Source organism: Sarcophilus harrisii, chromosome 4 (genome assembly GCF_902635505.1).
Source record: "Sarcophilus harrisii chromosome 4, mSarHar1.11, whole genome shotgun sequence".
NCBI lineage: Eukaryota > Metazoa > Chordata > Mammalia > Dasyuromorphia > Dasyuridae > Sarcophilus > Sarcophilus harrisii.
The window spans coordinates 117,533,964-117,676,927 of NC_045429.1; the positions used below are offsets into that span (position 1 = coordinate 117,533,964).

The 142,964-nt window shown below is 41.2% G+C and overlaps 7 protein-coding genes across 11 annotated transcripts; 3 read left to right on the forward strand and 4 right to left on the reverse strand.

Moving 5' to 3' along the window:
- Window positions 1–17,654: 17,654 nt before the first annotated feature.
- Window positions 17,655–32,989, reverse strand: PCP4L1 (Purkinje cell protein 4 like 1). The gene is made up of 3 exons (XM_031937405.1): window positions 32,704–32,989; window positions 19,880–19,934; window positions 17,655–19,148 (listed from the first exon to the last, which is right to left on the reverse strand). The coding sequence occupies exons 1-3, from the start codon at window positions 32,710–32,712 to the stop codon at window positions 19,012–19,014; spliced, it is 201 nt and encodes a 66-aa protein (XP_031793265.1). The 5' UTR covers window positions 32,713–32,989; the 3' UTR covers window positions 17,655–19,011.
- Window positions 32,990–33,029: 40 nt separating this feature from the next.
- Window positions 33,030–62,206, forward strand: NR1I3 (nuclear receptor subfamily 1 group I member 3). Of its 2 annotated transcripts, none has more exons than XM_031937402.1 (9): window positions 33,030–33,111; window positions 56,582–56,719; window positions 57,435–57,565; window positions 58,130–58,308; window positions 58,559–58,698; window positions 58,913–59,058; window positions 59,171–59,287; window positions 59,419–59,524; window positions 61,908–62,206. In XM_031937402.1, exons 2-9 carry the CDS (start codon window positions 56,613–56,615, stop codon window positions 62,035–62,037), a joined length of 1,056 nt encoding a protein of 351 aa, XP_031793262.1. In that variant the 5' UTR covers window positions 33,030–33,111; window positions 56,582–56,612; the 3' UTR covers window positions 62,038–62,206. The 2 variants fall into 2 exon arrangements, with proteins under 2 accessions (XP_031793262.1, XP_023359141.1); XM_023503373.2 differs by lacking the exon at window positions 33,030–33,111 and adding an exon at window positions 55,756–56,202.
- A 193-nt stretch (window positions 62,207–62,399) lies between these two features.
- TOMM40L (translocase of outer mitochondrial membrane 40 like) lies at window positions 62,400–68,364 on the reverse strand. 3 transcript variants are annotated; one of them, XM_003769635.4, is made up of 10 exons: window positions 67,844–68,362; window positions 67,331–67,577; window positions 65,762–65,829; window positions 65,338–65,430; window positions 64,286–64,387; window positions 63,992–64,097; window positions 63,588–63,710; window positions 63,395–63,471; window positions 63,160–63,262; window positions 62,400–62,953 (listed from the first exon to the last, which is right to left on the reverse strand). In XM_003769635.4, exons 2-10 carry the CDS (start codon window positions 67,443–67,445, stop codon window positions 62,814–62,816), a joined length of 927 nt encoding a protein of 308 aa, XP_003769683.1. In that variant the 5' UTR covers window positions 67,446–67,577; window positions 67,844–68,362; the 3' UTR covers window positions 62,400–62,813. The 3 variants fall into 3 exon arrangements, with proteins under 3 accessions (XP_003769683.1, XP_031793263.1, XP_012404954.1); XM_031937403.1 differs by having other exon boundaries at window positions 67,331–67,451; window positions 67,844–68,361; XM_012549500.3 differs by lacking the exon at window positions 63,160–63,262 and having other exon boundaries at window positions 67,844–68,364.
- A 2,399-nt stretch (window positions 68,365–70,763) lies between these two features.
- On the forward strand, window positions 70,764–72,115 carry APOA2 (apolipoprotein A2). 2 transcript variants are annotated; one of them, XM_003769634.4, is made up of 4 exons: window positions 70,764–70,851; window positions 71,016–71,094; window positions 71,339–71,471; window positions 71,890–72,115. In XM_003769634.4, the coding sequence occupies exons 2-4, from the start codon at window positions 71,043–71,045 to the stop codon at window positions 72,005–72,007; spliced, it is 303 nt and encodes a 100-aa protein (XP_003769682.1). In that variant the 5' UTR covers window positions 70,764–70,851; window positions 71,016–71,042; the 3' UTR covers window positions 72,008–72,115. The 2 variants fall into 2 exon arrangements, with proteins under 2 accessions (XP_003769682.1, XP_023359143.1); XM_023503375.2 differs by having other exon boundaries at window positions 70,830–70,894.
- A 1,980-nt stretch (window positions 72,116–74,095) lies between these two features.
- Window positions 74,096–94,786, reverse strand: FCER1G (Fc fragment of IgE receptor Ig). The gene is made up of 5 exons (XM_003769653.4): window positions 94,636–94,786; window positions 75,869–75,960; window positions 75,694–75,726; window positions 74,861–74,881; window positions 74,096–74,596 (listed from the first exon to the last, which is right to left on the reverse strand). The coding sequence occupies exons 1-5, from the start codon at window positions 94,682–94,684 to the stop codon at window positions 74,534–74,536; spliced, it is 258 nt and encodes an 85-aa protein (XP_003769701.1). The 5' UTR covers window positions 94,685–94,786; the 3' UTR covers window positions 74,096–74,533.
- Window positions 94,787–95,387: 601 nt separating this feature from the next.
- Window positions 95,388–104,108, reverse strand: NDUFS2 (NADH:ubiquinone oxidoreductase core subunit S2). Its single transcript, XM_023503372.2, has 14 exons — window positions 103,908–104,108; window positions 103,077–103,183; window positions 101,130–101,320; window positions 99,790–99,910; window positions 99,452–99,564; window positions 99,173–99,247; window positions 98,873–98,950; window positions 98,640–98,725; window positions 98,275–98,394; window positions 96,768–96,897; window positions 96,349–96,444; window positions 96,078–96,161; window positions 95,872–95,929; window positions 95,388–95,746 (listed from the first exon to the last, which is right to left on the reverse strand). The coding sequence occupies exons 1-14, from the start codon at window positions 104,000–104,002 to the stop codon at window positions 95,709–95,711; spliced, it is 1,392 nt and encodes a 463-aa protein (XP_023359140.1). The 5' UTR covers window positions 104,003–104,108; the 3' UTR covers window positions 95,388–95,708.
- A 1,298-nt stretch (window positions 104,109–105,406) lies between these two features.
- Window positions 105,407–116,100, forward strand: ADAMTS4 (ADAM metallopeptidase with thrombospondin type 1 motif 4). The gene is made up of 9 exons (XM_003769651.3): window positions 105,407–108,863; window positions 110,013–110,336; window positions 110,479–110,611; window positions 111,920–112,090; window positions 112,346–112,632; window positions 112,797–112,983; window positions 113,331–113,506; window positions 114,108–114,283; window positions 114,413–116,100. Exons 1-9 carry the CDS (start codon window positions 108,240–108,242, stop codon window positions 114,837–114,839), a joined length of 2,505 nt encoding a protein of 834 aa, XP_003769699.1. The 5' UTR covers window positions 105,407–108,239; the 3' UTR covers window positions 114,840–116,100.
- Window positions 116,101–142,964: the final 26,864 nt, after the last annotated feature.

Genomic DNA, 142,964 nt, shown 5'->3' on the forward strand with positions numbered 1-142,964 from the left:
CAGCCAGATCACACAGTCGCCAGGCCAGGAGTCAGGAAGTCTCATCTTCCTTCGTTCAACTGCAGCCTCAGATACTTACCAGCTATGTGATCCTGGGCAAGTCATTTAACCCTGTTTATCTCAGTTTCCTCTTCTATAAAATGCTGAGAAGGAAATAGCAAGCCACTGAAGTATTTGCTAAGAAATCCTCAAATGGGGTCACCAAGAAACAAAACAACTCAACAACAACAAATGAATGAGGAGAAAAATATATAAAAGAAACAACCAAGAGATAATCACTCAATAAGTAATGATCCCTGGCTTAAGTTTCTTGCAAAGATCACTTCAGTTGATAAGTGTCAGAATGGATGCCTTTATAATTAAGGGGCCTTCAGGGGCCTCAGGTGTTGGCTCACAATGCCTAAGTAAGACATTTATAACATACAAACAAAAGATTCAGAGACCAGAAGAAGATTTTTCTATAGAGCCAGACTATTAGAATAGCATCTGCAAAATGGGGATTAATAATATGTGTATTACCTGTTTCATAAGTAATTTCATAAGGGCATTGGGAGGAACCCACCATATGAACTATTATCCCTTATTCTTCCCTAAAGTCCTATTTGGACATCTCCTGATGACAACCTTAATTTCACCCCATCAAAAACTCATATAGCTTCCTCTATTGCTTTTTTTCTTCAAACTCCTAAGAATGGCATACTATTGCCATGTGCTTTCATTTCCTCGCTTCCCACTCACTTTTCAATCCTTTAGGATCTGGCTTCTGACTCCACCACTGTTTTCTCCAAGATTATTAATAATCTCCTAGCTGCTAAATCCATTGGACTTTTCTCACTTCTTATTCTAGCTGGCCTCTTTGCAGTTTTAGATACAGTCATTCATCTTCTCTACATACTTTCCTCCCTTACTTTTCTCTCGAGTTACCTCTTCTCCATCAAATCACTCTTTCTCATATTCCTTTGCTGAGTTATTATCTAAGCATGGATACTTGCTGTATCCTTGGTTCCTTTCTCTACAATCTCTATTCCTCAGTGATCCTGTTAGCTCCCTTGAACTCAATTATTATTCCTATATAGATGACTCCCAAATCTATATAACCAAGCATTATTTTATTGAACTGTACAGACTTACAGCCCCTTATATATCTGTTGGACAGTTCTACCTGGAGGTCCTGTAGGCATCTCAAACTCAACATGCATAAAACATTATATTTTCCCCCAAATCTCTCCCACCTCCTCCATACCTCCCATATTATCAAAGATCCCACTATCCTTTCAACATCACTGATGTTTAACTATGGAGTCATTTTCAACTGTTTTCTTAATTCTCCTCCAATTTAATCAATTTCCAAGTCTTATGAATTGTACTTTCACATTTTTCCAATCCACCTTCTTTCTTTCCATTCACAAAGCCACTGTTCTAATATAGTTCCTCAGCACCCCTCATTGGCATAATTGTAATTTTCTTGTAGATTGCCTGCTTCCTGTCTATCCCCTTTTCACATAATTGATAGTCCTTAAATATAGATCTGATCATGCAAATCCCTTATTAGAAATAAGATGTAGCTCCTTATTGCCTCTAGGATAAGATAGAAAAATTCTCGGCTTAATATTTATGATGTCCAGTCTGGTTTCTATCTATCATGCAAGTCTTGTTTCATATTATTTCTTTCTACCTACTTCACATTCCAGGCAGACTTACCTACAGGCTGTTCCCTTTATACAACATTATTTCTTCCATTTCCTACCTTCATGCTTTTGCATAGGTGGTCTTCAATGCCTAGAATATTCTCTCTCCTCACTTCTATCCCCTTTTAGCTAATTTTTAGCTTCTTACATGGTAACATTTGGGACACCAGCTCCTATGAGAAATCTTTCCTGATCCCTATATTTGGTACAGCCTTCTATTAATTAGACAAAGGTCAAGTTTACCCATCTTTGGGCAGTTAGATGGCACAATGAATAGAGCAATGAGCCTGAAAAGAGATTCATCTTCCTGAGATCAAATTTGGCCTCAGACATTTACTAAGCTATGTGATCCTAGGCAAATCACTTTACCCTGTTTGTCTCCGTTTCTTCATCTGTAAAATGAGCTGGAGAAAAAAAAAATAATCAAGCACTCTGGTATTTTTGCCAAGGAAACCCTAAAAGGGGACATAACTGAAACAACAATTATCCTTCCCCACCTCAGATCTCATTGTCCCTCCCTAAATCCTCAATTCTATTTCCTGTAGGAACACTTCATTATTGTCTCTAACAACCTGGAGTGTGGAAAGGCATTTCTAAACTTAAAATAGGCCATAGTCACTTGCCTGTGACAGAAATATAACCATCAAACCATTGTTGCAAGTCATCATACGATTTCCCCTGTACTCTAAGCTAGTTAGGATTTCTAATTTTCTTTTTTTCCCCCAATTAATCAATTAATTTTTTTTAAAACACACAGTGCTCTATGAATCATGTTGGGAGAGAAAAATCAGAATAAAAGGAAAAGACCATGAGAAAGATTAAAAAAAAATTAATGAACATAGCATGTGTCGATTTACATTAGTCTCCTTAGTTCTTTTTCTGGATGCAGATAGCATTTTCTGTCCAAAGTCTATTGGGATTGCTTTCAATAATTGAACCACTGAAAAGAACCAAGTCTTTCATAGTTGATCATAGCATTCTTTTTTTTTTTTTTTTTTAATTTAATAGCCTTTTATTTACAGGATATATACATGGGTAACTTTACAGCATTAACAATTGCCAAACCTCTTGTTCCAATTTTTCACCCCTTACCCCCCCCCCCCCCAGATCATAGCATTCTTGCTGTTATTATGTACAGTGTATTCCTGGTTCTACTTATTTCATTCAGCATTAGTTCCATCTTTCTTTTGTTAAACTACTGGTATCTCAGTCCTAAGCACAGGTTTAAAATTCTTACCATCAATTATTACTTGACAATCCCAACTCTGCTTCTCTCCTTTAAGTCTCATTATCACTTGACAATCCCAATTCTGCTTCTCTCCTTTAAGTCTCAACAATTCCACAATAATACACTCTCTTCCCTTCTGCTTTACAGCAATTTGTCCATCCCACTAATCATATTGACAATTTTGCTTAACACTCCAATTGTTCTACTTACCTTTTCCTACTTACCTTGCCTCTTCTTGACAATTTAACCTTCTCTTTTTCTTCTTTTGAGTCTTTGTTTTCAATTCTTTATTATGTTATTTTTTTTTGATCCTTCTTAATCCTTAGTATTCCTTCCTGATACTGTTAAAGGGAACTTCACCCTACTCCCCACAATAGATCTAGAAATAGTATCTGAAAGTGGAAATTATTCCCCTTCAGCCATTCATCTCCTACAAGAAATCTTTCCTGATCCCTACAGTTAGTACAGTCTTCCACTCATTAGATAAATCACTTAACTTTGTCTTAGTTCCTCATCAGTAAAATAAGTTGGAGAAGGATATGGCAAACGATTCCAGCATCTTTGCCAATAAAACCCCCAAAAGGGGGTCATGAAGATGCAGGAAGACTGAACACCAACAACCAAAATAATTTCAACTAGCAGAGATAGTATTAAATAAGCTCTGGCCCTATTTACAAAGTCTCTTCTATACCATTCAGGTAATATTTCATCCCTCCCTTGCCCTTCATTGTTATACTTGTTTAAGCTACTAAGCTTCTTTCAAAAGTTTATACCTGGTACTTCCCCTGCTACTAATACCTCAAACTCAATATATCCCAAAACTGAGATTATTACCTTTTGACCCAAACCTCCTCCTTTGATCTTTATTGGTCAAATGAAAGTGGTACTCCCATTCATTTTATGTCCTATTTTCAAAACTTAGAGGTGATGTGGTAGAAAGAATGAAAGTTCTAGAGTCAGAGGACCTAAGTTTCATCTTAATTGTTACCAATATGACTTTGGGCAAGTTTTTTTTCAACTCCTCTGGCCCTTATTCTCTTCACATGTAAAATAAAAAACATTGAACTAGTCCTCTAAGGTCTTTTGTAATCCTAAGATTATGATCATTTGACTTTTCCTTTTTTCTTTTTCTTTTCACATCCAATAAGTTACTAAGCCCTATAAAGTCTCCATGAAATCCATCTCCTGCTTTCTATTTATTTCTATCGCCGCTTAAGTAGAGCAGTACCTCACTACAGATCCAATAATTATCTGGCCTATTATTGCAGTGGCCTCCTCTCACAACCAGAGGGGTTATCAAGGGAGTTTCCTTGATGAATTCAACCTCATAAGCTTATAAGGCAGGGAATAATTGCAAGATAGTTTGGAATATTGGTATCTTATTAATGTAAGGGGAGGATAAAAGACAACTTTCTACATATTTCCAGTGATTAGGGCTGCCTCCAAGATGATTTGTTCCACTGGTACCCTAGGAGAATAGATTCTTGTTGGAGGAGCCGACTTCATGCTAACCTATACAAGAGAGCTGGTCTCTGAGCTCATTTTAAATTTTTATCTTTTATATGTAATTAGGGGGGAAATTTATTTTAAAAAAATTTTTATATTACTTCAAGACAGAAGTGTAATGAATAAAGTCATTATCATGAACTAATTTTTTTATCAACAATTATAAGTATAAACAATCACCACAATAAAAACCAAAAAATTCTAGAAATTTTCTCAGCCAGAAAACAATTGATTTCTGGACCAAGCAGAGAGGTATGATATTAAGAATACAACTGACTTGGGAAAGACATTCATTGAAAAATCTTATAGAGAGAATTGGTTTAAAAAAAAAATCAATAGGAGACAACTAGGTGGTACAATGGATATAGCACCAGCCCTGAAGTCAGGAGGATCTGAGTTCAAATGTGACCTCAGACACTTAACACTTCCTAGCTGTGTGACCCTTGGCAAGTCACTTAACCCAAATTGCCTCAGCAAAAAAAAAAAAAAAGAAAGAAAGAAAGACTCAATAGTATTTTCTTTTCTTTTTTTTTTTCAATAGTATTTTCTTGTTAAATATATAATAAACAATGGAGAGAAGAAAACAAAATAAATGACATTCTGCCAGAAGTAGCTAGGTAGTACTAGATCTAGCAAGTCTAACCTCAGGCATTTTTTAGCTGTGTGATCCTAGACAAGCAATTTGGCCTTTGTCTGCTTGGTTCCTTGATTGCAAAATGTAGATAATAGCACCTACCTTCTAATGTTGTTGTGAGATCAAATGATATCATATTTATAAAGTACTTAGCACGGACAGGTAGGTGGCTCAGTGACTCAAGCACTGGGCCTAGAGTCAGGAAGACTCCTTTTTCTGAGTTCAAATTCAACATCAAATACTAGACTAGTTTTGTGACCTTAGCAAAGGACTTAACCCTGTTTGACTCAGTTTCCTCATTTGTAAAATGATCTGGAAAAGGAAAAGGCAAACCATTCCAGTATCTCTGCCAAGAAAACCCCAAGATGACCCTATTAATCATGTTTGTGGAAACCTAGGTGATTTCCCAGAGTAAACTCTAGGTAATGGCATACAAGCCAAAGGAGAAGATCACCATTTTGGATCAATCTCTGAGACTATACCTGGTCTATGTTAGACCTGAACTTGGGGACCCAGCTCCTATAATGTAGACTAGTGGTGTCTACTAGTGGTGAATTTCATCCAAAAAGAAATGAGGGCTCTGTATATAAAGATTCCTTTGGGCTGCATATTGACTTAGTTTTAAAATGTCATGTATTTGGGTTTCATTGTAATTTTATTTGTTTTCCCAATTCCACTTTAATCTAGTTTGGATGGCACTCAGGAATATTGAAGGCCACCTCTGGATGACTTACAAAGTCTCTAAGTCTAAAAGCACTGTCTGATTCTTTTATGCGTCATTTGCCACACCAGTGTCACTAGGTCAACACTTATAGTTTGGCTCTAATGGAGTCTTTCTTCCTCTCAATGAACCAATATGATCACCAAAGCTTTCTGAAGACCATTTTCAAAGAAAAGCTTGGTCTTTAGCTCAGCTGCTGCCCTCTCCTCAGTGCAAAGAACACTGGATCTGGACTCAGAAGACCTGAATTCTGGCTTGGCCACTTTCCTATGTGTGTTGTAATGTTAGCCAGAATCTCCTTTTGGAGATTTTCAATTTCTTCATCTAATGATCTTCAAGATACTTTCTTGCTCTATATCTATGATCTCTATAATCTTATGAGTGAGGTATTCCCTTCCTCTCCTTCTCCCCCTTCCCCATACTCTTTTCATGGCTATGTCAATAGTTTGTCAACTCTTTGACAACTCCTGGTTAATTCCTTCTTAGCACCCAGCCACTGTATTTCTAATTTACTTTCAATTGGTACAAATCAAGTGTGTGGCATCCCTCAGAACTTCTAAATTATGATCAATTCAATTTATCAAATGTATTCATATTTACACCTATAATATTGTGTTAAAAGGATTTTGTTTGGGGTGATTTAAGGATTTGGAACTGGAAAAATAAAGTAACACTTGCTTAACTAGGTTTTGTTTTAAAATTTTTCAGCCGACTTCTTTAGCATAGTTTAGCAATTGTATATGCCTCCTGAGATGGCTAATTAAACTCACAAGAAAATAATGGAATGAATTTACAACAGGATGAGAAATAGCCTCCCATCATACCCTATCCCTGAATACACATAAACCCTTGTTATTAGTATTATTAATATAAGTAAGATCCCATTACAACTGCAAAAAATCTACTTCAATGAAATGCTCCCAAACTCTAATGGATGGCCTATGTTAAAAAGCTGTGTATCTCATTATAAAGAAATTGCTTCTATAATTCAAAGGCATATGGTGGAGATCAGGCTCTTGAAGGCATTATGGTACATTGAAAAGGGTATTGAATTTGGACATAGTCTCAGGTGAGAGGTTACTCAGGATTCCTTCATTCACTTCTTGAGGTTGGGGGGGAGGAGGAGGAGAAGGGAGTAGACATGCAAATCCATAGATAAGGATTCCTGTGGACTGCATATTGACTTAGTTTTAAAAAGTAATATCATCTATGTTTTATCACATTTTTATTTGTTTTGTCAAATATTTCCCAATTATATTTTAATCTAGTTTGGATCACTAAAGTACTGAAAGCTTTTTGTTAAAGTGTGGCTAAAACTTAAGAAAATATTCTCCAAGTAAAAGCAAGACTTCATAGTTTTGCTCAAATGGCTTTTATTTACTTTAATTAATATATGTACTCTTAGTTACTTTATTCAATTTACTTAGTAAAGGGTAGGAAAGTTCCATTCTCATTTCCATATCACATAATGGAAATTATTTCAATTCCCAAAGATGAACAAATAGGGTGTTGTTCAATTCAAATGATTTACTGGATTAAAGCACTTTGCAAACTTTAAAATGGTATATAAATATCAGTTGTTATTATTTGCCTCCTGCCCTGTGATGATTTCATTCCCTGAGCTCTCTGTTGCATTCTTATTGAATTTCAGGAAGGTTTAACAGAGTCACACAGAGTCATGTTGGTAAAACCAGGAGTGGGGCTGGGGGTATGTGAGGAGAGTTGATGGGAAATATTTGTATACACTTTTACATTTAATATGCATAATTAACATTTTCTTAAGCCTAGATAAATAAAGTCCTGATGTGTACCTGATTGCCAATTTATGAGGTATGAATGCTGATACTGAGAAGTCAACAATTAACTCCAGCAAGACTATTAGTTAGCTCCAGCACACCTTGAACATCACATTCCAACTATCATCAATGATCTTGTCTTCCCCAACACAGCCGACCTCAGGTGGTGGAAGTAATCAATGATCTTTAGTCAAAGGTTCTAGGATAAAAGGTGCAGGAAGCTAGAGACTATGGGCTCTGATGACTGGGATAGACCCAAAAGAGTGAGCTCTCTGGTGAGATTGAGGTCAGTTATTCTCCTGAACTCTAAAAAAAATGAAGGCTCACTTTGTAATTTCATCTCAAAATTCTGGTCATAAGCAATATTGGATTTCCTGAATCTGTTTAGCTTGAGCTTAGATTTGAGTTCAAATCTATCCTCAGATACTTTCTAGTTGTGTGACCCTGAGCAAGACACTTAATATTTGCAAAGTGAGGATAATAATAACACCAGCTGTCAAGGTTATTATGTGGATCAAGCGAAATAATATTTATAAAGCATGTTTCAAATCTTAAGATGTTAAATAAATGCTAGCCATAATTATTATTTTTGTTCTTGGTCTACACTGTAGCACAATAAGTTCATTCTGATACTATTGAAAGTGGCAACTTGAGTTCTGTGACTTGCTTTTAATTTAACCAACCAGTCAGTTTTTTTGCTGATATAATTTACTTGGTGGCCATGGTTTTTTATTCCAATATACTAATATATTGACATCACATTTCAAGTTGACAGTATTTGATTACAAGTATCTGGTTATCAAATCAATTCAGTTTAGTTGTTTTCATACTTTGGATCTCATTCCTCTCAAAAAGGGTTCTCTGGGGCAGTTAGTTGATGCAGTGGATAGTGCATGCGTTCTGGAATCAGAATAATCTCGTTCAAATCCTGTCTCAGATACTTAACAATCACTAGCTGTATGATCTTGGACAAGTCATTTAATAACAAATGCCTTGCTCCTCCCCCCTCCCCCCAAAAATGCTTCTCTGATGTTGACCAAAGAGTTGGGTTCAAATCATTGATCTGCCACTTACTACCCACAGACTTTAACTTTAAGCATCTCTTCACCTTCCTAGGTCTCAAGGTTGAATAATTAGATGACTTCCAAGATCCCCTCTAGCTCTGAATGACATGTGATGTCATCAGAGGTGGGCGATCCACCAATGTAGATTGAAATCCCTTTAAGCCTTGAATTTCTGCAGCCAAAAATATCCATTACCAAGCATCTGGTGATGAACCACTCTGAAATTAGCTAGGCTAGTCCTCAGATGACAGACATACAATTCTTATCCAGACTGTACTTTGGAGATGTCTCAGTTTCATAGAATCTGTCAGATCTTATGCTCTGCTGGTATAGACTTTCAGAATAAAGGTTCACCTACTTTAACAAACATTTATTACCCCTCTGCTGTATGTAAGGAAGGTGTCTTGTTAGGTTCTAGTATGGTATGTTAGATTGATTCTAGCTTGATCAGACATCAAAGACAATGAGGTCATCCATATATCTTGCGCCAATGCCAGTTGTCCTGACTTTTGTACTGCCAGTGGACTCTGATGACTCTGGAAGAGAGTGAGGCTGGAGACTTTGTGCAACTCTGCTTCACTTAAATCCAATTCACTTGGGAATTAAGGCATCATCCAGTAATGTCATTGTTTCCCTTTGAAACAAACGACAAACATACACACACATACACATATATTGATATATTTTATATATTATGCCTAAATAAACCACACACAAACACAGATATACACACATAGAGAATGCCAAGTAATTTCAGGAGACACAGGAAAAAGAGATGGAAAGATATATTTGTACTCTTGGAATTCTAAGAGATTTGAGGGGATTCTTGAGGATGGGAGAGTTCAAAGCAGCTGTTTGTCCTAAGAATAATACTGTAGCACCACAGACAGTTATCAGGTGTGACAATAGTCATACAGAATTAGAATAGGCGAAAATAAGTGGTAAAAATGAAAATAAGCTCTGGTTTGCCTTCATCTTCTGAAAGAAAGGGAGGAGGGGAAAGAAACAATAATTTATGTCTATATGATACTCCTGTGCTAAAGTCAAGCAAAACAAATTCCCATCTTATGAAAAAAAGAGATGATGGACTCATTAACAAGTAGTATAAAAATGATTTTTGGAAGTGGACAACATGGGGAAAAGGTCTAGTCAATCTCTATGAATTAGCAGTGGCAGCCAACAAAACCTCATGTGATTTGGGAAGTGCAAAGAAAGGTTGTTGTTGTTCTTTGTCCTTCAATTTTGAAGAGGACTAATGATATCATTAGGTGATGTCTTGACTCTTAAGTGAATTGGATTTAAGTGAGACAGGGTTGCTCAGTCATCGGTCTCACTCTCTCTTCCAAAGTCCTCAAAGTCCAGTGACAGGACAAAAGTCAGGTTGACCTGAGATGATCCAAGATATAGTAGATGACCTTCAATGTCTGACTAAACTCTAACTGCTCTAGAACTTCCAGAATTGAGGAAATGATTGTTTTGTACTTTGCCCTAGTTAGATTTTATTTGGAGTATTATGTTCAGTCTTGTATGACACACTTAATACTCTCTCCTTTCTAGATTTTTAGGATACCACTCTCTCTTACCTATCTGATTGTGCCTTCTCAGACACTTCAGACTCCTTTGTTGAATCCTCATCCAGAATATTATCACTAAAGGTGGGTTTGCCAAAGGGCTCTGTCCTGGGCCTTCTTTTCTTCTTCTATACAATTTCACTTAGTGGTCTCATCAGCTTTCATAGATTAAATTATCATTTCTATGCTGATGATTCTTAAATCTAAATATCTAGCCCTAACTTCTTTGCTAACCTTCATAGAAGTATGTCCAACTGCCTATTACATATCTCTAACTGGATATCCACAACACATTTTAAAGTTACTATGTCCAAAAATGAACTAATTTTCTCCCAAAAAACTCTACCTTCTTCCTAACTTCCCTTAAATCCATGTTATGTAAAGATTAGTGAAAAGAATTAGGGATATTTAATCTGGACAAGAGAAGGGTTGCTGTCAAGTGGGGAACATGACAACTGCCTTCAAGTATTTGAAGTGTTGTCAAGTGGAAAAAGGATTAATTCCAGCTCAAGGGTCTCCTTTTACATGAAACCTTCCCTGATCACTTCCCAGCTGCTAGCACCCTCTTTCCAACATCTTACAGTAATTTTTGTATAATTCTCAATATATGTATGTAGTACCATGTTATAATGATTAGCTCAATTTAAGATTAGGAAGAAAAGTAATGTATTCCTGATAAATGTATTGTTGCCATTTTCTCAAGAGTCAAGTATGAACAGCAGCTTGAGCTTCTTCCAGGTCTCATCTTTGCTTGGCCAAGGAAGCTGCTACTTGATCTCACCATTAATCTCCTTGGAATCCTTCACACTGAAACAACAATCTACTTAGTTTCCTTCTCTTCAGTTTTAGGATATTTATTTTAGAAGAAAAATTCTGAGTTCAGCCATAATCATTCTGAATTCCCAGTTAGGGGAAAAATTCCTAACACTTACTGAAAGGTTAGGTTCAATGATTAACCTCACATTTGTATCTTCTAGTTAACCTCTGGCCTTTTTGTGGCTTGGGAAAAATTCAGTTTACTGAAAATATTTGGGTAACAAAATAATAGATTGTATTCTAGCATCTGTGGTTAGAAATGCATCAGAAGAAGTTGGCAAAAGAACCAATCTTTTGTTGTTATTTTTGAGGCAATCAAGATTAAGTGACTTGCCCAGATCATACAGTTAGTAAGTGTCTGAGGCCAGATTTTAACTCCAGGGTCAGTGCTCCATTTACTACATCCTCTCGATGCCTCTAAGAACCACTCTTTTCATGTGACTTCTCTTAGTCTAGATTCTTCTTTCCATGATGCCCAAAGAGTCAAGAACTTGCTTCTTATCTCCCTTCTCTAACACAATAAATTTTTCCCTTTGCTTCTTGTTAGCTCCTGTGTCTTGAACACAGATTCTCAAAATCTCTTCTTCCATGATTCAGGAATAATTTCTCTTTAGAGTTTGACTCAGTCTCTGGATCAATGACTTTGATTGATTTAGGAGATATACAGGTCCTGTTCACACTTAGCTATGCTTGTTTGATTTCATTTTCTTAAAATATATTTGCAGGGACAATGGCACAATGGATAAAGCACATATGTGTACATTTGTGTATATGTATATATATTTATATTATATTTATATATGCACAGAATAAAAATGCAAAATAGAAAGGGAGAGACTTCACTAACATTTGTAGGAATCAAGAAAGGTATTATGTAGGAAGGATCTTATAGAAGGTAGTACTTGAGCTATATCTTAAAGACAGTGAGCGATTCAGTGAGACAGAGATGAAGAGGGAGTACATTCTAGTTATGGCCAGTTTAAAGACCAGACTATATACATGAGAAGTAGCAAGAAGATTAATTTAGTTAGACTATTAGAGTACAAGATGACAAGTAAGGCATAATGGGTCTGAAAATATAGAGTGAGACCAAGAACTTTAAAAGCTAGAGTTTATTTTTTATAGTAGAAAACCACTGGAGTTTACTGAGTAGAGGAGAGACAAATCACTGAACTTTAGAAATTATGTGAAGGACAGACTGATGTAGGAAGTCCTTACAATAGACCAGGTGAGAGATGACAAGGCACTGAACTAAAATGGTGGCAGAGGGAATAGAGAGAAAGGGTTGAATAGAAAAAAAAATGTTGGAGAGAAAGAAATCATAAATTTGGGGGTATGTTTTCAAGGGGTCTCTTCCAACCTTAAAAAATTCTGCGATTCTCTGATGTGGTTCAATTCAATAATCATCTTTTAAGGGCTTACTGAGTACATAGCACCTGGGCCATGTCAGAAGCCACAAAGATTGAAATGAAATGTTCCTTGACCCTTAGGAGGGGTCAGGGATATAGCACAGAGACACAGAGTAGTATAATATAAGAAAGGGAGTGCATGGGGGGAAGAAGAAGACATAGGTGACACAGTGAACAGAGTGCTGGTCTTGAAATCAGAGAAATCTGAGTTCAAATTTAACCTCAGATTCTTATTAGCTGTGTGATTCCTTGAAGGTCACTTAATCTCTATTTTTCCTCAGTTTCTTTCTCTGTAAAGTGGGAATAATCCTAGCACCTAATATTTGTAAGGTGCTATACACATGCTAACTATTATTATTACTCTTATAGGTGAATGGAAAGGAGACAACCTTAATAGACAATAATTAATAATAATAAACTAATAATAGATGGTGTTAGAAATTTGTAACATTTGTGAAAACATTTGTAAAATAACAATCCATTCTTATTTGAGCCTCACAACCACCAAAGTAAATTATGTACTTTTGTTGTTTGGACATTTCTAGTTGTGTCCTGCTCCCATTCTTTTTTGCTGTCACTATTTAACAAATGAGGAAATTCAGGGAGGTCATGACTTACCAATAGATGCTAGTAAGTGACTAGTAAGTGGAAGAAATAGATCTTGGGCTTGGTCTCTCCTGCCCTGTGCCTTTCTTTGTTCATATTATTCCCTTTTCTTGGAATTCCCACTCCTTCAAGGGATTCTCTTTAATTTCTACCATCCTTGAGAGAACAATTCAAATTCCATTTCATCCACAAATACCTTCCCTGATCTTCTGAATCAAGAAAGACTTTTTCTTTTCTTGGAGCTCAGTCAAACAGAAGTGAAAAGTTGGGAATAGGAGGCTACAGAAGAAGTAGGTTGTTTGACTCTGGAAATTAAGTCTTTTACACAAGTGTCTGTGGCCCTCAAGACTCCTGAATCCAACTGAACCTAGATTGAAATGTAATTGAGAAATATTTAACAAAATAGATAAAAATACAATAGAATATAGATAATGTTAATATGTGGCTTTCTAAAACCACAACCAGCAACAAGGGGAGGGAAAGTAGGGAGGGGAGTGTTGATTAAACCACCACTGGTCTTTGCCATTGGGCACCAAACTTTCTAGCTCTACCCTTTATAAATGACTCTCATCCTCAGCTTAGTTAAGTTTCTTTCTTTAACTTTATCCCATCTGTTTCTTCCTCCATTACATAAAGAGTAAGTTTGAAGTGATTCACCTCTGAGTTTATGAGGATGTACACCTATTTGGGGCATACATTTGAAGGTGAGAAACTTAGGGCACAGCCAGAAGGCTTAGGGGCTGGTGAATAAAATAGTGAAAGGGGATAAAGATGGTGTTATAAAGACAGTCATGGAGAAAAGGATCCCTCTTGTTATTCCTCTGTTCCTCCGAATTTTTTTCCCCTCACTCTGAGCCTCAATTTTTCTTCTTTTACTGGACTTAATTATAACTAGATGATTTCTTCTTTCTGGATCTAGTGGACAACTGGACAGATTGTCAAGAAGCTTTTTGGCAAACCTTCATTTTTGGCAGACTTTCACCTTGATATAAGGACTAAGCCCTAAAGAGGCTTGGTTTCCCACACACCCATACACACCTTTCCTGGAATTGGCAGGCTTGGATGGTCCTAAAGATAACTATACTTAATCTTTTTTCTCCAGAAGCTCGTACCCTAAAATGATTAGATTCCAAGTTTAACTCTGTTTCCTATCCCCTGAAAGACCAAAGCTTGGAGAGGTGAGGTTAGGAGTGAGGGAAAGATTCTATAGTTAAGGAAAGCCAAAGAGTACAACAGAGGACAATGGGAATTGAGGAAAAAGGGAGAGAGCTTAATGTCCCCCAGAGTAACATTGATCTAAACCTTCTCTCCTTCCCTCATTTCCATTACCCTTTGTCCGGATAGCTCAAATAACTATCTTTAGCTTATGATTCCATGTTTCACCCTATCTACAGTGACTCTCTTTTCCTTACAGCATCTACCTCACAACTATTCCAACATACACCCACAGAAGGAACTGGATCCTACCCTCACCCATTGAATCATGGAGACCAGGGACCAGGATTCTCATTCCTAGAACCTATTTACCCATTTCAAATAAACTTTAAAATGGTTAGGGGTATGAAAACCCAAGAAGAGCTGAAGTTTAGGGAAGACAGGAGCTGAAGTTAACCCATTCCCTCTTCTCATCATCAGTGTTTCAACCTCTTATTTGTCCTTTATTTCAGAATTTTAATTTGCCTCCCAGTAGTCCTTTTCAGTTCTCAGCTGGATTTCAGACACATCCACAGCCTACCACTGAGGTGGCTGCAGGCAGACCTTTCTCCATCTCCCAGTAATTAGCAGTCTTTCCCTCTTGAAATTGCTTTGCATATACATTATTATGCATTTACTATGAATAAATTAATGAAAAAGCATTTTATTAAATGTTATGTGCCAAGAACTGATATTATCAGGAATACAAATCAAAAGCAAAGACAATCCCTGACCTCAAGTCTACCAGCACACAGATTAAAGAAAAATTGGAGAAGGTTTTGGGTCATTGAGAGTGATAAGGATGCCTCAGGGCTGGGAAAGAAGCAAATCAGTCAAGAGAGAAGTAGAACACAGAATAGAGAACCTGATTTTGCTGTTTTGCTGTCTAGTACACTGAGAATCTTCCTCTAATTTTGTAGTCACCACTCCAGCAACAACAACAATAAAAAAGGCATTACCTTTTAGCAAGTCTGACCCTCCTGTTTCAGAAAACTGGAGCCTAGTCCTTATCATCCTCCAGTCTTTAATTTCTGGAGTAGGAGATGGTCTATGTGATATAGTTTTGATTATGAGAAGGAGGAAAAGATGAAGCCAATTGGTCAGAAAGTGGATCAGCTGAGGACTAGTCAGAGGAGAAAGGGGATAGTACTGAGGAAGAGGTATAGAGATCATAGAGAGCAGTTCCAGAAGAGGTCACAGAAAGCAAGCAAGCATATGAGGGAAAGGCTTGAAGAGCTGAGAAAAAAGACAGAAAAGGAAACAAAAGTGACCACTCTCAAGGAGGATGCCCAAGAAATTGTTGGGTGCCAGTGACAAAAGCAGTAAATATAGAATCTCCTTCCTCCCCAGGAGAAGGAAAAGGAAGAGGAGAAGGAGGAGGAGGAGGAGGAGGAGGAGGAGGAGGAGGAGGAGGAGGAGGAGGAGGAGGAGAAGAAGAAGAAGAAGAAGAAAGAAGAAGGAAGAAGAAGGAAGAAGATAGAAGGAAGAAGAAAGAAGTAGAAGAAAGAAGAAGAAGAAGGAACAAAGACCACCTTTATGCTTGCTATACCTCTGGATGTGTTTTCATTGACTGTTTTCAATCTGACCAAGCCATGTGCACTCTGGAGACTATCCATACACCCGTCTCTCTTGCCCTCACCCCATGTTTTTGCTTCTAAAACTTCTAAAAACAATCACCAACTTTGCTCCCAGATTTTTGCCAGCCAAAATAGACTTTGGATAAACATGCATGAGTATCTATTAGCTTTATGCCTCAGCCCTCCTTTACATGTCACAACTGGGACTGTGGTGTTACCATCCACATACCTAAAGAGCACTGGAAGAGGCTTTTGCATGAAGGTTTGATACTATCTTTATCCAAGAATCCCACCTAATGCCATGCTTTTGCCACATATGATAGGCCTGTCTCTTCTGCCAAATTTCCTGCCTTTACATGTTTCAGAGAATAATTGAAGAGGCCACTGAGATAACCACAATGCAAACAGGAAGGGAGACAGGTGTGGTGAGGATGAGTTTTTGTTCCTTCTGCCTAGAATGCCAGGAGGAGGTGGGACTACCCTTACCATGGTGCCCTCCAAGTATCAAATTTGGCTTGAGGCGCTCTACTTGTACCCTAGGAAGAAAGGCAGGGTCAATAGCAAATACGGCTCTTAAAAGTTGCCTGGAGACACACAGCACAGAGCTCCCACCAGCCAAGCCCCCTTTAGGACCATTACCTCCTTTTCTTCCCTGGCAGTACTTGAAGGCACCAGTTATTTGGTGTTCTGAATCCTGGTGTTATCCAGCAATTACAATACCGGGATACACAGGTAAACCTTGGGTATGGGTTGTAAGAACTCTTTTTCTCTCCATTCCTATTTACCATGTACCCCTACATACTAATTTCTGCATGCTAGGATGTGGGCCTTCCCGAGCACCTAATTAAGAACTCAATAAAAGAAAATAATTAAACTCCATCCCAAGAGAACCAGATTCAGTACATGGAAAGCCAATCTCTCAATACTCAGGCTAGATACAGTAGCCAGGACCACTCCTATCAAGTGATCAGGCGAATGGAATGATCAGCTTTATTCTGAGACCCATTTCTCTGAAAGAGTTCCCTAAATTGGGCTTTGAATTTTTTTTAATGCTGTATATCGTTAATCAGCGAGTATAAACTGAACTGAGGGTTATTATAGTTTTGTTCTAGTCCTAATAAAATTGTGTGACAAGCTAATTGAACAATATTTCAGAGTCTGATTCTTTTTGTACAGCAAAATAACGTTTTGGTCATGTATACTTATTGTGTATCTAATTTATATTTTAATATATTTAACATCTACTGGTCATCCTGCCATCTAGGGGAGGGGGTGGGGAGGTAAGAGGTAAAAAATTGGAACAAGAGGTTTGACAATTGTTAATGCTGTAAAGTTACCCATGCATATATCCTGTAAATAAAAGGCTATTAAAAATAAATAAATAAAATTGTGTGAGACTTTCTCTTACCTCTGACCCCCTGGTAATGTCACTCCCCCCTCAATTTAAAATAGAAGAGGAGTAGTAGAGGGGCAATTTGTTTGAGGTTTGTTCTCAGGGAATGCACTAACTTCTGAGCTCAGAGGAGGGAAAGAGGGTGATGGGAGAGCAATGCAGGTGCCTGGCGGGGGAGGTGACAGTAGCAGACAAAGAAACTGGGGAGGTTAATCAAGGTGAGGGCAAGGTTGGTGGGTGGGATGGTAGAGGTGGGAGGAGATTTACAGAATTGGGGTCTCGTGGAAAACTAGTGAAGCAGTTTTGCCTTCCTGTCAGGGTCCACATTTAGGAGCTGAGAAATAGAAAACCACTCACCTGGATTCCACGTAGACTGCCACACTCCACCAGGGCCACCCTGTGATCCCACTTCCATATTCTACCCCCAGATAAAGCGGAGACAGAAACAAACTCACTTGAGGTTTTTATTAAACATGCTAAAACCTTGTGAGAAGGGCTGTTAATTTCTATTCTGCCTCCACAGTGGGGCAGGTGGGGATTGGGAGAAAGGTGAAGACACTGCTATCAGGAGGCCAAAGGGAGAGCATACCAGTAGGAAAGCTAGTCTCATGGAGGGCACTCACCTGGGCATTAGCTCAAGGCTTCAGGAACCCTTCCCTGCTCCTCTTTTTTTCCTGCCTCTCTTATCTCCTTTCATCTTCAGTTTGTCCCAGGTCCACTTTTCCTGTCTGCTCCTCATTTTTGAGCTTCTCAAACTCCCCTCTCATTGCCTGTTCTCATTTCCCTGGCCTTAGAAGAATGATAAGGTGGGAGAGATAGTAGGAAATGGGAGAAAATTCATTTGTCTCTACTACTCCCAGTCTTTCTCCCTGAAATTCTAATTTGCCCAGCATGCACTATTTATTGTGAGAAGCTCTTTTCGAAGTGGGGGTATGGAAAGGGGAGGCTCCAGGACCTGCTGTGGTTCAGCTCAGGAAATTGGGAAGAGGAACGTAGAGAGCTGTAAGATAATACATGTCTAAATTCTAAGCTTAGCATGTGACAGAAAGGAAAAATGCCCCCTTCTCCCCCGCCATACCCTTCTCTGAAGCCCTCACTCCGCTTCAACTGTCCAAGGGTCTCTCATCTCCCTCCCCACTCCCAAGTGAGCCACTGCAAGTCCCTGGCACGAGACTTTCCTCCCAAGCACTGCTCGCACAGGAGAGATTGGTTTCTTCAGGTTGTCAGAGCCTGGCTACCCTGATGATGGGGACAGGGAACGTTGCAGGGGTTTACAATTATGTCTCATGGATAGGTTAGCAGGAAAGAAACCAGGATACATGGAATCAGGGTCGGTGGAGAGGGAGGTAATGGACAGAGGCAGGGCTGGCAGCTCAGGTGGATTTTTTTTTTTTTTTCTGGTAGCTCCGAAACCTGTCCTGGATGACAACTGCAGCTTTCTCTGTCTCAGGTGCCGCCATATCAATGTCACTCTCTGCTTCTGAGTTGGTGTTCCTGTTCCCTGCGGACAAGGACAGCCACCCCCTAGTCTCTGACATAGGGCAGGACATCAAGCAGGGGGTCACTATCTCCGGGGAGAGATTGACTCCCTCTCAGGTCTAAGTAGCTGCTAACTGGATCCTATTATTTCCCCCACTCCCTTATAGTTTATGCTACCCTGATGGCTGAGGCAGGGGCAACTCTGGGGGTTGAAACTGTCTCAGGGACACAGTGGAGAAAATAGGAACAGAATAATACAGAAGAATCAGGGTCTATGGAAAAGGGTGCTAGGGAAAAGGGGAACTAGGACAAAGGTTCAGGCTGGTGGCTCAGGAGCTGGGATCTTTTTTCCTTTTCTGGAACCGGCGGAACTTGCCCTGAATGGCAAGTGCGGCTTTCTCTGTCTCGGGTGCAGTCAGATCAATATCAATTTCTTCTTCCTCACCCTTCTTGGCATCTGCTTTCTCTGCGGACAGTAAGGAGGACCCCTAGGTAAGTTTACCAGTGCCATTTCCTTTTCTCTTCCAGAAACTAATAAAGTGTTAAAATCTTCTATTTTACTGGACTCCAGGGTTCCCTACCCCTCCCAGGCCCAGAGTTTCCTAAATAATACTATTTTCCCCAGGCCCAGAATTTCTTAAATAATACTATTTTATTAATTTAAATAAGATTCTTGGGTTGGGGACTGTCCATGTTGTGCGTGGAGGAGCCTCCCTACCACAAGACCAAGACAAAAGAGCTTCAGGGATTACAGACTTACATTCTGCAAGGCCAAAAGTACCATTTGTGACTTCTAACTGTTCCCTCTTAGAATGACTCCTCTTTAAATTCCTGCACTGATGGATGAGGAGGAGTTCAAAAATCTATTCCTCCCTACAGTTTTGACTCCATTCCTGATTTATTCCCAAAGGGAGTGCTCAAAGTTAAGAGGTAAAGTTTCCTCCCTTGGGCCTTGGAAATACAGCTGAAGAAAGAGTAGAAAAGTTAGGAGTGGTTGCTCTGATCTAGAAAGTCCTTTGCTCATCCAAATCCCTGCTCTTATTTGGTGCGGATCTGTGATTCTACCAGAGTAGCCAGATTCTGATCCTAACCCATCCTATGATGGTGTGCCCAGCTGTTGTCAGGAGTTTCTACGCTTACTACACAAATTTTTTTGATACCACAATCCTGAAATCTTCTCAGATCAATCCTACTCACCCTTTTCTTCTGGACTGGATGCCTTCTTGGCTTTTGGAGACTCGTTGGTACTGAGCTAAAAAAAAACACACACAACACACACACACAAAAGAACAATCAAAGAATTCCTTAGAATAATGCACAAGTGGAAATGAAAAGCAGCCCTCTCTTAGCCCATCATAATTCTTCTTACTGCAGCTCTGAAGGCTTCAAGACTCCTGGGTTTGGAATAAGAACTATAATCCTAATTCAGAACTCTCAAAAATTGTTTCCTTTTAGATATTATTGTGGTACTTCATTAACTTCATTCAATAAAGCTTTAATAATAATCACAAAAACTCAAAATTTTAAGTAGATGTGGTCATAGTCAAAGGCAATTCTGTTAAAAAACAGTTTCTACTAAGAGGAATACTTTCAAGAGGATCTGGTCACATCTTGTGCATAAATGTTAAGAGGTCTTGTCTTTTTTAAAATTTCTTTTACAAAAGAAGAATACATAGCAAAGTTGCACTTCTAAACAGAAAACTTTAAAAAATGAATTAGTGGCTGTTAAGAAGAAAAAATTAAGTTATGCACTTGAATATGCATAGTCACTTGCTCTTCTTGAACTTCCAGATTTTTTCTTTACAAAATGAGAATACATGGGTATTCCTCTATCATGGGGCACCCATTTTATTTCCAGCAAATTGTATGTTACCACAAAAAGAGCTGCTAGAAATACCGTAATATATAGATATATGAACCTTTTTGTCTTTAGCTTCGTTGAAGCATATGCACAACAGTAAGATCTCTAGATCAAAAGGTATGAACAATTTAGTCACTTTTTTGATATAATTCTAAATTGTTTTCCAGAATGGACTATTTCAACAGTATATTTTGCATGTCTTCTCTTCAGCATTAACTATTTCCATTTCATTTCAACTTTGCCAATTTGTTGTTAGCAAAATCAAACTTTAGAATTATTTTAATTTGACATTTGTCTAATTAATGATTTGGAACAGTCTTTTCCTATGGCCAATAATTCATAATTCTTTTTTTGAGAATTATTTGTTTATTCATGTCTTTTGGTCACTTTTACTAACTACAACAATGTAAACAAAAACAATAAGACAACGATAAATATTTTGTAGAAATATTTACAAGATTTGTACTAATCTTGTCCCATCCCATCCCCCAGAAGGAATGAGGAAATACAGCTCCATCCTCTCTTAAAATAGGCAGTAGTCCAAGAAGTGGAGTGTGGCATAGGTTGTTCTCAATTAAAGATGTAAAGTGCCTAGCCTAGGGGCATACAGTCAGCAATACGGTATCATAGTTGGAATTTGAGCCCAAGACTCCCTGGTTCTGAGGCCTTTCAGTCTAAATCTTAGCCCTAGATCTGAGTCAGAGAACAGAACTTGAATTTGGGCTCAGCTGGTCAGATGAGGCACCTTCTGCAAGTCATTTAACATTTCTACACTGAAGTTGCTGCCATCTGTCAAATGAAGGGGCTTAGACACAGTGATTCCTGAGGTCCCTTCTGTGATCCTCTTCTCCACCTCTTATACCAGAAGGTTAATTTACCCACACATACACCTCAGCCTAGACAGGACGGCTAAAAGCTTTCTTATTCCCTCCCTCCAGCCCTAGCATTCTCCCCAAAAGATTTTCAGGGGCCCCATCCACCTTCAAAATCCAAAACACAGAAGCCCCATTTTCTACACTGTGATACACTAAGGATTTTTTTCTTTTCTTTCTCGAAAGGGGAAATGAACCAGGCAAACATATACTTGGGACCATCCCCTAAGGAAACAGCCAAATTTTCATAGGATTATCATAGATTTAGAGATATAAGGGGCCTTTGAAGTCTTTTTTTTTTTTTTTAAACCTTCTTAATAAGTCCCAGAGAGGTGAACAGCTAAACCAAAGTCTGAACACTGGTCCTCCAACTCTGCATGTAGCATTTCTGTGTCCCCTCCTCACTCTAGGTCCTTATATTCAGAGCAAATTGCTTTCATCTATCACCAATCCAGAAGACTAACAATAGCCGAGTTCTGGCAAAGCCTTCCATTCTGGCATCCCGCCAATGCTAGGGGCTGTGCAGTGACAGCACGACATGGGGAAGGTAAAGGGGCCACGGGAACAGAGCCACCAAGCACCCTGAGAGGAAATGAGCAGAACCAGGGAACTAAGAGGAGCGAATTCCTACGTGCTCATTCTTCATGGACCCTTTTCCCCGTTGCCAGTAAATCCCCCAGCCCTGATCCTTGCTTTAGCCATTATCCAATTATCTGCAGCTGAGCCTGTTCCCCATAATCCCTCCAACACCACCACTGCCTTCTCTCACCCCAGCTCCGACTCATGACCATGACCTGAACCCCGGCCCAGGGAGGGCTCGTGGCCCTGTGGCCCACTTTCATCTCTCTCTTTCCTTCATACTGGTTGTCCTTGAGGATTCTCTAAACATGGATGTATGTCAGGACTGAGCTATATAGGACCTCTCCTTTCCCCCTCCTCCCCTGCCTGACTGAATCTCTCCTGAGATTACTGCCTCTGGAACGGAGCCACAGCTCAACAGCCGTCTGGTCTCACGAGGACTCCCAGCTCCAATTTGGCTTCAATTGTAAAGAACTACAGTTGAAAAAGCAGATATTCAGGGGGGTCTGCTGGGGGGAGGAAGGGTCATTTCCCAGTTGTCCCCTTCCCCTTAGAAGATCCCTGGAACTCCTCACAGGCCCTGCTGCACCTCCTGCTGGACCCAAATAAACTCCAGTGAACGCCAGGCTCTTTCTTCCCAATCTTTCTCCCTTCCTTCCTCTCCCTCTCCCCACCCCCCAACCCTTAGCTCTCAGAATAGCCACTCTTTTTCTCAATTCAGTTGTGTTTTTTATTTGTTTTTGTTAGTTTTTTTTTAGGGACAGCAGTGGCCAGCTCCCATTCTCTTTCTGGTACTTGGCCCTTCTACTACGTCCCCAATAACTATCCAGGCTTCCCCCTGGCATTTAATCTCTATTTCCAAAAGCCCAGAATATTCACCTAAAATAAACAAGGTTCTTTCCCCTTTCTCCATCTCTACCATCCAGTGGAGCTAAGATGATGGGATGTTTAGCCACCCCAAGGGAATTAAAGCCTTAGAAACAACCCCAGCCTCTCCTTCCCAACACACATAACTCCTTAGGTTATTTTTCTACCTATTCTAGCTCTCTAGTCATCTATGATTTGTGGTATATCAGGACCTGCATTTTTGTTGTTGTTGCTTTTTCCTACTTCATTTGGGATTCCTATTAAAATAATAGTCAGATTGCCTCCTCTGATATTTTCACATTTCAACTATAACAGGTGGTATGAGGTATGCATAGCAACTATTCGTCCATTTTTCTGTAGCCAAACAAAATGAAGGAGACACAGAAGGACCTCTACAGGAGTAGTAGAGGCTCCACACTTCCTAACCATACCCCACAAATAACAGAGCCATTAGGGTAATGGTCTAAGTATTTATTTCCTACAATCCGTGCCTAATTCCCTACTATTATTCTATTCAAGCCATAGATAGATTACAAATTTTCTCCCTAAATCCCACAAGATTTGCCCTACCTCTTTCAATCTCAAAAACCAAGCTGTCCTGTAGCTAGAAATAATAATAGGACTAATATTCCTTCCTCTTATAGGGCACTGAAAACCAGGCGGAAAATACAGAAAAAGCATCCCACAGCCCCTAAGAGACAAAGTGTGTATTGCAGTGAGGGGTGGAGATTGTCAAACATCACTATTTAGTTAAATACTTTTACCACAAGAAATGGCAAAGCCCTGAATTGGAAATAAAAGTCCTAAGGATTATGTCTCCTCCACCTCCATCAAAAAGCTAAACAGTTATTACCAAGGCCTGTTCCCTAGCTCAGTTTTTCCTCTCTATCCTACTGGGAGCAAATTAGCCACATGCATTAAGGTGGTCTATCTGGTCAGGGTTGATGCAAAAAGCTAACGATATGAGACTGGGTTCCCAACCAAAGCCCTCAGTTCCATGATGCTCTAACTTCTTACTTGAAGTTTCGTTTGTATCCTCATTCAACTCAAAACCTATGTAGCAAGTGTCTCTCATGCTGCCCAGGGCCCTGTTCTCCCTTTCAGCTTAAATCTCTTGCTTCCCTCCTTACTTCCAGCCTTCCACCCTGAGGTTTTATAGCAGTGATCATGGCAGCTGGTGGGCAGTAGGCCCAACACTTGGTTGAGAAGAGCCTCCCTGCTCACAGAGTACCAAAAGCTACTCATTTGCCATTCGTCCTCTTTGCATGCTCTGCTCCCCCACCACTTACTTATTAGCAATAGAACCTCCACCCTGGAGAGCCATCAGCCCCAGTCAAGCATTTCCCAGGGGAGCCATCTCTCCTCTCCTAGGCTCCCTGCCTTCCTGTCTTCCTCATCTCGGGGCCTAGCATGCTACCAAGTTCCATTCCATCAGCCAAGCTCTAGCTACCAATTCCCTATAGGCATACTTTATTTTCCTCTGCTCCATGGACTCTCACATGAGAATGTGTCCAAACAAGGAGTAGAAGCGAATGAAGTGAAGGGGCTGCCCCACTGTCTCAGGTGCTGTCTCTCCGAACTTATCCAAATACTCTGATTCAGGATGTTCAGGGACAAAATGAGAGCAACAATTACACACACACACACACACACACACACACACACACACACGAAACTCAGTTCCTGCTTCTACCATAGCTGGATGCCTCTGTTTTCTTCCTTAACTCCCAGCAATTGAAAATGACCACACATTTGTTCCCTTTTTATCCTCTTAGCATAGCAAATGTCAGTTAACTAATTCACAAAAGCTTCTCATGTGGAAGGAGGTCCTAATCCTTATGAGGTCCAAAATAAGTTTTCCCCTGTTTCATGATGAGTCAGCCCACCTGAGCTGAGTGTCTGACATGGAATCTGCTTTCTGAGAGCAGGTTAAATCTCATTCTGTTATTGCTGTAAGACTATTAGCAAAGAGAGAAGAAAACCAAAAGAATGGTTCCCTTCCCCTTAGCATATGACCTTGACAAAAGAAGAAAAACCATAAAAAGGGTAAATATTTTTTTCTAGTCTCTTCCCTTACTCATTTAAGTAGGTTCTAAATCCACAGGTACTCTAACGATTTAGTGAGCACCAGGTGAGAACATGCTAGTAGGGTATCTGTGGTCCTTTGGGGGCAGTAAGACCAAAGGGCCCAAGTGGCTGTAGAATATCCCCAATTTTAACTAGGAGAAAACCCCCTCCTGAATTGGGAGGAGAGGTTCGAAGTTAAGAGACAAGCAATCCCTTCTGCACTACAGGAATACCTAGAGGAATCTCTTCTCCTGTGAACTAGTCCTGAAATCATGATCTCCGAGATGTCCCAGATATCTAAAAGTTCCAGATTATCTCTGCTTTAGGGTTTTTAGCTGGAAAATCTCCAAAATGGCTCCAGCTCTCAAGGCAGGGGGGCATGCCCCCTATAGCAAGTCTTGCCTGCCTTGCCTCTCTGGGATTTCTTGGACCCAGCCCAAAAAGAATATGCTGCAAGCCAGAGAGAGCATCGTGATTCAAGAAAGGATTGCCAATTCTGCTGTGCCAAGGGAATGTGGGGCCTGATAGTGGCTCTCCCTGTCTGAGCTAGCACAGCGCTTCGTGGAGGAGTTAGAAGTTTGCATTCACTTGCAGGACCAGAACTTTGGACATCCCAGAGTTCAAGTTATTTTAAGGAGGAGGATGTTAGCATAGAAGTCAAGTCACACCGTTTGGATATTTCTCCTGGTTGGATAGAGTCCCCTGGAAAGCTAGGAGTTTTTGGCACAGCCCTACACCCTTGCCTTCACACCTTTCCTCCGGAGGAAGCAGATCATAGCTCCAGGGAAATCCAAGGCTCAGGAAACTTGGGGGAGGTTTTCTCGTTGCTGTGGATAACCCAGGGTGTCATCTCCTAGGTTTAGGCTCAGCCCGCCCCTTCCTCAAGCCCCTCCCCTTCTTCCTCCTTCATCTCCCTTTCATTTTTAATGGTGTTGCCACAGCAACCACTGCCACCAGAACAGGCAAGATAGTGTCACCCTCTCTGCTCCAAACAGCAAGTTGGAGCTCCTCTGGGGAGGGTTGAACTGCACAGCTCATTCTAGGTTCCCCTCAAGAAAAATCAGCAGCATGTGCTGGGCACCAGCCATCAGGAACAAAAGGCTGACCTCTCCTGCCTAGGTAACTATGTGATGCAAACTCAAGATGGCTGTACACAAACACAGCCCGAATGCACACATTGTTACATGCACATCATACCCAGATCAGTGCTCATTAACATGAATGTATGTCTGCCAATCGGCAGCAGGATATCCTAAAATGGGCTTCTTCCTTTAAACAGACCAAGATTTGATAAGCTTCCCAGCCTAAAAGTGCAAGAACCAGAGGGAAACAAGCGGTTACTGGGTCTAAGTTTCTAGTCCATGGGACAAGGTGGGGCTTTAGCCCCAATACTAGCCCCTCTTTATGTTCTGTGTCCTGTTGTCAATTACAGGGCACTGCCAAAGGAGGGAAAGTTTTCTGTGACTCCCAAGTACCCTTGGCAGGCTCTTCCATACTTCTGTTTTGGAGAGATTGTTGGAACTACATTCGTTTCAAAATAGGATCCAGCTGCAGCCCTCACACAGCTAGAACAAGAAATACTCACTCAAGGTCACCCCTTGAGATAATAATAGTCAGAAAAAGAACTCAGGTACCCTTCATCCTTATTCTTCATAAAATCCCTCAAAGGATGCCAGAAACCATATTTCCCAGGTCCCTCCAAGAAGCGGGAAGGGAGACTTCATAATCTTGGTTTCCAGCAGCTCAGGTCCCCCATCCAACAGTCCCTCCCCCTGATTCCTGGAATAGCAGACCACCTCCCTCCCCCCTTCACCCAGAGCCAAAGTCAGAGCTGGTTGACCGAGCCAGCTCACCACATGGAGTGAGTCAACAGCCCCAGCCCCATTTCCCCAGCTTGGGCTGCACCAGTTTAATGAGTGGTTATTTGCGGCACACTGCACACAGCCTTCACCTCACACTGGGGAGAGGGGCAGTGCCAAAGCACCATTTATTACTATAATCTTCAGTATGCATCCCACCCATGGTGTTAATGACTCAAAATAAACGTATTAATCCCCTTGCAGCCTAACAAGCAAGTGCTCCGCAGGAGGGATTAGTGTGGGAGGAGAAAGGTGTCATGGACAATGGTGGGAAGTGGGCATAATAAGTCCTGATCTCCCCTTTCACTAGACAGAAGGCATGGAAACCTAGGTGGGCATGGCCTCTGGAATCACCCTAGTGAGAAACAAATGTGGCATCCACAGGACTTTCTAACGATTTGCTTACAAAGGCTCTTACCTAGTTCCTAGGACAACCAAAGAGGAGAACCTAAAGCTAAGCACTCTAGAGGAGGGGGTTTAAGATTTCCTTAAGCAACTAAAGGAAAGGGGAAATCTCTATTTACCGTCCCTAAGGAATGATTCTGGGTAAAATTCTTTCAGTTTAAGGAGTAGGACAGAAGCATGGATGCTGATAACTACATATTTAGAGCTTAGTGATCTCTGGGTCCTTGCTTAGGATCATCGACCAGCTCAGCAAATGCTCTGTTCTCTCTTCTCACATTTCTCCTCCCAAGGCTTTTGTGAACTTGACTTGGAAATAATCTGCCTTTGAGTGAAAAACTAAAGACCCAAACCTGAGCCACCAGTCCTCTCCCCAACAAACCAGGAAACCTAACAGCTGCTCAGGACCAGGAGCAGCTAGCTATGTCTTAAGAAATTCCTACTATCAATCCTCTCTGCAATGCAGTAGTAGCAGCTGTTTCTGATGAGCTCCAGGGGCTAAGGTGGTGGTGGTGTTAGTATGAGTAATAATAACCACCTTGCATTTATTTAGTGTTTTAAAATGTAAAAGGCATCTTTGTATCCATTATCCTATTTGCTCCTCACACCCACACGTGGTAAGCATTGTTAGAGAAATTATCATAATTCAAAGAGACAGGAAAACCCAGTTAACTACCTCCATACCTGCGTTGCATGTCAACCAACATGGTCTATCACTAAAGCAACTAGATGCCTTGCCTTAGAAAATGGACAGAGATGGATTTAAACTGTATATCCTCACCTCCACCAGTTTCTCTTGTCACAGTTTGACCCATGTAAAAGCTTTCTCTCCCTCTCTCCATATGCAAAAGTTAACTTTTAAGTCACAGTCTTTATGTTTTGTGATAAATCTTCATTAAGTCCTGGAGCCAAAAAAATATATCATCTGGTGGCCAACTTTCTGGCAAAAAGCCTCTCAGCTCTTAACAGGACCTTGGATGGGAGACCTATGTTTCATTGCCAGGCATGTACTCAGAACCTTTCCGTCTTGGCAGGACTTGCCAAAGCTTACACTTGCAGCCTTCAAAAACATAGGGTCATTAGGAAGCATCCAAGTCAGACTTCGGTGGAGCACATAAAAGAATATTTTCCTAAAAATGCATGTAAATCAATTTGGCTTAAGTACATTGGTGAAACAAGTGATTTAAAAGAACACTATGGCACATCATTTATAAAATGAAATTACTTCCTGATTTATGATCTTTTAGTTCAGATTTTAAATGGGATTTTCTTAAAACACAACACAACTGTATTTCCATGTTGTAGGATAATCTTGCACCTGCTTCTCCCAATGGACATGAATAGTGACAGAAGAAACAATTTCCTCTGACTCCGTTTTTTTACTAGATTCCTCCCAATCTCCAACACCCCTAATTACACTAGTAAATATCCAGAGCTAACTCCTTGGCTACCAGTGCAAGATCCATCGATTTTGGCTCCTGATTGGCCATCTGAAATGTGATTGCTTTATAATAGCCTCAGTAGAGACTTCCTCATACCCTGAGCCCTACAATTCTACAAGTCTCTAGACTGCTATTCTTTATTGGAAAGTGAAGAGACATCTTTTTATATCATAGGACTACAGGATTCTCCATTTCTTCTGGACCAAAGGAACAATTTATCATATCATCCTATTACATTATTCTCAAAAAACTGTGCTGATACAGATTTTTCCTTATTTTAAAATCTTCTAATAGGCTATATAACTGAAGACCTCATTAGGCTTCATTTTCTCTCCTTATCCATCCAAGAGTAGAGAACATTGGGTTACTTCATATATGTAAGCATTCTAGTGGTAAGCAGCTCTTGTGTTTTACATAAGAGTTTTATAACAAGGATGGAACCGCCAATTAGAGGAGGAAAAATCAATTAAGGAGTATTTACTAAGAAATATGGAGTCATTCCAGGTCCCTACCAGGTTTCCAATCAACTGGTTTGGAGAGGTCATAACAGAATTGTGTTACCTTGACGGTGATTCAGTTGTGGGGAGGTTGCTTTGATCCAACTGAATGGTTACCTAGACACCTATATGACCCATTTCAACAGAAAGTTTACTGGGGTAAAGGACTGCAGCAATGCTTCCATCAAGTCAGGAATACAGCAGAGGAAGAGAAAGAAGATAGGCACCAGACACTAACCAGATATGTCAAGATAACAGTATATTATCCAAGGGGAGTTATACTCCCATGGGCAAGGGAAATAGTAATATCATAAAGAAGGTATTTCTGAATTCTCCCACGATGCTGCTAGTGAATTGCCAATCGCTCCAGCCTTTGACAATCAGCAGTGCAGCATAGGCCCATTTGAGTAGCCACCTAGACACCCATATGTTCCATTTCCACAGAAAGCCTACAGGGGTAAAGGACTGCACCAGTGAGGGACTTCCATCAGATCAGGAATGCAGCAAAGTAAGAGGAGGACAGGCACTAGAATTATGCTTTAAGCAACCAGATTCACTGCATGACAGTGGGATTCCAGAAAGGAATCAGAGTCCTAGGGTTACCCCCTTCCCCATCTCTTCTTGAAATAAAAGTTATAGAACCATGCAAAATGTACTGAGCTCCCTCTCCTGCTTCTAGATCATATCCCCTTGCCCCAGTCCTCCCCACATAGCCACCAAACCCTTCTGGAAGCTATAAATGTACATAAACTAGTCTCTAGCAGCTCCTTATGCGCATACAGACACGAACACTCAAAGGGAAATCCATTGCTGCAGTACTGGATGATAGGAGTGAGGAAAACAAAACAGAAGTAGACTGCTGTCCCCATTGTATCTTCACCTCCTAACCTTAAGCTCCTCTAGCTTCAGTTCGGTAAAGCCCAAGGGGATTCCCCTAGGCACTGGTTCTCCAGATGAAATGGGAATCTCCGAAGGGAATTCCAAACCTTCCCCTCTCCTGCAGCTTCTTTAGAGTAAGGAAAGGGACAAGCGGAGGAGGTAAAGCTTGCGTAAGATGCAGGGTACCCAGGGCTTCCCCAAGCTGGGCACTTCTGCCTAGAGGGATGGGCTAAAAAGACTGAGGCACTTGGGAGAATCCCTAGAGCTCCGGACCTTCAGTCAGCACTTCCGATTTTCACAACAGTCTTAACGAGAGGAAGAAAATAGGCTGGGCCTGAGCCCCTTGAGAAGCAAGGACCCCTTGGGAACGGGTTCCAGAGTCAGCTGGTCTCTGAACACACCCAGGTAGCTAATTTTTGCAGTTTGATTTTTTTATACATATGCATCCTCAGTGCTGGGCTCAATTCCATGCTAAGGAGGACAGTTTCGATAGCCAAATTGTTAATTAGATCCAGTTCATTCTGACAGACTTGAGAACACCCAGCAGCACTGAACAGTGATGGCTAATCCTCTCTCTTGAGATTCTACTCCCTACCACTCCATTACCCACAAGATTGGGATTAGACTCAGCTGCTGAGTCAAGGCACCCCCTCACACACACCCCAGGACCTATATACCCTTAAGATATCAAATTGCTTTTCCTTCCAGTGAAATTTTTTTTTTCTGATCAAAACCCTATAACAAACCCCATCTCCTAAAGCAATGTCCCACAGAGAATCGATGCCCTCTACAACAGAAGAGGCCAACCACATCAGCTCCATGAAGCCACGGTTCTTAGAGCTTACACTCCCAGGGGCAGCTTGAGTTGCAACTTTCAAATTTAGAAACAGCCAGGAGGGATCCACCCTAGACCTCAATGAAGGGAAAAAGAAGAAAATCATTGCATCCACATTAAAGGTGGAAGCATGATGTAATGGAAATCAGAAGGCCAGAGTTCAAGGCCTAGATTTGCCTTTTGCTTTTTTCTTTTTTAATTATGGTGACTCTAGAAAAGTGATTTCATCTTTCTGGGACTCATTTTCCTCTCCTGCTAAATAGAAAAGGGGGGAGGGGAGTTGGACCAGGTAAATATTAAGATCACCTCAGCTCTCACTTCAGTACTCACTAACAAAGCTGTGGGTAAAGGAAGCAGGTAGTCTTGATCTATTTCCTGCTCCCTCTGTGAAAGGCACTCTTTGGTCATGGTAGTGATTAACTGGGGGGCTGGAGTCATTTCCATTCATCTGGTGGCCCCTAGACTAACTGAATTTATTAAAATAAACTTAGTGAGCATAGCAGCCATAGAAAACTTTGTGGTTGGAACTAATTAGCACCCTGGATGTCATCCCCCAGTGAGAGAGTATTACAGTTCTGTACACTGAGTCTTTAACTGGGAATTAGGACTCCAAGGCCCTATTTCTAATCAGGTGACCTTGGGAATATTTGTACTATCTACACACACACACACACACACACACACACACACACATCACTACCCCCCCCCCCAATATCTTTAAACTAGTCAACAGAAGGACAGAAGGATCTGGCACCTAGATGAGAAGTTGGGGTTAACTCATATCCAGAAAGCATTTCTACAAATCTTTCTGACAATCCTAAATCATCAAGGAGACAGAGTGAGAATTGTATCCTGAGAAGAAAACAGCACCAGGAAGCAAGCTGGAGCTGTCACTACCTGAGATAGCTACACTTTAGCAAGAAAATCCTGGTTTCTGGATCTGGAACTATTAACAAGTTACCACAAGCAGACAATTAGGGGACATTCCTCAGTCAGTGCTCTGCCCTCCCCAATGGATAAAATCTGAAACCAGAATGCCATAGGATGATTGTTGAGACTGACCACCCTCATTTCCAAGGAGGTTTTCCCTGGCAGCCATACAGCTTGTTTAACACTGCAGAGGGAAAGATGTAGACTACTTAAGGGTACTTCTCCACCCTTGATCCACTCCCCCCACGCTTAAGAAGGGTCTTTGAATATGAGACTATGGAAACTACCCACCAAGGTATTCTACTGAAGATGATAAAATAGCACTTCCCTTGACTCCAGTTTGCCCCCCAGCAAAGGGCTGCCCCCAGCCCATTTTCTTTCCTAAAGAAGGAAAAGTCTCCTGAGTTGGGGGAAGGGCAAGGGAAGGAGGGAGAAGGAAGGGAGGAGGGTGGAGGATTGTCAGAGAAGTGCATAAATAATAAAAGAGGGATGAATCCTTAGATTGGAGGGGGAAGGAATGCACCTGGGGTGCCCAGGAATAGGACCAGGCAGTCAGAGCAGCAGAGTGGGAGAATTTTCAGGGAATTGGTGGGGGGTGGGGAGAGAGGGGGAGAGGCTGCCACTCTGAGCTCTAATCCATCCCCCCAGCCACCCCACAGCATTCCAATCACCCCTAAAGCTCCTGCCCGCCCTTGGCAATAAGCTCGAATCCCAGTGACATAAGGGGTCAGTCTCCCTCTTTTCCACAGTTCTGGGCTTCCTAAAGGTGGGGAGAACTGACTCAGGGTTCGGTGCCCCCCTCCATGGGTGACCCCTCAAAGCATCCCTTTCGGGGTATCCCTCTCGCAGCAGCCCCCGCCCCCCGCCTTCATTCCTCCTCCCTCCCCAGGACAGAGCAGGATTGGGAGATGCCCCCAGCGAGCGGGCTCACCTCGCTCATGGCAGCCGGACGGGGCTCCTTGGGGGAGCGGCACCCGCAGGTAAAGGAGCTAGATGGGGCGGCGGTGTCTCAAGGGGGCCGTTGGCCGTCGGCAGTTGTCTCACCCGGCTGTCAGAGAGTGGGGCGCGCGGAACCGGGCACACAAGCAGAAAGAATGCAGACAGACCCCCGCTGCTGGGCACTTAGCACCCCAGCTTCGGAGTCCTCTAGCTCCCAGTCAGTTTTCCCTTTTCGACCTGTCCTGTCAAAGCGGCTCCGCGATGCCCGCCCCGTGTTTTATATCCTGCTCCCGGGACCCACCTCCGGCTTGGCCAATGAAGATGACTTATTCCCGTAAACTGACAGTTGGACCCAGCCAATGACAGAAGGATCAGTGGTTTGCAGCATTTCCAAACTAGGGTAAGATAGACAAGCGAGCAAGAGGGAGGGGGAGATGGGGGGCGGGGGTAGGGATGAAGAGTGCATGTTTGAGAAATAAACCAGGAGGGAAAAGTTGGGAGGAAAATAACATGGAGTCATGGGAAAGAGAGACAGGTAGAGACAGAGACAGAGACAGAGGCAGAGATAGAGAGACAGAGAGAGACAAAAAAGAAACAGAGGCAGAGACAAAGGTAGAGGCAGAGGCAGAGATAGAGAGACAGAGACAGAGATAGAGACAGACAGAGACAGAGGCAGAGACAGACTCAGAGACAGAGACAGAGAGTGCATGGTTTGGAAAGGGAAAATCCAACAGATGTCACTTGGAACCACTTACTGGATTTTGCTGATGTGTATAGGTAGGGGGCAAAGGAGAAAGAGAAACTATAATAATTCCAAGATGTTTCCATGTAAGATATTTGAGAAAACTGAGACCAAGTGCTTGCCTATTATAATCATAACTTGTCCGTTTTCACTCTCCTCTCTTAAGGATTGAGTGCCAACAACATATTTATTACCTCCTGGGCATTGTAGAAGCTACAAAGAAATGAAGCGTGGTCCCTTGCTCTCAGGGAGCCTACTTTCTCACCCCAGAGATGAAACACATAAGACATTTCTGGATGCGAAGATGTTTGGCTTGGCAGAGCATGGCCTCTAAAGCCAGATCAGTTCCGCCCAAGTACGGTGCCAGGAATTTGGTTACTAAGCACCAAGCAAATGGAACACCTGTAGATAAGAAGACTAGCTGATGGAGAGATATAGATGAAAATGCACTCAGTCCAATCTGTGTTATATACCAACAGATACAGATACCACAATTCTTTTGAGATAGCTTCATGTCCAGGCTTCTCATTTTGCAGAAGGGAAAACTAAAGTCGGGAAATGAGCTGTGACCTTTTCATAACTATACAGTGAGCCAAGACTGGAATCCAGTTCTATTGAATTCCTAATCAGGAGCTCTTTCCACTGTGCTCACAATGATGGTACTTTCTAATCAATATTTATGATTTGGAATGTGTGTGTGGTGAATGTGTGTGTGTGTCCGTAAATAATCTATTCAAAATTTAAAAGAAAACATTTAGGTCCAAGTCACATAGGTAAGTATAAGGGATTAGACCTATAATTTTATTGATAGGGGAAACTCCCAAATAAGAAAGCTTCATCTTCTAATGGAATTCAGAACTATTACATTAATATCATCCTAGAAACTCGCTTACAGTCTCATAATGAGTTTATATGACTAGGCAGTTATGTGGTGCAGTGAATAGAGTGCCTACCCTGGAGTCAGGAAAACCAGAAACCCATCTTCCCTTGTTCACTAGCCTTAGACACTTAAGATTAGGCAAATCACTTAACCTTGTTTGCCTCAGTTTCCTCGTCTGCAAATTGAGCTGGAGAATGAAATGGCAAATCACTCTTTGCCAAGAAAACTCCAAATGGGGTCACAAAGATCTGGACTTGACTGAAATGACTCAAGAATAACAATTCAAGATAAAGCTTGAACTCAGTCCTTCCTGACTTCAAGTATAGCCCTCTAGCTACACAGCTTTTCATAAATCATATACTTTATCTAAGCTTCAACAATTATCAATCATTGCTTATCAAAACCTCTGCCTTTCATTTCACTAGTCTTTGAAGACTATCACTTAAGATTCTCTCAGACTTTCTAGAAAAATACCCACAGGCAATGCCAACCATTTGCAGTTTTAATATTAAAAGCCTTTAGTTGTTCTTTTTTTCCCCCTGCTATCTTCTTGTATGGTAAAGGTTTAACTCCCTCAATAGCTGTTGCTTAGTTTTTCTTAAATAGCTATTTTTAGGCAGTCTCAAATAACTTTCTCCCTGTAATCACAATATCTTGATCTTTCTTTTCCTAGGTTCTTCTGTCTCCCTAAATATCTCTTGAATATGGGACCCCATATTAGCTCCAAGATACTCCAAACCATAGCTCACAAGTCTCCCACCTATAGGATGCATTTGCTAGGCTAACCAGAAGACAAAACATTCTGTTTTGTTCAAAACAAAATAAGTGGCAAAAACAAAAAGAAAGATTTACTCAACAAAGATCAAGGGTATCCTTTGCCAAAAGTTACCACACCATCAGGAGAAGGCACCATATATCAAAAACACATAGCCAGAGAACAATCCTGGAAAATATACATATAGCAATTCATATACCTAAGTTTGAATCCCCATTATAATCTTGCTTTTCTCTAGCTGTTGCTTATTTCTAATGTTTTCCGGTGAAGATGGTGGTCTGTAAGATGTTTTCTCTGTAGGACTGTAATCCTCTATTGAGTTATTCTCCATGATTGGTTGCTTTTCATTACTCTCTCCTGGCATTTCCACGGAATTGCTCTGCGTTGATTTTCACTTGTTGTTCTGTGTCTTTCCACAAAGAGGAAGACTTTCATTAGCATAGCCACAGGGGCTGATTCAACTGTTTATGCTTTCAGACCCTAGACTGCTACATACAGTCAGCTAAGAAAGCTCGTAGGCACTTCTCTTTTGAACTCCTCTGCCTCCACTTAAATTGCATTTCAACTCTCACTTGAGTCATGATCAGAAAACTCCTTTTAACTACTACTATACCTGACCCTAGCCCAAGTCTCTAGATATTATCCCAGGAGAGGACTGAAAAGATCTAACTGGAACTGTGGTGAGGGGTTTCATTTTAACCTTAATGCTACCGGTGAAAAGCCTGAGAATTTGTGCAAATGGTCTCTGGAATAGTTCCAAAGGACTAGAGTGGAACTGGTGACCCTCTCCCTACTTCCCTCTCATGACCATCCCATCATGCCCCCCTCTAACCAAATCCCCATATGGTGATCCTGGCAACCACCTTCCCACTCACCCCACTGCCTCTTATTCCCCCCCCCCCCCCCCCAGTAATAGATCTCTGTACTCCCTATATCCTAGTATACCTAAGATTCCATGACTCACCTTTCAACAAGGATATAGTAGCCTGGGTTACTAAGTTGCTAACTAGGGCAGTTCCAACTTTTTTTCTATGTTGCTACCTCCTTTCCTTTTTCCCTTTTTAATGAGTGGCTAATTAGCATTGGGAAATTTTTTTTTGCTTTATTAAAGGAAGCCTTCCAGCAATTTTAAAATAGTTATATAATGGTTACCTCAATGTTTCAGTTCTACATTTTGAAGGATCCATGATCTCCATCAAGAAGAGCACCCCCTCCATGGTACATGCAGATACAAACCTGTCTATACTTTCTTTCTGTTTGTCCCTGTCCATGTTCTCCCTTAAATTCTTCACAGAGGCTCTATCCAGACTACCAGAAGATGCCTTTAAATTGCTTAACATCCCAGGTGTAGTAGGGGATTGATCAGGGGCTTCCTTGAGCAATTGACTCCCCCTAGTTCGTACAGATACAATGGGCAAGTAACAGACACATTGAGATGTCTGGACACTCTGTTTTCAAAAGTACAAATGGACCAAAGTCTAAAGGGGACACATGTCTCCATTTAACCGGGCCATGGTAACACTCCCTTGCTCTCACTACATAAATAGCTTGCCTAGTTCTCTGAACAGCATCTTTTGCACCACTTGGTGACCTCACAGACAGAAAACAATGCAGCATACATCCTAATTGTTAGTGCTCTCTTTAGGATCTCAAAGCCAACTTGTCAAAAACAGAATTCTTAGCTTCCCCCACAATCCAACATCAACTGCTGACCAGCTGCTAGGGATGGATAAGTAGCCCCAAAAGCCCTGGGAAAATAGTGGTATCCCTCCCCCAGTGAATCATTGACCTGACTTCTAGCCTTGCCCCCAAAACACCATGGAGATGTGATCTAGCTAGTTCTTCTTCAGGTGCCATAGTCACCACCTCAAAAACCCAAACTTTAGAAGATGGGGTGTCTTCCTCAAAAAAATCTCAACACCAGGCCCTTGACACTGTCAAATCAGAAACTCATTCAATTCTAGGCAAGAAAACAACACTAAAGAACAAGATTTACTGTTTTGCTGCTGTTCTCCAAGGAGCCCTGGGTCTTTCCATATGACTTGCATATGACATGTATTATTAGAATGTGAGCTCCCTGAGAGAAGCGACAGCCTCACTCTCCTCTGAATCCCTAGTACTTAGTATTTTGTTTTGTACCTAGAAAGCCTTTACATACTTTTCCATTCATTCATTCCTTTTCCAAACTTTCCACTTTATGTTGAGAATAGACTTTAGCCCATCCAGGTTTACAAGGTGGAATTTTTGAATTTTCCTTCTCCCTCACTCCCTAATATATATTCAGTTGTGACATCTTGTCAATTTTACCTCCCTAGTGCCCATTGCCTTCTCTCCACTTCTTACATCTTCAGCCTAGATGGCTAGGCAAAGCACTAGAATTAAAATCTGAAGATCTAAACCAGAAAGTATTATTATCTACATGACCTTGAGCAAGAAAGTGAAGCTTTCTGGGCCTCCACTTACCTTATTTGTAACTTGAAGGGGCTGTACTATATCATCCCTTGAAGTGCCTTCTGTCTCTAATCTATGATACCAAGATGATCCAGAGACCCCCTCCTTCTTTGCTGCTTAGATTAGGCTTCCTTCAAGTGTCTATTCAAGTCCCCCATCCCCTCCCCATGAAGTTTTTTTCTGATTTCCTTAAATGTTATTCTTCTCTATCTTCTCAGATTTTCTTATTTAGCAGCTATCTTTCCCCCTTACAGAAGGAACCTTGAAAAATTATTCTAAATTAAAAGCATGTAGTTCATATTCTTAAAAAACACAATTTTATGAGCCACCACCCTACATCCTCTTCTACTATGTGATTCTCTTATTAAGTCAATTAGAACCCAGCTTCTTAAACTCTGGTTCTCAGCCCCACATAGGGTCTTGTGAATATGGAGGATCATGAAATTATGATTATTATTAAATGTTTCATTTGTACACCTATTTTATATATCTATAGCTCTGGGTCATGTAAAAATTTCTCTGCAAAAAAGGATTGCAATAATATTCAACCTATATTGGATTACTTGTCTAGGGGAGGGGGGAGGGAGGGAGATAAATATGGAACACAAAGTTTTACAAGGATGAATGTTAAAAACTATCTTTGCATATATTTTGAAAAATAAAAAGCTATTATTAAAAAAGGGGGAAGTGAGGGGTTGTGAGTGGAAAAAGTTTTTCAGAAACCCTGAACTAGAACAGTAGTTCTCAAAGTGTCAAAGTGTGATACAGAAAATTCTGGGGGGTCTCTAAAATCCCCCTTAGAGGATATACAAATTCAAAATTAGTTTTTATTTCTAATGTAGTAAATACCTATAAACATAACCCATATGAACAAAAATTCTTTCTACAAATCCTCAATAATTTTTAATAGCATAAAGATACTGAGAACAAAAGTTTGAGAATCACTGAACTAAAAAAAATAATAGTTCAGAGCATGGGACATTTAATGAAATAAGTAACAAAATAGCACCACCCATTCCAATACATATGAGGCTGAATTCTCACAGATGACTATAATCCCTCATACAATGAAAGACAGTTTCTATTTGGAACAAGTGTGGCACACCAAGGAGGGCTTTTGAGGGGGTGAAGCTACAGTACCTGAAGAGGACATAGCCAGATCACATCTCCATGATGTTTTTGGGGGTTGGGCTAGATGTAGGACCAGTGGTATTCATTGGGGGATTGAACACACAAGTGCACTTACATGCATATGTAGCCAGGAAACACATATGGTTAGGGAATATACATGTCTAGGTCTTTAGAGAGAGTCAGTTCCTATTGGAAATCTCTGCCTCTGTAGTTGCTGCTTGCTTACCTCCTGAGTTATATATCCACTGGTGTGGATCCACTTTCTTTGCTGAGCTGGGGGTACTCTGATGGTCTGCCTCCACCACTATACAGCTTCCTCTGATTTCTCCTCCACTCAGAGAATGATACTCTCTGAAGTCTTGGAACCATGTGAATGAATGAAAATTAAAAAAAAAAAAAAACAGTAAGCACTTACTATGTACTCAGTGCTGAGGATACAAATAGAAAATCAAGTGTGTTCTTCCTCAAAAGGAGCTCATATTCTAATAGGGGGAATACAAGCTAGAAGAGTTCTTAGGGTGCAGGGGCAAATAAGATAATAATGCTTCTTTAATGTTACTGATAAAACTTTATCCAACCGACCATCTGACCGTGCCACGGCATCTGATGGCTTCTGAAGCTGGAGGGACTGCAGTATTTGTAGCAGCAGTTGCTATGTTTCATTTACACAAGGGTTGTTTCCCTGGATGATGGCTATAGGTATTGGGGCAAGTGGCACTATTATTACAGTGTCCTTGGATGAAGAGAGTCCTGAGCAGTCTCCACTGCCCAGGCAATGATTTGCCCCACATATCATGAACCTCTTTCTGTCTTTTGCTCAGGATGCCTTTTTTCTTCAGCTAAGCTGGCTTGCCTTTGGTTGCCCTGGTCAGCTGTTGGTGTTGATGATAAAATACATAGATAGACAGATGATCATTAGTTAGATATAGATATATAAATGATTATCTGCTGGTATTGCCACTGGATTCCAGCTGTTGCTGCAATATCTGTTCAACATCTGGCTTTGCCACATGCTGACTGAGAGATGCTGAACAAATCATTTAACCTTTTAATGTTCCAGTTAACTCTTTAAGATTGTAAGTTATAAGGCTGCAACTATGGTGGATTTGGGAAGATGGGATAAAACTGCCAGAGATCAGACTGTGGAGTAAATCTAGATCTTGGACCAGCGGTGTCCATTTAAGAATTCTGTCAGTTGATGAGTAAAGAGAGAAAGGCTGTGATAAATGTGCACAGAAATGAAACATACACACACACACACACTCACAGAGTTTTAACTCTCCTATAAGTTATCCTAATCAGTGATTCCAAAAAATTTCCCCTAAAGATTTGGGGAAATGAGATGGGAGAGATTTATAAGAGGGGTGGAGGTGAGTAGCTCCAGATAAGATTACCAATTTCTTTTTTCCACCCCCCCCCCCCTTTAAAAATATATATATTCAACAAATTACGTGATCACAGTATGTTAAAGATGAGTTCTGTAGATGGGAGTACAGTTATAACCAGAGGGAACAAGAGCTTAGACAAACTGCATCTGTCTGCTCCAGAGTTGTGTATTAACTGAAGATTCCATATTGGAATATTTTGAGTAATATTCCATGTCATCCACTGAATTAAATTCTGAACCTGCTACTTGAAAGGCTGCCTTCAGGGGTAGGAGGTGGGTGGGTAGATCTCATAACTGAACAAAAAAATAAAAAAAATGCAGGCTGAGTGCCCTCTGGTGGAGAGTAATAATAGTAATTTTAGGCAGGCGATTGTTCGACTATATCCAATACTACATGTATGGAAAAGTCCATAGGGTTTTTTTCGGCAAAGATACTGGAGTAATTTGCCATTTTCTTCGCTAGTGTGTTCCCATTTTACAGATAAGACAAGTGATTGTCCAGAGTTACATAGTTGGTAAGTGTTTGAGACCAAATTTGAACTCAGATTTTCCTGACTCCAGGCAAGGTACTTGGGGCTCCATCTATTGCACCATCTAGCTGCACCTCCACCTACTATTCCCTCCAAAAACGTGCTAATAATAATAGAGAAACTGGCTACTTTTATGTAGACTTTAAAAAAGCAGCACACGAGCTGACTTGAAATGCTTACCACATATACCACAGCTGAATTAATAATGCCGCCAGACATAATATAGTGACAATAGGAAAGAAGAGGGAAAGAATAAGGTCAAGGAAAATAAAATAAGAGAAGCTGAAAAGCGGGGGAAATAGTTTCATCAAATACCACCAATAAAAGTCTCATATCTGAGATATATAAAGAATTGACCCTTTTGTGTTCTCTATTAGACCCCCTTCACTTCTCTGACACTGCTACTCCCTTGGTGCAAGCTCTCATCACTTCATGCTATTGCAAAATCCTGTTTGGTATTCAAAGTCTTTAATAACCTATCTCCTCCCCATCCTCCTTTCCAGTCTTCTTAAATCTACCACATATTCTTTCATCCAACGATGCTGGTCTCTTTGCTATTTTACAAGACACTCGCCTTTCAGCTCCTGGCATTTTCTCTGGCTGTCTCCCATGACTGAGATCCTCATCATCTCTGTCCCCTGGCTTCCTTCCTTCCAAATGAAAACACACCTTCTACAGGAAACCCTTCAATTCTAATGCCTTCCCTCCATTAATTATATCCTATTTATCCTGTATATAGCTTAGCTTATTTGTACATATTTATTTGCTTGCTGTTTCCCCAGTCATGAGGTTGGTGGTGCAGTGGATAGAGCACTAATTCTGGAATTAAGAAGAACAGAATTCAAATTTGACCTTAAACCTGTATGTGCACAAATGTTTGTGGCAGCCCTTTTTGTAGTGGCTAGAAACTGGAAACTGAGTGGATGTCCATCAGTTGGAGAATGGCTGAATAAATTGTGGTATATGAATAATATGGAATATGATTGTTCTGTAAGAAATGATCAACAGGATGATTTCAGAAAGGCCTGGAGAGACTTACACGAACTGATGCTGAGTGAAATGAGCAGGACCAAGAGATCATTATATACTTCAACAATAATATTATATGATGACCAGTTCTGATGGACCTGGCTATCCTCAGCAACGAGATCAACCAAATTATCTCCAATGGAGCAGTAATGAACTGAACCAGCTACGCCCAGAGAAAGAACTCTGGGAGATGACTAAAAACCATTACATTGAATTCCCAATCCCTATATTTATGCACACCTGCATTTTTGATTTCCTTCACAAGCTAATTGTACAATATTTCAGAGTCTGATTCTTTTTGTACAGCAAAATAACGTTTTGGTCATGTATACTTATTGTGTATCTAATTTATATTTTAATATATTTAACATCTACTGGTCATCCTGCCATCTGGGGGAGGGGGTGGGGGGTAAGAGGTGAAAAATTGGAACAAGAGATTTGGCAATTGTTAATGCTGTAAAGTTACCCATGCATATATCCTGTAAATAAAAGGCTATTAAATTAAAAAAAAAAATTTGACCTTAGATGTTTATTAATTGTTTGACTTTGGGCAAGTCATTTTATATCAGTTTCCTCAATGATAAAATGAAGTAATAATAGCACCTGCCAGAAACTGGAAACTGAGTGGATGCCCATCAATTGGAGAATGGCTGAATAAGTTATTGTATATGAATATTATGGAATATTATTGTTCAGTAAGAAATGACCAACAGGATGATTTCAGAAAGGCCTGGAGAGACTTACATGAACGGATGCTGAGTGAAATGAGCAGGACCAGGAGACCATTATATACTTCAACAATAATATTATATGATAATCAATTCTGATGGACGTGGCCCTCTTCAACAATAAGATGAACCAAATTAGCTCCAATAGAGCAGTAATGAACTGAACCAGCTACATCCAGGGAAAGAACTCTGGGAGATGACTATGAACCACTACATAGAATTCCCAATCCCTCTATTTTGTCCATCTGCATTTTTTATTTCCTTCACAGGCTAATTGTACACTATTTCAAAATCTGATTCTTTTTGTACAGCAAAATAACTGTATGGACATGTATACATATATTGTATTTAACTTATACTTTAACATATTTAACATGTATTGGTCAACCTGCCATCTGGGGGAAGGAATGGGGGGAAGGACCGAAAAAGTTGGAACAAAAGGATTTGCAACTGTCAATACTGAAGAATTACCCATGCATATATTTGTAAATAAAAAGTGAAGAAGAAGAAGAAGAAGAAGAAGAAGAAGAAGAAGAAGAAGAAGAAGAAGAAGAAGAAGAAGAAGAAAAAGAAGAAGAAAGATTAATAAAATAAAATAAAAAGAAAGAAAGAAAGAAAGAAAGAAGAAACAAACAAACAAAAAATAATAGCACCTGCCTTACAGGGCTCTTGTAAGGATCAAATGAGTTGTCTTTGGCACATAGTAGATGCTGTATAAATGCTTATTCTCTTCCCAGTGAGTACCTCTTTTTTGTATTATAGTGCTTTGCACACTGCCTGGCATTTAGTAGGCATTTAATAAATGTTTACTGATATTAAGTCATTTTGGACTCTTCGTGGCCCTATTTGTGGCTTTCTTGGCAAAGATGGTGGAGTGGTTGGCCATTTACTTCAACTCATTTTATAGATGAGGAAACTGAGGCAAACAGAATTAAGTGAATTGCCCAGAGTCACACAGCAAATAAGTATGTGAGGTCAAATTTGTACTCAGTTCTTTCTGACTCCAGCTATGGCATACTATCCATTGTGCCATCTAGCTACTCATATTGACTAGCTAACAAATATATAATAACAAGAATTCCAAGTGATCAAAGGTTTTATAGAGTTTCCAAAAGGTCTTCACAGTATAAGTGATTAATTGAAAACGTATTTTAAATCATTTATAAAAAAATACAAACTAAAGCAAGTCTGAGTTTTTACCTTACCATGTAAATTGGCAAAGATCAAAAATAGGAACAGTTAATGTTGGAGCAGTTGTGGGAAGACAGGCACAATAATACACTGTTGGTGGAACTGTCCATATTTGGATATCCATCTGGATATTGATTTTGAATTTAGAAAAGAAAAATGATTAAACCATCCATATCTATTGACTTCATAATTCTATTACCAGGTTGATACTCCAAGGAATTCAAATGTAGAAACAAAGACACAATATATACCAAAATACTTATAATAGCACCCTTTGGGAGTAGAAAAGAACTAGAACCAAAGTGGGTGTTCATCTACAGAGAAATAACTGGAAAAAAACTACAGGATATCAATTTAATGAAATATTATGTAGCAAGAAGTGATGAATACGAGGAATTCAGAAAAATATGGAGGGTTCTGAACTGATACAGAGTGAAATCAGCAGAAAGGAGAAAACAATAAAAACAATAAAAGGATCACTAGCATGAAGTTGAACTATGGACAAATGGAAAATCACTGATGGACCAGGAGAATAGATAGTAAAACGTGCCTCCTCTCTCAAAAGTGGAGAGAAGTGATGAAAGGAGGGAAGATTCTACTGGGGCAGGATGTTGAAATTGCCAAATGTTGTAATCAAACTGGATGGTTCTGCTTATTTTATTTGTAGAAGATGATTCAAGTGGGAGCTGGAGGCTTTTAATTTTTTTCTCCAAAAATAACTTGATTATAACAAAGATAGAAGGCATTAATAAAATGATTTTTTTCTTCAATGATGAAAGGATAAATATAAAGGCTGTTAGAAAGTAATTGTTGATAGGGTTTACTGACTAATTGGTATAGGGAATGAATAAAAAAATGAAAGATAACTTCAGGGTTTCAAGATAAATAACTGAGAATGAGGGGACCATTAGAAGAAATACACATCCAAGATAATAAAGGATAAAAGAATGAAGTCATAGATGACAGTGTTTCAAATATAGAGGTTAATTTATGCTATATGAAAAGATGGGCTCCACCATAAAAGACCACCTAAAACATTGGGCTAATTAAGACTGAGGTTTGTGCAAACACAGTTGACAGTACAAAGGAAGAGCCAATCAGTCAAGCACAGGCATTGTGTTAAGTACTAGGGTTACAAAGAAAGTAAAAAAAATTCCCTTCCCTCAGAGTTGGCAGTCTAATAAAGAGACAACTACGCACAAATGTGATACATGCAGGATAAATTTGAGATAATCTCAGAAAGCACTAGCAATAAGGAGAAAAGGAAAAAGACTTCTTGGTAATAATAGGATTTTTAGGTGAAATTTGAAGGAAACCAAGAGATGGTAATTTGAGAGAAAGAATCTCTGGAAAGAGGGATATCCAACAAGAAGAAAATGAGATAGGAAAAGATAGGTAAGGAGGAGCAGAGCAATCATAGGGCTTTGGGGACTTTGCCCCAAGATACCTCCCAGCAGAGGGACTCAATTTTTCTCTTTGACCATTTTGAGGTTTTCCACTGCCTAACCCCACCCCATCCCAGGGTCTTATCACTGTAGGTCCCTTCTGCTAGGGTCTGACTTCTCCCACAGCAAAAAGAACAGAAGAGCTGAATTTTGGGAGACTGGTCACCTCTTTTCCAGGCATGATTGCACCCAAATTAGTTTTTCCATTTTCCCCTCCTGCCTCCCTCTCTAACTGCTCTATGTGTTTCTACCCCCACCTTATCCTCTTTGCCCCTTACACACTGGGGCAAATGATTTTAGTCTCAGAATTTCTCATTTCAGCTCTGAGGAGCACAAGCACATAGTTGCAGAAGCCAAAAAAACATAGAATTTCAGGGGAAAGTAGGTTGCTGAGAGTATTACATGCAGCAGAGTGGTTTAAAGGGGGAGGAGGCAGACAGAAAGAGAAATATACTGTTTTTGACCTAAAGTGGTTAAACATAGGATGAAAGCCTGACAGTGAGAGGTCAAAAAGAAGTGGCAGGTATTGACTAATCCTCCTTTCAAAAAAGGTTTTGAGCACAAAATGTCATGTCAAGACTTGGATGGTGATGGGATAGGATGAGAAAAGAGGGACCAGGACTGGAATTTGACTCCAAAGGAGGAGCACCTGGCAAGCTATTCTAAATTAGGCAGGTCAGGAAGCAAATTCAAAGAAATCAGACTGGGAAAAGCAGTCATAGGACTAAGCAGAAATAAAGAACTCAGACAAATAATGCAGTAAAAATAAAAGGTCACATCTCTAAAGCAGACAGTTTGGACTGCAAGAGGGAGAGAGAACAAGTAAGCTTGAAACAGTCTGAGTTGAAGCCCTGCTAAAGCAGAACAGCTCTTCACACATTAAGTGCTGAATGTCTACTAAGCCTGGAAGACACTCAGTTGATATTTGTTGAGAGTAAATATATGAATGATTTTCTGTCCAGGGCCAAACTTAAGTCTTAGAATGTAAGCAGGTTATGAGCCACCAAGTGGTGGCAAATGGTTATAACGAGGCAGGAGAAATTAGGTGGTGCAGTGGAGCCCTGAGCTTGGAACTAGAGAGACATCTTCCTGAGTTCAAATCTGACCTCAGAGACTTACTAGCTGTGTGAAGCTGGGCAATTATTTAACTTTAGAAGAAAAAGACAAACCACTCCAGGATCTTTGCTAAGGAAGTCCCAAATGGGCTCACAAAGTTAGAGACAACTAAGTCAGCTAAAGAGCAAGATGACAAATATGGGACGGAAGCCAGATAGACCTACATCAAACAAATGGTTTTCAAAGTTAAGAAGAATTGGATAGGCTGGAAGAGTATTGATGTTATGGAGGGAAGAAATGAATATAGGAACTCAATGAGGTTTTAGAAAGGGCTTAGATCCACAGTATATTGAAGATTTGATTTTGAGAGTAGGAAGAAGATTGTTAAAATGAAAAAACACTTCTCAAAGGGTGGGGTTGAGGATTTGATTTTGAGAATAGGAAAGATTGTTAAAATGAAGAAACACTTCTCAAAGGGTGGGGTTGATCTTGGAAAAACCATGGAGAACAGGAGAGGTTCTTCAGGTACAAAATAAAAAGGCACAAGGTGTTCCAGTTTCCAAAAAAATTAGGAAGAGAATGAATCTGCAAAACAGAACATTTTTCCTTTGATTCCTGGGAAAACTCATAAGGTACATTATGAAAAGGATGGTTCGTGAAAATCTTTATGAAAGAGGCCTTCATAAAGATTCAGAGGTGGCTTTATCAAGAACAGGTCACACACCCAGATTAAATTCATTTCCTTTTTTGACAGTTCCTGGGCTGAGAGATTAGCAGCATGATGCAGATATAGTTTATCTAGATTTTAGCAAATTACTTGACATCTTCCATGCTACTGTGGATAAAATACAGCAGTGAGAGGTTAGATGATGGTGCAATCAGATATGTTCTTGTAAGAGAGTCTCTAGTGAAGGGCCACAAAGATTTGTTCTTGATCCTAGGAGCTTTAACTTTTTTTTTTTTTTTCAGTGACTTAGATAAAAATATAGATGGTATGCTTATCAAATTTGCAAGTAACACAAAGCTGGGCGAGAAAGATAACACTTTGGATAAGAGTCAGGATCCAAAAACATCTCGAGGAGCTAGAACATGAGACCAAATCTAACAAGATAAAACAATAGGAATAGATGAAAAGTCTCACACATGGGATCCCTCAGGCTCTCCTCACTTCCCACCTCTTCCAATTCCTAGCTTTTCTCAAGTTCATGCATCCCCAGCCATCTACAGCAAGCCTTTTCTAATGCCCCTAGCTAGTAGTGCAAATATATGTTGTCTCTTGCAATAATAAGAAAGCTTCTTGAATGCACAAATTGCTTCATTTTTGTCCTTGTGCCCCAGCACAATCCCTGACATAGAGTATGTAGTAATAAATGCTTTTTGATTGACTGACTGATTTAAAAAATTATTGTCATAATCAAGAAGGTATGATTAGGCAGCAGTTTGCTAATGAGGACAGAAGATTTTAATAATCATTGTTGCAAAGCATTACCTATATCATCTCAATTGTTTTTCTAACCTTGGTAAGGAAGGCAGTATTAATACTCCCATCATATTCCCAGGAAAACTGAGGGTCAAAGAAATTAAGTGACTTTTGCAGGGTTATATAGCCAGTCACTTTCAAGGTATGGTTTAAATTTCCTGCTGCCAAGTCTAGAATTCTATCTACTACACCACATTACATTCAGTGTCTATTGGTGGTACAATAGCGGGGAAAAAAACTAAAATAATCTTGGGCCACATTAAGAGATCCAGGGGATGCTAGCCATACTATGCTGACCCCGTCAGCCATCTGAATTCTTGGATTCAGTTCTAATTATCCACATTTTAAGAAAGACACTGATAACTTGAGAGCATCCTAGGAAGGTTAACCAGGATAAACAAAGGCAGAGATGTGCTCAAGTAACTCTTAAGGGCCCTGAGAGCCAATTGTTAAATTTTCAGTGTGAGATTTACTCCTGAGAAATCAACAAATGGTGCAAATTAAGATTTTAGTTAGTGTTTGTTGTTTGTCTAGTTTTAAGAAAGTAATGAAGAAAATGTTTAAAAGGCAGATTAAACAGTGTATAGTCTAAACATCTTTTGTTATTGGGTAGTAGAGGCAGTTGTTAATTATTTACCCACTCACAACTGGAAGGGTCTCAAATTCATGAAATATAAATGGATCATGGGGTGTTTGGTTTGGATAACTCAACATAGCTACAAAGTGGTTTTTTAAAAACTTCCCCCCTAAACTTATTCCTCTTCCTAACTTATTTGTCAAGGGCCTCACCATTATTCTCAAAACAGATTCCTAAGCTTGGAATAACCTTAACCCATTACTCTGCATCACCCACCACCCCTGCAGCCCATATCTAATTAATTTTTCCAACTTTTGTCAAATTAGTTTCTAGAACATCTCTCACATTTGACTTTTTCTCTCCACTCAACAATAGCTGCCACCCTATTTTAAAGTCATTACATCAAGCCTTAACTAGCCTCCTTATTGTTCTCTCTGCTTTCTTAAGATGATCTTTCTTCAAACCCATCAACCACACAGCTACCGAACCCAAAACCCCTAAAACACGGGTATATACATAAACTACCCTGCTCCCAAATTTTCAATAACCCCGTTTTCTTTAAGGAAAAATACAAATCACTTTGAAATGTAAAACCTTTCACAATCTTACTCATCAAGTCCTGAATAGGGTGTTGAACAGAGAGGAACTAAAGAATTGATGCTTGAGGTGGGCAGGGAGAAGGCTTTGATAGAGATCAGTTTAGCTACAAGATCCCACACTCTGGGAGGTTCACCAATCTGAAATCCAAGTTATGTCAAATCCCCGAGACCCACCCTCGGTAGAGATCTGGAGCAGTCTCACTGTCATGTCCTATCAGAAATCCCAGTCATGTCCCTGAGGTTAAATTTTCCCTACTTAAATTTTATCTACTTGTGGGGATATCCTGTGGCTGTTGTCTTTGGATGGGTCTGCCACAGCAATCTGCCTTATGATTTTCTCCTTATCCCTGCCATGTAGTATCTCCCCTAACTCCATTGTGCTTCTCACTTCTCCTTAGAGCTAACTAGTTCTTTTAGGGGGCTAAGTCCCTTCCAGGATTTAGCCTGCCAGCTAAGGACATGTCCCAACCTCATGGGGTGCTCCCTTTCTACTGGATAATTGCAAATTCCACTGAGGAGCTTGTCTTTCATGTGTTCTCCCACTCTATTTCATATTTACCATTACCAGTGTCTATTTTATCCCTTCATTTTGTCTGTAACCTATTCCCCTAAATAAACCTTTTGCCAGAGAGAATGGCCATGGTGAATTCTTCACATGACTGAACCCCAGCTTTTGATGCTGAACCCCACATCACTTTGATGCTGAATCCCAGGATTGGTAAATCCCCATGAGATGGGGGCACCCTTAATTGGGGCATAACAAAACTTAAATCCTGAAGGGACTTAGTACCCTAAAAGAGTTAGCTGTAAGGAGAAGTGGGGTTGGGAAGCATAGTAGAGTTAGGGAAGATACCATGTGGCTTGGGGGAGGGACAGGAGAAAGATACTATGTGGAGGCAGACTGACCCAAAGAAAAGTTGCAGGCATGGGATGGCCCAGTAGATTTTATAGAGAAAATTGATTCGTAGGAACACTTCTGAAAGGACATGACAAGGTGAGACTGCTCCAGACCCTCAGGGGTCTGACCTGACTTAGATTTCAGACTGGACAACTTCCCCAGAGGATGGGAACATGGAGCTAAATTGATCTCTTATCAGAGCCTTCTCCCTGCCTGTCTCAGGGATAAATTCTTTAGTTTCTCTCAGCCCAACACCCCATCCAGGACCAAAACTGCTCCCTTTCAGGTACCCTAAATTCTAGTAGAATAAGTGTACTTTCTGTGTGCTCTTTATAGGAGCAGCAGACCCCAGCAGAGGTCCTTGGCAGGAAAGAAGTCTTTAGCCCATACCTTTGCACAGGTTGACTCTCATGCATGCCTTCAATATTGCCTTTCCACATCTCCATCTCTGAGAATCTCTAGTTCTCTTCAAGGCTTCATTTAACCTTTCTCAGTTCCTCCCCAGAGAGGGATTCCAGCCTTGGACTGTTATCATTTGTCTGCTCCCACGCCTAATCTTGTGCTACTGAATAGAGACCAAGAGTGTCACACTAAAAATATATGTGATCCAGCCCCAAATGGACCCTGGTTACAGGACAATCCTTTTATTCCTAATTTGATACCCTAATCCACTCTTCATTAAAGCTACTCAAAATCTTGTCTCCTCAAGTTTCTCACATTTCCCTCTCCTTACCCTTTCAGCTGAGGATTTGTTGTCCTTTAATATCAAAGTCATTTCCCTTCTCATCGAAAAACTCCTTGACATCAACATCTCCTACTCTCTCCTCAGTATGATAATGAGACAGCTTTTGTTAAGGCTGGTTCCTCAGTTTCTTCATCTATAAAATGGGGAGAATAATAGTACCTATCTACCTCCCAGAGTTGTTGGGAGGATCAAATGAAAGATCACGAATAAAGCACTTTGAAAATCTTAAAGGAATAATATAAATGCCAATTTGTACATGGCACCTTTTCTAAGTCCCCCCAGTTGCTAGCACTCTTCCTCCCAAACTACTTTGCACTCTCTTTATATTTATCTTGTGTTTGCTTAGACAGGTATTAACTGTCTCCCCACTAGAATGCAGGTTCCTTGAGAAGTAGGGGTTGCCCTATTTATGCCCTAAGCACCACTTCTGGCACATAATAGGCACTTAATAAATGCTTGTTAATAACAATAACTTGAATTTATGGAGCACTTTAAGATCTGAAATGTTTTACCTGTATTATCTCATTTGATTCTTACAACAACCCACTGAGGTAGGTGCTATAATAACAGCAAATTTAAACACCCCCCCCACCATTTTTTAGATGAGGAAACTGAAGCTGAAAGAAATTAAGTGACTTGTCCAGGGTCACACAGTGGGACAAGATTTCAGTTCAGATGTTTCTGACCCCAAGTCCAACACTTTCCATTTGACCACCTAACTGTCTCATCAATGGGAATATATGGGGTGTCTATAAACTTTTGGGGTGCTTTACTTGGGGGGCAGTGACCCACAGCAACTTAAATGATTTAAGTGTATTTCTGTGCTGTTCTTGGGATAAGGAAGAGAATTGTAAATTAATTACCAAGGTAAACATGATAAGGATAGATGTAGGAACTAGGACCCAGTATTGGAAATTGATTAGGTTAATCCCTAGAAATCCCAAAGCAAAACTGCATAGAGCCAAAAAACTTTTTATATGCCTTGCATAATATAGCCACTATCTCTCTGGGGCCAAGGAAGACAGGTTACTTTTGGAAATTAAGAATATTATCAATGCAATGGAACATCAGACTACACTGAATAATGTGCCTAGGGAAAATAAGTACAATTTAAGAAGTATTAGAATTAGCCACACACTAGGCAGATAATTTTGTGGACAGTATGCACATACTTGCATCACATTTGTGGTATTTTAAAAATGCAAGAAATATAGTTTCTGGGTAATCATTTTATTAATAATGCCACCATATTACCAATAAAATGGGTCAGTGACACTCTCACATGTCAAAAATGAATCAGTGATTGACTCACAGTTTATATGCTTTTGGAAGAGTATATTCTTAAGGATGACACTCAACTCTAATTGGTTAACAATTTGTTTTGGTGGAAAAACAATTTTATTCTTATTTTAAAAATTATAACACATTTTCTTCTCTCACAAAAGCTACTCCTTATAACATTTATTTTAAAAGAGGAAAAATTATTCAGCAAAACTAACCAAGTTATTGGAAAAAAAAAACTGACACCATCTGTCTTAATTTGTTGGTATTTATAAGCAAAGTCTTTATTACCTGCTCTCTACCTTAGAGCATCACAGAGTTGGAAAAGATAATTGAGACCATCTAGTCCAGTCTAGTTAATATTGGTTAACAATGAGAAGTTTGGACTGTAATATATCATTGTCCCTGATATACTTGGTGAAGTAAAAATGTCCTTATTAAAAAGAAGAGACAGAACATCTAGAAATACACAAAATAGGTACATCCTATAAACAATATAGTTTTGAAGCTATTGAAAGAACACTTCTCAAGATATCTGAAATGGAAAAAGTTATGAAATGCTGAAATAAATTATGAATTCTATTTGTTTATTATTTATTATTTTTATTATTTTTTTAGAATTTATTTTTTATATTTTATTAGAATTTTATTATATATTTTGTAAATATGAGTATTCACTAAAAAAGAAAATTAAAATATTAATAACTACTAAAAAAAATTAAGAATGGATGGGATTTGGCTTTGATTTACTTCTAAATTGCGTAGCACTAGGCAATCTAATCAAAGAATTTATCACCACCTAAAACTGAATACAAAGGGCTTCCCCACCTGGGTGAGATCTGAACCAGATGGAAGAGAAAGTTAATTCAATATCATTACCCTCAATGTCCTTCAGAGACTGAAGAGAGACTAATTGGGAGAGTTGGGCAGCAGTGGCACTTTCGATGATCCCAAGCTGTTCCCAAAGCCTAGCTTCCTGACATCCATATTCTTCCATTGATGCTATGTGACTGTGAATCATGAAACGCCACGATCACAGGCACTTCAAAATAGCAGGTGCCCTAAAGCAACAGAAAGGCATACAGTGTGGGAATAAGTAGGCTGTGCCATATTGCCAAAAATGGCCTGCCCTTGATGATGTCTTTTATATCACTTATCAAGGGCACAGATGATACAGAAACAAGAAACGTGTCTGTCACTCATTTAAAGTAAGGAATAACAGATGGACAATCAGTGTTGCATTCATTTCCATAATGAATCCAAAGAACCAGAAGAAAGTTTCCAGTGTACTGGGCAATTCTTCAGTAGAGGATTTCACGGACGACATGATCACGAATTACATGGGATGAAAAAGCATGAATATGATGCTATCTCTACCATATCAGGAATGTGTTCCCTCTTTCCCATTCCCTCCCCCAAGTTCTTAGAATCCCATGATTCTTTTGAGATTGAGCTCAGGCATTATCTTCTACATGAAACCCTTCTGGATTATTCATTCTCCCTGCCCATTTCTGTACTCCCTCCAACTCCAGCTTCCCTCATATCCCTCCTTAAATTAATTTGTGTTTACTTTGAATATATTCTCTACATGCTTATTTTTGCACATTTTCTTTTTTTTTTGTAAATGGTATTTTTTTTTCCAATTACATATAAAGATCATTTTCAATATTCATTTTTCAAAAGATTTTGAGTTTCAATTTTTTTCCTCCTATCACCCCATTCTCTTTCCCCAAAGTTTTTTGCACATTTTCTCTTCTTTACATTCTCCTAACCCCCATAAAATGTAATCTTCTTGAGGGCAGGATTCCTTGCATCTGTCTTATCTTCAGTCCCTTGTGCAATATCAGGCACTTACTAAGCACTTAATAAGAGATCCTTGAAATACAGTATAGGTACACAAAATACAGTGTATAGGTAAATGGAGAATACTCTCTATACCTCTTAATGAGAAGATACACACATGGTAGGTGTTCAATATTGTTGAATGACTTGAATGATTGAACCTTACATTTCTTTCAAAGTTCAAGGCTTTGCTTATCTAGGAAAGCTTTCCTCACTCTCAGTCCACACTGAACTTTTGTATGTCTCTTAAATTTAAGGATTAAATACTTTACATGATGGGCAGCTGATGGTACAATGGAGAGAGCCTGGCTCTAGAGTCAGAAAACCTGAGCTCAAAATCTGGCACTATGCATGTTACTAACCTCTGTCTACTTCAGTTTTCCTTACCTGTAAAATAGGGATAATAGCATTTATCTCTCAGGGTTGTTTTGAGGATCAAAAGAGATAATAGTTTTAATGTTCCTGGCATATAGTAAGAAATATATATATATATACATATATATATATATATATATTGGATTACATGCCATCTAGGAGAAGGGGTGGGGGAAAGAGGGAAAATTGGAACACAAGGTTTTTCAAGAGTCAATGTTGAAAAAATTATCTTTGCATATGTTTCGAAAATTAAAAAACTTCATAAATGTTAATCATTATTATTAGCTATTATCTAATACTTTATTATTTATTACCTTGGATATTACCTGATTTTATGTACATATGTCTCTTCTATATATATTCTGAATTCTTGGAGGATAGAGGCAAATCTTAAAGAGTCATAGAATATCAGTGTCAGAAGGACTTTAGAGATTCTCCAATCCAAATGACTGAATGAAATGACTTACCTAGGATCATCTTTTGTATCTCCCAAAAGTTCTTGAGAATAAATAAATAAAAAATCTTATTTTTAAAGTTGTCATTGGGTTGGGAGACCTAGAAAGAGGAAGGCAGGGCCGCTTAATCATGTGGCCTTAAAAGTCAGTGACTGACTTGGAAAAAATGAAGAAAAGCACAATACTGCAGAGGAATGCAAAGAAAATCCTACTTGCAGAGAGCACAGGTAGGTACATCCTATGAAGTATAGATGTGCTACTTACTGATATCAACAATAACGACTGGACATTGTTTTTACACAGGCTTATTCTGATGGGTCATCTCATATGGAAATGTCCCTATATTCTTTTTTTTAATTATAGTTTTTTTTTTTATTTACAAGACATATGCATGGGTAATTTTTCAGCATTGACCCTTGCAAGACCTTCTGCTCCAACTTTTCCCTTCCTTCTCCCCACCCCCTCCCCCAGATGGCAGGTAGACCAATACATGTTAAATATGTTAAAGTATATGTTAAATACAATATATGTATACATATCCATACAGTTATTTTGCGGCACAAGAAAAAATTAGACTTAGAAATAAGGTAAAAATAACCTGAGAAGGAAATCAAAAATGCAAGCGGGATGTCCCTATATTCTCAAGCTCAAGTGGGTCCGACTAAACTGGAAAGGCTTTAAGAGCATGGCATCCAATAGCTATTTTTTCAAGGAGCAAGCCTAGTTAAGTTCATCACCAAATAAAGTATTTTTAGTAGCAGCAATTCATTAAAGCAACTAGTAATGTGTGGAAGGGCTGTGGTCTGTGATATGCATCAGTGAAAGGTACACTGAAGAACTATCCTGAAGTCTCTTGAATTTCCCTATTTTCTTTTTAAATGCTTAATCATGCTCTTTTGCTTGTCCTTAAAAACTTCTTTTTTTTTAATGTCACTGTTACTTCCCCTCTATTGAGGGCAGGGCTGCAGTATCAGGGCTGGAGTCAGGCAGATTCATCTTCTGAGTTCAAATCTGGCTTCAGACATTTACTAGTTGTATGATCCTGGGCAAGTCACTTAACCCTGTTTGCCTCAGTTTGTTCATCCGTAAAATGAGCTGGAGAAGGAAATGGCAAATCGTTCCAATATCTTTGCCAAGAAAACCCCAAATGGCGTCACAAAGATTCAGACATGAAGGAAACAACTGAACAACATATTTCCCAATGACACTACCTCACCATATAATCCTTCTTGTAAAAAAGTAATAATTTCAGATAAGCAAGACACATCAACACATTGACCACCTCTGAAAACATATGTCTTATTCCATACCAATTGTCCACTACTCCCTGTTAACTGTGTGTTTATGGGGGAGAGGGAGGAAGGCAGAACTCTGGTGACATCTTAAAATTCATTATCAGAAATCATCAGTTCCTTTATCTGGGGCTCAGAGAACAAAGCAATAGCATGTTAATACCAGAGTAGTCTCTACCCTCCTACACCTACTCTATTAATATACATAGTTATTAATGTGTCAGATTCCTACACTTTGTCCTGTCTATCCAGTTTTTCCTTCTAAGGGAGGAATTCCCTTTAATATAGCCAGATTATTTCATTCTGTCACAAATGGAAATAGATATTGGACATCCTTAAAGTTTGCCACAGATATTTTCATCCTGACTACAGCTAGCAAACCTGACTTGTGAGAAGTGTGAGAGGGGACAGAAATACTGTTAGAGAGTTCTTAGGTTCTTACTTTCACCAAGCCCCTCCTCTTTGCTGCTAATGCCAATTCACTGGGCATGCTGGGAAAACCACCTATCCTGCCTCCATCCTAAGTCCAAAGTTTACCTTAAACCCAGGAACCGAGAACAGCTAGAAGCTTCACACCACTGGGCTCGACTGCCTCCTCTCAGGTACTGAGGGACACAATCCTTAACACTAAGAATGGAGTCCAAGTGGGGCAAGAACTAAGTGTCAATTTGGGGAGGCAAGAAAACCTGATGACCTGAATGTGGAAGCTGAGTGTGGCAAGAGTCATGGCTTGTGTGGGCTGAGCAGGAGGAAAATGGGAATTTTGAGAAAAGGCTGAAAAGTGCAGCTAATTCCAGACCATTGGAAGTAGAATCTCTGAGAAATCGAGGTTCCTGGCAACAGAGGGGAGAAAAAAAGGTGGAAAAACTACAAAAGACTAGAGCCTGAGAGGAAAACTTGAGTATACATCCTACAGAAGGGAGTTAATGGGAAGGCTCAAAAGCTGTCAAGAACAAAATGCTCCTCCTTCCTCATTCTCAGGTGTTTGGAACCCATCTGAAGTCCAAGGCCAATGGCAAGCAGAGAAGATGAAGTACGGAGCTGTGCTGTATGTGGGGACAGGGCCACTGGCTATCACTTCCATGCCCTAACCTGTGAGGGCTGCAAAGGATTCTTCAGGTGAGGTCCATTTCCCCATCTAGACACCAACATCAAATAACTGATTACTCAGTCCCAACAGAACAAAGACCTGGCCATATCGTGACAGAGTTCCCATTTCCATTTTTTGCAGACAGCTACCACTCCCTAGTCTTGCCAACCTCAACGTTGTTCAAACAAGTAGAAAGCAAAAGATAGAACCCTGAACTTTTGTCTCAGGTTCACTGCCAACTTATCTACTCCTAGTAGTAAACATTTGCCATGTGCCAAACAACACTCAGAATATTGCTAAGCTTAATATGAAAATGACTAGAGTTGAGTGATTGTATAGAATTTCATTCAATGGTATAATGCCAGTTCCTATAGAAAACCTATAGAATCTGTCAATAAAAAGTTATTATAATTTTAAAAAAATAAAAAATAAAAAAACAATAGGAGTTAAAAAAAAAAAAAAAGAAAACCTATAGAAAATATTGGGATCAAGGTCCTTAGGTTGTAGAGGTTCTAAGACTTCTCTCAAGTAGACTTGGGTGTTTTATTCTTAATTGGTATGATATTCTTAATTGGCTAAATAATGATATTTGCTGATAACAGCAAAGCACTAAACTGGCCCATGTGTCCACTCCACACACATTCCCCTAATAACACTCCTCAGATTAAGCCACACAAACTTTCAGGTCTCTTTGGCCCCTTCTTGAGCTTTTTTATTTCTCAACCATCTCTCTGTGTCTCACAGGCGAACTGTCAAGAAGGGCATAGGACTCACCTGTCCTTTTGAACAATGCTGTGAGGTTAACAAAAACCAGAGACGCCATTGCCCAGCTTGTCGGCTACAGAAATGCCTGGATGCAGGCATGAGAAAGGACAGTGAGTGAGCCCCAATCTATTCCCTGGGAAGGAGAGTATTCTGAGGAGAACAATGGCCTTGGGAGGCCTGCGTTCAAATTCTGCCGCTACTCCATCCTGGTCATGTAACTCTAAGGACCATCTTACTTCCCCTGACCCAACCTTCCATTTTCCATCTCTAGGTATTAAGACCCGGAGGCCATAAATTGTCACCTGTTCCTTTCACCTCCACACCTGTGGTCCTCATCCTCTCACATCACTCGCACACCCATATATCAACTTTTTTCAGAGGCCCCACAAACCTTTCCAACACTCTCCCATCCTGAGCTATTCCCTATTGCACCAACCTGCATATCCTATAAAAATAGGCTAGAGCCTCCTGCAAGTAGTCCTTACCCTAAGGAGCCTTGGAAACCTTTGGAACCCTTGAAACCACTGAGGAAAACCTTGGGCAACTCTATATCTAACAGAACTGGGTTTGGGGCCCCAAGGAGCTACCAAGGAGCAACCATACCAGCAGCCTGGTATAGTTCAGACTTATCCTCTCTCAGTTTCTGCATCTTTTTTATCTCTTCTGGAGCACAGTGGTCCTGTCAGCAGAAGCCCTGGCACAGAGGAGGGCAAGGCAAGCACAAAAGGCACAAAATGCAGAGCAGGAACCTGTACAGCTGAGTGAGAAGCAGGAGGCATTAGTCCAGGTGTTACTGGGGGCTCATGCCCGTCACATAGGCACCATATTATTTGACCAGTTTGTACAATTCCGGGTGAGTATCTGCAGGAATCAAGGTATAAAAAGTTCCGGAAGAAGGGGGAGACTAGAGCCAGACCACCAGGGAAGGCTGATTCATGGAAGAGGTTTGAAGGCTAATGGGTGGGATACCAGCTCCAGGAGACATAACTTCTTAATGGCCAAAGAATGGATATTAACCCCTTTATCCTAAGCTCTCTCCCTGGGAGAGGTGAAAGCATCCAATAGATCCATAAGCCAAGGCTTCTGACTTTCAATTCTTCTAGCCCCCAGCCCATCTGTTCATCCACAACCAGCCTGCACCCTCTCTACCACCTGTGTTGCCACTGCTCATACATCTAGCAGATATCAGCACTTTCATGGTCCAGCAAGTGATCAAGTTCACCAAGGACCTGCCCCATTTCCGGTCAGTGAGTCCTTCCACTTCTGGGCAATCCAGGAAAGGACCCTTTGCTACTCCTCTCTAATGTTTCCATGGCAAATTCTCATGACCCCAGCCTTATTACTCCCCACCTTTACTAAAGTTAAGAGCTCCTGCCTAGCCTTTGGCCACTTTGCCCTTCAACAGAGAGTCTATCAGCAATCTAACTCAGTTTTTTTGTTGTTCTCCTATCCCACAGGTCTCTGCCCATAGAAGATCAAATCTCCTTATTGAAGGGTGCAGCCCTGGAAATCTGTCACATTGAGCTCAACACCACTTTCTGCCCCCACAGCCACACTTTTCTGTGTGGTCCTCTCCGATATACGCTCCAAGATGCGGCTCATGGTGAGGGGACACAGCTCCCCATGCACCCCACCCCAATAGAAGGTGGCAGGGAGGGCTTGGGAAACAGATCAGGAAGCTGTCGTCTTGCCCTTAAACCTACTATGTTCTTCAGTGGGGTTCCAGGAGCAGTTTCTGGAGCTGATGTTTCGCTTCCATGTGACACTGAGGCGTCTGCAGCTGCAGGAGCCTGAGTATGCACTTATGGCAGCCTTGGCTCTCTTCTCTCCCGGTGAGAAATCCCCAAAGCTCTACTTGTCACCTCTCCAACTTAGGTCCTTGAGTACCATTGCTTTATATCTCCCATCCTTTAGGAAGGTCTGAGACAACTGTATCATCCATTTCTCTTTTCTGTCCCCCAAGATCGACCTGGCGTGACACAACGGGAGCAGATTGACCAGCTACAAGAGGAGATGGCACTGACACTGCAGAGTTACATCAGGGGCCAGCAAGCTCGGCCCCAAGGCCGGTAGGAGCAAGCTTCCTAACTAGGTTTTCTCAGCAAAGGATCTCCCCTCCTCTTTTGCTAAGAAAATAGAGGCTACCTATTCCAAGCTTCCTTTTTTGTTCCACTCCCATAATATTTAATATCCTCTCCCATCTGCTCCTTTGCCCCAGTCTCTGAGGAAGAAGTGTCAAGACCCACTCTCCTACTTGTCCTGTCGATCTCTTTCTTGTTTCCACCAATCAATAAATCCCTTTTTCCCTCTCATCTTCAACCTCACCTTGTCTACCAGTTCCCTCTTTATCTTGGAAGAAGTTTTAAAAAGCTTCAATTGATCTTATGATCACCTCACAGTCCAGAATCACAGATTTGAAGAGTTGGGAGGGATCTCAGGAGCTGTCTGGTCCCTTCTCCTAATTATTCTCTTTCCCAGCTAAATGTCACAAAACAGTCATCTACACTCTGCCTCCATGTCTTCACTTTCCACTCACTTCTCAGCTCCTTACAATTTGATCCCTCACCCCACCAATAAACTAAAAGTAATTTGCACAAAGTTAATAAGGATGTCAATTACCAAATCCAATGGCCTTATCCCAATTTTCATTTTGATTCTCTGGAACCTTGAATATGGTCAAGTACTCCCCACCCTCCTTGAATGATTCTGTCCTCCCTTGGCTTACATGAAGCTTTCTCCTATTTCTTCTTTTGACCATTCTTCAGTTGCAGCCCCACTCCTTTCCAGACATTTCATGTTACTAATATTTCACACTCTATCAAGCCACAGCCTTTTGCACTATCTGCCTGTCCTCCCAAGCCTGACCCACATTCTCTCCTTAATCTCCTCAGAATCCCTACCCTAAAAAAAGGAAGTGTGGGCTAACATAGAGCAGCAATTAGGTTTGGAGATAGGAAAACTCAAAATTAAATCCTTCCTTGAACCCTTACTAGCTGTTATCCCAGGAGAGTATTATGATTTCTGCATGTTTTATCATCTAAAAAAAAAATTGAGGTTTACAACTCTCTAGTATTTTTGCTTCCCATATTGTTCTGAGCATTAAATGAAAGAAAGGGTATGAAGCTCTAGGGGCACGTTATTTTTTTTTCAAACCTTAGCTTTGGGATGATCTCCTGTAAACCCATTGTCAGTGCTCTCTCTTCTGGAATTACTTTGCATTCACTTGTATGGGTATGTTTTATTCCCACAATAAAAAAAAAAAAAATTTAAAAAATTGAGGCTTGGAAATGTTTCTTTAGAAAAATATCTGCACCTCAAGGCTTAGCATTGCACCTTTCATAGAGTGAAAGCCTAATTTTTGTTGATTTGAACTGAGACAATGTTTGGGCGCAAGATAAATGCCTTTCAATATCCCTTTTCTTTTTGAACTAAGGTTTCTTCTCCAGGAGTCATCTAGCCTTTTGTCAGACAAAAATGATCTTTCATATTTCAATTCTCATAGCTAAATCCCTCCTGCTGCAATTTAATTCTACTTTTTCCTTCTAGTTCTTTATTCATTAGTGATTGAAAATAGCTGAACCCTGTGTTCTATATCATGGTTCTTCTAAAGCTTAAAATAACTAACCTTGCCTCTCAACAATCCCAATCTTCATTTCTCTAAAGAATCCTAACCCTTTTCACTTTTCCTCCTTATATCCTTTTCCCAGCCTTCCTCTATTCTATTCATTAACTTGCCCTGATTCTCATTAAATTTTGAATTTAAGGATGAAAACTGGCCTCAAGACTCATACCTAGTCAAGGGCCAAGCCGTTCTCAATTTATTCTTCCTCAATCATAGAGGTTCCCTATTGTTCTCTGTTCTCTGGAGCACTACCTTAAGAAAAGGTTAGAACTGACCATGATTTGCCTTCCTTTTCCCCACCAAATAGCATGAGCTCTTAAAAACTAATTTTTTTTTGGGTGGCAATTGAGTTAAGTGACTCACAGGGTCACATAGCTAGTAAATATCAAGTATCCTAGTCAGGTCTTCCTGACTCCAGGACTGGTGCTCTATCCTCACACCACCTATTTTCAACCCAGCCTTTGATAACTGGACCAAAGGTCTGGCCTCTTTGAAATAGTCCGCCTCCTCCCACCTCCAGGTGCACAGGATGAAGTATTTAGAGACCCCCTGCTTCTGTCAACAGGATATATTGTGTATATATAGATCAGAAAAAGTCAGCCCCCAACAGGCCACTAGGCCAATGAATTTTGGGCCTGCTGGGCTAGTTTTCTTTAATATACAAGCCTGTGCTTCATTTTCTCAGCTGCTCAGTAAAGACTCAGGGGCCAGGGTTAAACCTTCAAATCTATGAGATTTGGGGCTACTATGCTTTGCTTTTTCTTCCCTTGGGAGGCCGGGGGAGTCCTAGAAGTTCTAGAGGACTCAGTCAGTGATTTTCATCCTTGCAGGTTCTTGTATGCAAAGATGCTTGGGCTACTGGCAGAACTTCGAAGTCTCAACATGGAATATGGACGCCAGCTCCAGCATATTCATGAGCTGTCCGCCATGATGCCTCTGCTACAGGAAATCTACAGCTGAGATGTTGCTCACCTGTATCCCCCAGCACATCCTCAACTAACAAGTTGTCCTTACCTACCCACCTGAGAGTTTCCCCAAATATCTACTTTAGCAATAGCAGCAGCTGGCCCTGCCCTTCCCCTCTGCACGGTTCCCACAGGGCCATGGAGAATATCTTGTCCAGAACTGAAGTCAAGATCAGTAGTGAGAAAAGCGGTCCAGGGGCCACGCACCCCACCCGAGGCACAATGAACAACTAAGGCAACACCAGGTCTTCATGCTGCTGTCGAGGAAGGGCCATATATTCATTCATTCATTCATTTTCTAGTCTGCACAAGGAAGGGGTCAGAGCTGGTTTCACAAGTGAAGCAGTGCCCACTGGGTACAGGCTGAAGCAGCCATAGCCCTGTTCCCTCCTCCAGCACTAGGCCCAGAGCTGATCATAGGATGGGATTTGTACCCACCTAAGTTTCTGAGTTCTGCTCAGGGTCAGTGAGGAGAGGGATTGGCTTTATTACACAGGGGTGGAAGAAAGCAATCAATCATAGCCCTCCCCCTCATTCAGAGCCTGCTCGACTCAAGGGCTTGGAGAAGAAAGCAGTCAGGCTAGAGTTCTGGGGGGAAAACAGGAGATCCCCCCCATCCTGCCCATTGTGATAACTCCAGTTCACAGGGAGGCTCTGTCCAGGCCCTCATTCATTCAGTGGAGTCACACTGGGCAAAATGGTCTCTGGGGAGAGACCCAAACCCTGATTCTCTTTCTCTCTAATGGCTTCAAGCTGGCTCCTCCACCTTTCTCATCCCACAGTGATGCTGAAGCCACAGTGAAATCTGTTACGCCAGTGATTGAGGAAGGCTCCAAGTGCCAGGGTGACAGGCAGAGGGGGCATCTTCTTCTCCAACACAGCAGCAACACACCAGTTACTATCCACAAGGCCTGGAAGAAAAATAACACAATTATCACAAGGAGGCAACATCATACCTTAAGGGTGGGGGAGAGACCAAGAGATCAGGCATCCTTCAGTCAGTCAATAAATATTTATTAAGTGCCTACTATATGCCGGGCACTGTGCTAAGCGATGTCCTTCTGGCCATGACTCTGCTCCACCAGGATCCTCTGCCCTACCCCCATACTCCCCTCACCTCTGAACACCATGTTGGCCTGGGGCAGCGTCAAGTGGTATCCGAAAGAGAAGGTGGTGTCCTGCAACCGAGTGTTTGCCTCAAACTCCACTCCAACCTGAACCTGAGCCCCCAAGGGAAGGGATGGAAGGATAAATACTGTTGGTGAGGTCCATCAGGAAGAACTTCCAAGGGTCAGCTGGGACAAGCAGATGTGATAAAAAGTCTGTGAGCTTGGTTTGGGAGGGGGCCTCACCTGTTCATTTGCCCTGTGGTAATAACTTGCATGGGCCCCGCCTGAACCCACATTCAGTGTAGCCACCCAGTGCAGAGCTGCAAGAACCAAAAGGGAGTGGCAAGTCACTAATGGTCATAAATGGAACACAGGTCAGAACCCAGAGCAGACCAGAATTATCCCAACCTCATTCCCATTCTGTCTCATTTCATACCAGAGTACTTCCCAGCCAGTGTCAGGATAGCCCCCTCCTCTCCTGGGCGCCGGTGATATACCAGCTCTCCCCCCAGCACCAGACGTTGAGTAAGGCTCTGCAGGAAGTGAGCGACCATGATCACTGTGTGGGGGGGAGGTAGGAGGTGGGGAAACATGGGGTCAGGGAATAATCAAGGAATCCCCTTTGCCCAGGACCAATACCCCATGAAGAACTTCCCCAACTACACATTCCAAAAATAATAATAGGAAGCCTCCCCTTTAATTCCACCCTTAACCCAGAGACATAAAAGGGACAGAAAAGGAGAAGCCATCAACAGCATTGGCCAGCTGGAAATTAAGCCAGCTTAAATATGGAAGGTTTCCACCCTCACCCCTCTCCAGTTCCCCATTCTGCTTTCTCACCTGATTCCCCAATCAGGTCAGGATTCCCCAGTGTTAGAGTGGCAGTATAATCATCCCCCCGATACTCCCCATCAAACTGCCATGTCAGGAACTTGGCCTGTTGGGTCTAGATGGAAAAGAAGTAAGCCTCCAGCTCTTTCAATCCCATGCTAACACTCTCTCCCAAGTAAATTCACAACCCTTTTCACGCCTGCAGCACCACCCCAGATTGCACTTTTCTCCATATCCTTAGAATGAAGATACCCTTGGTTGGAGGAAGGCATTGGGTTATGGGGGTCTATATTGATGATTCACCTGGAAAACTGCCTTGGCTCGAAGCCGCTCTGCCAAGAGAAGCAGGACCTGGGCATTGAGGCTACCACTGCTGTCCATATCCCCCACAACAGTAGGGAACACCTGTTGGAGAAGGTGGCCAAGTGAGAGGCACTCAGTAGGTATCAACATTCTATCCCAAAAGCCAAGGACAGAACTTTCACAATTGTATCCAGCGCCCTCTGGTGGAGCCATAAGAATGGACACAACCCTCTCTGAGAAAAGGGGGACTGTCTTTTCTGCCTACAGACACATAAAAGCTATAAGGGATCTTAGAAATGCATCTAAAAAACATAGCTATGAAAATAGGGACAAACATATCTGTGAAATACTTTTGGTGGAATTGTAGATTAATTCGACCACTTCCAATTTGAATTTATGTTTAAAATGTGACTTAAAATGTCCAGACTCTTATAGATCTCACTGCTAGGTTTCCATTCCAAAGAAGTCAAAGACAGAAAGGGCCCAAATATTCCAAAATATTCATGATAGTACTTTTTACGATGGCAAGAAACTGAAACAAAACAGATGCTTTATTGGCTGGGGAACAGCTAAACAAGTTACGGTATATAAATGTAATGATTAATAAGAAATTAGTAAGAAATAATAAATATGATTTCAGAGAAGCATGGGAAAATTTTTATGAACTATGGGAAGGTAAAATAAGCAGAACCAGTAAGATAATGCACACAGAAATGATTATAATGTAAATGACAGAAAAAAAATTGAATTCTATTTTTGAGACTGTAAACTAAGGGAAGGGCTTATCTCTTTCTTCTCTCTGTAAGCACTTGGCAACAGTGCTTGGCACATGATGGCTATTTAATGTTTTTGAATGACTGATCTGATTAGAAACTTGAGTGGAAGAAGTTAATGGGATGGAGACAAAATGGTTATTCCCCCAAGAAGTTCCCCACAGCCTTCATCAAACTTTCCCCAACTCAGGTCCCGAAAGAAGAAAACCTTTTCAACCTCATCTTCATGGTATTCACTTAGGTTTTTAGTGAGATAGGCCAACCGTTTGATCCCCTTACCTCAGTAGAACTGAGCTGCTGGTCACCAACAAAAGCAGCATGAAGGTGATAACCTGATAGGCCGAGGGCACTCATGTGCACAGTGTGAGTGACCTGAGGAGAGTAGGTTAGCAGGTTAATGGGGAGCTCTGCTGTTTCTAGCCATTCAAAGAATCCCTTAACATAACACATCTATGAGGGTCATACTGATTTGCAATTTCTAAATTGCATTCTCCATCCTCTACTCCCTCCCCGCTGGACAGATACTGGAACCATTTTGAATAAAGAGAAGTAAAAGGATATAGGACTTTCAGGGTTTCTTCTATTTCAAATCATACAGCCTTGCTAGAGGCTAGAAATAAGAGGTGGCAGAATGGAGGAATTCAGGAATAGATTGGAACAAAGGAGTGGTGGTCTGGGGGTCTCTATAGAAAAATGAGAACACCTGGAAGTGGCTGCTCAGAACCTTGTTGACAATGAATTTCACTCCCTCCATCTGTGCTGGAAACACATCTAAAATATAGGAATAAAAGAAAGGATAAGTCTAGACATGGGCCCTCTAATCACAAGGAAACCTCCTTCCAAAGAGAAAAAAAAATTGTTTCCTAAGGGCTATTATTACTCACTCCTTAAACCTTAGCCTGTGACCTAATACTCTTGAGAATATTCACTCAGATTTTAGAAAACTATCTTATTAATTTTATCTCTATCACTTCAGGCCATTTCTTTGTTCCTGTTGCCACCTTTCAATAGGGGTCTCTCATTATGATTCAGTGACACTACCATGCTAGTTTCCTAACAGATGTTCCCCATTTCTATTCTCTCTTCCATTCCAATATATCCTTCATGCTACAACAAAAATATTCTTCCATATGCTCCTCTTCTAAATTCTTTCAATGATTCCCTACTACCTAAATAAAGAATTGCATAAATGCCTGTCATTTAAAGCCCTCAACAATTTAGTGCCATTTTATCTCAAGCCAATCCTCTTTATATAGTCTAGATTCTAACCAAACTGGACTACTCTATCCCCAGAATACACCCTAACCTTCTTAACCTCCATGACTAGGGTCATGCTGTTCTATATACCTGAAGTCTCCCTTCCTTTTATCCTTAAAAACCGAAGGAGGGGTCAGGCACAAGGCACAGGGTAAGTGAGCAGATAAGGCCCTTTCCCAAAACAGACTCAAAAGACATTTATTTTTATTATTATATCTGCTTGTCCCGGCTGATCCCTGGATTAAGTCTTTTTGGTTATTTATCTTTCCATCCTTGGAGGTTCGGGTTCAAGTTGGAGTGGAGTTTGAGGCAAACCCTGCTTCCTCTAAGAAACTTCTGAGTCTTTTTATCCTTTCCCTTTTAGACTTCATAGATACTTTACAATTCTCTAATGTACTTAAAAGGTATTATCACTTACAGTCTTCATACATTTTACACCTCTCTACATCTCTCTACAATTCAGCTATGAGGGCCTATTTGTTTCCTCTTCCCCAGGATTCTCCATCTCTCTGTCACTGCATAGAATACTCTCCCTTCTCATCTTCATTTTCGGGCTCCCTCTGAAGTTCAACTCAATTCCCATCTTCTGCCCGAGAACTTTTCCAGAAGCCACTCCCCCCTGCCTCCCGCCCTCTAAGAAAACCTTCCATTTACATTGTATTTATTGTAGGTTACATGGTTGTTCCCACTATCCATTCCCATTGTAGGTTACAGTTTGCACGTTGTCCATTTACATTGTATCTATTGAATGTTACACATTCGTTTTCTCGTTGTTCACACAATTAAACGTGAGCTCACAGGAGTCAGGGGCTGCATTTGCCTTTCTTTGAATCCCCAGCACTTCGCCCAGTGCTGGGAATACAGTAAGAGCTTACTTAATAAGTTACCTGGATAAGATTCTAATTTGCAAACTAGACGAAAATGACTGGTATCTCTCCTGGCTAGGACGTGCAGGACTTGGCAAACAATTGGTGCTCAATCAATGACTAAGAGAGTTTCCTGCAAGAATTCCCACCTTTGCAGAGTCGGTGCAATTCATCGAAACTCCCCGGATTGGGCAGCGGCTCCTCCCGACGGGCGCCTCGGCGGGGCAGAGCTCCCAGAGGAGCCAGACCCAACATGTTCCCCATCTCAGCCTGGGGGAGGGGTGGGGGTGGGGTCCAGGAGAGGGGTCGCTACTGACCTCCCCAGCCCCCGCCGACCCCACCCCCAGCTACCCAGCACCCCAACCCCGGGTGCCTCGACATGCTCGGACCCTGCAGCTGGAACGGAGGAGGGGAGTGGAGGAAGAGAGAGATATCAGTGGGGCGGACGGGCAACTTATCCCCTCTGCACCCTACCTGTCCCCCAAATCATGCCCCAAAATCATGCCCAGCCCCAACATGCACCCTCCAAGGGGCTCCCTCGCCCCGCCCGCCGCCCCCGGATCCTGCAGCCTTAAAAAGCCCGCCCCTCCATCCTCCTTTGCTTTCTCCGCTGCGTCCAGAGGGCCCCGAGTCCAGCCTGGCTCTGCGTCCACGGCCCTTACCTGCTCAGGCCACCGCGCCACCCTTCTACCCCCGGCACACCCCGGTCATCTTGATGGGGGCGGCCATCTTGAGTAAGGGCAGAGCCACGGCTTCACAGTGCCCTCCTAGCGCGGCCGCGAGCGCCATCTTGGACCCTGGCAGCGAGGGGAGGAAAATACCACCTGGGCATTAGGTGCCACCTCCCATCTTTCTTTCACCAATGAGGGAGGAGATCGCTGTGTTCCAGCGGCCAATTAGAAGAAAGAAAATCGTGGCGTGGAGGGCTGGGAGAAGGGAGATTCCAGTACTATGAGCTTGAATGGGTCCTGGGAATTGATCTACGCTGAAACCGAGGAGGAGGCGGGGGTCCAAATTCCTCCAAAGCTACGGGGAGAATCCCGGGGATGCTTCTCTCTTCTACACCACCCACACAGCGCAGAATGTGCCGTGCATGGTTCTCCAGGAGTTTGCATGTGTCTGAGGGACTTCATCCCCTCTTTTTAAAGGAGTGTTGTGATTTCGTGAGTGCATTGAACTGACAATGTAGAAACGCTTCCCACCCACGCACATTGGCAACCCCTCTCTGAATTAGAGTTATCCAGGGCTTCGAGGGGTTGGAACGATTTGAACGTGGTTATGTTCTAGGACAGCATCTTCCCGACCTTGATACCACCAATAAAGGATGACTCTGGATTTCACAGACCTGCAACAAGTATTTATTATGCGAGTTCTACGTACAGACACTGCAAAGCGTTAAGGATACCAAGAAAAGGAGGGAGGACGAAGAGGAGAACAGTATCTTGAGCTTATAGTCTAAAGGGGGAGAAAACGTGCAAACAATTATGTACAAACAAAATATACAGGCTAATTTGGAGTCAGTCAAAGAAAGGTGCAAGCATTAAGGGAATTTAGAAAGGCTTTTTGTAGAAGGTGCCAGTTTAGGGGGACTTGAAGAAAACCAGGAGATGGAGATGAGGAGGAAGAAATTTCCAAGCATGGGGGACAGTCAGTGAAGATCCAGAAGTTGAGAGTTGGAGAGTCTTGTAGAAAAAGTGGTGACAGCATCAGTTCCTACTGAAGGGCTTTGTATACAGCTATTGCTGTTGTTCAGTCATTTTCAATCCTGTAGGATTCTTGACGACTAATTTCTTGGTAAAGGAATTGGAATTATTTGCTATTTCCTTCTCCAGTTCATTTTACACATGAGGAAACCAAGGCAATCTGGGTTAAGTGACCTGTCAACGATCACATAGCTAGGATAGGGCAGGGCTATTTCCAGAATGCATAAAAATCAACTTCGTTTTCTTGTTTGTGTAGAGGGAGATAGAGTGGAGTTAGATGAGAAAGGAATATAGAAATAGTTAGAAAAATATAGCAATTTCCTTTACAAGAATGCCATTCTTTTTTTTTTTTTAAACAGTTCACCTCTTCCTCCAGAAAAACCTATAAGAAAAGCAGAGTAACAGAATATAGCAGTCCTCACTCCCAGTTCTCTTCTCTATTCCTCAACTCACAAGCCTGTTAGGATTCAGTAAAGGTGCCTTTTGAGAGAGCAAGAAAATAGGGATAGATTCCCTAAATCTTTAGTTGTTTTTCCCAATGAACATCATATATTTACAGGATTATATGCTGGAATCAGAACAAATAAGCCCCTACCCCTCAAAATAATTCTGATCCCCAATCAGCTCCCTAAGCCCTAAGCAGTCTCTCAGTCCATGGTCAATTCTGTGAAACTTGCTGACTCAGGCTCTGCTGACCAGCTACAATTTGCAGCAGATTAGATAATCAAATGACTGGAAGACCTTTAACCTTACAGCACTCTGAATCTCCCAATCAGTCTTTCTCCCAGTCTCTGTTTCCAGAGCCATTCAGTTGGTGGGGATGAGTACAGCAACCCTAATTATTTTGGTTGGAGGCTGGGCAAGTCACTGATTATCCATCCCCCCCAAAGAACACACATTCAGATCTTCCAAATTCCATTACATATTAACCTAGGGAAAAGGCAAAAACAACAATCTCTACCCTCTGACCCCAAACCTCAAATATCCCCATCCTCCAACCCTCATTTCTGTACCTTAGCTTATAGACTTCCTTCCTGACCCCCACCCCACTGTCTTTGGGGGTTTCCCCAAAATTACAATTTAGAGAAGAGGGAGAAAAGGTTCCCTCAACAAGAGAGGAGAAAACAGACCCAGAGGGATATATGAAAGACTTTCCAAAGAAGGATTCAGGAATTCTGGTCCTTTCTAACTTTCCAATCTACTTATTCTACTGGCATCTAAATGCTCCATGACACCTTTGCACTAATGGTTGTTCCCCCATGCTAGAGTTCTCTCCTTCCAATCTCTGATTCTTAGAATACTTAACTTCTTATAAGACTCAGCTCAATTTCTCTAGGAGGACTTTCTTGTTACTGGCCATCCCTTCAGATTACCTTCTATTTAATGCAGGCACACACACACACACACACACACACACACAATCTACCCTGTTAGAATGAGTTCCTAGAGAACAGAAGCTGTTTCTTTCTTTCTTTTTCTTCCTTACACACTTTTCCCTTTCTTTCTTTCCTTCCTTCCTTTTTTCTTTCCTGAACTTTCTTCCTTCCTTTCTTTCCTTTTCTCTTCCTTTTTCTCACTCCCTTCCTTTTTCTCCCTCCCTCCCTCTTTCTCTCTCTGTTACTTTCTTTTCTTTCTCTTTCTTTCCTCTTTCTTTCTTTCTTGGTGCCCATATAAAATGGCAAATGTAAATACTTAATACATGTTTATTGATTGATTGATTCTGGTCCTTTGTACCTTTTTGTCGGGACACCTAACTCCTCTGAGAATAGGTCCAAATCAGTCTCTCTCTACCATTACTTAATCTCCTCACCTCTCTAATCACTATGATGTTTACCCTAACCATGATCCCTGACCCACTGGGTCTTGTCACAAACTTGGTCACCTGATGGAAGGGAGGGAAATAGGTAAGTATATAAGTCTTTATCTCTCCCACAGATTCATACAGCCAACAACCTGACTGGGACAAGGTAGGATGAAATCTGGGGGTATTAGAGCTATGATCCTAGGAAGGTAAGGGAATGGAATGGACTGGAGGGCTGGAGAGTTCTGAAAAGAAACTCAAGAGAGGTGGTTCTGGGGCTATAACTGCCTACTACCTACTGAATTTCCTACCTAACCCTTTTGCCCCTAGACTGTTCAACACTCACTTGACATCACCATGAAGCTGCTTACCCTGACTGTGCTGCTCCTGACCATCTGCTCCCTGGAAGGTATGTATTGGGGACAAGGGCAAAAGGGTCCTGGAGGGGCAGACCACCACAGTGGTCCTCTCTCTTTACAGACGTGGTCCTAGGAGGAAGATTCCCTGGGTCCTTCCCCATTCCCCCTAATCCAGTAAACCAGTTCTTTAAAGAAGCAAGGAGCCTGAGACTTGGGTTTGGGCTATTTCTGGAGAGAAAGTCTCTGAACCAGACACCTGGGTTGAGACTGTGCTTGTTGTGTGGGTCTGCCCAGGAGCCGTGGTTCGGAGACAGGCAACAGAACCTGAGGTGACTGACTTCTTCACTCAGTACATTCGGAAACTGGCAGATATAGGCAAGGATGTAGCAGAGAAAGTTCAAGTCCCAGAGGTGCAGTCCCAAGTCCAGTAAGTATGGAAAAGGGAAATGGGCTTTGGGGGTTGGAAGGCCTGCCAGTGGGGATAAAGGGACTAAAGTTGAGAGACAATGGAACTGGGGTGGGGGGGCAGTATCTTTAGTAATTCCCATTGCCATTCAATATTTCTTGGCCATAGGCAAGAGCAGTAATAATGAAAACCTTACAATTCATGTATATATTTCTGAGAAGGTTCCCTCTTTCCTCTTCCCCCAGTCAAAGCTAGACTAGAGTTTGATAGTCTGGGCCAGTCTGACCTGACACATTCATACATTCCTTCCTCACCTCTCCTTCCTTCCCACCCTCCCTTCTCCCCCATTCCTCCTTCCCTCTCTTCCCCCTCCCTTCTTCCCCCCCCCCCTCAGTTTCTATACCCATACATATTGATTCTTGTTTTCTTCTATTCCTAGGGCTTATCTCGAAAAGTCACACGAACAAGTGATCCCACTGGCCAAGAAGGCCTTAACAGACACAATAACCTTTTTCAGCTCTCTTGTGGAGTCAGGCAAGAAGGCTGTCAACCAGTAGGATTTTTCCTATCTTCAGCTTGTCCCCAAACCAGTCTTCAAGTTGTCCTTTTCCTCCCCACTCCCTGAAAATCCCCTATTTTCTACAATAAATGCTATATGATCTATGCTCTGTGTCTGATGCATTTCTGAAATCTCAAATAGGCAAGGAGTCCTATAATGGGGAGGGAAGAAGGACAAAGGGAGAGGGCAGGTAGGAGTGTTTTCAAAGAGAAATGGAGCATTAGGGTTTGGTGTTTAGGGTACAAGGCTGTTTTTCCCAATCAACTAATGATCTGTGTTGGGAGGAAATTTAATCTAGTGAAGGGTGTTAAGAGCTAAAAGAACAAAGTGAGAACAAAAACATCAGGGAAATCCCTCTGCAGGATGGAAGGTGAATGTCATGATAAAGGACAAGGGCTTATCTGGACGCCTCCGTGAGAGTATATATTTGAGGAGCTCTCTAGAATGGGGGAGACATACAAATTACCCATGATTAAATATCAAAATATTGGTTCCAAAAGGTGTCACTCAGATCCTACACAACCTCCAGAATCTCTCCCCTACACACACACAAAACTCTGATATTTCCTCCCTATCTATTCATCCAACTTCACCCAATTCTTTAACCCCTCCTTTTAGAACCTACCACCATCTACTAATCAGGCCCCTTTCCCAGGGAAGGCCAAACTCCTCCCCATTACTATCTAGGTCATTAGTGATAGAGTATTTGGGGTATAACCCAGAGTTGATGAGATTTTAAATCCTGAGATGTAGGGCAGGAGAGAATGAATTTTTTTTTCCTAAAATAGTCCCAATTTACCTTTAAAACAACAATTTTTACTAGCTTCCATGTTTATCTAATGACCTTGCTTCCTCTGTTCAGAGATCTTACTATCTCCCAGATAATAAGGCTCAGCCTCCTCTCCGTGGCTTTCATGACCCTTTACCAACTAAGTTCACTTTTTTGCAGATATCTTATTGGGGAAGGGAAAGAGTAAAAAAAAAAAAAAAAAAAAAAAAAAAAAAAAAAAAAAAGGAATCTGCGTGCCTGGGTTGGTGCTCTTTATTCTTGCTCTGGATCTATTAGAAACTGTGACTTTAGGGAAATCACTTGACTTCTTTGTCAAGAGAAGTTAGTTGCTTCATGCTTTGGCTTCCTCATTTACAAAATTAAAATACTTACCAGACATAACTCATGATACAGAATGGGAGTTCATTGAAGGCCTAAGTAAAAGTATCTATTTGCAAGTACAAAAGACATGAAGAACTTGAAGAACTCTAGATAAGTATAGTGGGATAGAGAGCTAGACCTGGAGTCAAGAATCTAGCTCTAATCTAGCTTCAGATACTAGCTGTCTGACCCTGGGAAAGTTTTATATACATATTTATCTAATACATATGTACATATATACATTCATATATTTATAGATATATACAACATAGCTATAGATATATAATAAAATATATACATGCACACACATAACATTATACATATATGGTATTTGCCTAGTGCCTACTATGTGTTATAATGTACAAATTATTTTACAAATATTATCTTATTTGATCTTCACAATAACAGTGGGAAGTAGGTGCTATGATTATTCCCAATTTTGCAGAAAGTGAACAGACAAATAGAAGTTAATTGACTTGCCCAAAGTTGCACAGCTAACGCTCAATTTAAACTCATTTTCCTTGCCACTAACTGGTGAGGTAGCATTGAATTTTTGTACCTATTTTATAGAAAGGAAACTGAGGCATTTGTCCAAGAATATACAACTAGGTAGGGTCAGTCAGGAACAGAACCTGTTTCTTGCCTCAAAGTCCTGAACTCTCTTCACTACATCCTGTTTCCTCTTACAGATCCCTAAATGTTGGATAAGATTGTCAGGGGGAATTGCCAAGGCTTTCCAAGACTCCTGGCCCAGTCCACTGGGAGAGAGACATTGCTGTGGATGATAGATGGACCCTGGGATTGACTCAGGATGATATTTATATCTCCTAAATGACTTAATATTATATTACCCAACTCTACTGCCCCTATTTCCCAGTCTGATATATGGCTCGAATGATAGATTCTGTAGATCCTGATCAAGGTCAATACTCAATGTCCAGCAGAACAGGAAACTCCAGCCCATGGCAGCTTTATTAAGGGATGAGCCCCAACCTTCAAAACACCATAATTATCAGAAGAAAGAAAGGGCAGGGATGGAGATGGCATATAGAAAGGTGTAGGAGACCCTTTAATAACATGGCGTGGTCAAGGGTCAGTATGTGAATATTAACAAGGGTCATTGACATATTTGCATATTAATAAAGGGCAGGGATATTAAATTGAGCAGGTGGGATTATGTATTAATAAAGGGGCATAGCCAGCTGATTATCCAAGAAGTGACATTATATCATATAAATGAGGATGGGGATACTTCATGTGTTGGGTTTATTGGGCAGTAGTTAGGGTGATGAAGGGTGCTCAGATGGTAGAGGGAGCTGGGACTGAGAGACGAGGCCCATTGTGTCCATGGGGGCTCTCTTCTTAGTTCCTCTTCTATTGTGGTGGCTTTTCATACTTCAGTGTCTCATAAGTCTCCTGGCTCCGGGTACTCAGGCCCTGGGACAATGAGTTAGGGATTCATCAGGGGACCAAGACCATTATTCCAAACTAAAGTGAACTTCCCATTCCCCAATCCTCTTGCCTCTAAAATGACCATAGCCCTCCCAACAACCATCCAGTCAAGTACCTTTAACCACACTCTTCTCCAACTCTTACTTTTTCTTGATCATTTTCAAGATTCTCAATTTCTTAAAGGAACCAAACCCTTTAACCCATTCCTATGGCAAACCATAATGGCAAGGACCACTAAGTGTCACTTACTGTGTAGACTTCCTCAGATTTCTGTGAAAACAAAGAATATAGAAAATGAGAAATCCAAAATCCTCAAAATCTCCTCACTTTCTATTCCCACCCCTTTATGACTCATGGGTAAATCTGGGATCTTGGTATGGAAGATTTTCCCCCTCCCTAGAGACTATCAAATCCTTTCACTAAGGTGGTAGCCAGGACAAGGTGACACAATAGATAACACGCTGAGTCTGGAGCCAGGAACACTCATCTTCATGAGTTCAAATATGGTCTCAGATACTTACTAGCTGTGTGACCCTGAACAAGTCACTTAACCCTGTTTGTCTCAGGTTCCCCATGTGTAAAATGAGCCAAAGAAGGAAATTGCCAAGAAAACCCCAAATGGGGTTATGAAGTCTAACATGACTGAAAAAATATTTAAACCAGGATAGACTCTAAAGGCTTCAGCAGAGAGGGATCTTACTTTGTGAATGGGAAGTATTCAAAGCTCAGAGCTGCATCAGATTGGCTCTTGGGTGGTTGGACATGGGTTTGCTCAGCAAATGCCTAGCACTCAATTACACACACCCATGCTCATTTGAGACCCTTGAGGACAAAAAGCACAGGTTCTTTCACCTTATGCTCATTTGCCACATCTGATTGCTGATCATGAGAATATCAGGAGCTACAGTCACAATGTAATCCCAATACCTATAGATAACTATTTTTCTAATAGGACCTTAAGCATCCTTCCCTTCTGAGTCTTCAAACTCTGAAGTTTCCAGCTTCACTGGAGCTAAGAGTTAATAAAGCCAATAATAGTTCCCAGGTATCGAGGGGTAGAGAATTGTAGAGTTGGTCCATACCTCAAATCTAGCTGCTGTCTTTCGCACCTGGATCTGAGGGAAGGGAAAAAGAAAGCCATCATTGTAGAAAAACAACGCTCTCCTCCACATAGCCACCTAACTTTCTTCTAGGTAAAACTTATTTCCCTTCCCCTTTCCTCCTACATGATCCCACCCCTTTCTTGGCCCCCAGTACCTTGAGGCGGCAGTAGAGTAGGGTGAGGATGATACCATAGGTGAATAGCACAGCATCCAGAATGTAACAGAGCTGGGGCTCAGATAGAGCCGCTGAAAAGGTAAAGTCAGAAAGTTAGAGAGCTTAGGGGACAGAGGGACAATAAATGGGGTCTTGAGGGAGGAGCAGAGGGAAGAGAAGGGAGACCTGCTCCTTCTCTAGCAGTGTGCAAGTCTCACCATCATTCTACAACCCCTCAGGATGAGTGGGGAATGGGTAGGAAAGCAAGCTTTTGACTTGATTCAGGAGTCTCTATTCTTGGCTTTGTGAAAGACTGCTTCTTGTTTCTTCTATCGAAATACTCCTTCAGTAATTCATCATACTCCTCCCATTATATATATAAGTGCTCATTACTATTATCACTATACTATATTTTATATTATATTGTTATATTATGTTATTATATTATACTATATCATTACTATTGTCCTCATTTCTTTCTTGTGATAGTTGCTGTTCATTTGTACCCAATTCTTCATGTCCTGTGTAGCATAGAACATCAAAATGTCCATAGGGTTTTCTTAACAAAGATACTGTGGATTTTGCAATTTTCTTCTCCAGCTCATTTTACAAACTGAGGCAAACAGGATTAAGTCACTTGCCCAGGGTCACACAGCTAATAAGTACCTGAGGCTGGATTTGAACTCAGGTCTTCCTGACCTCAGACATACCACTCTTTGTACCATGTAGCTGCCCTTCTCTCTTGGTAGTCTCATTTATTCCCATGGCTTCATTTTATAAACCTTTTTCTTTTTTTTTTTTAATTTAATAGCCTTTTATTTACAGGTTATATGTATGGGTAACTTTACAGCATTAACAATTGCCAAACCTCTTGTTCCAATTTTTTACCTCTTACCCCCCACCCCCTCCCCCAGATGGCAGGATGACCAGTAGATTATAAACCTTTTTCTTGAAGTTTTTTATATCTTTTCACTACAATTATTTCCTAAAGTAACAACAACAACCACCATAAAAATTGAGCAAGATCAATTAAGCAGAAAGAATAATGGCTTAAATTCAAATCATAGTTTTGACCCTTAACACTTCTGTGATTTTTGACAAATTACTTAACCTCTCTGAGCTTCAGCTTCCTCTTTTGTAAAATTAAAGGGTCTTCTAGATCCCAAATTCTTAAACTGTGGCTCATGAGCCCATATGGGTTCTCATAATTGAATGTGAAATTGGTGAAATTATGATTTATTATTAATAAATGTTTGATTTGTATGCCTGTTTTATATAACTATATATCTGGCATCACATAAAAATTTCTCAGATAAAAAGAGATTATGAGTGGAAAAAGTTTAAGCTGTGCTCTAGATGACTTCTGGGGTCTATTCCAACTCTACATCTGTGATTTGGTTCAACAAACAGGATGTACAATATCCTATACCCTCAGAGGAGAATGTTCCATCTGTTCTCCATCCCAAGATTAGTAAACTCTGATTTTAAAAATTAGAGTTCAATATCTTTGTGATTGTATATGCTGTTCTTTTGATTTATTTACATCATTCTGCATCAGAACACATTTGTCTTTCCATATCTCTCTGAATTCCTTATATTCATGTCTTCCTTTATATTTATGGACTACCTTTGGCTTAGCTGTCCTCAATTGATTGCTGCTTTCAAACTATATTAATTTATCCCCAATTTATCTGCCAAATTCTAATTTTACATTTCTTTTCATTTTAATATTTTTATTTTATTTTTCAAAATACATGCAACATTTCAACATTTACCTTTGCAAAACCATGTGTTCCAAAATTTTCTTCCCTTTCCCTTCCCCAAGACAGAAAGCAATCTGATATAAGTTAAAACATTTGCAATAATTGTTTCTAAGATAATGTTGGATATCTCTATATGAATGTTCTTCTAGCACTTTGAACTCAACATGTCCAAAATTGAACTTATTGCCTTCTTCCCCCAAATTTACCCTCACTCCTAACTTACTCATTTCTTTATGATGTCATTATCCTTCCAGTCAACCAAACTCAAAATCTGAGTCATCATTAATTCTTCTTTCTCCTTTCTCAGTAGACTCTAAGGTTCTTCAGCTCTAAATCTATGGATTTATAGACATCTTTTCTCTTATGTGATCAATTACCAAATGTTATTGACTTTATTTCCATAATATTTCTTTCATAAGTTTATGTTCACAATGATTCCAACCCACTTAACCTTGTACATTTCTTGAGTCAAAATATATTTATTAGGTGTGATGAGTAAATTGATTTTGTCCTCTTGGGTCCATTTAAAGCCATTTATCCAGTGGAAAATAGAGATTCAACTGAGAAACAAGAGAAGAGGAGAGAATGTTCCAATAAAATTCTTGAGAAAGAAAAAGAAAATCTCTACAAATGTGAAGGATTCAATGTTTATTCCACTGAAATAATTATACATGTAGTATATGAGCATGTGCTCTGGGGGTTCTATTTCAAATTTCAATTCACATTGGCAGGCTGGATTCCCTACTAAGGCTTGTTCCATATTTGTTTCCTCAGGGTTAGATCCCCATAGCAAGGATAGCCTTGTAGCATGAGAGTATCTTTCTAATACCCTCATCAATGGGCCTCCCATTATGTTGTCAGACAACAACAATCCATCAGATATCCTCAATTAATTTTTTAGAAATATGCATTCAATTATTTTTCTGTAAGAAATGACCAGCAGGATGATTTTAGAAAGGTCTGGAGAGGCTTACATGAACTGATGCTGAGTGAAGTGAGCAGGACCAGAAGATCATTATATATTTCAACAATACTATATGATGTCCAATTCTGATGGACGTGGCCCTCTTCAACAATGAGATGAACTAAATGAGTTCTATTTGTTCAATAATGAATAGAACCAGCTATACCCAGCGAAAGAACTCTGGGAAATGAGTGTGAACCACTATATAGAATTCCCAATCCCTCTATTTTTGTCCGCTTGCATTTTTGATTTCCTTCACAGGTTAATTATACATTATTACAAACTCTGATTCTTTTTGTGTAGCAAAATAACTGTATGGACATGTATACATATGTTGCATTTTACTTGTGCTTTAACATGTTTAACATGTATTGGTCAACCTGCCATCTGGGGGAGGAGGTGGGGGGAAGGAGGGGAAAAGTTGGAACAAAAGGATTTGCATCTGTCAATGCTGAAAAATTACCCATGCATATAGTTGTAAATAAAAACTATAATAAAAAAAGAAATATGCATTCACCAAATTATCTATAGATAATATAAAACAATTCCCCAAAAATCTGTGACACATTTTCCCACCAAAGCATGCAAGTCCAAGAGAAAGTAGGCTCAAGCTGGAGATCCAAGTATAACAAGGCAGTCACATAGGTTTTAGAAGTTCTTTTGATAGAATAGGCAAGATATTCCTCTTAAGTGTGGGATAGATTTTCTGACGGACTCTTTGTGAGAGCCTTAAATCTGCTTTCCACATATCTTCCAGCAAATAAACATTGCCACTAGCTATTTGAAGAACATTCCTAGGCTGCCAATGAAAAATTTCAAATCCTTCAGTTTTTCAAGTTCCCAAGGTCTTCCTCCAACCAAAAGGAATGGGAGTTGAAGGGAGGAGCTGAGACTAAGATGCTCTCCTGCTACCAAATGATTCTTTCCCAGGGGTTTGGTTAGAACATCTTCTCCCTGAAGGAAGGAATTTCTGTTCTAAAGTACAGTATGAAATGCAAAATGGATAATTTTGGTTATATTAAATTTAAGTTTTCATGCAAACAAAATCAATGCAGACAAGATTTGAAGGGAAGCAGAAAACTGGGGGAAAATATTTATATCCAAGGGATCTGATAAAGGCCTCATTTCTAAAATATACAGAGAATTGACTCAAATTTATAAGAATATAAGCCATTCTCCAATTGATAAATGGTCAAAGTATATGGAGAGATAATTTTCAAATAAAGAAATTAAACCATTTCTCTCATATGAAAAATGCTCTAAATCACCATTGATCAGAGAAATACAAATTAAGACTACTTTGAAGCACCACTACACACCTCTCAGAGTGACTAAGGTGACAGGAAAAGATAATGATAGGGAAAATGGGGTATTTATACATTGCTGGTGGAGTTGTGAACATTCTGAAGAGCAATTTGGAACTCTGCCCAAAGGTCTATCAAATTGCATATACTCTTTAATCCAGCAGTGTTTCTACTGGGTCTGTATCCAAAAGAGATCATAAAAAAGGGAGGAAAGGACCCACATATGCAAAAATGTTTGTAGCAGCCCTTTTTTAATTTTTTTTCAAAAAATTAATTAAAGCTTTTTATTTACAAAACATATGCATGGATAATTTTTCAACATTGACTCTTACAAAACTTTCTGTTCCAATTTTTTCCCTCTTTCCCCCTACCCTCTCCCCTAGATGACAGATAGTCCAATACATGTTAAATATGTTAAAATATATGTTAAATCCAATATATGTATACATGTTTATACAGTCATCTTGGTGCACAAGAAAAATCGGATCTAGAAAAAAAAAAAACCGGAGAAGGAAAACATAATGCAAGCAAACAGGATAATGTTGAAAATTATCTTTGCATGTATTTTTTAAATAAAAATAAATAAAAAAAGAACATATTCTCTTTGCTGGCTCATCTAAATACACTGAGTTCTGAATGAGTTCTTGGTTTTATCTCCCTGCTTCCACCCCAAAACATAACCAAGTTCATTAATCAAGTCAAATATCTCCTATCATACCTAGGAAGTGTTCATACCTAGTAATCAAGATATGTTCCATCCTGTTTAGGTTGTGAGCTTTTTGAGGACAGGCACTGTCTTTTACCTCTTTTGGTATGCCCAGTACTTAATACAGTGCCATAGTAAGCCCTTAATAAATGTTAAGTAACTGACTGAAATATAACATAGCTAAGTGGGGCAAAAAGATTTTGACTCCAGCCTTATACTTGTATCTGTAAGCTGTTTTCCTTTCACATGTGGACATATTTGGTTGCTGAAATGAACAGAACAAAATTTGTGCAGGAAAACAGATCAAATCAGCTTCATAAGAAAATGGTTTTGAAATTTCTTTTCTAAACAGAAATCTATTTTCTTTTCTTCCTTGCCTCCCTCCCAAAATCTCTATAACAAATGTATAGTCAAAAAAAGCAAATTTGTTCATTTGGTCATGTTTCCCAGATATATGTCTATACTCCTCCTTAGTAAAATGGACTGAAAGGACCTGTTTGAAGGCAGAGAGCTGACTGAGGAAACAATGACAATTGGGAACTATGGTCCATAAGTTCGTTAGCATGCCTTTGTTTTCAGAGTTTTAAACCATGTAACTGATAAAATTATAAATTAAATAACTGTTTGGGGATTATAAAATTATAAATTAAATAACTGTTTGGGGATTATAAGAAAATTACATATGGATTGTTAACAGAAAGATGAAATTTTTTTGAGATTCAAGTTAATAACTTAGAAATGGTCTCTGCTTATAAGGAGATCCTTATTTGAAGCATCAGAAGACAAGAGGAGCAGAAGATTGAAGGAGCCAGACATGACTGGTTGAAGACAGAAGAAAGGGAAAAATTTGACTTCAAGAGTCTGGGACAGAAGGCACAGGTGACAATGAAAGGAGCTGCTTGCAGAAGACAGAATACAGTCAAGGATTAAAATTGACAGGTTGTAGAAACCATGCTAATTAGTAAGTTTTCTTTTGTTTTAGTGAGAGCTGATTGGCTGAAGGAAGGCAAAATTGTCCGTCCGAACAGAGTACAAGCTTCTTAATGGTTTTCCTGTGTTACCTTTGACTGCTCTTTCTGCTTTGAGCAAAAAAAAAAACAAAAACAAACAAACAAAAAAAAACATCTATTTTGCATCTTTTTTTGTTGTGAGAATAACATGGTTTTAGTGAGGTCTAATTGGGCGAAACAGAATAACTGCCATTTGAAGAGCTGGCTGGGGAAAGGCCGCTTGCTTTTATCATTATCTACAATTTGAAAGTGAGGAATTACCCAGGACCCCCGATCTAAAAGAAATGTGGCAGTTCTCTATCTTGAGAACTACTTGTTACTGATGGAGCTTAATTCTTTCTTAGCAGTTTGCCAAGAATGGCTGTTTGCTAAATGTACTTCTTATCACATTAGCAACCTTGAGAGTAGAAAATAAATAGCTTTGCTCAATAAGTGACTCATGGTGCAAATTATTCTCTAAAAGACCCTGGACATTAAATCCCAATATACAGAATTGGGCACATAGCTTTTCCTACTTATGCGACTCTCTCCTAGATTTCTGTAAGCAGATGTTGACTTCCCCTCATATGTGCACATCTCTCCATATGTAGAACTCAAATTCATGTATGAAACTATTATAATTTGATAACACCTGCTCTAATCTCTGTTCTAAATTCCATTGATATAAAGCTTTCTCCCTATTGGTAGAGATGAAGGCACTTCATTATGTGAAGGGTAACATGGAATTGTCAAGAGGTAAGAACTTCAGTTCCCAGGAAGTGAATTCTCCAAGAAAAAGTCCCCATTGAATTCACCTTCCAGACTTTTCAAGGGAAAGTTTTCCCTTTAGGAACACATCAAGGGAATCATCAAGCTTCAATTCTTTTTCTAGCACTGAATTACTTCATGTGTTTCTGCCTTACAGTTTAGAGAAAAAAGATAGAAGATCCCAATTGCACTTCAGATTGCTGAAAGAAAAGATTCTGAGAAGACATGAGAAGAGATACAAGTTTTCATCATTCCCTTTTTCCTGTCTAATGATCTAGAAACTTTGGGGAGCTTTTTCTTGGGTTAAAACCAGGTTAGTTGAGATGGGTCAAGTTGGTTCCAATGAGAGGGCTCTTTTACTCTATGTTATCTGGCATTTTTTCCCCAAGTATTCCCTCCCTGATTTCTATTCTGCTAAGATGTGGATAAATGACTTTCTTTGCCATATGTTCATTATTCAATGTGGAACTAGCATTTGGTGGAGAAGGGGGTCTAGTCTTGAATAGAGAGCTTGGGTTCCCCTTCCCTACAAAATGACAAAGCAATCAAAAGTCAGCTTAAATTTGACCATATTCCCCTAGACAAACAATATTTAATAATATTGACTTCTAGTCTAGTACTTCCTCTCTCTGAAGAGAGCAGAGTGCTGATCTCTGGCCCCAACTTCCTGCTTTCTCTTCCGACAGTAATGAAAGTCTCCCTTGGAGAAAGTTATGGAGAGAAGAGACTAGAGATGTCTATGTTGCCACCTTATGAGCCACACATGACAGTCTCCTACCTTTTTATTCTGCTACACTGCTTTTGCTTTCTATTGAGTTTTGCCATCTGTTATATAGATGTTATGACTTCCTGTTCTTGCTTTTTTTTCTGCTTCTGTCTTTATCAAGTCTCCTTCAACATTCTATTCTTCTTCTTGTCTTCTGATACCCTGAATTAGGTCTACTCATAAGCAGTGACCTTTTTAAATTTATGATATGAGACTCAAAAAGTCCATCTTTCTGTCAGCATGAGCAAAACAATCCTTATATATAATTTCCTATTAGTCCTCAAAGAGCTATTTGATTTGTAGTTTATCAGCTATGGCCTTTGACACTTTATATGTGAAGAAGTTATGAAGCACACTGACCCATAATCTTCATTTCTACAGTCTACAGTCTACCTTCAAACAGATTCTCTCAGTATATTTATCTGAAGAGAAGTTCTTTTTCAAGCTCCAGAACAGTCTAAGGGGAGCCATTAGATGGATTAGGAACAGCCATCCATCCAACTCTCCCAACATTCCCCTCAAAGCCACTTTAAAATAACATCTTAAATAAAATTTAGGAATAGCACAGCCAGCAAAAGGTAGAAATGAGAGATTTTTCTGGCCTGTGATAACTCAAGAGAATGGCAGAAGTCTTTTTTTTGTTTGTTTATTTTTTCCTTTTTTATTGTTTTCTCTTTTTTCTGATTATACATGTACATTAATTTTTTTTAAATACACATTTCTTCATGAATCATGTTGGGAGAGAAAAATCAGAACAAAAGGGAAAAACCACTAGAGGAAAAAAAAAAAAAAAAACAGAAGAAAAAGGAAAAAGAAAGTGAACATGCCATGTGTTGACTTACATTCAGTCTCCATAGTTCTCTCTCTGAATGCAGATGGCATTTTCTATCCAAAGTTTATTGGAATTGCCTTGGATCATTGAACCTCTGAGAAGAACCAATCTATCATAGTTGATCATCACACAATCTTGCTGTTACTGTGTATACTGTATTCCTGATTCTACTTGTTTGCTCAGCACCAGTTCATGTAAATCTTTACAGGCCTTTTTAGAATTAACTTGGTTGTCATTTTTATACAACAATAATACTCCATAACTTTCATATACCATAACTTATTCCCCCATTCCCCAGTTGATGGGCATCTACTCATTTTCCAATTCTTTACCACCACAAAAAAAAAAAATTCTTTTTAACTACTACAAACATTTTTGCACATGGGGGTTCTTTTCCTTCCTTTATGATTTCTTTGGGAAATAGTACTGCTAAATCAAAAGGTATCCAGTCTTTAACTTCCTAAACCTGTCCAGAATCCACACAAGTGGCAGTGGCAAAATACCAGCAGCAACAGCTTCAAAATCTCTCAGCTCATATGGCAAGGTGGTTTAAACAACTGATCAGAAGAGATTACAAGGATCCTTTGCTGTCCCTGTCTCCTGTACCATATGTACTAGATACATATGGTTTTGACTGGCAGCTCTATTGTTCAAATACAATTCTGGGTTGCAAATTCCAGGGCAGAGAGAAGTACTAGTAGTTGGTCTCAAAAGAAACAGGAGCCCTGGTCACAGTTCCAAAACAAAGAGGAGCACTAGCACTTGTTGCTTCCAGGGATGAAGGACTCTTGCTGGATTAAGAACAAGGACTATATCTCTCCTGGGCTCACACTACTTAGTAAATACTTGAAAACTTCCAAACCCCAAGAACTATCTCTGAAAACAGCAGTACAAAAAAAGCTTGAAATTTGGCACAGTGCCTTACCACCTGCTAGTGAGCAGAGTCCAACTTTAAAATAAAGTTCAAAGTCAAAAAATAGGCTGAAAAATAAGTAAAATGCAAAAAAAGAATTTGACCATCAAAAACTACTATGGTGACAGAGAAGACCAAGACATAAAGGAAGACAATATGGAACACTTATCTTTAAAAAGCCTTGTGGCAGGTGAAAAATGAGATGACTAAGAATATAAAAGTTTGATCTCCTGAGCATATCAATTTGTTTAGCAATACAGATCAATTATCTAACAAAGCAGGACCAGATTTCCAGTACAGGGGCAAACAGTCTTTAACTCGTTAAAAAAAAAAAAAAATTAATCTGGGGCAGCTAGGTGGTATAGTGGTTAGAGCACCAGTCCTGAAGTCAAGAGGACCTGAATTCAAATATGATCTCAGACACTTAACACTTCCTAGTTGTGTGACTCTGGGCAAGTCACTTAACCCCATTCCCGCAGCAAAAAAAAAGAAAAAAAGAAAAAAGAAAGAAAAAATAACCAAATAAGGCCAATTAATTAAAAGAAAACAACACAACATTAGATAAATGATTTCTAAATGGATAAAAATTTAGGGACTTTCCAAGTTGGGAGGGGAAGAGCAAACAGGTGCAATTCCCTGAATTCAGAAAAAGAGTATCTGTAAACAAAGGAACTTGGAAACAATGACTGATTGATTACTTGCCTCACTGATGTACAATTGTGAGAAAACTCTTTGCATCAGTCTGTGTATCTGACCAATTTTCTGATTAGTACAACTTGTGTCCTTAGTTAAGCGTCTTTAAACACCAGGTAGAGATGGTCAAGTTTCCCAATCACACAAGGTTAAGTTGAAATAATTCAATAAAGTTTTCCTCTCAATTCCCACAATTGAATAAAGTTTTCTTATAAAGCATAATATGAACTAGACCCATAATTGAATAGGAGGGGAATTGAACTGTTTCCAGAATTAAATCACAAGATAGAGTCAGTGTGGCTCACTTAATACCTACAATTAACCACATGCTATTCTAATCCCTTCAATTTCCTCAATATTAGTTTACCCCTAGGGCAGCTGGATGTGGGCAGTAGATTTGAACCTAAATTCACATCCAACCTCAATCACTTAACACTTAGGAGCTGTGTGACCCTAAATGCAGAAAGAAAGAGGAAAGGAGAAGGAGAAGGAGGAGGAGGAAGAAGAGGAGGAGAAGGAAGAAGGAAGGAAGGAAGGAAGGAAGGAAGGAAGGAAGGAAGGAAGGAAGGAAGGAAGGGAAAGGAAAAGAAAAAAGGAAAGGAAAAAAAAGAAAAGAGAAAGAGAGAATTTTAGCTTATACCATAGGGATATGGGAAGTGAACGGCATAAAATAAAGAAGGAGAAAGATGAAAGGGAGGACAGATTAAGGGAAGCAGTGGTTAGAAGGGAAAATTGACTTTTTAGAAGAGATAGAATAAAAGAGATAAAGAAGAAACAAGAAAACAGGATGATAATCATAATTGTGAATGTGAATGGGATAAGCTCAACCATAAAACAGAAGTAGATACAGAACTGATTAGAAACAAGAATCCAACAATATATTGTTTACAAGAGACATATTTGAAACAGAAAGATACTCACTAAGTTAAAATAAAGGGAAACTGAGAAACTAGTATGCTTCAGACAAAGCAAAAGCAAAAGTAGGCCTAATTAAGAGAAATAATCAGAGAAATCACATTTTGCTAAATAAAAGCATAGAGAATGAAGTAATATCAAAACATTTTAAAGCATATTTCTCTGCTAAGGGTCTAGTTTCTCAAATATATGTTCAGTATAGAACTGAGCCAAATTTATAAAAATAAGAGACATTTCCAATTGATAAACGGTCAAAAGATATAGACAGTTCTCAAAAGAAGAAATCAAAGCTTTGACAAATGTTGAAGAGGAGAGAAAAATAGGTACACTAAAGAACTGCTGGTAGAATAGTGAACTGGTAGTAGCCTGTAATGTCTAGGCTAGCTTTCTCAAGGGTCTCTGGATGGGCCTTGGTCTTAGCAGGAGAGTCACCAGGAGGATAGTCAGGGATAGCATCTGGAGTCTGAAGTCTGGAGTCTAAGTACTATGTATATGTGAACTAGAGAACGTTTATCTCATCAATCACAGTGAGTCAACACCCTGCTGTTAAGTATCTTTGCTTCAAGTATATTTTTCTCAGAGTTCCCCAATATCTGTGGTCCTCTACAGCAGCCAACCTTTCTGGAGAATAATTTGGAGACCCAAAGAGCTATGCATACATACCCTTTGACTAGACATTACCATTACTAGTTCTATATCCTAAAAAGATCAAATGACAAAGAAAATAGACCTATATGAACAAAAGTATTTATAGCAACTCTTTTTGTGATGGCAAAGAAATGGAAATTGGGGTGATGCTCATCATTTGGAGAATGGCTGAATAACTTGTATTATATGATTGTGATGAAATACTATTGTGTCATAAGAAATGATGAAGGTGGTTTCAGTAGAAACATGACAAGGCTTAAATGAACTGATGCAAACTGAAGTGAGAAGAGTCATAAAATCAACATGCACAATAAGCAATGTTGTAATAATGATCAACTGTGAAAGACTTGGATATTCTGAACAATAAAATGATGCTAAACAATTCCAAAAGACTCATGATAAAAAAAAAAAAAAAACTTCTATCAGAGAAAGAACTGATGAATTCTGAGTGCAAAATGAAGTATAATTTTCTTATTTTCTTTATTTTTCTTACTTTAAAAAAAGGGCGACATGCAATAATTTGCATGATTTTATACATATGATTGATAAGAGATTGCTTGTCTTCTCAGATGTCGGGGGAGAGATGAGAATTTGGAACTCGAAATGTTAAATGAAAAGAATGTTAAAAATAAATTTGTGTACATACATACATATACGTGTGTGTGTGTGTGTGTGTGTGTTCTGTTCTCTCCTCAGAATTTTATCTAACTAAAAAAGGTCTTGTGTTTTCTTAAGCTGATTTGATTGGTTTCCTCACACAAATATTCTTTATATACCTCTTTCAATCTGAAGAAAAACCAGAATATATACCTTTTTTCCACACCAAAATGTCCATATACACAAGAGAGAATACCTTCCACACAGTCATTTCCTCAATTTAAATGATACTGTAACTACCTTTATTCAAGTCAAGTTGTCCCCTTTGCTATTATAGTAACTTTGTAAATGGTCTCCTTTTCTCTAAGATTTTCTCCTTCCCAGTTCATCTTTAACAAATGTACTAAAATGATCTTTCAAATAGTTTATGTCAATTATATTACTCTTCTTTTTCAAAAGCTCCAGAAGTTCCCCTCCTCCCCCCCCTTTTTAGCCCATCCAGTGAAATACAAGCCTGGCATTTGAGAACCTCCCTAACCTGGCTTCAACCTGCCTTTGCAGCCTTATTTCAAAAACTTCATTCGCTCTGATATTGTACCCTTTCCCCTCTGTATTTCATTTTGCTTCTAATGCCAAGATACTCTCCTTCTCATCTTTGACCATTAATAGGAGCTATTTATGCAGCACTTTAAAAGTCTGCAAAGCATTGTACATACATTATCTCATTTGCTACTCACATTCATCTTTATGAGATAAAAGCTACAGATATCATCTCCATTTTACAAATGAAGAAATTGAAATGTAAAAGATTAAGGGACTTAACCTTAGGTGTCAGAGACTGGTTTTGTCATTTTAAGTTTCCCTTGACTTGAAAAATCAAGTGCTATAAGCCTATTTTCCTGTTGTACTCTTTCTCAACTTAAGTGTTACCTTTCATAGGAAGCCCTCCTTAATCCTCCCTGATGACAAGTGATTTCTAACCCTCCTCAAATTCACTTAGAACTCTTTCTGGATCTTTCCTTTGACCACGTAGTAATTTGCCTTTTGTAAGTTCTGCTTTGAAAGCGTCCCCTCTGAAACCTGGGGAAATGGTTGTGGTCTTTTTGAAAAGGTAGAAGCAAATGCAATATTGAGGGAAAAAATAGATTAGCAGGTTGAATTGGTAGGTGAGAAGTGATTGGACAGGAAGCCCCTTTTGGAATGAGTCAGAGAGGTATGTGTTTAACATGTCTGAGGATCTTTCCAAGGTTTGTACTGCAAGTGTTTTTCTCTACGAAGTCAAAGAAATTTTGTGTGTGTGTGTGTGTGTGTGTGTGTGGTTTTTTGCTTTTTTATATTTGCTTATTTTTATTTAGAAGTATGTTCTTGATAAACTGTGGAAAGATTATGAAGACAGCTGGAAAGATGGTTCCTGTCATTGCTGTAATGAAATTGAAGAAAATACATCCAGGAAGAAAGACACAAAGAGATCTTTTATGAAGAAGCAGTTTATGAAGAAAATACAAAGAGGATTTAAAAGAAGAAACTTAATGTGTGTCTTGAGAAGCCTTGAGTAAAGAAATACTAAGTTTCCAGAGGAGTCAACTATTGATATTTTTAGAATTTGAAATTACTCTGGAGTGTGTGTATAAGACAATTTAATATAATATATATAGCATATATGTATATACAATATAATATGATATAATATAATATATATGACAATACAATATACTAATGCAATAAAATATATAATTATGATAAATATCATGTTAATAAAACACATTAGAATATTGTTATTAGTATGATACATTGTATATAATATACTGTTCATAATTAACTATCTAAATATATAATACATATATTATAGTGTACTGTTATATTAAGTATATTAATATGATTGTTTAAAATTACATAATTATTTGATTTATATCATCATGTTAAATCCTATATGTATATATCATAAAGTATATTCAATGTCTCAATATGAACACGTGTGCACATATACATTATATGTACATGCTTATGTGTATAGTTGTTTGTAGCTATATATCCGTCGTTATGATTTTTATCAATTCTATTCCTTAATAAATTATATATTTAATCACTTTAATCTACATTTAAATATGAATGAAGAAACAATTATTCAGAGAAAGGTTTCTCTAGTTCATTGAATAAGTAATATTTAATGAATCAATGAGAGACTTAAATTAATTAAGTTAGGAGAGATTTCAATTTTATTGAAGAGAAGTAAATTAGCCAACATATCATTAGACTTTTATGGAGCTAAGGATTAATAAATTTAAAAAATAGCAATAAGCAAAATGCAGGATGGGATTGGATGACCCCAATGAGTATGTGGTAAGATCCCAGAAATCTATAACCAGTTATTATCATTAGTCATTATCATTATTATCAGTTATCATCAACATTATCAACATAATCTTAGTCCTATAATACATACTTCTTGGTATGCATACCTTATTTAAAGAAATATTAAAGAAAATAGGATTATTATTGGGGAAGGGGAGGAATGAGGTAAATTTGCATATTAATTACATAAACTCATGAGGAAATGCAAGAGCCAAAGAGGGGAAATGTGACTCAAAACATCTGGGTAAAGGTCAAGGAAGGGAGAAAGAGAAATGATGTCACTGGAGTATACTACAAACCATTTAGAAAGAGGAAATAAATGAAGAGTTGGGAAAAAACAGATCACAAGTCTAGTTGAAAGACTCGAGACAATAGTGATGAAGATTTCAACTTTGCAGATAGGTAAATGAGGGAAATTCTGTTCCCTTAGATTTTAGCAAAGTTTAAAGCATCTTATTACCCCTTTTAAAAAGATGGAGAGAGATGGATTAGTGATAATATAATCAGATGGATTCATTCACAAATGGTTAGATAGCAGAACTAAAAATGTGGTTAACATTTTTATCAATAACGGCATAGATGGTTCATCAAATTTACAACTGATAAACTTGGGAGAGAGAGCTTGCACACTGACAGAACTTTCATAGGCTCAAGAATTGGGCTGAAAATAACAAGATGAAATTCAACAGAGATAAATGTAAAGTCCTGTGATTTGGGTACAAAAAAAATCAACTTCACAAGTATAAGATGGGGGGAAACCTGCGATCTGGGAGGTTTAAGGGGATTAATATGAATCAACAATGGAATGGAGCAATCAAAAAGGTCGATGTGATGTGTTTCATGGAGGAACTTCTAGGTTTCTCTTCCAGAAAGAGGATTGTAAAAGTTTTACTGCCAGAAAAAGAACTGTGATAGTTTCATTGTGCTCAGCCTTCATTAGACTTCATATGAAGTACTGTGTTCACTAATGAGCACTAGAGAGGATTCAGAAAGTAGCCCACAAACAACCTTGAGTATATGACATCTGCTAAAGGAACCGGGTATATTAATTTTGAGAGAAGACTCAGAAGGAACATAATAGCTGTCCATAAGAATTTGAAGAGCTGCCTGGTAGAAAAGGGATTAGGCTTAATTAGGAAAGGTAGAGGCAAGAGCAATGGGTCTAAATTACAAAGAAGCTCATTTAGGCTTGATATGAAGAAATACTTAACAATTAGAGTTGTGCAAAAGTGGAATGGACTTTCTCAATAGGTGAGGAGTTCCTTCTTCTTGATAATCTTAGCAGAGGCTTGTGGAGTATTTCATAATTGAGGGTTTTTTTTTTTTTTGGGGGGGGGGGGGGGGGGTGATGGTAAGGTGGACCAGATCAACCACTAAAATCTCTCCCAACTCTCAAATTCTGTGATTATATCAATGTTTACATTAAAATTCTGGGTATACTTCATTATGTCATATTATTTATCATTAATTATTGCTTTCATATATTTACATTGTGCTTTGAATTCTATTTCAAGGCACTTTTACACATATCATCTAAGGAAGGATGAGCAGGGATTTTATTTTATTTTTGTTAGATACCCATGATTTTATCAGTGTAAAACTTTCTCATGAATTACAGGTCAGTAATTCCTCTGTAATATATGGTCTTAAGAGAGTTGCCTGGATCACTAAGTATTGACTTGCCTGTGGTCACAAAGCTAGGATATGCCAAAAGCTGGATTCTAATCCACTATGACACAAGCTGCTTCTGAATCATGCCCATTTTTTTAAAAATCATCTTTTATTTCAAACTTAAACACCAAATAAAATTAGCACATCCATTTATCTAGTTATCTAGTTCTGTTCTCTTTCCTGAACTTCAATCCACATTACTCACTGGTTATTAAACATTTCAAATTGGATATTCTATAGGCATTTCAAATTCAATATATCTAACGCTGAACTTACCTTTTCCCACAAACTACTCTGTTTCTGTTGTCTTATGAACACTTTCTTACATCTATCCATCCTCTTTCACTACTAGTTTAGACTCTTATCACCTTAACTATTAAAATCGCTTCCTAATTGTGTGCCCCATTTCAGGTCTCCCCACTCTAATCTATCCTCCACACAGCCACTAAATGAACTTTCCTAAAACATGGACTGATCATGTCACTGTCCAATTCAAAACATTGCAGAGCCTCCTTATTATATCTAGGACCAAATTTGAATTTCTCTGCTTGCCACTGAAAGCTTTTCACAATCTGCTTCCAACCTATTTCCAAACTTCTTACACATTATTCCCCTTCACATATTCTTTGTTCCGACCAAATTAGGATTTTAACTCTTCCTCATGCATGAATAGTCCATTTTCCATTTCCGTGGCCTTGGCACTGGCTGTCCCCATTGCCAGGAAAGCACTCATCACTTCCACTTCTTGGAATCCCTGGTTTTCCTTCAAGACTCATCTTAAATGAGAACACCTACGTGAAGCCTTTCCCGATTCCTAGCCCCTCCCTTGCCCTCACAGACACTACAACTCTCCCCCAAAAAACCTGCCTTGTAAATTTTGTACCTCACACATGTACATGTGTCTCCTGATAGAATATAAGCTATTAAGACAGAGATTGTTTCACTTTTGTCTTTTTATACGTAATACTTAGCACAGTGCTTGGCACGAATCGGTCTTTAATAAATTCCAGTTGCTTGATTACCAGGTTGCAAAGTTTGGGAACCTCAGTCATGGCTTTGGAAATACATAATCTCTCTGCCTCCTGCTTGTGGGCTGTTATCAGTATTTTATATTCATTTTAGTTTCTAAATTTATTTTTCCTTTACCCAATTGGGTAAAAATAAGTCTAAAACCATTTCTGTCAAATTTGATAACATAAGTAATTTATAGAGGGAGGGGGAACTAAAGTTTCCTCCTGAATCCCCAGGCTTTCCCCTGGACCTTCTCCTTCTTACAAATGGTGGAATTCTAAGGCATCATTGAGCACAATTCTCCCCCAGGGACTCATCAGTGCTCACTGGGCTGAGACCCAAAACCTCAGCTCAGAAGGGTAGGGCTAGAGAAAGGCAGTGACAGCTTCAGCTTAGAAACCACAGGAGTCTTTCTTACTAAGTCCTGTGACCTGTGGCTGATGTGGCTGGACAGGAAGGATATCTGTACTGGGGCTAGGGCTGGGGAGGGAGCAATTTGTCTATTATTGTTCATCTTCTATCCTTGACTTCATCACTTCGCTCTAAATAGGCATCATAACGGGGAACAAAAACTAATTTCCTGTCTCTAATCCCTGGGGCTCCCCAGGCCCCAGTACCAGAATGGATGACCATTAGGCGAGTGACAGAGCCAGGACTCGGAGAAATGTGGAATTGCAACGAAATTGCAACAATCTACTGATATTTCACAGAATGCCTTAAAGTTTGCAACATTTATACCTAATCTGGTTTGAACCTCAAAACCAGCCTGTGAGGTACTATTCTTTTGTTATACCCATTCTACAGATGAGAAAGCAGGGTGGGAATAGAAGGGACTTGTCTAAGCTCTTGAGTTCTTAGAATTCTGAAGCCATTTTCCTGACCCCAAGAGCATCTGTCCTCTGTGTCACAACGTCCTCAACATTTCAGCTAGGAAGTACATTAGTTTACAAAGCAATGGAAGGTACCATGGCTCAACCATCCATTTTCCCAGGGGTTGGAGCCTCCACTGATCCTCAGGGAAGGAAAGCTAGACCAGATGTCTGAACATCCACCTACTGACATAAACGAGGCTACCGTACTGGTCTGAGCCTCATCCTTACTCTCCCATTATTTTCCACTTTCCTCAATAAACTAAAAAGTCACTTAGGATACCGGAGGCTTTCTGGTTTCCTTCTCACCAAAGCAGGGGCAGTTGAGTCTACTAAGTAGTCTACAATTCTCTATCCTGACTGCCACTATCTTTCTACCATTCCCCGTAGACATGTCGGTGATGGTTAAACATTACAAAGGACCCTCAGGGTTCCTGAGCACAGAAGAGTCCAAGATGTTTGTTAAAGGTTCTCCCCTGCTCCAGCTTCCCAACAAGGGCTGCTGTCTCTCTGGTTTACTCTGTGGGGATCACCAGGGTTGCGGGAGATGAGAGGCCCTTTTACCATCCACTCCTTTGCTCCAATGCCAAGCACAAAGTCACAGAGCTCACCACCTCGTTCGCTGCACCAGTAACTCTCCATCACAGACGTCGGGGTGGCTCGTCCCCTCCAGGGGGGCATTCAGACCAAAGAAGGGCGGGCAACATGGGGGGGTACCATTACTCTTGGTCCATTTTGGTGTCATGAAACCCAGAAGATGGGATGAATGGGACTGAAAGGGGGAGAAGGGGAAGGAGGCACGGAACACAAGAACCACAGATAAGGATCTGAGATGGGGCAGAACAAATGCCAAAAATCTCCCTCAGAGGCACTGGTACTCCCTTCTCGGAGACGCTCGCCGTCCTCCACCCTACACCCGTACACACTTGGTGAATTGATCCATTTTCTCCAGGCTTCAGAGGCCCATGCCCTTCCCTTCAGCACTCCCCACCAGCCTTTAACTCACCGGCTTCTTGAATCAGAAGCAGCAACAGCAGCAGCACCAAAGGGATCATCTCAGGCAGTGGATCAGGGACCAGAGGCTGGGATCCGGACGCTCACTTGGTTAGACGGCTCCCCACAGCTGTGCTCAGCAACTCCCTGACCACAGTTTCCCCCCTTCCTGCCCCGCCTCCCCCACCAGCTTTGGCCCCTTCCCCTTCCTGCGGTAAAAGCTGGGCAGCTCCCGGAAGGGCCAAATCGGACAGAAAGGTTGCCTGAGTGGGGTCCATCTTTGAACCTGAGACCCTGAAGACCCCAAACCCCCTAACCCCAAGAGCGTACCCTCTCAACCACAGGGAAGACTGGCCCCAGCTTTCATTGTCCACTACAGCGCAGCATCAAATTCTGTGTACAGGAGGGGGACACAGCCCTTGGGCTATAGATGGTCCCCAAGGGTGTCCCACATCCCTTCTCCCTGCATTTCCTGCACCTACACAAGGTTTAGGACACGGGAGTTACAAGAATAGAAATTCATGGCAGGACGCTAAAGCAGCTCTGCAAGGACAGGAGAGAAAAGGGGAACAACAGAGGAGACAGGGAAAGAAGAAGTGGAAAGAGCATGTGGTAGGGGCAAGGGTGGTAACAGAGATCTGAGGCTGATGATGGGTGGGAAGCAGGGGTTGAAAACGCCCCTCAGCCCTCTCTCTGCCCTTCCTCCTGGCAAAACCCATTTATTTCATAGGCAAAATAAAGAATAGAAGGATAGAAGAAGCTGGACTTAGGGACCGCAGAACGGCTAATTTATTGTCATTTCCTTTTTCTTAGCAGAAGCACAGCCTACTCAGTGCACGCGCCACACACGCACGTACACACACACACACACACACACACACACACACACAACACTCTCTCTCTCTCTCTCTCTTTCTCTCTCTCTCTTTCTCTCTCTCTCTCTCTCTCTCTCTCTCTCTCTCTCTCTCTCTCTCTCTTTCTCTCTCACTCTCTCACTTTTTCTCTCCCCCTGTCTTTGCCCTCCCATTTCCCTCAGGAGATGGTAATCAGTGAGGACATAGCAGAGAGAAGTTGTTGCTCTCCTGCTCATCGATCTACCTCTCCAAATACAATGTCCTGGGTACCTGGAGGGTAGAAAAAAGAAACACATGTCTACAGGGGCCATACGAGGTCTTTCCATTCCCTATGTTCAATCTCAGTTCTCAAGCCAATGCAGGTCATTATGCCCACCCACCCAAAGGCACCATACCTATGATTGCCACCACATCTGCCAGCATGTGCCCCTTAGACATCTTATCCAAACCAGCCTGGAGATGTGGAAAAAAAAAAGAGAGAGAACATCAGATGATCAATACTTGGAGTGGAATCAAGAAAACAAACAGCACTGAGGGTTTGTAGGGAGTCAGCCCTCATAGGCCTTAGGCTCTAGGAATACCTGGGGCTTATTGTTCTTACCAAATGAGCGAAGCCAGGGGCTTTGATCTTGCATCGATAGGGGCGGCTACTGCCATCAGAAACCAGGTATACTCCAAACTCTCCCTGGGCAAAGAGAGTGCAAGGGAGAAGTCATAATCCTGATTCCCCCAAAAAAGCAAATTCCTGCTCATTTTCTGTTGCTCTGATCTTTGTCACTCTCATGTTTGTTTTCTAATATAATCGGCATTCATTCATCAAATGCCTACAGGGTGCCCATCACTGAATCTTCTCCTCTATGGCCATTCCTCACCTTCGGTGCCTCGATGGCAGTATATGTAGCACCTGGTGGAACCTGGTAGCCCTCAGTATAGAGCTTGAAGTGATGGATTAGTGACTCCATGGAAGTCTAGAGAAGGAAGAAAGAGCAGTGAAAAACTCAGTCAATCATAATCAAAGAGCTGAGTGCCCTTTGAGGAGAACCCTATGCATAAGACCTACTGAAACAGGGAAGCCACCCACCATTCCCTAATAGGATAATCAGTACCCACAAACAAAGTGCAAGTGTAAACACAGAGAGCAGAGTATACAGATGAGACATCAGCAGAGAAAAAAGCTATGTCAGCCTTCCCAAGCTGATGCTTTCAGGGGCTGAGATGGCTCTGAAGCCTGCCCCATTTCCATCCTTTCTCTGATCTCCATTCACCTCCCAGACCACTTCCCATCCCCAACCTTCATCTCTGCCCGTTTTGGTGGCGACACTTTGGCATCATCCACTTTGATCTCCCCAGGAGGCATCTTGTTAAGACACTGATGAATAATCCGGAGAGACTGGCGCATCTCTTCTACCCGACACAGGTACCTAACAGACACAACAGAGGTCAGCGACCTGCTCTGACTGGACAAACCAGCTGACTCCACCCAGTAGCTGCTCTCTGCCTCATGTCCCAGAGCTCTCTACCTCTAATTTTTTTCCTAGTCTGAGTTGACACATATTCCAATCACCCTCCAAGACCCCTCCCCATTGGTCTTCTCTTTGTTTCCTCTGATTACATCCTAAGGAAGCTGTAAGTCCCAATCCACCAAATAGAGGACCCTTCTATCAGGCCCTCTCCACCCATGCTGATCTAGGTCTGGCCCCAGATCCAGCTCCGGAGGAGACAGTGAGCCTGGGGATTGTGCACTGCCCACCTTCCCCTAAATCCGGCTCACTAGTATATCACGGCATCACCTCCCAATGTCATAGTTCTCTTAGAGAAAAAAGGACAAACAACAACGATGACACTAATATAATACTCTATAGTTTGCAAAGAGCTTTATATTTCGTATCTCCTGTGACCCTCATACAACTACTCATTGAGGTAGGTGCTGCTATTAAGCCCATTTTACAGATAAGGAAACTGAGACAAAGGGAAGCTAAGCATCTTGGCCCAGAGTTGCTAAACACAGTTTAGCTAAACATCTGGGGCAGATTCATTTCAGGCCCTCTGAATTCCCAGTCCAATTTTCTAGTGCTAGCTACAGATGAATGATCTCTATGATGTCAATGGAGTACAAGTTCTCTGGAGGTAGGGATAAAGTAGCTGCTCACTAGGTACTTGCTGAATCCCTGGAGTTACCCTAAGATCCTCTCAGACGGTACTAGAGGGCGTTCAGAATCCTATGAGCAGATACAAAACAGAGGCTGGAAGATTGGACACAGACTCAAGACCGTCCCAATTCTCTGGCCAGTACTCCAGCCAATGGCCCTTTCTAGGATGGAGAAAGCAATGGTAACTGGAGGGGACTGTGTGACAGAGGAGGAGGAAGAAACTAAGAGGCAGCAGACTTGGGATTTTGTAACATGGACCCCTCCAGCTCTGTGAATTCTGAAGAAGCCACAACTTCTTCAGGTCTATTTCCTCATTTGTGACATGGAGACTTTACCCTGACAACCTTCCAAAAAGTGAACATGCACATAAGAAGACCCTGGAAATGATAAAAATCAGTGGACTAGGAGTAAGAATTAGACTCTGATCCTTGCTTGGTTACCATTAACTATCCCAAGAAAGTTTACTCATTAGCTTTCTTAATGTAAAATAAAACTCCACCAGCTAGACCTACTCGAGGAAGTGTGATAGGGAGAAGAGAATGCAGTGCTTGACTGAGGTCAGACCGAGTTCAAAAATTCTATACAAGTAGCAGTTGCTGCATTTACGATTGGAGAAAGGACAGGAGTTGGAAGGTGGCTCTATCCTACCTGTCGTAACAGTCTCCTCTGGAACCTATGGGAACATCAAATTCCACTTGGTCATACACATCATAAGGCTGAGTCTTCCGCAGGTCCCACTGAATCCCAGAGCCTCGAAGCATCACCCCACTATCAAAGAGGAAGAAAGCGGAGGTTACATTCTGTACAATCAAGAAAAATGCTGCCACTCTCATGCTCCCTCCAAACTCACATGCAAGGTGAAGGGAAGCCAGAAGAGGGACACGACCACAAATATCAAGAGTACAGAGCTACCCTGGTCTCCCATCCAAAGAGACCAGTTTCTTCATTTCTGCGCACAATATGGGCCCTGCACAAGGGGTCTCATCTCTGCCCTGCCTTGCTCCACTACTGACCTGAAGCCATAGTTAAGGGCCTCTTCTGCAGTTACCACTCCAATGTCAACTGTTCGGTTCCGCCAAATCCGATTATTAGTTAGCATCTGCCACCCCAAGGAAAGAAGGGTCAACATTTCATTTCATACTAGGGCATCTCTTATTTTTAGACTCAAAGTCTAGTACCTTTCCACCCCACCTTGAGAAACTTTTAGTAGTGCCCAGGCAGGTTTCCCCTTTCCCCTTTATCTTACCTCTTCAAGCTCATCAATTCGAATAGAGAAGTTCTTGGCAAATTCATAAATGTCATCCATGAGCCCAAGGGGCAGATCCTGAGGGTCAGGTTGAGGCCATGAAATGAGGAAAAGGGACAATGATATATCAGAGAAACAAAGTTCCAAACGTCTTCATCCCTACCCATGGAATATTGGGACTACATCTAATTTCCCATTGTCTCCAGTCAGGGAATCTTAAAATACTATAGCCAGAGAGAACAAAGGTGAGGAATAAAGGGATGGGAGTATGGCAGGAACTATGGAAGGAGCTCTTCTTACCTGGTGCACCCCTCCTGGACGTATGTATGCTGCATGCATTCGTGCCCCTGACACTCGTTCATAAAACTCAAACATCTAGAGGGGACACATTGAAAATCAGCGATAAAGTCCTTGGCCCCCCAAGTATACCTGTAGCATTTTACTACCAAAAAAAGATAACTTCCAAAAAGCTGGTCCCCTGGCCATTATTCTGTATGTCAGGTATATTCTCCCAACCTCACACCCAGAACCCTTTTCTATACTTTTTTCAAACCACATCTAATCTGTGTCTAGTCATACCTTCTCTCTTTCTTCAAACATCCAGAAGAAGGGAGTCATGGCCCCAATGTCCAGGGCATGTGTTGTCAGTGCCATAATATGGTTCAGCAGCCGTGTAATCTCTCCAAATAGCACTATGGAGAGAAAGGGAAGAGGGAGCAGAAAAATATCTGAGAACTAAGGAATCAGAATTATCTCAGAAAAGCCAATGGGGCCTACTTCAGTCTGAGATGCTCAAGAACTCTTAAACATCGAGGAAGTATTGAATTCCTTCTATTCACTGCTCTCCAAGACACGTAAGGTAACAGGCCTAGGATACATCACACCCAGACTGGACACCCAAGAAGACTGAGACATACCTCGGATCCACTGAGCCCGGAGGGGAGGCTGGATGTTAAGTAACTTCTCTACAGCCAAGGAATAGCATTGTTCATTACACATCATGGACACATAATCCAGTCGGTCAAAGTATGGAAGGGCCTATAGAAGGAGGAAAGACACTAAGGGAAATCTTGCCATGTCTCATATCCTGCTACAGACTTCCTGTCTGACTGGGGCAAACACTCTTCTGAACTGGTTCCAGGAAGCAGGCCACACTTGTCTGCCAAGCCCTTTGACCACCTAGTAAAATTTAATATATTCTAATAACCTCCCAAAGAAGGAGGCAACTACATGGTATCTTAAACTTCCAAGTCATCATTTCTTTCCCAAGTCTAACAGAAGAAAAGAAATTAAACAAGTTGGAAGTAAGACTAGGAGGAAAGATCACAGAAATTGTCAAGAATAGGGTCAAAAGGGAATAGGGTCTTGAGAAAAGCAGAATATGTTCTGATTAGAGTAGCCTTTTTCCTAAGGTTAGCTGTCCAAGCTGTAGCTTCCAGGAAAAGGTGGGGCTTGAGCTGATCCCTTCAGGACAATCTGTTCTTTCTTGGCTAGCACTGTGACGTAGAGCTAGGCTAAAGAGTTTAACTCCGCAGATCCAGAGGCCAGAAACCATCATTCTCAGGCCTCTGGGGGAATCTCACAGTCACTATACTTGACCCCGTTACTGAACCACTAAGTTTCAGTTTCACAATCTTTCACTTTAGGACTCTTCCCTCTCCCTTCACATATGCTAAAGAGAAATAAATAAAAAAGTACTGGCTCCAGCCTCAAACAAAAATCCCTGACTCTTACCACTTGGTTGTCATAGTTCCCATTCACTCCTTCCTCCATCTCACAAGCCAGCAACAGCTATAACTTCTCTATCCTACTCATTCTGACTCACTGAACATTTCAAAAGGAAACACAAGCAGCTGGAAGATATAGGGATATCTAAACAAAAAAGATGACGTCTCTTACTTTGTCCCCTGCTCTGGGAAACCATCTGTGACGCACTGACCAGACTTGATATGACACCAAAGAAACTGAGGCACAGGAATAGGGAGAATGACAGCCAAAAGTTGATCAAGTAAATGACAGAATATTTTGGAAGTTCAGAAACATGGCTCCTACTTCTGAATCCAACCCCATCAACCATGGCAAAGCTTTCCATTATCCCCAAATCTTCCCATATGCCTTAATAGGAAAAAGGCACAAAGGATAGCTACCATGCTCCCTCACTGCCCGATAGCATCCATGAGATTCCTGGGGTGGTCAAAAATATAAATCTCAGAACCAAGACTACCCCGCATCTTCATGTTGTATTCACTCCTCACACCTGCAAGTAAGTCTTGTATTCGATGAGCTTTTCAGTGCCTCGGTGAAGCAGGCCAATGTGGGGATCACACTTCCGCACCATTTCTCCACTTAGTTCCATCACTAGTCGAAGAACTCCATGAGCTGCTGGGTGCTGGGGCCCAAAGTTTAGGGTCACATTGGCCACTTTTATGTCTTTTGGAGGGTCCACATCTGGAGGTAGGGGAAGGAAGAAGGTAGGGCTAGAAGGTGACTCCTATGGGATTCTTTCAAGGATTAAAAGGGTTTAACCTATTATTAGGGAGGTCCTGTCCAATATTAAACCCCTAGCATGTCAATTTTGTTGTTTTCCTCTTCTTATACTCAAAACACTCTGGAGTCAAAGGAAAGGAAAAGCCTTGGCTCCTTGAGGGCAGGGACTCTAAATCTTACTTTCCCTAATTTCTTATAGTGTCTAAGGTATCTAGTTCCAGGTATCAAAAATACTACTATGAAAACAAGTAACATGAGGGAAATAGAGTAATGTCAAAGGAAATCACATGAGGGAGAGGTCATTACAGGCTGAAGTATCAAAGAAGGTTTCATGAAAGAGAGAGTTTTTTACCTGGTCTTTGAAGGTCAGAAAAGCTTTAGATGGGACATGTAGCAGAGGAAAGACAAGGACATCAAGGAGCAGAAAGAATCAGAACACAAAATGGCATGGAGATAAAATTGTGAAAGGTGGTTTGGGGTATAATGAATATGGCAATTTGATTAGAACAGAGGTCATATTGGTAAATAATGAGAAGATTAAATTAGAAAGGTAGGTTAGATTCAGTTGGTGAAAAGCTTTGAATAAGAGGCCAGCCTTTATCCTGTGGACAATGGTAAACCTCTAAAGGTTTCTGAGTAGTAATGACATGGTAAAGATGGTAATTTCAGAAAATCAATGTAGTAACAGTGCGTAAGACAAGGAAAGACAGACTCAAGGCAGCTATACCAGTTAAAAAATTACTGAAATAATATAAACATTATGAGATAAGAATTTAAATTAGGCTGGCAGAAGTAGAAACAGAGGGTAAGAACAAAAGTAAAAGTGTGAGATGTGATGTAGTGGGACTTAATGAACTGGATGTGGAGAGAGAGGGCCAAAGTTTTGAACCTGGGCGATTAGAATGGCTGTATTTCTAACAGAAGAAAAAGGGATATAATAGACACCAGGAATGGGAAACATGAAACGGAATCAGGGGAAAGCACAGAAAGGAGTCTTAATAGCACCTCAAAAGAATAAAGAAGTGGGATTGGAGTTACAAGAGATAGTACATGGGGGAAAGAGAAAGGCAGAGTACCATGGTAGACTGAGCCAAAGGAATGTAGTAGCCATGGCACATAATATAAGTAGACTTTATAGGGAATATTTAGCCTCAGGGACATGACTAGGATTTCTGACAGAGCATGGCAAGGTGAGACTGCTCCAGACCTCTACAGAGGGTGGGTCTCAGGGGTTTGATACAACTTTTTAGACTGGTAGAACCTTCCCAGAGGGTGGGATCATGGATCTAACCTGATCTCTAATCAGAGCCTTCTCCCTGCCTGACTCAGATTAGCCTCTGCCAATCATATCTAACATTGAAGACCTCGCAGTAGGCTGAAAATAAAGTGAATCTGATGACATCTGGACATATAATTAGAAGTATCAAGCAGGCCGCTGGACTTGCAGGACTAGAGCTCAAGAGGGAGATTATTTTTAAAGAGAAAGTTTTTGTAAGCTTTTTAGTCAACAAACATGAGCTACTTTATGCTATGGAAATTAGACAATTTCTGAGAGGGAATATATAAAGGAGGGTGAAAGACGAATAAGAAAAGGATAGTCTTATCTCAAATGAGACAGACTCAACATTATTCTGATAGCAATTGAGGTACAAACAATCCTGGGTCAGTGACAAAGTTGGCGAGGGAGAGGGGCATGCTGATCGATCCTCAGACTCACCATTCCAGGGTGCGGGCTTCCAGAGGGCCGTTTCTTTATTTGGGTACATGACAGCCCCCCCAAACTGTTCCGCCCATTCCACATCTGGCTGCCACTGTCGCGCCCCTCTAGAGATCAGAAAGCGGGTCAGCAGGGAGGAAGGGTCAAACCGCACGTTCTCTGATTTTTCCTCTGCCACTTTGTATCCCTAGTCACTTGCACATCGTGCAACTTATTAATCAATAAGGGTTTGAGGAAGTAAACTGAACAAACCTGTTGAGGGCTGGACCTGATCATTTTTACTCCTTCCCCACCTCCAATTCAATGACAAGGAATCAAGTTTGATCCTGATTAATAACTGATTCCGACGGGCAGCTCACCCGTGACTCCTTGCCCAGGGAGGCTGTCCAAGGTCACCCGAGGAAACGAGCTGGGGACAGACAGACCCCAGCCTCCCGGCCCAACAGGGCGCACATCCCGGCCGGGCGGCGGGGGGAAGGGTGGAAGCCCCCGGCGCCGCCTTCGCTGGGCTAAGGCAGGGATAATGAGGCAGCTGCCCCCGGACCGTCTCAGGGACATTCGGGGGGCAAACTCAAGGCAACAGATGAAAGGGATCGGGGAAGCGGAAAGTCCACGGAGGACCCCAAAAGCACCCTCTCAACCACCCTAAAATTAGGGAAATCACCCAATCCAAGGGTTTATGGAAGACTGGGGGAGGGGCTGGGAGAGACGAGGTCATAAGTCTGGGTCACTCACTCCGAGGGTCAGAAGGCCCAGGGCAAAGTCCTCGGCCCCCGGAGGTCGGGGCAAGGGCGGGGGAAAACAGGACCAAGGCTTCCCGCTCCTCCTCACCTGCTGGGCGGTAGCGTCAGCCGGACCCCAGGGCCGGGCCGCAGCACGGGGGCCACCAGGGTCCGGAGTTGACCCAGAGCCCTCAGTGCCGCCATCTTGCTGCCGCTGCAGGCCCGTAGGAAGGACAACCGGGCGGAAGTAGACCCGACACGTCACTCCCTCGGCTTCTTATCACAGTTGGACACCGTGTAGACGCCATCTTGAAAGCTGGCAAAAGCTTCGGCGAGTGTCCGGGTACATCCGGGTTCCGGGACTTGGCTTCATTGCATGAGTCCGCTATGAGCGCCTTCCATTTTAACTGTGGGCAAGAATTTGGGGTCTTTGAAATACGCCCCCTGGTGTTGCAGCGAGCGCGCTATTTCTAAGAGCCTAGCCAATAGGGGGTGGAGAAGGGCGGAACATCTGTAGCTTAGAGGTACCATAGGGTATAGTGCAGACCGGGATGGTGGAGGAGCCGCTTGGGCTGCTGGGGAGGCGGATCCCCATCCCGGACAGTTGTCAGAAGCTCCTCCCCCTGCAGCTCTCCTCCATCTGGCCGCTCTCCCTGCTGAGGGCCTGCGGCCCAAGTGCGCTGAGCCCTGCACATCTGGGCCCCATTCGGGGAGCCCTAGGCACTCCCCCTCCCCTCCCCCATCGCCGGGCCGGAGGCGCGGGAGCCTGGGAAGCTCCCTCCCCAGCCCGATTCCCACATGTTCTGAATAGGGATGGGGGAGCCCAAGTGGGGAGGGGCTGGGGGTTCCCCGCCAAACACAAAGCAAAACAGGCGTGCGAGCCAAGGCCACCGGCATCGGGAGGGGTCTGGGGCTGAGGCCGCGGCGAAAGCGGCCTGGGAAAGGGGAGGCTGGGGGAGGGGCGCGCACCCTCTGAGTGACCCGGGTCCGGCGCCGTCCGCGCCCCCCCAGGCCAGGCCCTCTCTTGCCCTCGTGCTTCTGGCACGGCCCGTGCCCGCAGCCTCGGCTGCGCTGGCCCGGCGCTGGGAGGCTGTCGGGAATCCAGCCCTAATCCCGGCCCTGAAGGAGCGGGGACTTCCTTCCTAACCCCCTGGCGGCCGCGCCCTCGCCCGCCCAGAGCCGGGCCACCCCTTCAGCCTGGAGCTGCACCCCGGCCCCCGCGGGAGCGGGAGAGGGGGAGGGTGCGATTTACTGCCCGGACGGGGGCGGGACACGCGGGGTGGGGAGCGGGAAACCGAGGCACGGCGGCCTGCAGGGGCGTGTGGGAGCGCGGGGCGCCGCAGGTAGCTTCCAACCGTGTGGGGGGGCAGGGAGGGCGCGGGGGAGAGGCCAGACTATTGCCTAGGAACTGACCTAATCGGAAGCGTTCCAAAGGGTGGGGCCAGAGCCTGTGGCTATGGGAAAGGGCCTCGGCTGGGATCCGAGCTGGGAGGGGCGCGAGAGCGGGAGAGAGCTTCCCTGGGAGCCCACCCTGCCGCTCCGACACCTTCTAAAGGAAACTTTGCTCTCCAAAATGCGAGCGATGGGCCCGGGGAAGGGGAAGGGAACGGGGAGTGGAGCGGGAAGGAGCTGCAAATAAAGAGAGCGCTCTGTTTCTGGTCCTCGCTGGGCTCAGGAGAGACGGGGGCTAGCATCTGGGCTCCCTAGCCCTGGAGCGCCGATGGAGCTCGGGCGGGGGCAGGGCTCCTGGGGGGCTGCCCGGGACACTGAATCTTTTGTGCCATACCCAGGCTGCCACCGCCCGCTCCCCCTGCCATTCTGAGGCCCTTTGTCTTCAGCTGCTTTGTCACCCCCTTTGTCCTCCTCTCATGTTAAAGGGGTGGGGGTGGGGGGGCCCCCTGGGGATAGCGCCTCTTGCTCCAACCCCTTTCTGCCTCAGAACCTCAACCCAGGCTCCCTCCTTCTGCTTTTACCCCCCAGAGAGTCTCCCCTTCCCAACATCATCCGAGTTTGGTATATTAGGCAAAGGAAGGAAAAAATGGCTCATCAATGATACAGGGTTGGGTGGTACAGGAGGTGGCAGGCAAAATGGGCAGGTACCCTATAAGGTGGAAAGGGAAAAGGATAAAGGAAATGTCAGGGCAGGATGTGAGGTGAGGAGCAGGAGATGACTGGGAAGAGTGAATTAGGGGTATGAATGGGAGGGAGGGAGGAGGGTGTCTTGCTCCTGGGAAGGGGATTGGCAGCTCAATCCTTCCTGGGGATTTCCTGGGGAAAGGAGTGGTCATAGGGTGGGGGTGAGAGTAGGAATTGCCCCAAGTCCAGACTTCCAGTGACCCTGCTCTTCGGTTAGAAGTAGCCTTCTCCTATACTTCTCCCCTCCCCCAAGCCCTCCATCCCCTTACTACCGCTATTATACAAAGTTCCTGCCTTTCTCTGTGTGTCCATTTCCCCATATGTACAATGGAGATATCCTCTGGAGGGCAAAAAAGGAGAAGCCAATAATGATTAGGAGGCCATGAGTTCCCAGGGTTAGGGTGGGAAGATGGAAATGTTAGAAGCAGAGTCTTACGGAGTTGCGGATGTATGAGAATAGACAGATCTCTTGAGGGATGGCTGAGAAAGGCAATATGGAAAGAATATCGGATTTGGGGTCACATTAGACTCAAGTTGGGTTGGAGTCCCTGCTCGGATACTTAGCAGCTGTGTGACCTTAGAGAAATTGCATCCTCTCCGGGCCTCAGTTTGTGATCTGGGAGGTCCCTCCAATAGACTCAAACTCATTCTGTTAGGAGACAGGCAAACTCTAGAGAGTGATTGGGCTTGGGGCTGGGGGTGTGGGGATCGGATCGGAAAAAGATGAGAAAGTCTCAGGAGGTTAGGACAGGGACCCATGCTTCTGGGAGAGAGCAGGAGTGGGGCCAGGAGCCCTAGGGGAATTGACTGGGAGTCCGGCCAAGAGAAGGGGGAGCCAGGAAGTAGGGGGAGGACGTGAATTGAGGAGGGGGAGCCCTGGGGGAGAACGGAGGCGGAATGGCTGTTCCGGGTATGTATTGTGGGAAGGAGGGAAGCTAAGGAAAGGAAAGCCTGAGGGAGGGGGGGATGGTAAAGGAGAGGAGGTGGTTTCTGGCACAGGAACCCCTGCCCAGGCCCAGGCTGGATCCTCCTAGTACAAAAGGAAAAGTCATTAACTCCTCTTGTACTGCCCTGCATCCCCAACCCCTGCTCCAGGCATAATTACCCAACCTTCAAATTTTAAACTCCCTGGTCTGCCCACTCCTATCCCATCCCATTCATCCTCTCCACCATCCCAAGTGGACCATTCAGCATCCCTACACTTAAAACTTCCTTGCCCTCAACTCTCTGGAACTTCTCATGTGTTCCTCCCTTCAAGGATTTCTTTTGTTCTTCCTCCTTCATCCAGCTACTCATTCATCTCCCTCAGCTCTGAGACCCAGCTCCTGGGGAACAAGGGTCATCTTTAGGGAGTCCTTCTATCCCCTCCAGGATTAGGAATAAGAGATTTAAATGAGGGGAGTAGCTCTTCTCTGGGTTTTGGTTGTTATTTTGTTCATAATAGAGTCAGGAGAATTGTTATCCCCCAATTCCATTTCCCCCCACCCCCAGCCAGAGCTGTGATAAACTCCCAGAAAAGGAAAGAAACAGCTGAAGAGTTTGGAGTCAAATTTAGGAAAAGAGCTGTGTCATCAGCTGGTCGAGTGCCAGGGAATCTGACTGCTGGGGATTCCCCTCCCCCTACCCCACCCCCAATTTCCTTTGAAAACCTGGATTTTTGGAAGTAATGAGACACCCCATCTGCCTTCCCACCAAAGACCTCAAGCTCCAGCCTGAGTGGCTCTGCCAGCTCAGCCAATCCCCGCTCTTCACTGTACTTAAAGGCGCTGGCGGGGAGAGCCCGCTAAGGAGAATCCAACTGGGAGAGGACTGGGGAGACACCGAGAGATAGAGACAGGGAATCGAGAGACAAAGACCCAGAGAGAGCGGGAGGGAGGCAGGGAAATCCACACAGTCAGAAAGTAAGGCAGAAAGTCAGAGAAGGGGAGAGAGGACCGAAAGAGATATAGAAACAAAAGAAAGACACAGAAACAAAAGAGAGAGAGAGACGGGGAAGCCAAGGCATACAGAGATAGGAAAGGGCAGAGGGAGAACGAAGAACAAGGGGGAACCTCAGAGGAGTCAGTCCTCAGCTCAGGGGGTGTATTTGGGGAGGTGGCTCTCAGACTTGCCTCTCAACTCTTTGGGGAGAATTTCCTCTGTTTCTTTGGAAGCTCCCTGGTTCCTGTGCCAACCCTGCATCCTCCTCTGGCACAGGTCAGAACCCACAGGGGATTCCTGCTGAGAGGATCCTCCAACAACCAGGCAGAGGGAGTAACTGGAGCCTCGAAAACCCCCACTTTCTTCTAGCTCCTGCTGCAGTGCCATGTCCCAGGCACACACAGGTCCCAGGAGGGACTTAGGGGGAACTCAGCCCAGCCCTCTGCTTCCCACTCGATCCCAGCCATTTTCAAGGCTGCTACTTCTGATGTGTCTGCTACTAGATTTCTCCTTGTCTCTTGCCCAGCTGATGGGTCTCTCCACTCAGGAGGAGGAGATCGTGTTTCCCGAGAGACTCAATGGCAGCATCTTTCCTGGCCCCGGTTCTCAGGGGCTCCTGTTATATCGGCTGCCAGCCTTTGGGGAGACGCTGCTGTTGGAGCTGGAGCAGGACCCTGGTGTTCGGGTTGAGGGATTGACTGTGCAGTACCTGGGCAAGGCACCTTCGATGCTAGATGGGGCTGAAATGGGCACATATCTGACGGGCACCATCAACGGGGACCCCGAGTCTGTGGCATCTCTGCATTGGGATGGGGGAGCCCTGCTGGGTGTCCTACAGTACCGGGGGACAGAGCTCCACCTTCAGCCCCTAGAAGAGGGTGCTCCCAACTCTGCAGGGGGGAAAGGGGCCCACATCCTACGCCGAAAGAGCCCCACCAGAGACCAAGGCCCCATGTGCAACGTTGGGGCCCCGCTTAGGAGCCCAGGCCCCAGCCCTCGAAGAGCCAAGGTAGGCAGCTTCAGAGCCCCTGTGCATCCGCTCCACTATGTCTGTCCCACTGACCTCCATTCATCCTTTCCCCACCCATCTCCATCCCTGCCTGCTCCATTTTCCCCTCTCCCTTTTATTTTTTCTTTTTCTACTTGCCTTTCTCTTAGGACTCACCAGTCTTTCAGTTTGCCAAGTAGGCCCTGGGTGAGGACCCTTGGTATTCTTTTCACATCAGTCTGCTGACTTGTTTGCCTCCCTCCAAACCTCCCCAGACTCTTGGCTAGAAGGCGGCCGAGTCCAGCTGGTGAATTTGCAGCGATCATGGAAACTGGGGCTGGAAAGTAACCACACCTCCCTATAACTGGCCCTCAGGGCCCTTCTCTCCAGCATGGGGGAGTCCCAGATGGACAGTCACACTTCGACCCTCTTTCCCTGTCCCAGAACTTTACAGTTTTTTTGCCTGTACTGAAGAGGAATCTGAGACTGGCTCTTCTGTGCAAACCCCACTTCAGAAACTGAAGGACATCTATGATCTCTCTTTAGGTTGTCCCCTTCTCAACCTGGTAGACACTTGGTCTGTCTTTCTTTTCCTCCTTCCTTTCTTTTCTTCCTAACTACCCTTTTCCCTCCCTCCCTCCCTCCCTCCCATCCTCCCTCCCTCTTTCTCTTTCTCCTTCTAATCCAGACCAGACGCTTTCTCTAAACCCAGCCACTGCCGGATATCTGGCCCCAGCCCTGGCTGCTGACAGACTTGTTCCCCCACCACCACATAACACAGACACGTTGCAACTCAGCTTCTACTCCACTGCTTTCAGATCCTTCTCACAAACAGGGGGAGCCCCCCCATCTCCCCTTCCAGGCACTCTCAGCTGTTCTTTCCCCCTGAGGCCCACGTGGCAGGGGACGTGGCACCCCCTTCCCCTCCCTTCCCCAAACCGACAGCTGATGTCTCTGAGTAACTACAGTCGCCCCTTGGAGTTGGGTCGAGGAAGGGAGGAAGGAGAAAATCGAGATAAGAGCAAGGACTCAATGGGTACAGATGGGTCCCAAGCTAGTTCTTCTAATCTTCAATCCCTAGAGGAAAAGGGGTAGGAATGGGGTGAGGGGGGAGGAAGAAAAACTGGTGCATCAGGATTAAACCTTTCTTTGCTCTGCTTTTCTTCATAGCGCTTTGCCTCAGTGAGTCGTTTTGTGGAGACTCTGGTAGTGGCGGATGACAAGATGGCGGCATTTCATGGAGCTGGGCTGAAGAGATACCTACTGACTGTGATGGCAGCCGCCGCCAAGGCTTTCCGCCACCCGAGTCTCCGGAATCCGGTCAACCTGGTAGTAACCCGGCTGGTGGTCCTGGGGCCCGGTGAGGAGGGGCCTCAGGTGGACCCCAGTGCTGCTCAGACTCTGCGTAGCTTCTGTACCTGGCAGCAGGGACTCAACATTCCCGAGGACAGCCATCCTGACCATTTTGATACGGCCATTCTGTTTACTCGGCAGGTGAGCCCCCTGCTTCTCATTTCCCCAAGCCCTCCTATCCCATCATCCAGGCCTTTTGTACCCCTCCACTTCCAGCATCCTGGTACCCTAACATTTTAGGCTTGGTTTCCCGGCTCCTAAGGCATCTGCTGTACTTCCCCAGGACCTGTGCGGTGTCTCCACCTGTGACACACTTGGCATGGCGGACGTGGGCACCGTGTGTGACCCAGCCAGAAGTTGTGCCATTGTGGAAGATGACGGACTCCAGTCGGCCTTCACTGCTGCTCATGAACTAGGTGAGACATTAGAGATACTCCCTATGAGGGGGGCACCCTTAGGCCCTGACTTGGGCCTTCTTCTCTTTCCTTTCTGTTCTTACTTACTTGATGACCTTGTCAGTTCTCATGGGCTCAGTTATCATCCAGCAGCTAAATCCCACCTGCTCTCCTTCCTGAGCTTCACTCTAGCATCATCAATGCACCTATTAGACATTTCAAACTGTATTAGAGATATCTCAAATGCAGCCTGTTGAAAACTACTCCACCTCTCCTCCCATATCCATCCCCCTTTCAAACTTTCATATTACCTTTGAGAGCATCATTCTTTTTCCAGTCACACCGATTTGCACCCTGAATGTTCTCTTCCTCACCAGCCATGTAGCCAGTCAGCCCCCAAATCTTGCCATTTTAATCATTCTCTTCACCGTCTTTCACATCCTTGTCCCCTTCTCATCTTTCCCACAGCCCCTACCCTACCTCAAGTTCTCACCTCCCCTGGAGTCTCTCACCTGGACTATATCATAATGTCTTCTTGCCTGCTTCCTAGTCTCAGCTCTTCCTTCTCTAGTCCATCTTGAACAAAGTGATTTCCCCAACCTGCAGGGCTCACCATCTCACTGATCTACCCCATAAACTCCCATTACCTCTAGGGCCAAATTTAATCTCCTTTGAGGGCATGTCAAGCCTGTTTTGGCTAGGCTTCTTCCATCTGACTCTTTCCCCACATTCTTCCCTCCAGCAATAATAACTCACTCCCTGTTCTTCTTCTGTGATCTCCCAGTTCCTATTTCTGCGCCTCATGCCTGGGATGCACTCCCTCTTCGCCACTGAGTCTTTCTTTTTTTTTTTTTTTTAATTTAATTTAATTTTTAAAATTTTAATAGCTTTTTATTTACAAGTGATATGCATGGGTAATTTTACAGCATTGACACCGTTACCTTTCAAAGTTCCACCCAATGCCACTTGCTATGGCTTTCCTGAAGGTCTTCTCCTCTAACTGCAGGTGCTCCCCTTCCCAAAAAAGTATCTTCATTTTGTGTATAACTGAGTGTGTCACATGTTATCGCCCTGATGGGAAGCGAGGTTAAGGATTGTTTCTTTTGTGTTTTTAAATACCCGACATCTAATAAACTGAAGAATTGAAGACATAGGAGTTACAGATAAAGAGGGGGGAGGGGGGCAAGGGAGACACCGGAGGGCACCCAAGTGCCCTTAGACTTCCATGGTTCAGTAACTGATGGATGCTCCATTATCAGGACGTCCGCCTGGAATGGACGGGAAAGCACGGATGGGACCGGGTCGTTAGCAACATTTCTGTCCCCACAGGCCACGTCTTTAACATGCTTCATGACAACTCCAAGCCCTGCGTGAGTCTGAACGGTCCTGGGAGCTCTTCCCGCCATGTCATGGCCCCAGTTATGGCACACGTGGACCCTGAGGAACCCTGGTCCCCCTGCAGCGCCCACTTCATCACCAACTTCCTCGACAACGGCCATGGTCAGAACCCCATGTGACTCTTCCACCCATGGGCGAAAATCTGTGCCCCCCCCCCATCTCCTCTCAGTCCCTGCTGGGTAATCCGTGCTCCCTGAGCGAGACCCCCTCCTTTGCAGTCTGTGGCCAGCAGAGAGCAGAGCTGTCCTGAGCGCCCGTTGGCAGTGCTCGTCCTACACAGCGCACCCCAAGAAGCCAAACATCCCCTGCCTCCCAGGCCGCCCTGCTCCTGACCCTCCTACCCCCTTCTTTTCCCAGGACACTGTCTCTTAGACAAGCCTTCAGCCCCTCTGCGCCTGCCCGTGACCTTCCCTGGCAGGGACTACGACGCCGACCGGCAATGCCAGCTGACCTTTGGGCCCGACTCCAGACACTGTCCCCAGCTCCCCCCGCCCTGCGCCGCCCTCTGGTGCTCGGGCCGCCTCAACGGCCACGCCATGTGCCAAACTAAGCACTCCCCATGGGCCGACGGCACCCCCTGTGGGCCCAGCCAGGCCTGCATGAGCGGCCGCTGCCTCCAGAGCGCCCAGCTGCAGGACTTCAATGTAAGAGCAGGGGTGGGAACGGGGACTGGCCGGAGGGCAGAGGCGGGAGGACCAGAGGCAGGCTGAAAGGCCGGGGGCAGGCGGGAGGGCTGAGGGGAAGCCAGAGGGCCAAGGCCAGTGGGAGGCTGCATGGCTGAGCCTTGCTTCTCCAATCTCTTCCACAGACCCCACAGGCAGGGGGCTGGGGCTCCTGGGGGCCCTGGGGGGACTGTTCCCGGACCTGTGGAGGGGGTGTCCAGTTCTCCTCCCGTGACTGCACTAGTCCTGTGCCCCGGAATGGTGGCAAATACTGTGAGGGCCGCCGTATGCGTTTCCGCTCCTGCCATACCCAGGACTGCCCCACAGGCACAGGTAAGGGGTGACAGACACTGCTCAGAGGATGCCCTATGAACTCCAGAGACGGGGACAGCCTCATTCTGTGAAGGAGGATGGTGGGGCTACCCTATGGAACTCTGAGGGGAAAGGGGGAAGGTACATGGGAGAGCTGTGGGAGGGAGAGGAAAAGGGAGTCCCAAGACCTGCACCATGGCTGCTGGTGGCAGAAGCCCACTGAGTCTCAAATTCTGACACCACGTGTTCCTGGCGGTTTGTGGGGGGTGGGGGGGTCGGAAATAGTATTGGGAAGCAGGTGGGAGATGGGTAGGGGCCAGGGATGGGGGTAAAACTGATTATTTGTCCTGTGTCTTGGTATGCTACAGCCCTGACCTTCCGTGAGGAGCAGTGTGCTGCTTACAACCTCCGCTCTGATCTTTTCAAGAACTTCCCAGGGCCCATGGATTGGGTCCCCCGGTACAGCGGCGTGGCTCCCCAGGACCAGTGCAAGCTCACCTGCCAGGCCCGGGCCCTTGGCTACTACTATGTCCTGGAACCCCGGGTGAGGAAGGAGCAGGAGTGGGGGTGGGCAACAGAGAGCCTCAAGTCCCTGATCTCCCACCTACCCTAATCAATGTTATCCTATCCTATTTTCTGAAAGCTAAAAAGAAAAATCAGCATCATGGGCAGGCCATCTCTTGCCAGTAATATCTATTTATAGCCGCTTGGAGAAATAAACCACAAAGTACTGAGAAAGGCTGCTCACAAATATCCAACAGTCTTTGTAGCCCCAGCCCTTGACTAGGAATCCCATTTTTCCTTTGTTTCTTCTGCTCCTGGCTCCTCAATAGCTTCCACAATATGGAAGGCCAGTCTCAGAGTTATCTTAGTGTTACTGGTACCAAGTTGAGTACCCCTAAGTTTTACCCTCTTTTTACCACTAAAATTTAATATTTATAAGCTCTTAGCACAGTGCCTGGCACATAGGAGGCCCTATATAAATGCTAGGTGTTATCATTTTGTTGGCATGTTGGCTCCTTCCCTGATTGTTCCCTTAGAACATGTTCTTGAAGTAGTGTTAGGTCCCTGTTCTTTTCCCATCCCCAGCGGCCTCTCTTTCAGTCACCAGGGTCCCTTCCCCTCATTCCATCCCCTCTCCTCAGGTGGTAGATGGGACCCCCTGTTCCCTGGACAGCACTTCAGTCTGTGTTCAGGGCCGCTGTATCCACGCTGGCTGTGACCGGATTATTGGCTCTAAGAAGAAGTTTGACAAGTGCATGGAATGTGGCGGTGACGGCTCAGGCTGCAGCAAGCAATCCGGCTCCTTCAAGAAGTTCAGGTATGGGAAGGCGCCTTTTCCACCCTGGCCCCGGACTTCCTAATTGAGGGGGGGGGGCACAGTCAAAGCAAGACCCCTGTTTTTGTTCCCTCCCTTTCCCTAACTCTGTCTGCTTGCATCCTCCCCCAGGTATGGATACAACGACGTGGTCACCATCCCTTCAGGTGCTACCCACATCCTAGTGCGGCAACAGGGGGATTCTGGTCCCCACAGCATTTACCTGGCGTTGAAGCGCCAAGATGGCTCCTACGTCCTCAATGGGGACTACACACTGCTCCCGTCCCCAAGTGATGTGGTTCTGCCCGGAGGTGCCAGCCTCCGCTACAGTGGGGCCACTGCAGCCTCAGAGACCCTAACAGGCCACGGACCGCTGTCCCAGCCCATAACCCTGCAGGCCCTAGTGGTGGGCAACCCTCAGAACCCTCGCCTCCGTTACAGCTTTTTTGTGCCCCGGCCTGCCCCACCAGCCCCCCGCCCCACCCCAAAGGACTGGCTCCGACAGCGGGCACAAATCCTGGAGATTCTCCGGCGGCGCCATTGGGTGGGCAAGAAATAACCTCACTCTCCCAGGGGAGCAGCCCTGGGCACAGTGGGGGCACGCAAATGACTGCAGAGAGGGGGCTCTGAGGAGCTGCCTCCTACGGGGCACAATAGGGAAGTGGTAATTAAGGCAGGACCTACCCTTTCCCCCATCTTGCAGGCTGGTCCTGCCCTGGGCTACCTGACCGAGAGAGGCAGCCTGGCTACTATGTGACTGGGGGCTAGTAAGTCCAAGATGGAAGAGAGTCCCTCAGTACCCACCTGTTCCCTCTCCGAAGCTGGTCATAGGAGGTGGGGAGTTGCAGGGTGGGCCCCAATTGTATTTATTTGATATTTATTCATTGGTTTGTGAAGGGTTGGCACCAAGGGACAGTAGGGAGGGAGGGTAGAAATTTGTCCCTCTACACACAACACTTGCCCTAGCCAGGGGTCCAAGTGTTAGCGGTGACAGGTATGAGAGGTGTGTTTGTATTTGTGTGTGTCTGTGTGTCTGTATGTTTGTGTGTATTCCTGAACCACACCTCCTGTCTCCTAAAGGGGATGACAGGAATATGTGGCATGAATTATCATGTTTTCTAATAAATTTAACTTCATTATTTATTCACTGGGCAGCTCCTTTTGGGAGCTGAGGGCTACCACCCCTTCCCCTATTATGTCTGGAATTCATGGGGACTAGGACTTAAGGCTGGCAAGGTCTAGGCTTCTGTCCCCTTTCTTGCCCTCTTCCCCTCCCAGGGGACTACAAGGCCACAGAATTCCACCATGCTTCCCTTTAATTACCACTAATTATTCCCCCATCCTTGCTACTCTCCAGCTCTTCCTGTGGGGAAAAGCCCTGTCCTGGATGCTGAGGATGAATCCAGAGGGAGCAGAATCTGTGTATAGATTTAGTAGGAAGGAACTCAACATTTGGTACAAAACAGAATGATTAACACTGTTTATGGGAAATGCCAATTTGGTCGTAAAGACTGATACCAACAATACAAAGACACACAGGGGACTTGACTCAGGGGAGTTGGAAGAGGGCTTCCTCAGTAATTTATAAGCATGAAATAAGAAAAGCCAGCATTCAGGAGGCAGTGGAGGAATTGGAGAAGAAAGCATGAAATAGGAGTGGAGAAATAAATTGACCAGGACATAGTAAATTTAAGAAAATATGGAGTGAAGGAAATGGGTTAGTAGTACTCAGACTATGATTCTAGGGCAGGGGTTCTTAACCTGGAATCTGTGAACTTATTTTGTTTTTATTTTAATATTTTGATAACTGTATTACAATATAACTGGTTTCCTTTGTAATGGATGTATTTTATTTTGTACATTTTAAAATATTCTGAGAAGACCAAAGGCTTTCCCAGACTGCCAAAAGGGCTCATGACACACCAAAGAGTAAGACCTGTTGCCCAAGGGGAATCAAGGTGCTGTCCTCTAGAGATGGGGATAGGGAAGGCTGACTGGAGAGATTTCAGAAGATACAAATGAAAACAGAAATACAGACAGAAACAGAACAGAAATATATGCAATCTGAGGCTCTGATTCATGGTAATATAAATTGGTTGGATGGTACTGTGCCTATGATGAGTGGAGGGAAGAGAAATAAATTATTTGTGTGGGAGGTAGGGGCCAATTGGATTCAAGTGACTTGTACAAGGTCACACAGCCAGTAAACATCAGAGGCCCAAACAGTTACCTTGCTCCAGAGGAACCTATGGAGAGGTGATATAATGTTTGCATACAAAGATAAAGACTAATATTATAATAATCAAACTTGCAGAATGAGGTTTGATGTTCTCATGATTACACCAGAAGGCAGTCCTGTAAACAGAGGACTTGTGTTCCCTGTTTCCTTATCTTTTCATTCCTCTTATCTTCCTCCCTTCCACACACTCGATGATCCAGACGTGTCTCCGTGACTTTCCACAGGCTCTTTTACATGCCTAGAATACTCTGCCCCACCCGCACCCCCGCCTCCAGCTCGTTTGTCTGGCTTCAAGCCTCAGCCCAGAGTCCATCTGCTGCAGGCATCCTGTCCCATTCCCTACAGCTGATAATACCTTCCCTGTTCAGATTGCCTTTCATCTATTCTGTACAGATCATGTACATAGATCGCATACATACCTATTTATTTACATGTTTCCCTCATGAGAATATACTAATAATACACAGTAGGGGTTATTATTATTTTGGCTTTTCTTTGTATCCCTTGCACTTAGCCTGGTGGCTGGTACGTAGTTAGCAGCTGAAAAGTTGAGGACTGTCCATATGACTACCACGTGATGAATGATCTACTTTTCAGAGCACCTTGTATATCTCTCAATCACTTATCACACGATACATTTCATTATATTGATGCACATTTTATCTGCTCTCCCAGATCTGTAAGTTCCATGTAGGCAGAGACCATATTGTATTATTCTCTTATCTACTACAGCATCCAAAACAACTCTTGTACATAGTGGATCCTCAATAAATGAGTATTAAATAAACATTAGAATTCAGAAAACAGGGAGAGATCACTGTAGCCTACTGTGGTCAGGAAAGGCTTTGGGGAAGAAATAAGTCTTGAATTTGTCTTGAAGATTGGAAGAATTTAGGAAAAGAAGGTCTTACCCAGGAAAGGAGATGAAGGCCAAATCTATAAACTGCCTTGAGGAAAAGGAGTTTCTTTGGATGGAACTCCAGAAGCAACAAGTGAAACAAGGGGAATAGGAAAGAATATCAGGACTTGAAACTGGGATCTTATCAAGCCACAGCCATATAAGTTTCCCAAAGAAAGTAAGTCTCTTCTCTGGAAGTATCTTCAGTCTTGCTTCCCAACCCTCTTCCTGGGCTTGAGCCAGAGGAAAACTTCTGCCTTATATCCTGTAGCTGAAAGTCTAACCAGGACCCCCCTGCCAAATTAGATCCAATCAAGATGGCTCTAGAACAAAATCAGTACTCCTCACCTCTCAGACTCAAGGAGGGATAAACTTTCCTCCCCCCTCCAAGGAGTTCTGGTCCCCCCTTGAACTCCAGAAGAGCCCCAAGCTTGTGAGGAATCTCAGAGAGGCAGCTGAAACACAATTAGATAGTTTTAGTAAGTGAACCCATTGATTCCCAATTGAGAGGTGGAAGGAAAATGAAGGGATGAAGATTCTTGAGAGTATCTGAAGAAAGTGGGAATACTTCAGAGGAAATTTTTTCATTATTCAGCATGGGGAGGGGAGGGAGAAGTGATAGATAGGAGGGACTGACTGTAAGGGCAACATCAGGGAAGTTGTTCTGAAGGAGGACTTCTATTTCTATTATCCATTTCTAGTTCCATCTCCACACCATTTGTAGGCCCATTCTCAGCTCCTTGGTTTAGATACAAATAAGATCATTGTTGGTTTTTTGTTTTTTTTTTTTCCAATTTTCCCTATAATACCAGTGTTGGCCATCAGTGAGATAATAGCTTTCCACTGGTCTGGAGAAAATCTCTAAGATGACATCTGACTAGCCCGGAAAGACTTTTAAACAGATGACTGCAATGTTCTTCTTAGATGTGGCTAGGGAAAGCCAAGGGAAGCTAGGAATAACCAGCTGAAAGGGCTTAGGGAAAGCACTGTTCCTAAAACAGGAGGAAAAAAAAGATTAACAAACAGTATTAAACAAATTCCCCGGGGAAAACCTTATATGGGGACAGGAGCAGAGAATTTAAGGGAGCTTAAGGAAGAGAAGGATTAAGAAGTAACTCTCTGCTCTATGGAAAACTAGTCACAGACCAGATACCCATTGTGCAATATGCAAAACAATATACTTAGCTATTTATGTGCACACAATACTGCCTCCTCATCATACATACAGATACAACATGACAGAGTAAAAACACTGGATTTGAGAATCAGAAGAGCTGGGTTACTGGACAAGTCTAAGTATCCTTTTCTATAAAATGAAGGGTTGGATTAGATATGGGGTTCTTATTTTGTATGTGTGTCATGTACCTTGTTAGTCATCTGGGGAAATCTATGAACCCCTTCTCAGAATAATTTGTTTTCTTTTAAGAAAACACTAGATTTTAGTTAGAAATTAAAGAAAATATGTAATTCCTCCCCCATATAAATTCACACACCTTCTGAAATCTATCATGGATCCCTTGGGGAATCTGTGGGCCCACGTTAAGAACACATTGATCTTCAGGGTTTTTTTAAACTTTTTTCTTTCACAACCCGTTGTTACTCAAGAAATTTTGATGTGACTCCGGGTACATACATATATAAAATACATATACAAATCAAACATATACTGATAATAAATCAAAATTTCATAACCCCCACATTCAGTTACTCAACCCCATATGGAGTATCAACTCATAATTTAAGAAGCTTTGGATTACATGACCTCAAAAATACTTTTCTAAAGCAACTAGGTGATGCAATGGATAAAGTGTCTGGTCTGGAGTTAGAAAGACCTGAATTCAAATGTAACACTAAGCAAGTCAATTCTATTTGCCTTAGTTTCTTTATCTGTAAAATAAGCTGGTAAAAGAAATGGGAAACAACTCCCAAATGGGATCACAAAGAGTCAGACATGATTGAAAACTGAACAACAAAGCTCTTTCCAGATCCAAAAGTTATATGAGTCCTATACATAGGAAATGAATATGGTATTATTTAGATATGTAACCAATGTTTTAATAGGGTACCCAAAACAGACTATTTTCTGGACTGCCAATCTACCCCTTAGAGTCTGGGAGATGATGGCAGTTGGGAAACTGAGAGAAGGACAATGGAAGATTTCTGAATTGTCTTTTTCCATATTATGACCTAAAATGTAGAACTGCCTTTGATGTGGATTAGGAGGGCAATTGCTGGTTCCAAATGATGTTTTGGAGGTTCAGCACCAAATGAGATTGATGTAAGCACCAAATGTTGGGGTTTGGTCATGTGAAGAATTCATAATGACCATTCTCTTTTGGCAAAAGGTAGGTTTATTTGTGAAAAAAGGTTACAGACAAAATGAAAAGATACAATAGACCCCAGGAATGGTAAATATGAAATAGAATTGAGAGAACATATAACAAGGAAAGGGATTTTAACAATTAATGATGGAAAAAACAAGTTCTCCATTGGAACTCACAATTAGCCAGGAGAAAGGAAACACTCTATAAAGTTGCAATATGCCCTTAGTTGGCAAGCTAAATCCTAACATTTAGAGCCCTAAAAGAGTTAGTTAGCTATAAAAAGGAAGAAAAATTAGAGACATGGTGGAGGCTGAGAGAAGAGATACCAACTGGCATGAGGGAGTGGCGAAGAGAAAGATACCACAAAGCAGATAACAGTGGCATCTATAACTCCAAAACGGACTCAGCAAATTTGGATGGCATGAGCCATAGACAGGGGTTTGACATAACTTGGATTTCTGACTGGATGACCTCCACAAAGGTGAGCTGATAAGGGCACTGCTCCCCAGCAGTGCCCTTCCTTGCTTGCTTCAGGGAGCTATTCCATCAATACTTCAGTCTTTCTCTGCCAATCCCACTTCCTTCCTCAGAACCTCATCAACTCCTAGTACCTTTCAGAGGTTGGGAGGAATACGAACATTTAAGAAACAGAAGGCTTTGTGAGAAGACAAAGCAATAAATAAATAAAATAGTACATGGACACACTTGATTGGATGCCTTCCCTTTCCTCCCATTTGCCCTACAGATTCTAATTTTTCCTTCCTAAGGCATACAGGGAAAGGTAGCATTTAGCTTTATAACTAGGTGAAGCCAGGATGATTGACTACTAAGTGAGAGAAAGCAGCAACTAACTGACTATGGGAATTAAAACTGCTGGATTGAGTGGTCAAGGCAGCTGCTGCCCCATGTTCTTCCTAAGAAGCTATTTGGGAAAAGGATGTAAAATTCAGTAGCTGGGATTGGGAGGTTCTTGTCCATCATACAACTCCTGGGACCTGCTTTCTGGAAGTGGCAGCAAGAAAGACAGATTGGACTGGGAGAAGAGTTAAATGGGGAGCTAGTCTAGGGGGATTATGTCTAGATTGAATGGAAAACCAAAGCAAATTTCAAAAATCTCAGTTGCTGGTGATTAAAATATTCTAGCACAACCCCTCTACTTCCGTTTAAACCCTAACTGTTCCCCTTTTTTTAATGTTTTTTATTGTTCCATTTCAGGAACCAGTGAGCAGCTCTAGGCCCCAGCATTGAGCCCCTTATTCCCTTTTCTGTGACTTAAAGTGGAGGAGGAAGTTCAAGAATATATTAATATAGGCACAAGGAAACTCTTCTCTTGTATTTTTGATATGTTAAATAAACTCAACAGCCACTAAATATTCTTTGCTTGAGTCTTATAAGTGTAGTTGCTAGCCAACAAAAAACAAAAAATTTTCCAGAGACATGGTTGTGATGCCTGTGTTAGTACCCTGGATACCTTAGAATCAGCCGGAGTCAGGATAAGTAAAAGTCCTTGATCTTTATTCTTTGTCGAAGTAAGAGGAATGGACATAGGAATCCAGCCAGGATTTACTCTGGCCTGTCTTACTTCACCCTCTAATCCCTCCTCCCAATCTCTTTATACACCAACAGATAGAGCCAGCACAGAATAGTGGGGTGAGCCATTTTCCAAGCATATGCTAATAGAATATTGTCCAATAAGTAATTAGCCTTAAGTGCTTGCTTGTCTGAACCTCAGTGCATGATCTCTAGAGTTTCAGCCCTCTACATCTGCTTTCTTTTGTTTTAGAACACAAGTGGTCCCACGCCCTCCCTGACTTCTCAGGAAAGGAGGTGAAAACACGGAAAAGGAGGTCATCATGCCCCCCACCCCCCAACTTCTCAGGAAGGGAGATGAAAAGCACCAAAGGGAAGTGGAGATTGCTAGTGGGTTTCTGAGCTGAGGGGTCTTATTATTTTTTTTTCTTTTATCAGTTATTATTTTTTTTTATTTTATTTAATAGCCTTTTATTTACAGGATTTATACATGGGTAATTTTACAGCATTAACAATTGCCAAACCTCTTGTTCCAATTTTTCACCTCTTACCCCCCCCACCCCCTCCCCTAGATGGCAGGATGACCAGTAGATGTTAAATATATTAAAATATAACTTAGATACACAATAAGTATACATGACCAAAACATTATTTTGCTGTACAAAAAGAATCAGACTCTGAATTATTGTACAATTAGCTTGTGAAGGAAATCAGAAATGCATGTGTGCATAAATATAGGGATTGGGAATTTAATGTAATGGTTTTTAGTCATCTCCCAGAGTTATTTTTCTGGGCATAGCTAGCTCAGTTCATTACTGCTCCATTAGAAATGATTTGGTTGATCTCGTTGCTGAGGATGGCCTGATCCATCAGAACTGGTCATCATCTAGTATTGTTGTTGAAGTATATAATGATCTCCTGGTCCTGCTCATTTCACTCAGCATCAGTTCGTGTAAGTCTCTCCAAGCCTTTCTGAAATCATCCTGTTGGTCATTTCTTACAGAACAGTAATATTCCATAATTTTCATATACCACAATTTATTCAGCCATTCTCCAACTGATGGACATCCATTCAGTTTCCAGTTTCTAGCCACTACAAAAAGGGCTGCCACAAACATTCGTGCACATACAGGTCCCTTTCCCTTCTTTATAATCTCTTTGGGATATAATCCCAGTAGTAACACTGCTGGATCAAAGGGTATGCACAGTTTGATAACTTTTTGAGCATAGTTCCAAACTACTCTCCAAAATGGTTGGACCCGTTCACAACTCCACCAACAATGCATCAATGTCCCAGTTTTCCCGCATCCTGAGGGGTCTTATTAGAAAGAGGTATGCACAAACCCATCAGCATGGGAGGTATTACACAAGCACATAGCAATAACACAAAGGCTATTAGTGATGACTCTCCCCACAACTGTGCAGGCTCGATGTGGTGTAACAAATATGAATTGTACGTGCAAGTAGTGAAATAACAAACAATATGAATCAACATGGTGTTGTAAAAGATTTCCAGAAGTCCTAGAAGGAGGGTATGTAAACAACAGTCACACATACACCTCCTTCAGCAGCCAAGAGATAGTCCAAAACCAATCTATTGTCCATTGCTTCACGTGTCAGGGAATCCAATGATCCCCGCAAGTTTTTGAAGTTCTGCAACAGTCTTATCATTTCTCAGAGAATCCAATGATTCCTGAGGGTTTTCAAGTCCTACAACAATCTTTTCAGGTCTCAAGGATTCCAATGATTCCTGAGGGCTTTGAACTCCAACAATTTTTGATGTCCATTTTGAGTCAAACGCCCTAACTGCCTTGCTCCTTCAGTGATGGGCACAGTCAGCAACGGAACCACCCGATGTTTCTTGGATCTTCTTCGTTTCAAGGGTCTGCTCTGTCTCTCTCCTATGGATAAGGCAAATACAGTTCATTGGCACCCATCTGATTCCTTCTCCACCTTTAGAGATACAAGCAAACCCTCTCTCCCAAGCAGTCAACCTATCTGATCCCTTCCATTCACCACTTTCTGGGTCTTTCCACATCACCTGGCAATTATCTAAAGATAGTGGAGCTGCTCACACTGGACACTGCCCTTCTGCTGGGTTATAAAACCTGTCTGCTGGAGCCAGTGCATCTTTGTCAAAAATCAAGAAGTTAATAGTATAAAGGGAGAGATTTAGAAGTTCTCTAGGGTTACCTGTGGCTCCCCCTTTCTTTTGCTTTTGGAGGAGCATCTTAATGTCTCTGTTTTTCCCTTCTACTATTGCCTGTTCTTGAGGATTAAAGGGTATACCAGTGGTGTGTAAAATCTTGTACTGTGCAGAAAAGTGTGCAAAATGTTTAGAAGTATATGCAGGACCATTGTCTGTTTTTATTGCTTGTGGGACACCCATAATTGCAAATGCTTGTATGAGAAATTCAGTGACCACTCGAGCTGTCTCTTTTGCTGCTGGTATTGCAAAAGTGAATCCTGAAAAGGTGTCTACCACAACATGGATAAAAGACAGGTGACCAAAAGATTTATAATGGGTCACATCCATTTGCCAAATTTCACTGAATCTCAAACCACGAGGGTTCTTTCCTAGAGGCAGTGTAGGAGTGTGGAAAGGAAGGCAAGCTGTGCAGGCTTTTACTATGCTTCTAGCTTCCTCTCTTGTTATTCCAAATTGTAAATGTAAAGCTCGAGCAGCCTGATGATATTTAGAATGAGATTCCTGGGCTTCTTGAAATAAAGTAGTATTGGTCAATATAGTTAGAAGGCTATCTGCCTTTGAATTACCATCAAAAATAGGACCTGGAAGTCCACTATGAGAATGGGCGTGCAAGATATAAATCTTACCTGAATGCTTTCTCACTTGCTCTTGAAGTTCCTTGAAGAGCTAATATATATTAGAGGCTACAAATTTTACTTGGGCTGTAGCAATTCTTTGTACCACACCTACTGAATAGGTTGAATCAGATATTACATTTATATCTCCTGGATAATAAGTAAGAGCTAAAATGATTGCATACAATTTATTCTGCTGAGTGGACTGAAAAGGATCTCTGACTACTCTATAGTTAAGTCACAAGAGTATACAGCACAAATATTATGTTTGGATGCATCTGTAAAAATAGTTGGCCCTTTAAAAGGAACTTTAGAAACCTTTTCTTCAAGAATCCATTGCCAATTATGTAATAGTCTAGTTATCTTTAATGGAGACCTGTGTGTAAAATTGGGAGCCATGGCTAATAAAATTGGCCACTCTGGGATGGTTTTGCAGCACACATTAATTTTTGCATTAGTATAAAAGGTGTATATCTTGTCAGGTCTTATCCCAGATAATTGTACTACTCTCTTAATGGCCTTTAATACAATTCTAGCCATAAGCACTGGGTAAGGAGTAAGGCTTTGTTCTGATTGTGCTAGGAAGTTTACCTACTCTGTCACACTGTGTCCTTGATGAAGGACTGCTGTGGGTGCCTCTTATGTAGCAAAAACTGATATTTCCAAGGGTTTTTTAGTGACTCAACTACATTGGATAAAGCCAGTTCAACTTCTCTCAAAGCCTCTTGACCTTCTTTTGTAAGCTGACATGGTGAGTTTAAAGCACTGTCTCCCTTTAAAATGTTATATAATGGTTGTAATTGATAGGTGGTCAAGCTTAACACTGGATGCATCCATTGAAGATCTGCTATCAATTTCTGAAAGTCATTTAAGGTGTTTAGCTTCTCCGTTCTTAAGGACAGTTTTTGTACTGTAAGCACCTTAGGGAATACTTCATATCCTAAATATTGAAAAGGAGCATGTCTTTGAATTTTTTCTGGAGCTATGTGCAATTTGTAGTTCCTTAGTGTTTCTATGTCTTTTGTAGACATGCTTCTAACATTTGTTCTTCAGGTGCACATCCCATCTCTTCTTCACATTTCATACCCTCATCAGAGAAGATGCTGTGACTTATGAGCAAAGCAGAATTGAATTAGCCCGAAAGAAATGTGAGATGCGTAAAATTAAAGAAACCCTCTCAAATGTTCAAATGGATTATTTGTGTCTGACCTGTAACAGAGTATTCCTAGCTCATATTGGTCACAGTCTGATACACTGTAACTCAATTCTAACATAGTGACAGCATTTTGGTTCTCTTCAAGAATGAAGGACAATAACCAACCAATGTTTCATGTTCTAGTGGAAATTCAGAACCTGAAATTTTATCTTTTCCTAGTTCTTTGAAGAAACAGCTAGATTGGACATGCTCATTAGCATGGTGATAAATGGACTAGACTACATAAAATGATATCTCTTTCTTTGAAGGATGCTAGGAAGATGCTTCTAGGAGAATCATGGTGTTGCATAAGGGAAGTTCCTAGGGAACACTGGAATCCGAGTAGATATTCTGTAACTGGTTTCAATTAGCTAAGCAAGTGTTGAAGAGCTCTTTAATTGGCTGTGGAAGCAGCTTAACTCATTTCTTCAAGATATAAATGATTCTTTCACTCATGGAATCCAATAAATAGAATGAAGTCTCTGATATTGGGAGCTTTAAAATGTCAGGAGAGCAAGTCACAAGAAATTGGGGGTCTGAGCTGAGGCTGGGTTTTTTCTGATACTGCAGGAATAAGAAACTACCATCAGGAACTACTTTCAGGATTCCAATCCAGTGAAAGGATTCGTCCAAAATTCAGGCAGCATCAGAATATGAACTTAATGGGACCAAGTCAACAAGTCAACAAACATTTATTTAGAGCTTACTCTGTGTCAAGCAGTCCTGGAAATACAAATGCAAGCAGAGAGAAAGGCAATGTCCTCAAGAAGCTTACATTCTAATGGGGGAAGGTCAACAAATCAAAGGAAATTGAAAAGTTATGGAGAGACCAATGCTTTGTATTTTTGTAACCTAAGTTTTTCACCTACTCTCACAAAAATCAAAGGGTATTGGGGGAAATATCTGCATACTCATCTTTGCTATATCCTTGAAGTAAATATTCCTTTGTAAAAGTGACCTGATGGCAAGTGACTAAATGGAACTGGGGATGCTATGGCTCTCTGACAACAAAGGAGAATACAGCAAGTCTGGACTCAAGGTAATGGCAATAGAGGAAAAGCCACCCACAAGCCCTTCAGTGAACCTTAGAATCCTGAGTTCCTGGTTCCAGTAGAGAGATCCAGAACACACTTGCTACAGTGAAAATCAGTCATCCAACACACATCTCATGTGCTACATTCATCCTGAAGCAATTCCAATTGTGGCAGAAATAGATTAAAAAGCATTTGGAAAATATTTAGGAAGATGATAAAATACATATATATAAAACATTACACTGTAAAGCTGAGTCAAGAGGAGGCTTACAGGTATCCTTACATACAGTTAGGGGCTCCCATTTTTATTTCACTTTGACCTCACTGATTTAGCACATGTTAAAGGAACCTTCAACGAATAACTGGGTTGGTGAATGGAATAGAGCACCACCTAATGAGCAAAATTACAAATTACATTCATATTGAATGATCTAAGTCACAGCTTGGATCTTGTAGGTTCATTATTGTAATATGTCAAGTGTTATCTGGCACACCTATGGAATATACACCCAACCTGCTCCTGCATAATAAAAAATAAATATTAGAAGCCGCTGATCCTCATCAAGGATTAGGCCATAGAGTAATAGGATCTGAGTTCAAATTTGACCTCAGATACTTACTAGCACTGTGATTGAGCGAGTCACTTTACCTTGATTGCCTCCTTCTCCCCCAAAGGAAAATATAGAGAACAAATGAATAAAGAAATTTTTAGACAAAAAGGCATAACATGGTGGATTATAAACTCCCTGAAGAAAGAGACTTCTCTTTTTTTGGTTTTTGGTCTTTATATGTCTAGAGTTGAGCACAGAGTCTAGTAGTCAAGAGGGTGGATCAGGAAGCCAGGTGGCAAATAGATAAGCCAATCAAGATAGTCTGGGAAAGATTAACTTCTTGATTCATGGTAATAAGACAGTCTGAGAAAACTAAGCTTCTATCAGGGTTCTGATACTTATCTATTAAGCACACCACAAGCTTAGTTTCTCCTAAAGATCTGCTTATGATAAAAAAAAAAAACCTTTGCTAAATTCTCTTCAGGACCAAGCCCACTATGAGGTACTCTCTTTCTCTCCCTCATAGTGCCTTCCCTCTAAAGGAACCATTCTCCTTACTCTATCGAACTCTGGAGAGTGCTAGACAATGGTTTTCTTTCACCTCATGGAATATTTCCTTTCTTCTGGTTAACTGTGAATTCCCCCAAGAAAACGTGTCCTTTTTCCTTTTCTAACTATATGTTCTCCCAACTCTATTTCATACTTAAAATTCCTGGTGTCTATTTTATCCCTTCATTTTATCTGAAACCCCTTCCCCTAAATAAATCTACCTTTGTCAAAGAAAAAAAAAATAATAAATGACTCAAATTGACGAAAGAGTACTGAACTCAGTGTCAGAAAACCTGCATTTAAATGATGACTTCTGATTTTCTGATCTGTTTAAAGAAGGCTTTCAACCAAAAATGCATAAAATAAAAAAATGCAAAAAATAAAGAATAAAGTGTCTCCATATAATTACTAATTGGAAGGATTAGACTTGTTCTGCTTGGTTCCAAAGGGGCCTTAAGATTTAACAGATGGTAGGAGTTACAGGAAGATAGATTTTTTTTTTTTTTTTTTTTTGGTCACTAGAATAATTTAATTGGACAAGGCTTTCATGCCAATTTTACCGGTTCCTTCCTAAACTGATGGTGGGATCTGCAGGCTGGTTTTCAAAATGGATGCTCCTGATCAGAATATAGACTTTAGAAGTGGTGTTTGGAGCTTAAGTTCCTTCTGGTGTAAAGAAAGAATCCCCAATCAGTTTCTTCATTCAAAATGGGGATAATGATAATAGTGCTATTTATCTCATAGAAGTGCCCTTTGTAAAATTACAAAAAGATATTTCATTGTGAGATATCCAAAGAAAGAGGGTATAGTTGATAAGGTTCGTCACAGAGAAGGGAGTTGTGGGAACCCCCTTCTGGTTGGCGCAGGCCCTTCGTAAATGAATTTACGAACCCGAAAAGTTAAACTGGCAAAAAGAAGTTTATTATTAGAACTGAGAAGTCAGCTTTTGAAGGCTGACTTCCTTAGGGGCAGGGTCCCGACAGAGAAGTAAAGATCTAGCAGAGAAATTCTGACAGAGAGGTATAAAGTCTTGTTAGAAATAGGTGAGAGAAATAAAGAGGGAGTAACGTTGAAAAGAGAATGTCTTTTCAGTGGAGAGAGGTTTCTTGGCATGAGTCCTGCTTTTGGCCCCCTGCAAGGAACTGAGCTGAAGGAAGCTTATTATATGGGTAGCTCTTGGTGGGGGCTGGGAGCAGTTTGAGTTGAAATCAGAATAGAGAATCTTCAAATTCAATGAGTGTCCCTGGACTAATCTCCAGCTCAATAGAGGTCGATATCTAGATCTCCAGCTTGGGCTAAGTAGGAGTGGTTCTGGACTCAACTAGTCCCCCCCAGATAACAGAACGAAACCACTTAATCTTGACTCTCTGGGGCGGGTCTCTCAGGGGAGAACTTCTCTGAGGAAATTTCTCAAGCATTCCCCCCAAAGTCAGAGAGAAAGAGAGTTTCATGGCTCCTTTCATCATTTCGACATGTACAAAAAAATGCATTTTTTGTTGTTGTAGCAAAGAATTGGAATGTAAGATGAGGTAAGAAAAAAATTGGGGAGTGGCTGAATAAAACATGGCATAGGAATGCAATGGGAATGTTATGGCATTGTAAAAGATTATTCAGAAAAACCTGAGCAGGCTTGTATGATCTGATGCAGAGGGAACTGAGCAGAATCAAGAGAATAATTTATATAGTAACCTCAGTATTAAAAAAACAAAAAACAAAAAAATCCTCTAAAATACCTAAGAACATTGACTAGAGGATTGACCAACTTCCTGGAGAACAGATGATGAAATATGCTTCTTACCTTCTGATAGAGAGAAGATGAACTAGAAATAAAAAATGGTACATACATTTTCAGATATGGACATCGTGTAGATTTGCTTTGCTTCATAACACTCTTTGTTATAAGAAAGGAGTTTTAAAACTAGCAGTGTGAGAATTGAGGAAAGGAGGGCTAATGATTCATTTATTCATCAAATAATTAGTAGTGATTTCAAAAAAAAAAGTAAAAGAAGCAAAAAAGATAGTATCAATTAAGCCTTTTTTTTCCTTAATGCACAGAAGAAAAGAAGGGAAATTCAGGGAAGAAACAAAGGCTAACATGTTGGATTTATTAAATACTTTAAAAAAACAAGCTGTATGTAATTGCAATTTGAGGTTTCATATGCAATCCTTTTTTCTCTGTTCTTTGTATGTGGAAATATTCATATTAGTTAGTGTTTATCAAGTTCAGAATAACAAAAAATAAAAATAAAAAAAATCTACATATAAGACCTTGCTCTCCTAATGAAGATTAGCGGCCTCTAGTGTTGATTTTGTAAATAAATTGTGGAACATAGAATCCTTCAACTGGGAGCTATTTTTTTAGCTAATCTAATCCTTGGGCTTCATGAATATTTATTCACACTAATTCATCCCTCTGCACAAACATTTCCAGTGATATAGAACTCAATTCTTCAAGAGGCAACCCCATTCTTTGAGGGATAACTATAACTGTCAATTCTTAAATCTGTCTCCCTATAACTTCTATCATTGCTCCTAGTTTTCCTTTCTAAAACCAATAATTACAAGTCTAATTCCTTCAATTAACAGTTTTATCTGGGTACTTTAATTTCTCTTCCTACACTTCCAATTGAAAGACTTCTCAATCAGACCAGTCAATCAATCAACAAGAATTTTTTTTTTATTTTTATTTATTTTTTTTAATAGCCTTTTATTTACAGGTTATATGCATGGGTAACTTTACAGCATTAACAACTGCCAAACCTCTTGTTCCAATTTTTCACCTCTTACCCCCGACCCTCTCCCCCAGATGGCAGGATGACCAGTAGATGTTAAGTACATTAAAATATAAATTAGATACACAATAAGTATACATGACCAAAATGTTATTTTGCTGTACAAAAAAGAATCAGACTCTGAAATATTGTACAATTAGCTTCTGAAGGAAATCAAAAATGCAGGTGGGCATAAATATAGGGATTGGGAATTCAATGTAATGGTTTTTAGTCATCTCCCAGAGTTCTTTCTCTGGGCGTAGCTGGTTCAGTTCATTACTGCTCCATTGGAAATGATTTGGTTGATCACGTTGCTGAGGATGGCCTGGTCCATCAGAACTGGTCATCATATAGTATTGTTGTTGAAGTATATAATGATCTCCTGGTCCTGCTCATTTCACTCAGCATCATCAACAAGAATTTATTAAGCATTCGTGTCAGATAGAGATACAAAAACAAAAATGAACCAATACAAATGAACCAGTCCCTGCTCTCAAGGAACTTATAATGTATAGTAGCTGATACGAAAGTCTATACAAAAGACATAGAAAAAGGACATTAAAAAGTATACACAAGATACAAAAAAAAATTAGGTAATTTTAATGGAAGAAGGACTAATAGTGTGGGAATGCCAGGAAAAATGTCATTAAGAAACATTTGAGCTGAGTTTTGAAAGAAACTAGTTTCTAAAAGGAGAAGAAAATACATTCCAGATGTAGAGAATTGATAAAGTATCATGTGTGAAGAACATCAATTAAGCCAAGTTGACTGGATATAGACTATATGAAGGGAAATAATGTCTGTCTGGCCAGGCATGACTCAGGCCAATAGTTCAGGCTCCAGATTAGAATTAAATGAGATACTCATAGGTCATTTAACATTTAACAAAATAATTTCATTTAACAATAACATGGATTCAGCAAAAGCACAGCAGTGATTGAGTTGGGCACAGCCTGCCCTCGCCTTTCCATTTACCATAGTAGTACAGGCTGTCAAAAGGGTTTGTGAAGCCTGAAGAGTTCTAGACTCTTGCCTGACACTGGTCTATTTCTCTTAAGGGATCAGGAGATTAAGTCCATGGTTCAAGATTTTTTGTCTAGATCAAAAAATGTTGAGGACAGTTTGCCTTTTAGTGGAAAATTAACCTTTTAACATTTTTTTTACATACATTTACATGGAATAAATGTTGCTCCTACATCCCAAAATGGTAGGCATGAGCTAGATTATGAAGCATTTTAAATACAAAAAGAGGAATAACAAAAAATTCTGGTTCATATGGTTGCCTGAATAGAGATAGACCATTCAATTACTATATACATACTCCAGCAAAAATAAACAAAAACCCTGAAATTCACTCCAAACCAAATAATGATTAAAAAAAAAAAAAATTCGGTGAGAAACTATAGTGAGTGATTTCTTCCACTCTAAACTGCACCAAAAAAGTCAGCCAAAAGCCCATAGGCAACAGGAAAGGGGATCTCCAACAAAACCCAGGCCAGCTGTTGGCTGGCAAATAGCTAGTAGCTGTCCAGCTCAACCATAGACAAGCCAGAGACAAATGTAGCCTCCAAAGCTATGTGTTTTAAAGTATCAGAAAAGAGTCTTCCCACAAGAAAATCACAGGAAAATTGAAACCAACTACTATATAAAATTACTGTAAATCCAGGGAGCCTTTAAAAAAAAAAAAACCTAGGAAAGAGTATAATTATAACAGTTGCAAGCAGACATTCAAATGAAAAAATGCATTTTCTTCAAGAACTATTTGAATACCTAGAAGAAATTAAGCAAAAAATAAAAAATGAAAAAAGGGATTTAGAGGAAAGCATCCAAAGAAGCCAGAATTTCACATCAAAGAAAAAGAAAAAGCATCCAGAAAGGACTTCAACATACCAAGCAACCACAATCAAGGTCACATAAGATCTGGCAGCTTTCATTATGAATGTAAAGAGAACTTGGAATATAACAAAAGAAGCATATGACTTAGAATAACTTACCTTATAAAACTGAATATAATCCTACAGAGAAAAAATATTCATATAATAGAAAAGAGGATTTTCCTCCATATCTAATGAAAAAAACTAGAGCTGAGCAGGCATTTTTTGAAATACAAACACAAGGTAAATTATTTGAGCAATTGCACAGGGCTGAATGATGATGTAGCATTAACATTTTAATTGGAGGGGCAGCTAGATGGATAGAACACCGACCTTAGAGTTAGGCAGAACTGATTTCAAATCTAGCCTCAGACACTTAGTACCTGTTAGCTGAGTGACCCTTGACAAGTCAGTAAACCCCAATTTTTTTTTTCTTTCTTTCTTTTTTAATAGCTTTTTATTTCCAAAACATATGCATGGGTAATTTTTTCAACATTGACCCTTGCTTAACCTTTTATTCCAAATTTTCCCCTTCTTTTCCTCATCCCATCCCCTAGATGGCAGGTAGTTCAATACATGTTAGATGTGTTAAAAAATATATATATATGTTAAATCCAATATATGTTTATACAGTTATCTTGCTGCACAAGAAAAATCAGATCTAGAAAGAAAAAAAAAAAAAAAAAAAAACCTGAGAAGGAAAACAAAAATGCAAGCAAACAATAACACAAAGAGTGAAAATGCTATATTGTGGTCCACACTCAGTTCCCATAGTCCTGTCTCTGGGTGTAGTGGATTCTCTTCATCATTAAACAATTGAAATTTGTTTGAATCATCTCATTGTTGAAGAGAGCCACAACCATCAGAATTGATCTTTGTATAGTCTTGTTATTGCTGTGCTGTGTCTCCTGGTTTTGCTTATTTCACTCAGCATCAATTCATGTAAGTCTCTCCAAGCCTCTCTGAAATCAATCTGTTGGTCGTTTCTTATAAAACAATAATATTCCATAGCATTCATATACCATAATTTATTCAGCCATTCTCCAAGTGATGGGCATTCACTCAGTTTCCAGTTTCTTGCCACTACAGAGAGGGCTGCCACTAATATTTTTGTACATGGGCAATCCCAATTTTCTTGAAGGGGGAAAAAATACATTCTAACAGGAAAGAAGAAACAAATGTTCATTTAAAATCTTGGTATCTTCAAAGTATATCGGAAAATTAAAAAAAAAAAAACAGATGACCTGTGAATTAATTCTGTTTTGAGGATTTTACACTCACACCCACCTATAAACACAGAATCATCAAGGAAAGAAGTAAGGTGGGAGGGAAGGGAAAGGGGAGAAAGAAATAGAAAACTGAAAAAAAGAATAATCAAAAGCAACATAACTTTCTGATCCTGAAGGAGGGATAAAAAGGGAAAAAATACAAGATAAAAAATTAGGACTTAATGAGGGGAAGAGTGTGCATATTAACTGAAGAATGGATAGACAATATGACTGTAATGGAATATTATTGTGCCATAAGACACAATTTCAGAGAATCCTAGGAAACAAAAAATGATACAAAATGAAGTAAGCAAAACCAGAAGAACAATTTATATATTAGCAACTTTGTAAAGAAAACAGTTATGAAAGATTTAAGAACTCTGATTAAGCAATGACCAACCATGTATCTCTTGTGAATCATGTTACCCACAAACAATAATGGACTCAAGGAGTAGAAAAAAACATACAGTTTGAGATATGAACACTATGTGGATCTGTTTTGTTTGCTTATTGATGTTAAAAAAAGGTTGTTTTTATTCTGGCTTTTGTTTTTGCAGAGATTCGGGATGAAAGGGGAAACCTTTCACCAAAAAGAGAACTACTATGGAAACATTTGCTAAATGAATAGAAGACAGAAGAAAGTTCTGAAGAAAACAAACAAAAAGGATAATTTTATAAGTAATATGTGGAAATACATACATGTATATGTGTGAACAAGGGATATGAAATGGAGATTTTTTTCACATACAATCCTGCAGTATATTCACATAAATGTTTTCCTTTCTTAATTAATTTTAATTTAAAAAACGATTCCTGGAATTTTTTTTCTCCATTTGTAGTTTAAACTTCTTGGTTAAGATATATTGGAGAATCTTCAAGCAAATATATTTTTATAACTTTATTATAGTATTCTGTTCCTGGCAAAGAGCCCATCATTCCAGTGCCTTAGTCATGGTCCAAGAAAAAAAAATTCAATTTCTTCTCCAACACTCAGTTGTTCACTTCCCATATCTTCCTTTCTCATAAAAATTCCCAAACTTTAATTGGAAGAAATGACAAAACCACAGCTGTGTCTCTTAGTCCTTCAAGTTAATTCCCAGGACTTCTTGGTCCCTAGGGACCCTTTTTAGTTTTCTACTAGCAGTGTTTTTGTCTGCACATTAATCACCAGAAATGAATCATGTTAAGGATGACAGAATACTTTTGACGTCCTATACTCTAGTCAAGCACATAATTGTGCAAAATTATTCCTCAGGAAATCAGGCAAATGCTTGATGATTTTCAGTATTCCTCTTTTTGTAGTTATCCCCATCTCCTATGCAATAGGACTAATAAGTATTATTTCATGGATTCATCATCTCTCATCGCCCCTGACTAGGTCTTTTCCTCTAATTCCCCATTTCTATCAATGGTACCCAGATTCAATTCTTTAGAGTTTTGTTTCACCCTTCATGTTATTCTTTATAATTGCCACTAAATCCTGTTAATGTTCTCCTGTTATATTCATCCTATTCCAAACCTTCATCCTTTTGTGCTTCTATTATTGCAATTGCGTAATGGGGTTCTTTCTTTCCAGGATTATATCCAGTTTTAATCCATAAGCAGATCAACTTTTCTCAGGTATCTCTTTTCATCCATCACTCCCTTGATCAGGAACTTACATTCCAATAGGTTGCCATTGCCTACAGAATCTCTTCATGGTATTATTTACCTATAAATTGTTATATAAGAGTCAGACTGTAGACTGAAAACTCTCTTAGTGACATCTGGGGACTGCATAAACCTGATAACCCAGTGACTGGGTCTTTTATGGATAATATACCTCCTAGCTGCTTCTGGCCATATGGCAGCCCAACACTCAAAGGACTTGTTTTTATATGACGCATCCTTTAGTTCACTTATGACAATAGCAGTGAAATATGGTACACCATTAATTAAAAGGAGAGAAAACTTCCAACTGGCTCTTTCTTTATTCAGTCCTTCAATTGACTTCATTTAATTCTGAGACTTCTAGTGTAAAGAAAACAGTTATGAAAGATTTAAGAACTCTGATTAAGCAATGACCAACCATGTATCTCTTGTGAATCATGTTACCCACAAACAATAATGGACTCAAGGAGTAGAAAAAAAAACATACAGTTTGAGATATGAACACTATGTGGATCTGTTTTGTGTGACTGCTTGGGGAAATGGGATAACCCTTCCCAGACCCAGTATCATAGTGACAGTTCACATGAAGCAATTAAAATAATGAGACTTATTTATTAAAATTATTAAAATAAGGTAGGCTTATGCCTCTATTCCTGTCAACACTTTATACTTTAAGTTTTCCTTTCGTAGGTGATTAAACATCTGCTTTAAGGAAAAATGAATCCAGATTTAGAGGTAACTTTGTGCATCTAAAAAGTGTGGTTTTGTCTGTCCATATACTTGTAAAATAATAACCCTTTTTTATATGGTCTTTTACTGAAAGAAAACACAAAGATATTTGTGTGAAAAACACTTCAAAAAGCAGCTTGAGGAGACAAAAGTTCTTGAGTGGAAACACAGAAAGTTCTCAAAGCACTTGAGCAAAAGTAACCCTTGAGAAGCAAATGTATTGACTGATATTTAGGAACCTTATGCCACCTTTTTTCCCTCTGATACTGCTCTCATGTTGATACAGGTCCTCATTATCTCTTGACTGAACTATAGAAACCATTTGCTGGTTGGTTTCCCTACCACAAGTCTCTCCTTACTCCTTCCATCCTCCACTCAGTTAGGGAAGTGATTATCCTAAATTACAGGTCTGACTGAACCATCTCCCTACTCAAAAGACTTTAGTGGCTCTCCATAACTCCTAGGATCAAATGTAAAACTCTTTGTTTAGTGTCCAAAGAAATTTTGAAACTGCTTCCTTCCATTTTCAGTCATCTTTACCTTTCTCTGTGCCCCTTCCCAAATCCTATTCTTTCAAACTAGTGACCATAGCTTCCCCGTTATTCATCAGACAGGGTACTCCATTTCCCAACTGGCTGCCCCTTCTGCCTAAAATGCTCTCCTTCTTCATCTCTGCCTCCTGGCTTCCTTCAAGTCCCATATAAAATCCTACATGGAATATTGATTCCCTGCTGACTGAAGCCCAGATAGATTTCTTTTCACCTCTTCTTCAGGATTCTCCTTATGAATCATGTTAAAAGATAAAAATCAGAACAAAAGGAAAAAACCACAAGTGAAAAAAAACAGTGAACATATTAAGAGTTGATTTATATTCAGTGTCCATAGTTTTCTCTAAATAAATGGCTGTTTTCCATTGAAAGTTTATTGGGATTGACTTGGATTACTGAAATGATGAGAAAAAATTCATTGTTGATCAATGCACAATCTTGCTGTTACTGTGTAAAATGCATTTCTGGTTCTTGCTTGTTTTGCTCAGTTTCTAAAATCAGCTTGTTCATAATTTTTTGTTTTTGTTTTTTGTTGTTGTTAGGCAATTGGGGATAAATGACTTGCTCAGGTCAGACAGCTAGTAAGTGTAAGTGTCTGAGGCCAGGTTTCAACTCAGATCCTCCTGATTCCAGGGGCAGTGCTCTATCCACCATCTAGCTGACTTTTGTTCATTATTTTTTACAGAACAATTATATTCCGTTACTTTCATCCCCTCCAACATTTATCATTATTTCCTATCACTTAGCCAATCTGAGAAGTGTGAGGGAGGTGGTACCTCAGAATTATTTTAATTAGCATTTCTCAAATCAATAGCGATTTAGAGCTTTTTTTCATATGACTTTATGATGGCTTTAATGTCTTTATCTGAAAATTGTCTGTTCATATCCTTTTAACTATTTGTCAATTGGGGAATGACTTGTATTCTTATAAATTTTAGAAATGAGGACTTTTATCAGAAACACTGGCTATAAAAATTTTTTCCTAGCTTTGTGCTTTCCTTTTAATCTTTGGGTTTGTTTGTGCAAAAACTTTTTAATGTAATCAAAGTTATCCATTTTACATTCCATAATGTTCTCTAGTTCTTCTTTGGTCATAAATTCTTCCCTTCTCCAAAGATCTGATAGGTAAACTATCTGTTGCTCTCCTAACTTGTTTATGGTATCTTCCTTTATGGCCAAATCATGTAGGTCTATGCCAAGGGCAAAAGAGAAGGTAACCAGGAAAAGGAGAGTCCTTATTTCATGGGTCAATTGGTGGTCCACAAGCTATAGATGAATTGTGATCTTCACCTTGTGTGCAACAGAACAGAGAGTGAAGGAAAAGTCTCAGTAACACCAAGGAGTCCATCCCACCCATAAAATAGGGCATGCAAGGTGGGCATAATCCAAAAGCCTGGTAGGGCCTCCATGGTAAGAGATCTGGGTAGGTCCAGATAAACCTAGCTATATACAACTATCTCAATGAGAAAAGTAATGGAGACAATGAGTTGAGCAAGGTTATAGATATGCTATCAATCCCCAAAATAAATCATATTCTTATTTACTAATAATAATGACCAAGAAGACATCACAAATCTCATTTGCAAAAACAACAAAACTCCTTAAATTTTGGGGAACTGACCTATCTAGAAATACATTATGACATTAAGACTACTTAAAAATGTTAATAATTGAAGTAAATTAAGACCTTAACATTTCCCATTCTCCCTATTTCTAGTACCTTTCCTCTGTTAATTACTTCTAATTTATGCTGGAAATAGCTTGTTTGTTCATATTTTTGCACATCTTATCTCCCTGATTATACTTGAAGTTCTTAAGAGCAGCAACTATCTTTACCTTTCTTTTTTAACCCTTAGTTGTTAGCACAATTCCTGAAACATGGTAGGTGCTTAATAAATGTTTATTGACTAACTGTATAGTGCATTGATTACATATCACTTTTTTATGAATTTAAGGTTTATTACTAGGAAATTCCAGGCTCAAAGAACAGTTTAGAAAATATAGAACAACTGTATATTGACTTATTCAGGTCAAATGTGACAGAAAAGTGGATTTAGGGTTTCTTAAGCTAAGTTAGAGGTCCTAGGAGAGAGAGATGCCCTATGGAATTAGAAAATGGTCACCAGTGTTAGAAGCTGCATACAAAACCAGAAGCCAGAGCAGATGGAGCTGAGGAGTCATTAAGAGAAGTTGAGGGGAGAGAGGTAAAGTTAGCAGTGGTAACAGCAGCCTTGAGCTGAGAACACTCAACTACAGTCCCATAAACCTTGCAGTTATTAGGGTGATCTGTTTAAAAAGACCATAAAGGAAAGGTTACTCTTTAGCACCATCTACAGGCTGGACAGAGGGGAAATCCCTCAGAGACACCCGACTTGTCCTCCCTCCGGACTCCTCTGTGCCTGGAGAAAGAGAAGGCCTCTCAGGACTGAGCACCACTGGGGCCCGATTTGCAGATTTGCAGCAATGGGGACCGATGTCAGGTGGAAGGGTTGAGGACAGTATGGCTGAATTTCTTGTTTTGTTTTTAAGGAAATATCATTATTAAGAAATGTAGACAAAGCCTTTGATTAAAAATTTTAGTTAATAGAATAAAAAATAGAGAGATTAAAATACACATATAAAGCAACGGTTCCCAAAGTGTGGTACAGAGAAGCCTGGGGTGGTGGGGGTCTCTGAAACTCTTTCTGAGAGTCTACATATCCAAAATTAGTTTTTGTTTCTAATATAGTAAATATCTATAAGTATAATTCATATAAATAAAAACTCTGTGGATGGATCCTCAATAATTTTTAATAGTATAAAGATAGTGAGAACTAGTATGAGAACCACTGATAAAAAGCATGTACTTTTAAGTCAAGAGCAGCTAGATGGTGCAGTGGTTATTGAATCCAACAGAAAGTCCGAAGATTTTAACTTTCTGAATTCAAATGTGACCTCTGATATTTACTAGCTGTGATGCTGGGCAAGTCACTTAACTTTTTTTTTTTGGTCTCAGTTTCCTCATATATAAAATGAGCTGAAGAAGGAAATAGCAAACCACTCTACTTAATCTTTGCTAATAAAACTCCAAATGAGATCAGGAAGAGTCAGGCTTGAATGAACAGCAACCTTAAGTCAATCAAGTTGGAAACATTCCCATTAAAAACCAGTAAATATCAAGAATAACCAGTTGAATCACTTTTATTCGCAGTAATGTTGGAAATTCTAATAATTACAATAAGAGAGGAAAAAGCTATTAGTGTAAAAAACATAGGAAAAGTTGATATTTGCATATGTCACAAAAAATTTCTAGAGAATCCAACTATTTCATTAAGAAAATTAATGAAGGCAATAAATGAGTTTAGCAAAGTTGCAGGATGGACTATTTCAACCCAAAAAATAAGTCACATTCTTATTTACTAACAATAATGACCAAGAAGACATCACAAATTTCATTTGCAGTAGCAACAAAATCCCTTCACTACTTGGGAATTAACCTAGAAATATGTGATAGAAATACATTTGAAGACAACTTTAAAATGTTAATAACTAAAATTAATTTAGGCCTTAACATTTATCATTCATAGATCAGTCAGATTGGTATCACAAAAATGACAATCTTCCTCAAATTATCTTGCATAGTTAATGAAATGCCAATCAAAATCTCAAGAGATTTGTTAGTACTGAATAACATTATAATGAAGTTTTACATGGAAAAAAAGAGACAAGAAATCAAAAGGCATCTTAGGGAGAAAAAATGTTGAAAATGCTAGGGCTGGAGGATAAAGAAAAGCTTCATGTAGAGAATAGTTCTTGAGCTTCCAATTGAAATTGAGTCCAAGATGACTGTGTTTTTGTGTTCCTCGAGCTCTAGCTGGTAGTGCCCTCCCTCTCAAAGTATTTTGTATTTAGCTACTTTACATACATTTGTATATATTTGCTTAATTTTTAAGCTGTATACTATTACATATATACTTGCTTTCTCTCCCATTATAAAATAAGATCTTTGTGAATTAGGGATTATTTCGTTTAAAAATATCTTTTTAAAATTTTAGTTCCAAATTGTCTCCCTTCTTCCACACTTTCCCCATCCATCAAGAAGGCAAGAAATGCCATACTCATAATACATAAGGTCATGCAAAATACATTTATTTTCACATTAGCCAAGTTGCAGACAAGAAAAATAAAGAGAAAAAAAAATATGCTTCTACACTCAGATCATCAGTTTTCTCTCTGGGGGTAGAGGAGCATTTTTCAGCTAAGTCCTTGGGAACTGTGAAGGATCACAGCAATTAAATCTTTCACAACTGATTATCATTACAATTTTGATGCACAAGGTAGTTCTGCTCACTTTATTTTGTATCAGTATATATGTCTCAATTTTTTCTGAAACTATCCCTTTCATAATTCCTTATAGGACAATAGTCCTATCCATCACAATCATATACCATAGTTTCATTCCCCAAATATAGGCATTCCTTTTGTTTACAATTCTTTGCCACTACAAAGAAAGCTATATTTTTTTACACTTGGATCTTTTTCCTTTTTCTTTGATATCTTTGGGGTACAGACTTAGCTCTGATATTTCTGGGTCAAAGGGTAGGCACATTTTCATAGCCCTTTCAACATACTTCCAAATTGTTCTCCACAGTGGATGGACCAGTTCATTATTCCAGTAATAGTACATTAATGTACCTATTTTACCACACTCCCTCCATCATTTTCCTTTTCTATTTGGGTGACCCTGGTCAAGTTACTTAAGCCTGTTTGCCTCGTTTTCTCATCTGTAAAAGGGTCTCAGATATGCAGATGGTAGAACTGCGAACTGATCCAACCATTCTGGAGAGCAATTTGGAACTATGCTAAAAAAAGTTATCAAACTGTGCATATTCTTTGACCCAGCAGTGTTTCTGCTGGAAACAAAGAGATCTTAATGGAGGGGAAAGGATCCACATGTGCAAGAATGTGTATGGCAGCTCTCTCTGTAGTGGCAAGAAACTAGAAACTGAGTGGATGACCATCAATTGGAGAATGACTGAATAAATTGTGCTATAGGAATATTATGTAATATTATTGTTCTGTAAGAAACAACCAGCAGGATGATTTCAGAAAGACCTGGAGAGATTTACATGAACTGATGCTAAGTGAAGTGAGCAGAACCAGGAGATCATTATGATGGGGGTGAACCCTGAAACTCTGTTCCCTTTAATCTGTAAGAGAAGGAAGATTAGGGGTCTCAGGCTCTCCTCTGGGAAAAGCATACCTTTCCCAGACAACACCCTCCCCAAGTTAAGTGGTCTCATTCAGTTGGAGATCTCGGCCTGATATTCCTATTGTGTGGATCAAAACTCCAAGATAAATTATCTCTTTTCACCTGGAAATCTAGACTGGGGCATTGAAGCCCAAGCCTCAGACAGCTAATAAAAGCCAATTCTAAACCCCAAATCTCTGCAGAAGTCTGAAACAGGATTATGATTGCTAAGGAAGCTCTTTTCTTGTCAAAGCTTCCTGCCAGGACGGTTACCCACTGTGAAGATATTCTCTTCTATTTAAAAAAAATTTTTTTTTCTTTATAAAGCATATGCATGGGTAATTTCTCCAACATTGACCCTTGCAAAATCTTTTGTTCCAAATTTCTCCTCCTTCCCCCCATCCCCTCCCCTAGATGGCAGGTAGACCAATACATTTCAACATTTGTTGAAATACATGTTAAATCCAATATATGTATACATGTTTATACAGTTATCTTGCTGCACAAGAAAAATCAGATCAAGAAGGAAGGAAAAGAAAAACCGAGAAAGAAAACAAAATTCAAGCAAACAACAAGAGTGAAAATGCTATGTTGTGTTCCACACTCCATTCCCATGGTTCTCTCTGGGTATAGATGATTCTCTTCATCACTGCACAAATGGAACTGGTTTGAATTATCTCATTGTTGAAGAGAGTCATGTCCATGAGAATTGATCATTGTATAGTCTTGTTGTTGCCATATATAATGATCTCTTGGTCCTGCTCATTTCACTCAGCATCAGTTCCTGTAAGTCTCTCCAGGCCTTTCTGAAATCATCCTGCTGGTTGTTTCTTATAGAATGATAAAATTCCATAATATTCATATACCACAACTTATTCACCCATTCTCTGACTGATGGGCATCCACTCAGTTTCCAGTTTCTGGCTACTACAAACAGGGCTGCTACAAACATTTTTGCACATGTGGATCTCTTTCCCTCCTTTAAGATCTCTTTGGGATATAAGCCCAGTAGTAACGCTGCTGGGTCAAAAGGTATGCGCACTTTGATAACTTTTTGAGCATTGTTCCAAATCACTCTCCAGAATGGTTGGATCAGTTCACAATTCCACCAACAATGTATCAGTGTCCCAGTTTTCCCACATCCCTTCCAACAATCATCATTATCTTTTCCTGTCTTCTTAGCCAATCTGACAGGTGTGTAGTGGTATTTCAGAGTTGTCTTAATTTGCATTTTTCTGATCAATAATGATTTGGAGCACCATTTCATGTGACTATAAATAGTTTCAATTTCTTCATCTGAAAATTGTCTGTTTATATCCTTTGACCATATATCCATTGGAGAATGGCTTGAATTCTTATAAATTTGAGTCTATTCCCTATATATTTTAGAAATGAGACCTTTATCAGATCTTTTGGATGTAAAAATATTTTCCCAATTTGTTGCTTCCCTTCTAATCTTGTCTGCATTAGT

Bases quoted from the DNA above. Each gene is read 5' to 3' on its own strand.
- PCP4L1 (XM_031937405.1), bottom strand. The intron at 19,149-19,879 runs GTGAGTAGGATT...TACTGTCCGCAG, and splicing joins ATCCAGTCCAGAAGAAAAGG to AGAAAGCAGATGCCAAGAAG.
- NR1I3 (XM_031937402.1), top strand. From the start codon at position 56,613: ATGGCAAGCAGAGAAGATGAAGTACGGAGCTGTGCTGTATGTGGGGAC. The intron at 56,720-57,434 runs GTGAGGTCCATT...TGTGTCTCACAG, and splicing joins GGCTGCAAAGGATTCTTCAG to GCGAACTGTCAAGAAGGGCA. The intron at 59,288-59,418 runs GTGAGAAATCCC...CTGTCCCCCAAG, and splicing joins CTTGGCTCTCTTCTCTCCCG to ATCGACCTGGCGTGACACAA.
- TOMM40L (XM_003769635.4), bottom strand. From the start codon at position 67,445: ATGGGGAACATGTTGGGTCTGGCTCCTCTGGGAGCTCTGCCCCGCCGA. The intron at 64,098-64,285 runs GTGAATCATCAA...TTTTCCATCTAG, and splicing joins GAGCCAAGGCAGTTTTCCAG to ACCCAACAGGCCAAGTTCCT. The intron at 63,472-63,587 runs GTATGAAATGAG...TGGTTCTTGCAG, and splicing joins ACTGGCTGGGAAGTACTCTG to CTCTGCACTGGGTGGCTACA.
- APOA2 (XM_003769634.4), top strand. From the start codon at position 71,043: ATGAAGCTGCTTACCCTGACTGTGCTGCTCCTGACCATCTGCTCCCTG. The intron at 71,095-71,338 runs GTATGTATTGGG...GGGTCTGCCCAG, and splicing joins GACCATCTGCTCCCTGGAAG to GAGCCGTGGTTCGGAGACAG. The intron at 71,472-71,889 runs GTAAGTATGGAA...TTCTATTCCTAG, and splicing joins GAGGTGCAGTCCCAAGTCCA to GGCTTATCTCGAAAAGTCAC.
- FCER1G (XM_003769653.4), bottom strand. From the start codon at position 94,684: ATGATCCCTTTGGTGCTGCTGCTGTTGCTGCTTCTGATTCAAGAAGCC. The intron at 75,727-75,868 runs GTACTGGGGGCC...CCCTTCCCTCAG, and splicing joins TACTCTACTGCCGCCTCAAG to ATCCAGGTGCGAAAGACAGC. The intron at 74,597-74,860 runs GTAAGTGACACT...TCATTGTCCCAG, and splicing joins AATCTGAGGAAGTCTACACA to GGCCTGAGTACCCGGAGCCA.
- NDUFS2 (XM_023503372.2), bottom strand. From the start codon at position 104,002: ATGGCGGCACTGAGGGCTCTGGGTCAACTCCGGACCCTGGTGGCCCCC. The intron at 103,184-103,907 runs GTGAGGAGGAGC...TCTGATCTCTAG, and splicing joins CTGACGCTACCGCCCAGCAG to AGGGGCGCGACAGTGGCAGC. The intron at 98,951-99,172 runs GTAAGAAGAGCT...CCTGACCCTCAG, and splicing joins GTCCAGGAGGGGTGCACCAG to GATCTGCCCCTTGGGCTCAT.
- ADAMTS4 (XM_003769651.3), top strand. From the start codon at position 108,240: ATGTCCCAGGCACACACAGGTCCCAGGAGGGACTTAGGGGGAACTCAG. The intron at 110,337-110,478 runs GTGAGCCCCCTG...GTACTTCCCCAG, and splicing joins CCATTCTGTTTACTCGGCAG to GACCTGTGCGGTGTCTCCAC. The intron at 114,284-114,412 runs GTATGGGAAGGC...ATCCTCCCCCAG, and splicing joins GGCTCCTTCAAGAAGTTCAG to GTATGGATACAACGACGTGG.